The sequence below is a fragment of the Sphaeramia orbicularis genome, chromosome 15 (genome assembly GCF_902148855.1).
Source record: "Sphaeramia orbicularis chromosome 15, fSphaOr1.1, whole genome shotgun sequence".
Taxonomy (NCBI): Eukaryota; Metazoa; Chordata; class Actinopteri; order Kurtiformes; family Apogonidae; genus Sphaeramia; species Sphaeramia orbicularis.
The window spans coordinates 51,138,923-51,266,059 of NC_043971.1; the positions used below are offsets into that span (position 1 = coordinate 51,138,923).

At 40.6% G+C, this 127,137-nt stretch overlaps 4 protein-coding genes across 5 annotated transcripts; 3 read left to right on the forward strand and 1 right to left on the reverse strand.

Moving 5' to 3' along the window:
• Positions 1 to 20,643: 20,643 nt before the first annotated feature.
• LOC115434708 (translin-associated protein X-like) lies at positions 20,644 to 34,351 on the reverse strand. Its single transcript, XM_030156793.1, has 6 exons — positions 33,831 to 34,351; positions 32,821 to 32,904; positions 32,630 to 32,744; positions 32,297 to 32,427; positions 24,072 to 24,193; positions 20,644 to 21,529 (listed from the first exon to the last, which is right to left on the reverse strand). Exons 1-6 carry the CDS (start codon positions 33,844 to 33,846, stop codon positions 21,152 to 21,154), a joined length of 846 nt encoding a protein of 281 aa, XP_030012653.1. The 5' UTR covers positions 33,847 to 34,351; the 3' UTR covers positions 20,644 to 21,151.
• A 5,162-nt stretch (positions 34,352 to 39,513) lies between these two features.
• egln1a (egl-9 family hypoxia-inducible factor 1a) lies at positions 39,514 to 79,628 on the forward strand. Of its 2 annotated transcripts, none has more exons than XM_030155303.1 (5): positions 39,514 to 40,523; positions 64,915 to 65,034; positions 78,044 to 78,180; positions 78,328 to 78,395; positions 78,778 to 79,628. In XM_030155303.1, exons 1-5 carry the CDS (start codon positions 39,819 to 39,821, stop codon positions 78,828 to 78,830), a joined length of 1,083 nt encoding a protein of 360 aa, XP_030011163.1. In that variant the 5' UTR covers positions 39,514 to 39,818; the 3' UTR covers positions 78,831 to 79,628. The 2 variants fall into 2 exon arrangements, with proteins under 2 accessions (XP_030011163.1, XP_030011161.1); XM_030155301.1 differs by having other exon boundaries at positions 39,515 to 40,523; positions 78,775 to 79,628.
• A 3,670-nt stretch (positions 79,629 to 83,298) lies between these two features.
• Positions 83,299 to 94,592, forward strand: LOC115433796 (integral membrane protein GPR137B-like). Its single transcript, XM_030155300.1, has 7 exons — positions 83,299 to 83,928; positions 87,009 to 87,058; positions 87,141 to 87,363; positions 92,599 to 92,745; positions 93,452 to 93,580; positions 93,671 to 93,792; positions 94,089 to 94,592. The coding sequence occupies exons 1-7, from the start codon at positions 83,551 to 83,553 to the stop codon at positions 94,198 to 94,200; spliced, it is 1,161 nt and encodes a 386-aa protein (XP_030011160.1). The 5' UTR covers positions 83,299 to 83,550; the 3' UTR covers positions 94,201 to 94,592.
• Positions 94,593 to 108,489: 13,897 nt separating this feature from the next.
• On the forward strand, positions 108,490 to 121,605 carry LOC115433904 (nidogen-1-like). Its single transcript, XM_030155461.1, has 7 exons — positions 108,490 to 108,514; positions 108,757 to 109,046; positions 117,401 to 117,703; positions 118,509 to 118,735; positions 118,809 to 119,083; positions 119,491 to 119,632; positions 121,468 to 121,605. Exons 1-6 carry the CDS (start codon positions 108,490 to 108,492, stop codon positions 119,589 to 119,591), a joined length of 1,221 nt encoding a protein of 406 aa, XP_030011321.1. The 3' UTR covers positions 119,592 to 119,632; positions 121,468 to 121,605.
• Positions 121,606 to 127,137: the final 5,532 nt, after the last annotated feature.

The window sequence follows — 127,137 nt, forward strand, 5'->3', positions numbered from 1 at the left end:
ACGTCACCTTCAGTTTGGTCTGTTGGAACCATGTCCTGAGACCTGAGGGCTTCAGTACAGGTTGAATATATTCCTACTCCTCAGACTGTCATGAGTTTATGTAACGTGTACAGACGTCGTCCTAAACCAGAAAAAATCTGCACCACAGACGCCGAACAAATGTAAAAATATTCAAATCATCCATGACGGCAACACAACAGGACTCAGCATCACCACTAGGGCTGTGTATTGGCAAGAATCTGGTGATACGATACAATCACAATACTATGGATCACGATAGGATATATCACAATATCATGATACTGTTAAAGAGGTAATTGTTGTTTGTTTCTTTTTTAAAATGATTATTTCACTGGAAGAATTGAATTCCACCAGAAAATCTGCACAATACTAAAGACATTTTTATTTGATCACAACAGATCTAATGTTATAGCCAAATGTTCCTGTGTTCAAACTGAAATTCGGTTTTCAGAGTTACAGTTTCAGATCCTGTTCAAATGTTCATATTCTATTAGTTCACAACTAACATCAGAACAGTATTTTTGTCCCAACGAAGGAACTACCATCTGCCTCTCAGACAGTAAAAAAGTGCTTTTAGGATGATTGAAATAACCATTATTTAATAAAACAGTGTTAACTAATAAATAAAATATAAACAAAAAACAAAATGAACCTCCAATATCTGCATTTGAATAAATACCTAAAAATATTGATACAGTACTTTTTTAATATCGATACAGTATTGTGAAATGAAATATTGTGATATATTGCAGAACCGGTATTTTCTAACAGCCCTAATTATCACTGGTCCAGGAGGAAAAACCCAGACCTGGAACTGGATTCAAGAGTCTACATCGATGGAACCAGATCCAGAGGTTAGTACCAACTGAAGAACTGGAGTTTAGTCCAGACCCAAACCAAGACCAGAACCACAGCAAACAGGACGTTACGACAATAAACATCAAATTCAAGAGCAGGAGGTAGATGTGATAATGTCTGAAAACAGCTTTAAGGCATCTATGTGTTCTATTTCTACGGATACATGTGGGTCTGTCCATGAAACTGGGTTTATTTTAGTATCTGTCACTTTTCCATCTTTGTAGACCCAATAATAAAAGGTAAATGTAGACAGATTTCTCCAGGATTGACGTAATGATGACCTCATATAAATGCAAAACAAATTATCCTCATGCTCTGAGTCGTCCCATAATTAATGAGTATTTAATCAAATAATGGGTCCAAAAATAGGACCCAAATATGGACATTAAATCTCAGTGCATTAGATGTGTAACGTGTGTAAATGCTCTTCTAAATAAAGACACTGTGTTCAATGTGTGGATCCCAGTGTTTTTTCTAATCCACACATGTAGGGTTTTCATCAGTCTCAGACTCATTTCAGGTTTGGTGTGGAACCCATCGTGTCCACTGGTGTTACATACAGAACCTGAACATTTAAACACTAATAAATTGTGTTTTTTTCCCAGGGGCGTCGCTACCAACTGTAATTAATTGTAATAATCATAAAGTATTTAGCTTCATCACACCTGTAGATGAACCACAGAATGAAAGTGTCTATACGTACGATTTATACTGTCAAACATTTTTTAAAAATTAGATAAAATCCTCCTCATTGTCTTTATATTAAAGATCCGTGAAGTTCTGCCAAAAATGCCGACGTATTGGTTGGAGTCACTTTTATGAGATGGGATGAGAACCATTAAGAGACAAACGTCAGAGGAAAAGAAAAGACGTGATAAAAGTCAACTCCACACAGGTGAGTTTGACTCTGAGGCTTATGAACGGACACACAGTTATTATGGATGTTCTTATCTTTACTAAGTTTCTGTTTGTTGATCCGTGGTTCAGACTAAACTGACAGTTCTGACCGTGTTTTGTTGGATTCAAACTGATCTGTAGTTCAGAGATTGACACAAACCAACAGAAAACAGAGGGGAGTTCAATTTAAACACACGGCTAAGCTAACAATGCTAGCTAACAGAGCAGAGCTAACAGAGCTAAGCTAACAGAGCTACGTTAACAAGGCTAAGCTAACAGAGCTGAGCTAACAGAGCTATGTTAACAAGGCTAAGCTAACAGAGCTAAGCTAACAGAGCTACGTTAACAAGGCTAAGCTAACAGGGCTATAATGTAAACTATCAGCAGACACAGAACATCATCTTTATAAACACTGTTTTTTTTAGGGGACACTCTGGTGGTTTTACTGGTTCTGGTTCTGCTGTAGGTTTGTTACTTAACGTTTTCTTTATAGGTTTTATCGTAGAACCATTGTGTTGGTTTTAATGGTTTTGTTTTGAGGACAGTTGGTGATCAGTGAAGGTCCAGAACCAGAACCTGGACCTGGACCTGGTTTGGTACTTGGACCTGATGTTTTCTGTTATTCTTCTCAGAACCAGAACTGAACACGTTTCTGCTTTTTTGCATTAAAACACTGTTGAGTGAAAATATCACATTGTTCTATTATTTCAGAAACATTCATTTGTTTTTGTTTTGTTTTATAAAGTTGTGAAACTGACTCAAACCTCTGTAACTGAGTTCAAATTAAACCCATACATGAATCTTTACCTGGAAAATGGGCTCATTTAAAGTTAAATGTGTTCCATTTGCTGTTGATTCTGTCTTTTTCCAAACTCATCCAACCTGTGATGCAGAAGTTCTGCAGGTTTGGACCGAACTGGACCAAGATCCAGAACCATCAGACCAGGACCTGAGTAAGTTCTAGACCAGCAGGATCTGGTCCTGGTGGTCTGTGTGTTTTATTCCACTTTATTATCATTAGATTCTAATAAAACTCATCAGAGTCAGCTGTTTTGTTCTTTTACTTCCGGTTTATTGTTAAACTTTTTTCCGAACCGAACCTGTTCAAAGTTGAACTCATGAAATCCTCTTTTCTTTGACTTTGGACTCAAACCAGCCTCTAAACTTAAAGAAAAGGATCAGATCTGACCTTAGTCCTGGTTCTGGATGTGGACTGGTCCAGTACAGACCCGGGTCCTGGTCCGGTCCCGGTCCGGACTCTACTGGACCATAAACCTCTGCTTTTTACCTTCTTTGGGTTCGATCCGGATCCTCGGACCCTCCAGCCCCATGAGTCCGGAGAACATGTCCCCGGCCCGGTCCAGACCCCCGGTCCGTCAGAACCCGGTCCCACACAGACTCAGACCGACCCGGGACCCAGAGGAGTCCGGGTCCGAACCGCTGGGCTCATTTCCGCCGTGGAGCCCGAACCAGGAGCCGGTTTAGTCCCAAACAAACCCCCCAGACCCGAAAGTAGTCCACTGGAGCGGGTCCCGGTCCTGCTGGGGTCCAGCTGGGTCCTTCTGGGTCAGAACCAGGCTGTGTGGTCCGGAGTCGGTGTCGGTAAACCCGCTCATCGGCCTGATGCGTTAATCCAGATCCAGATCCAGGTCCAGGTCCACATCCAGGTCCAGGTCCACATCCGTCTGCGCGTCGTGCGTCACGGAGCCGCGATGTGGGCAGGAATTCCACTCCAGACCGGGACCTCCTCCAGACCGGGACCTCCTCCAGACCGGGACCTCCTCCAGACCGGGTCCTCCTCTAGACCGGGTCCTCCTTAGACCTGGTCCTCCTTAGACCTGGTCCTCCTCCAGACCAGGACCTCCTCCAGACCGGGTCCTCCTTAGACCTGGTCCTCCTCCAGACCAGGACCTCCTCCAGACCGGGTCCTCCTTAGACCTGGTCCTCCTCCTCTGAGTCCGTTATATTTTTAAACCAGTTTCTGTTTTTTTTTTTCCATGAATTTGAAAAAGTCAAACAGGAGGAGTTAAATCTGAAACAGAAAAACAGTTCAACATGTGTCTGATAAAAAAAAAAAAAAAAAAGACTGAAAATAAAAGAACAAACATCTGTAGAAGGGAGAACAAAAAAAGGACTAATAATGCAAAAAAAAAAAGTGAATAAAAAAGCTAAATAATGCGTAAAATGAATAAAAACTGTATCAAATAATCAGTGACATGAGCTAAACTGAATAAGATAAGAAAATGAAAAAAACAGAACAAAGTAATATGTAAAATGAAAAAAAAAAGTGTTAAATTAATAAAATGAACAAAAATGGGAAAAGTAGATAATATGTGCAAATCTGAACAAAATGTATAAAATAATTAGTAATATTAATTAACATGGATAAGGAGTAAAATTTAAAAAATAAATAAATACAATATGTAAAATGAACAAAAATGAGAAAATGAATTTGATAATATAGAAGATGACCAAAAATGGATAAAGTAGTCAGTAAAAAAAATAAATAAATAAATTATATATATATATATATATATATATATATATATATATATATATATATATATATATATATATATATATATATACACACAGGGTGGGGAAGCAAAATGTACAATATTTTGAGGCAGGGATTGAAAGACAGTGTATGACCAATTAGTTTATTGAAAGTCATGAGAATTTATTTGCCACAAGAAAATGTCCATAATAGAAAATGTTTTATTCTATGTGTCCTCCTTCTTTCTCAATAACTGCCTTCACACGCTTCCTGAAACTTGCGCAAGTGTTCCTCAAATATTGGGGTGACAACTTCTCCCATTCTTCTTTAATAGTATCTTCCAGACTTTCTCATAATAGTTTTGCTCATAGTCATTCTCTTCTTTCCATTATAAACAGTCTTTATGGACACTCCACTATTTTGAAATCTCCTTTGGTGTGACGAGTGCATTCAGCAAATCACACACTCTTTGACGTTTGCTTTCCTGATTACTCATATGGGCAAACGTTTCTGAAAAGGTATGGATAATAGTGTTAGGTATGATTATGACATCAATATGTTTGGGTTCAAAACAATTGCCGTAGTGCCTGCTGAGAAAAAACAACTAAATGTTCATTGTAAATTTTGCTTCCCCACCCTGAATATATATATATATATATATATATATATATATATATATATATATATATATATATATATATATATATATATATGTATATAGTATATATGTATATATATATATATATATATATATATATGTATATATGAGAAGAAGGTCTGAATGTGAGAAAGAAAGAAAAATCAGAACAAAACAGAAAATGAAAACAGACAAAACATTAACACAGAGATAATAATAATACTAGTACTACCTGGCAGAGGTGTTTCTGTCAGACTGCAGTGGAAGCTGAGCTTCCCCTAAAATTACGAAAATTAAATGCTCACATCTGTTCAGTTGTTTTCATTTCATTGACTCCAAATGTGTTGGAACACGTTCATCTCTCAGACCAGTTGGTTCAGAATCAGTTTGATCCCAGATCAGTGGACTGGATGTTGTTCACTTCTCCTCCATTCTCGTGTCTCTGTTTTCTCCTCCATCTCTGCTCAGTGCATTTGTCCGTAGACGCTCAGCGTCCATGCACTTCAGTGGGACTGAGTGGAACTGGTTTTTTCATTGACTCTAAACTGGACGCTAATTGAATAAATGCCATGATGTTGTCCCGCCCCCGGACGCTCTGCGTCTCTGGGGGTGAATGGAGCTGTGGGCGGAGCTCGGCCGGGTTGGACAGTGAGCTTCCACGTGCTGATTGGAGGATCGGTCGAAAGGCTGAATCCGGTTTGATTGACAGCTGTTTTCAGATCTCCTCCTTCACTGACACAGTTCAGTTTAATACCGTCACACATTCTGCTGTGAAATCAGAGAAACCACTACCAAATTACTTGTTCATTTCTTGCTCTGTAAATAAAACACACTCATTGTACTTCCTTGTTTCAATTTAACATAATTTCAACGTATTCTTGTTTACTTGGTACGATAAGGTCACTGACCAGTTTCTTAAAAAGGAACGAAGGACGAATTTATGTTTAAACAACTTTACCGTTTTTTTGATGTAAGCCGACAATGAGCTCCCCCTGTCTGAAAGACGAGCAGCCGCCACTGCTAACTAGTACCACTAATCCTAACCATCATATGTCTATCACTGAATTTAATTTATTCACTTCATCTACAGAATAAGCAACAAAAAGAACAAAATATAAAAAAATGATGAAACAATAAACAGAAATGAACATTTATTCCATTTCATCTTCATCCTGATCAACAACAACCTCCACATGAATCTGAACCGAAAAGACATAAAATATCATATTTGGGATTAAAGGATCATATTCAGATCATCAATAAATGATAAATTTGTCGTTTGTAGCATCACTGCATCCAAATGAAGAGAAGTCATAAAAAAAAAAAAAAAAATCAGCAAAATGAACAGAAATGAACGAAGGAAGCAAGAAAATAAAGAAAAAAATAAAACAATCTGTAAAATAAATGGTAATAAAGTGAAAAAATTAACAAAATCAAGAAAAGTGAACAAAGATATTAAAACAATTAATACAATTAACAAAAAATTCTAAAATAATAAGAGGTTTTTAGTCGAGGAAATGAAACTAATGTTTTTATAAATTAAATATTTCATTATTCAGTTCATCAGTGTTTGGACCAGAAGGAGTCCAGTGAAGTACAGATACTTCATACACTGAAGTACTGCTGTAAAAGTACAACCCTCTACTGTGGGTTTAGTTCGGAGTCTGTGACGGTTCTTCTTCTGTCTCTGATTTTCTGTCAGATTCTTCTTCTGTGGTTACAATAGGAGGTTGATTGACAGGTGAAGTTTCCCGTTTTCACCACTAGGGGGCAGTGTCTACTCATATCAGACTGTTATCGGTTTATTTATTGGTTTAACTCTATTTTTATTGATTATCCATCAGGTAAATGATGCTCAGAGACGTCATTATATTCACATTTAACAAGAAAGTAAAAATAACAGTGGAATTAAATGAAAAATAAATAAATAAATAAAAAAACAGATAATGAGGTTTGATTTATGGCTGTAGGATGTAATACTGCAGTAGTCAGTTTTTTTCTTTATACAAAGTTTATTGTCTGTAGAAAAATGAGACCACGTTAATTAATACAAAAATAAAAGGAACATTTAGTTCATAAATAGACTGAATGTAGTTTAAACAACATTTTTTACATTTAAATCATGTTTTGCTTAAATTTTAAACCAGTTTCAATGGATATAATCAGATCATGAACAGTAACATTTGAACTAAAACAGAAAGAAAACTGATTTTTTTTTTTTTTTTTTTTTTTTTACGTGTTTTCACTAAATAACGTCTGACTGATGTGATTCAGTGACTCTATATATATATATATATATATATATATATATATATATATATATATATATATATATATATATATATATATATATATATATGATTATTTATTTTTATTAAATGATTAAATGAAGTCATTATTGAAAGTAATCAGATTAAATTCTACTTGGATCCAGTGAAATATTCAGTCAAACTGAGGATGAACTTAATCCTCTATAATATGACTCATCACTTATATAAAATAATTTGATACTTTGTCGAGTCCTGGATGAAAAACTGGGTCAGAACCAGAACCAGACGTTCCTGTAGTTCTCAGATTCACCACCAGGTGTCGCACCTTCACCATAAACAGAAAATATCAAACAGATTAAACATGAACATTAGGATCAAATACAGGTTTTATCAGGTTCATGATCCATGTATTTAGTTTTTAAACAGTAAAACTGATGTTTAATGATCAGAAAACTTGGATTAATAAGTGATTTTTGTGATGAAGTATAGATTTATTTAAATATGAAGTTAAACCCAGGTTTTATATTTATATTTTAATGCAGAGACATTTTGACATAAAATGCTGATTAATGGTGTTCGACCGGTGGTCCATGGCCCTAATGTGGCTCCAAATGAATAAACCAAATGGAACACGATTATTATTTAGTCATATGTTACTGTCAATCTTTTACCATTAAATGTGAAATCAAAACACTGAATAAAATCTGTTTCAACATTTCATCAAATTTTTCTAAACTCAGATACTTTATTTATCAAAACACTGATAATTATTTAATTAAAATAGTCCAGGGGTTCCCAAAGTGGGGTACATGTACCCCCAGGGGTACTTGGAAGAAGCCCAGGGGGTATTTGACATTTTTTTGGAAAAATCCATTAAATAAGTCATCATATACTAAATACAAAATAAATAATGAGAATTAATGCTGAAATATAAAACACAATAAATACATTCATATGATAGTTTTATTAACTTTGGTAACATTTGAAGAACATTTATATTTGATATTATTCAAAATGAGCTTATTTGAGTAGATAATTATTTTTTTGTTGATGAAAGGTTCATTCATTAATTAATGACCTTTTTTAAATTTTCCTTATGAATGAAAGAGGGAACTTTTCACTTAAAATTTTGCACAAAATTTACTTATTTAAAAATGTGTTATTTTTTATATATTACAGTTAAAAATGTTTTTTGCCTAATTTTTTTTCAATCAAAAATGCTGAAGTGAGAGTTGGGGGTAAAAAGTCTATTTCAGGGGAAACTCCACTGTTAAAAGTTAGAGAAATACTGAAATAGTCAAAATAAGTCAAATTTAACAGTAACAGAATAAGAGTAAATCATTCATTCAAACTCGGCTTTGGGGCTGTTGTTTGGTTAGAGGGGCTGTTGTTTGGTTAGAGGGGCTGTTGTTTGGTTAGAGGGGCTGTTGTTTGGTTGGAGGGGCTGTTGTTTGGTTAGAGGGGCTGTTGTTTGGTTAGAGGGGCTGTTGTTTGGTTGGTGGGGCTGTTGTTTGGTTAGAGGGGCTGTTGTTTGGTTGGTGGGGCTGTTGTTTGGTTAGAGGGGCTGTTGTTTGGTTGGTGGGGCTGTTGTTTGGTTAGAGGGGCTGTTGTTTGGTTAGAGGGGCTGTTGTTTGGTTAGAGGGGCTGATGTTTGGTTAGAGGGGCTGTTGTTTGGTTAGAGGGGCTGTTGTTTGGTTAGAGGGGCTGTTGTTTGGTTGGAGGGGCTGTTGTTTGGTTAGAGGGGCTGTTGTTTGGTTAGAGGGGCTGATGTTTGGTTGGAGGGGCTGTTGTTTGGTTGGTGGGCCTGTTGTTTGGTTGGTGGGGCTGTTGTTTGATTAGAGGGGCTGTTGTTTGGTCGTTGGGGCTGTTGTTTGGTTGGTGGGGCTGTTGTTTGATTAGAGGGGCTGTTGTTTGGTTGGAGGGGCTGTTGTTTGGTTGTTGGGGCTGTTGTTTGGTCGTTGGGGCTGTTGTTTGGTTGGTGGGGCTGTTGTTTGGTTAGAGGGGCTGTTGTTTGGTTAGAGGGGCTGTTGTTTGGTTGGTGGGGCTGTTGTTTGGTTAGAGGGGCTGTTGTTTGGTTGGTGGGGCTGTTGTTTGGTTAGAGGGGCTGTTGTTTGGTTAGAGGGGCTGTTGTTTGGTTGGTGGGGCTGTTGTTTGGTTACAGGGGCTGTTGTTTGGTTGGTGGGGCTGTTGTTTGATTAGAGGGGCTGTTGTTTGGTTGGAGGGGCTGTTGTTTGGTTGTTGGGGCTGTTGTTTGGTCGTTGGGGCTGTTGTTTGGTTGGTGGGGCTGTTGTTTGGTTAGAGGGGCTGTTGTTTGGTTAGAGGGGCTGTTGTTTGGTTGGTGGGGCTGTTGTTTGGTTGGTGGGCCTGTTGTTTGGTTAGAGGGGCTGTTGTTTGGTTAGAGGGGCTGATGTTTGGTTAGAGGGGCTGTTGTTTGGTTAGAGGGGCTGATGTTTGGTTAGAGGGGCTGTTGTTTGGTTGGTGGGCCTGTTGTTTGGTTAGAGGGGCTGTTGTTTGGTTAGAGGGGCTGATGTTTGGTTAGAGGGGCTGTTGTTTGGTTAGAGGGGCTGATGTTTGGTTGGTGGGGCTGTTGTTTGGTTAGAGGGGCTGTTGTTTGGTTAGAGGGGCTGTTGTTTGGTTAGAGGGGCTGTTGTTTGGTTGGTGGGGCTGTTGTTTGGTTAGAGGGGCTGTTGTTTGGTTAGAGGGGCTGTTGTTTGGTTGGTGGGGCTGTTGTTTGGTTAGAGGGGCTTTTGTTTGGTTAGAGGGGCTGTTGTTTGGTTGGTGGGGCTGTTGTTTGGTTGTTGGGGCTGTTGTTTGGTTGGTGGGCCTGTTGTTTGGTTAGAGGGGCTGTTGTTTGGTTGGTGGGGCTGTTGTTTGGTTAGAGGGGCTGTTGTTTGGTTAGAGGGGCTGTTGTTTGGTTAGAGGGGCTGATGTTTGGTTGGTGGGGCTGTTGTTTGGTTAGAGGGGCTGTTTGGTTAGAGGGGCTGTTTGGTTAGAGGGGCTGTTGTTTGGTTAGAGGGGCTGATGTTTGGTTAGAGGGGCTGTTGTTTGGTTAGAGGGGCTGATGTTTGGTTGGTGGGGCTGTTGTTTGGTTAGAGGGGCGTTTGTTTGGTTAGAGGGGCTGTTGTTTGGTTGGTGGGGCTGTTGTTTGGTTGGTGGGGCTGTTGTTTGGTTGGTGGGCCTGTTGTTCGGTTGGTGGGGCTGTTGTTTGGTTAGAGGGGCTGTTGTTTGGTTAGAGGGGCTTTTGTTTGGTTGGTGGGGCTGTTGTTTGGTTGGTGGGGCTGTTGTTTGGTTGGTGGGCCTGTTGTTTGGTTAGAGGGGCTGTTGTTTGGTTGGTGGGGCTGTTGTTTGGTTAGAGGGGCTGTTGTTTGGTTAGAGGGGCTGTTGTTTGGTTAGAGGGGCTGTTGTTTGGTTGTTGGGGCTGTTGTTTGGTCGTTGGGGCTGTTGTTTGGTTGGTGGGGCTGTTGTTTGGTTAGAGGGGCTGTTGTTTGGTTAGAGGGGCTGTTGTTTGGTTGGTGGGGCTGTTGTTTGGTTAGAGGGGCTGTTGTTTGGTTGGTGGGGCTGTTGTTTGGTTAGAGGGGCTGTTGTTTGGTTAGAGGGGCTGTTGTTTGGTTGGTGGGGCTGTTGTTTGGTTAGAGGGGCTGTTGTTTGGTTGGTGGGGCTGTTGTTTGGTTGGTGGGGCTGTTGTTTGGTTAGAGGGGCTGTTGTTTGGTTGGTGGGGCTGTTGTTTGGTTAGAGGGGCTGTTGTTTGGTTAGAGGGGCTGTTGTTTGGTTAGAGGGGCTGTTGTTTGGTTAGAGGGGCTGTTGTTTGGTTGGTGGGGCTGTTGTTTGGTTAGAGGGGCTGTTGTTTGGTTAGAGGGGCTGTTGTTTGGTTGGTGGGGCTGTTGTTTGGTTAGAGGGGCTGTTGTTTGGTTAGAGGGGCTGTTGTTTGGTTGTTGGGGCTGTTGTTTGGTCGTTGGGGCTGTTGTTTGGTTGGTGGGGCTGTTGTTTGGTTAGAGGGGCTGATGTTTGGTTAGAGGGGCTGTTGTTTGGTTGTTGGGGCTGTTGTTTGGTCGTTGGGGCTGTTGTTTGGTTGGTGGGGCTGTTGTTTGGTTAGAGGGGCTGTTGTTTGGTTAGAGGGGCTGTTGTTTGGTTGGTGGGGCTGTTGTTTGGTTAGAGGGGCTGTTGTTTGGTTGGTGGGGCTGTTGTTTGGTTAGAGGGGCTGTTGTTTGGTTAGAGGGGCTGTTGTTTGGTTGGTGGGGCTGTTGTTTGGTTAGAGGGGCTGTTGTTTGGTTGGTGGGGCTGTTGTTTGGTTGGTGGGGCTGTTGTTTGGTTAGAGGGGCTGTTGTTTGGTTGGTGGGGCTGTTGTTTGGTTAGAGGGGCTGTTGTTTGGTTAGAGGGGCTGTTGTTTGGTTAGAGGGGCTGTTGTTTGGTTAGAGGGGCTGTTGTTTGGTTGGTGGGGCTGTTGTTTGGTTAGAGGGGCTGTTGTTTGGTTAGAGGGGCTGTTGTTTGGTTGGTGGGGGTGTTGTTTGGTTAGAGGGGCTGTTGTTTGGTTAGAGGGGCTGATGTTTGGTTGGTGGGGCTGTTGTTTGGTTAGAGGGGCTGTTTGGTTAGAGGGGCTGTTTGGTTAGAGGGGCTGTTGTTTGGTTAGAGGGGCTGATGTTTGGTTAGAGGGGCTGTTGTTTGGTTAGAGGGGCTGATGTTTGGTTGGTGGGGCTGTTGTTTGGTTAGAGGGGCGTTTGTTTGGTTAGAGGGGCTGTTGTTTGTTTGGTGGGGCTGTTGTTTTGTTAGAGGGGCTGTTGTTTGGTTGGTGGGGCTGTTGTTTGGTTGGTGGGCCTGTTGTTCGGTTGGTGGGGCTGTTGTTTGGTTAGAGGGGCTGTTGTTTGGTTAGAGGGGCTTTTGTTTGGTTGGTGGGGCTGTTGTTTGGTTAGAGGGGCTGTTGTTTGGTTGGTGGGCCTGTTGTTTGGTTAGAGGGGCTGTTGTTTGGTTAGAGGGGCTGTTGTTTGGTTGGTGGGGCTGTTGTTTGGTTAGAGGGGCTGTTGTTTGGTTGGTGGGGCTGTTGTTTGGTTAGAGGGGCTGTTGTTTGGTTAGAGGGGCTGTTGTTTGGTTGGTGGGGCTGTTGTTTGGTTAGAGGGGCTGTTGTTTGGTTGGTGGGGCTGTTGTTTGGTTGGTGGGGCTGTTGTTTGGTTAGAGGGGCTGTTGTTTGGTTGGTGGGGCTGTTGTTTGGTTAGAGGGGCTGTTGTTTGGTTAGAGGGGCTGTTGTTTGGTTAGAGGGGCTGTTGTTTGGTTAGAGGGGCTGTTGTTTGGTTGGTGGGGCTGTTGTTTGGTTAGAGGGGCTGTTGTTTGGTTAGAGGGGCTGTTGTTTGGTTGGTGGGGCTGTTGTTTGGTTAGAGGGGCTGTTGTTTGGTTAGAGGGGCTGTTGTTTGGTTAGAGGGGCTGATGTTTGGTTGGTGGGGCTGTTGTTTGGTTAGAGGGGCTGTTTGGTTAGAGGGGCTGTTTGGTTAGAGGGGCTGTTGTTTGGTTAGAGGGGCTGATGTTTGGTTAGAGGGGCTGTTGTTTGGTTAGAGGGGCTGTTGTTTGGTTGGTGGGGCTGTTGTTTGGTTAGAGGGGCGTTTGTTTGGTTAGAGGGGCTGTTGTTTGTTTGGCGGGGCTGTTGTTTTGTTAGAGGGGCTGTTGTTTGGTTGGTGGGGCTGTTGTTTGGTTGGTGGGCCTGTTGTTCGGTTGGTGGGGCTGTTGTTTGGTTAGAGGGGCTGTTGTTTGGTTAGAGGGGCTTTTGTTTGGTTGGTGGGGCTGTTGTTTGGTTAGAGGGGCTGTTGTTTGGTTGGTGGGCCTGTTGTTTGGTTGGTGGGCCTGTTGTTTGGTTAGAGGGGCTGTTGTTTGGTTAGAGGGGCTGATGTTTGGTTAGAGGGGCTGTTGTTTGGTTGTTGGGGCTGTTGTTTGGTCGTTGGGGCTGTTGTTTGGTTGGTGGGGCTGTTGTTTGGTTAGAGGGGCTGTTGTTTGGTTAGAGGGGCTGTTGTTTGGTTGGTGGGGCTGTTGTTTGGTTAGAGGGGCTGTTGTTTGGTTGGTGGGGCTGTTGTTTGGTTAGAGGGGCTGTTGTTTGGTTAGAGGGGCTGTTGTTTGGTTGGTGGGGCTGTTGTTTGGTTAGAGGGGCTGTTGTTTGGTTGGTGGGGCTGTTGTTTGGTTGGTGGGGCTGTTGTTTGGTTGGTGGGGCTGTTGTTTGGTTAGAGGGGCTGTTGTTTGGTTGGTGGGGCTGTTGTTTGGTTAGAGGGGCTGTTGTTTGGTTAGAGGGGCTGTTGTTTGGTTAGAGGGGCTGTTGTTTGGTTAGAGGGGCTGTTGTTTGGTTGGTGGGGCTGTTGTTTGGTTAGAGGGGCTGTTGTTTGGTTAGAGGGGCTGTTGTTTGGTTGGTGGGGCTGTTGTTTGGTTAGAGGGGCTGTTGTTTGGTTGGTGGGGCTGTTGTTTGGTTGGTGGGGCTGTTGTTTGGTTAGAGGGGCTGTTGTTTGGTTAGAGGGGCTGTTGTTTGGTTGGTGGGGCTGTTGTTTGGTTAGAGGGGCTGTTGTTTGGTTGGTGGGGCTGTTGTTTGATTAGAGGGGCTGTTGTTTGGTTGGAGGGGCTGTTGTTTGGTTGTTGGGGCTGTTGTTTGGTCGTTGGGGCTGTTGTTTGGTTGGTGGGGCTGTTGTTTGGTTAGAGGGGCTGTTGTTTGGTTAGAGGGGCTGTTGTTTGGTTGGTGGGGCTGTTGTTTGGTTGGTGGGCCTGTTGTTTGGTTAGAGGGGCTGTTGTTTGGTTAGAGGGGCTGATGTTTGGTTAGAGGGGCTGTTGTTTGGTTAGAGGGGCTGATGTTTGGTTAGAGGGGCTGTTGTTTGGTTGGTGGGCCTGTTGTTTGGTTAGAGGGGCTGTTGTTTGGTTAGAGGGGCTGATGTTTGGTTAGAGGGGCTGTTGTTTGGTTAGAGGGGCTGATGTTTGGTTGGTGGGGCTGTTGTTTGGTTAGAGGGGCTGTTGTTTGGCTAGAGGGGCTGTTGTTTGGTTAGAGGGGCTGTTGTTTGGTTGGTGGGGCTGTTGTTTGGTTAGAGGGGCTGTTGTTTGGTTAGAGGGGCTGTTGTTTGGTTGGTGGGGCTGTTGTTTGGTTAGAGGGGCTTTTGTTTGGTTAGAGGGGCTGTTGTTTGGTTGGTGGGGCTGTTGTTTGGTTGTTGGGGCTGTTGTTTGGTTGGTGGGCCTGTTGTTTGGTTAGAGGGGCTGTTGTTTGGTTGGTGGGGCTGTTGTTTGGTTAGAGGGGCTGTTGTTTGGTTAGAGGGGCTGTTGTTTGGTTAGAGGGGCTGATGTTTGGTTGGTGGGGCTGTTGTTTGGTTAGAGGGGCTGTTTGGTTAGAGGGGCTGTTTGGTTAGAGGGGCTGTTGTTTGGTTAGAGGGGCTGATGTTTGGTTAGAGGGGCTGTTGTTTGGTTAGAGGGGCTGATGTTTGGTTGGTGGGGCTGTTGTTTGGTTAGAGGGGCGTTTGTTTGGTTAGAGGGGCTGTTGTTTGTTTGGTGGGGCTGTTGTTTTGTTAGAGGGGCTGTTGTTTGGTTGGTGGGGCTGTTGTTTGGTTGGTGGGGCTGTTGTTTGGTTGGTGGGCCTGTTGTTCGGTTGGTGGGGCTGTTGTTTGGTTAGAGGGGCTGTTGTTTGGTTAGAGGGGCTTTTGTTTGGTTGGTGGGGCTGTTGTTTGGTTAGAGGGGCTGTTGTTTGGTTGGTGGGCCTGTTGTTTGGTTAGAGGGGCTGTTGTTTGGTTGGTGGGGCTGTTGTTTGGTTGGTGGGGCTGTTGTTTGGTTGGTGGGCCTGTTGTTTGGTTAGAGGGGCTGTTGTTTGGTTAGAGGGGCTGATGTTTGGTTAGAGGGGCTGTTGTTTGGTTAGAGGGGCTGATGTTTGGTTAGAGGGGCTGTTGTTTGGTTGGTGGGGCTGTTGTTTGGTTGGTGGGGCTGTTGTTTGGTTGGTGGGGCTGTTGTTTGGTTGGTGGGGCTGTTGTTTGGTTGGTGGGCCTGTTGTTTGGTTAGAGGGGCTGTTGTTTGGTTGGTGGGGCTGTTGTTTGGTTAGAGGGGCTGTTGTTTGGTTGGTGGGGCTGTTGTTTGGTTAGAGGGGCTGTTGTTTGGTTAGAGGGGCTGTTGTTTGGTTGGTGCGGCTGTTGTTTGGTTAGAGGGGCTGTAGTTTGGTTGGTGGGGCTGTTGTTTGGTTGGTGGGGCTGTTGTTTGGTTGGTGGGCCTGTTGTTCGGTTGGTGGGGCTTTTGTTTGGTTAGAGGGGCTGTTGTTTGGTTAGAGGGGCTGTTGTTTGGTTGGTGGGGCTGTTGTTTGGTTGGTGGGGCTGTTGTTTGGTTAGAGGGGCTGTTGTTTGGTTGGTGGGGCTGTTGTTTGGTTGGTGGGGCTGTTGTTTGGTTGGAGGGGCTGTTGTTTGGTTGTTGGGGCTGTTGTTTGGTCGTTGGGGCTGTTGTTTGGTTGGTGGGGCTGTTGTTTGGTTAGAGGGGCTGTTGTTTGGTTGGTGGGGCTGTTGTTTCGTTGGTGGGCCTGTTGTTTGGTTAGAGGGGCTGATGTTTGGTTAGAGGGGCTGTTGTTTGGTTAGAGGGGCTGTTGTTTGGTTGGTGGGGCTGTTGTTTGGTTGGTGGGCCTGTTGTTTGGTTAGAGGGGCTGTTGTTTGGTTAGAGGGGCTGATGTTTGGTTAGAGGGGCTGTTGTTTGGTTAGAGGGGCTGTTGTTTGGTTGGTGGGCCTGTTGTTTGGTTAGAGGGGCTGTTGTTTGGTTGGTGGGGCTGTTGTTTGGTTAGAGGGGCTGTTGTTTGGTTGGTGGGGCTGTTGTTTGGTTGGTGGGGCTGTTGTTTGGTTAGAGGGGCTGTTGTTTGGTTGGTGGGGCTGTTGTTAGGTTGGTGGGGCGTTTGTTTGGTTAGAGGGGCTGTTGTTTGGTTAGAGGGGCTGTTGTTTGGTTGGTGGGGCTTTTGTTTGGTTAGAGGGGCTGTTGTTTGGTTGGTGGGCCTGTTGTTTGGTTGGTGGGGCTGTTGTTTGGTTAGAGGGGCTGTTGTTTGGTTGGTGGGCCTGTTGTTTGGTTGGTGGGGCTGATGTTTGGTTAGAGGGGCTGATGTTTGGTTGGTGGGGCTGTTGTTTGGTTAGAGGGGCTGTTGTTTGGTTAGAGGGGCTGTTGTTTGGTTGGTGGAGCTGTTGTTTGGTTGGTGGGGCTGTTGTTTGGTTGGTGGGCCTGTTGTTTGGTTGGTGGGGCTGTTGTTTGGTTGGTGGGGCTGTTTTTTGGTTGGTGGGGCTGTTTTTTGGTTAGAGGGGCTGTTGTTTGGTTGGTGGGGCTGTTGTTTGGTTAGAGGGGCTGTTGTTTGGTTGGAGGGGCTGTTGTTTGGTTGGTGGGCCTGTTGTTTGGTTAGAGGGGCTGTTGTTTGGTTGGAGGGGCTGTTGTTTGGTTAGAGGGGCTGTTATTTGGTTGGAGGGGCTGTTGTTTGGTTAGAGGGGCTGTTGTTTGGTTGGAGGGGCTGTTGTTTGGTTAGAGGGGCTGTTGTTTGGTTGGAGGGGCTGTTGTTTGGTTAGAGGGGCTGTTGTTTGGTTGGAGGGGCTGTTGTTTGGTTGGTGGGGCTGTTGTTTGGTTAGAGGGGCTGTTGTTTGGTTGGTGGGCCTGTTGTTTGGTTGGTGGGGCTGATGTTTGGTTAGAGGGGCTGATGTTTGGTTGGTGGGGCTGTTGTTTGGTTAGAGGGGCTGTTGTTTGGTTGGTGGAGCTGTTGTTTGGTTGGTGGGGCTGTTGTTTGGTTGGTGGGCCTGTTGTTTGGTTGGTGGGGCTGTTGTTTGGTTGGTGGGGCTGTTTTTTGGTTGGTGGGGCTGTTTTTTGGTTAGAGGGGCTGTTGTTTGGTTGGTGGGGCTGTTGTTTGGTTAGAGGGGCTGTTGTTTGGTTGGAGGGGCTGTTGTTTGGTTGGTGGGCCTGTTGTTTGGTTAGAGGGGCTGTTGTTTGGTTGGAGGGGCTGTTGTTTGGTTAGAGGGGCTGTTATTTGGTTGGAGGGGCTGTTGTTTGGTTAGAGGGGCTGTTGTTTGGTTGGAGGGGCTGTTGTTTGGTTAGAGGGGCTGTTGTTTGGTTGGAGGGGCTGTTGTTTGGTTAGAGGGGCTGTTGTTTGGTTGGAGGGGCTGTTGTTTGGTTAGAGGGGCTGTTGTTTGGTTAGAGGGGCTGTTGTTTGGTTGGAGGGGCAGTTGTTTGCTTAGAGGGGCTGTTGTTTGGTTGGAGGAGCTGTTGTTTGGTTAGAGGGGCTGTTGTTTGGTTGGTGGGGCTGTTGTTTGGTTGGTGGGGCTGTTGTTTGGTTGTTGGGGCTGTTGTTTGGTTGGTGGGGCTGATGTTTGGTTGGTGGGGCTGTTGTTTGGTTGGAGGGGCTGTTTGGTTAGAGGGGCTGTTTGGTTAGAGGGGCTGTTGTTTTGTTGGTGGGGCTGTTGTTTGGTTAGAGGGGCTGATGTTTGGTTGGTGGGGCTGTTGTTTGGTTGGAGGGGCTGTTTGGTTAGAGGGGCTGTTGTTTGGTTAGAGGGGCTGTTGTTTGGTTAGAGGGGCTGTTGTTTGTTTGGTGGGGCTGTTGTTTGGTTAGAGGGGCTGTTGTTTGGTTAGAGGGGCTGTTGTTTGTTTGGTGGGGCTGTTGTTTTTTTAGAGGGGCTGTTGTTTGGTTGGTGGGGCTGTTGTTTGGTTGGTGGGCCTGTTGTTCGTTGGTGGGGCTGTTGTTCGGTTAGAGGGGCTGTTGTTTGGTTAGAGGGGCTGTTGTTTGGTTGGTGGGGCTGTTGTTTGGTTAGAGGGGCTGTTGTTTGGTTGGTGGGGCTGTTGTTTGGTTAGTGGGGCTGTTGTTTGGTTGGTGGGGCTGTTGTTTGGTTAGAGGGGCTGTTGTTTGGTTAGAGGGGCTGATGTTTGGTTAGTGGGGCTGTTGTTTGGTTGGTGGGGCTGTTGTTTGGTTAGAGGGGCTGTTGTTTGGTTAGAGGGGCTGATGTTTGGTTAGAGGGGCTTTTGTTTGGTTAGAGGGGCTGTTGTTTGTTTGGTGGGGCTGTTGTTTTGTTAGAGGGGCTGTTGTTTGGTTGGTGGGCCTGTTGTTCGGTTGGTGGGGCTGTTGTTTGGTTAGAGGGGCTGTTGTTTGGTTAGAGGGGCTGTTGTTCGGTTGGTGGGGCTGTTGTTTGGTTAGAGGGGCTGTTGTTTGGTTGGTGGGGCTGTTGTTTGGTTAGTGGGGCTGTTGTTTGGTTGGTGGGGCTGTTGTTTGGTTAGAGGGGCTTTTGTTTGGTTGGTGGGGCTGTTGTTTGGTTGGTGGGCCTGTTGTTTGGTTAGAGGGGCTGTTTGGTTAGAGGGGCTGATGTTTGGTTGGTGGGGCTGTTGTTTGGTTAGAGGGGCTGTTGTTTGGTTAGAGGGGCTGTTGTTTGGTTGGTGGGGCTGTTGTTTGGTTAGAGGGGCTGTTGTTTGGTTAGAGGGGCTGTTGTTTGGTTGGTGGGGCTGTTGTTTGGTTAGAGGGGCTGTTGTTTGGTTGGTGGGGCTGTTGTTTGGTTAGTGGGGCTGTTGTTTGGTTGGTGGGGCTGTTGTTTGGTTAGAGGGGCTGTTGTTTGGTTGGTGGGGCTGTTGTTTGGTTGGTGGGCCTGTTGTTTGGTTAGAGGGGCTGTTGTTTGGTTAGAGGGGCTGTTGTTTGGTTGGTGGGGCTGTTTGGTTAGAGGGGCTGTTGTTTGGTTAGAGGGGCTGTTGTTTGGTTGGTGGGGCTGTTGTTTGGTTAGAGGGGCTGATGTTTGGTTGGTGGGGCTGTTGTTTGGTTGGTGGGCCTGTTGTTTGGTTAGAGGGGCTGTTGTTTGGTTGGTGGGGCTGTTTGGTTAGAGGGGCTGTTGTTTGGTTAGAGGGGCTGTTGTTTGGTTGGTGGGGCTGTTGTTTGGTTAGAGGGGCTGATGTTTGGTTAGAGGGGCTGTTTGGTTAGAGGGGCTGTTGTTTGGTTAGAGGGGCTGTTGTTTGGTTGGTGGGCCTGTTGTTTGGTTAGAGGGGCTGTTGTTTGGTTGGTGGGGCTGTTGTTTGGTTGGTGGGCCTGTTGTTTGGTTAGAGGGGCTGTTGTTTGGTTAGAGGGGCTGTTGTTTGGTTAGAGGGGCTGATGTTTGGTTAGAGGGGTGTTGTTTGGTTGGTGGGGCTGTTGTTTGGTTAGAGGGGCTGTTGTTTGGTTGGTGGGCCTGTTGTTTGGTTAGAGGGGCTGTTGTTTGGTTAGAGGGGCTGTTGTTTTGTTGGTGGGCCTGTTGTTTGGTTAGAGGGGCTGTTGTTTGGTTAGAGGGGCTGTTGTTTGGTTGGTGGGGCTGTTGTTTGGTTAGAGGGGCTGTTGTTTGGTTAGAGGGGCTGTTGTTTGGTTAGAGGGGCTGATGTTTGGTTAGAGGGGCTGTTGTTTGGTTAGAGGGGCTGTTGTTTGGTTAGAGGGGCTGTTGTTTGGTTAGAGGGGCTGTTGTTTGGTTGGTGGGGCTGATGTTTGGTTAGAGGGGCTGTTGTTTGGTTAGAGGGGCTGTTGTTTGGTTAGAGGGGCTGATGTTTGGTTAGAGGGGCTGTTGTTTGGTTAGAGGGGCTGTTGTTTGGTTAGAGGGGCTGTTGTTTGGTTAGAGGGGCTGTTGTTTGGTTAGAGGGGCTGTTGCAGCTGATGGCCTCACCTGAGGTGATCAGAGCACAATAGAGGACGGATGTAAAAACACACACTCAGATATTATCAACGCAAGGAATCATGGGAGATTTGGCACAAAACCTTTATTCAAGAAAACAACTGGAGTCATCAGATGAAAATCAGAGAAAAGACACAGAGCCGTTGCCAACGGCAACAGAACAAATGGAACATATGTAAACTAAAATGGACCGCCATCTGGAGGAGGAATACAACCAGGACCAGGACTAGAACCAGGACTAGAACCAGAACTAGAACCAGGACTAGAACCAGGACCAGTACTAGAACCAGAACTAGAACCAGGACCAGAACTAGAACCAGGACCAGTACTAGAACCAGGACCAGGACTAGAACCAGAACCAGAACCAGGACTAGAACCAGGACCAGGACTAGAACCAGAACTAGAACCAGGACCAGAACTAGAACCAGGACCAGTACTAGAACCAGGACCAGGACTAGAACCAGAACTAGAACCAGGACCAGGACTAGAACCAGAACCAGAACCAGGACTAGAACCAGGACCAGTACTAGAACCAGAACCAGCTCAATGAAAGGAAAAAAACACAAGGAGAAAAAACTTAACATCAGTGTTTAAGGAGGAACAAAGTGAACATTCGCAGATGAAACACATCCTGGTTTTATGGTTTGGTTCATGTTTTTCTATCATCAGAAAATTCAGTTTAGATTTGATCAGATTAAAATGTAGAAGAAAAACTGATGATCTGATTAACGAGTAAATTTTTGAAGAAAAAAATGAAACATTTACAAGAAAAAAAATGTAGTTTCTGTCAGTAACGTGAATATTCGGAGATAAAACTTGTTTCTAAACTCAAACTGCAGGTTTTTTTTTTTTTTAATGAATAATCCTTTTTTCTTTAACAGTAAATTTAAGACTGAATGACACTAATATCAGCTCAGTTTTGACTTTTTTCTTGTAAAATTAAATGACCTCAGTAAACATATATTCCAGTAGAATTATGACTTTAATCTCAGATATTCAGAGCTGCTTCACTGAAATATTTCACCAAAAAATTCAGATTAACGTCATAATTTATAGAAAAAACCATGAATATTCTATGAGACTAACATCAGAAAACAGAACCATGGAAGTGAATTTATAGCAGAGGTTTTCAGACTGATCTCAGGTCAGTCTCAGTCATTTTTGCCGCAGATTCTCATAAACGTCCGTCTTTAACTTCACAGAATATTCACATATGATCTTGACTCTGGATGTTTTACTCCATTTTTTTTCTCTTCAATGGTCCTGATTGGCTGTCGTCCGACCCGGCGCTCCGCCCACAGAGACCCGGTTCCAGTGTCAGTACAGAGGGCGTAACCCAGGGTGATCCTGGAGTGGGCGGGACCTACACCACTCCCTCGTCGGGGTCGATGAGCGTCGTCCGACTGGAGAAGACGTCGGCCAACATGTGTTTGGGGATCTCGGAGCCGCGGACGCGCAGGGTGTAGCAGGCGTCCTCCACTTTGCCCAGACTCTGACGGAGCGTGTGCAGCTTCTTGGAGACCTCGTACGGACCCGTGTTCCCGATGTACGAGAAGCCGTCGTGGATCTGCCGCAGGAACTGGCTGAGGCGGAACGGCGTGTTGATGTCGCCGTTGCCCACGCTGCTGATGCACATCCTCATCAGCTCCCCGGTGAGGTCGGCCACGCCCAGCAGGTAGTCTGAGGGCGTCACCTGGAAGGTCAGCACCTGGGCACTGAGAGGCGGGGCTTCACACGAACCCTGGACCAGAGGTAAACCACCAGAGGACAGACCGCATGAGTAAAACCAGCCCACCTGCCTGGACCAGGTCGACTTACAATAATCTGTTTCTACCTGTGTCTGGAAACGAGCCAATCACAAAACCAAATACACTAAAATGTACTAAAGTCACTGAAATACACAAGGAAACATGCTAAAATACACTAAAATGTACTAAAGTGCACTGAAATACACAAGGACACATGCTAAAATACACTAAAATGTACTAAAGTGCACTGAAATACATAAGGACACATGCTAAAATACACTAAAATGTACTAAAGTGCACTGAAATACACAAGGACACATGCTAAAATACACCAAAATGTACTAAAGTGCACTGAAATACACAAGGACACATGCTAAAATACACTAAAATGTACTAAAGTGCACTGAAATACACAAGGACACATGCTAAAATACACTAAAATGTACTAAAATACACTGAAATACAAAAGGACACATGCTAAAATACACTAAAATGTACTAAAGTGCACTGAAATACACAAGGACACATGCTAAAATACACTAAAATGTACTAAAGTGCACTGAAATACACAAGGACAGATGCTAAAATACACTAAAATGTACTAAAGTGCACTGAAATACACAAGGACACATGCTAAAATACACTAAAATGTACTAAAATGCACTGAAATACAAAAGGACACATGCTAAAATACACTAAAATGTAGTAAAGTGCACTGAAATACACAAGGAAACATGCTAAAATACACTAAAATGTACTAAAGTCCACTGAAATACACAAGGACACATGCTAAAATACACTAAAATGTACTAAAGTGCACTGAAATACACAAGGACAGATGCTAAAATACACTAAAATGTACTAAAGTGCATTGAAATACACAAGGACACATGCTAAAATACGCTAAAATGTACTAAAATACACTGAAATACAAAAGGACACATGCTAAAATACACTAAAATGTAGTACACTGAAATACACAAGGAAACATGCTAAAATACTGTAAAAAAAATACATTAAAATATTCTAAAATACACTAAAGTGCACTGTAATACACAAGAAAATACACTAAATTACTTCAAAAAATACATTAAAATATCCTAAAATACACTAAAGTGCACTGTAATACACAAGAAAATACACTAAAATACTTTTAAAAAAATACATTAAAATATCCTAAAATACACTAAAATGTACTCAAGTGCACTGAAATAAACAAGAAAGCATGCTAAAATACACAAAAATACTTTAAAAAAATACATTAAAATATCCTAAAATACATTAAAATGTACTAAAGTGCACTGAAATACACAAAGAAACATGCTAAAATACTTAAAAAATGTATGCTAAAATATAACAAAATATCCTAAAATACACTAAAATGTACTAAAGTGCACTGAAATACACAAGGAAACATGCTAAAATACTTAAAAAAAATAAAACAACACACATTAACATATCCTAAAATACACTAAAGTGCATTGTAATACACAAGACAATACACTAAAATACTTCAAAAAATACATTAAAATATCCTAAAATACACTAAAATGTTTTCAAGTCCACTGAAATACAAAAGAAAATTTGCTAAAATACACTAAAATACTTTTAAAAATACACTAAAATACAATAAAATGCATAAAAATGCACTTAAATACACAAAAATATCCTAAAATACAGTAAAATGTTCTAAAATGCACTGAAATACACAAGGAAATATCCTAAAATACATAAAAAATACAATAAAATATGCTAAAATACAATAAAATGAACAAAAAATACATTTAAATGCACAAAAATATCCTAAAATACACAAAATGTACTAAAATGAGCCAAAGTACAAAACAAATATGCTAAAATAGACTAAAATACACCAAAAATATGATAAAATATACAAAAAATATGATAAAATATATATTAAAAAATGCGCTAAAATACATAAAGGATCCAATCCGGCCCAAAGTGCTAAAATGACACTGTATACGTTAAACATAAAAGGAGTCAAACTGGTTTTAGTTCAGGGCCCACAAACACCCCAGTGTGATATTAGATGAAATAAAAGCATAAATATTAACCTATAAATAATGATGACGCCCAATTTTCTTCTTGATTCAATGTGAAAAAAGTAAAATTAAATGACACAAATATTTGCATGTACAAACTATCCTTTAACAGTAAAATGTGACTAAACTGAACTGTCTTCATATAAATCAGTGTAATTTTACTAATATTCTGTCTGTTATTAAATGTTTGGTGTATTTGTGGATCCACTGGGTCTGTACATTCTGTTCATAATAAACCGAGACATAATATTGTTAAAATTACACTGATATTTCTTCAATAAGTTCAGGTTGTTCATGTTATTCACATTTTTTTCTAATTTAATGTTAGTTTTTTTCACACTAAAATAAAGACAAAAAGATGGTCTTACTCTTTCTAAGTCATCATGTCTATATTTGACTGGTCCGGTCCAGTCTGCCGGTCCTGGTCTAAGGCCCTGGTTCTGTTGGAAGTGTGGGTGTTGTGCAGACGTACCTTGTGCTCGTGCGTCTCCGTCCTCATGAACACCAGTCTGGCATTGATCTCCTCCAGGCTGATTAGGCTGTGGTGGCGGATGTAATGTTGGAAGGACACGGCCTCCACGTACTCCTGGATCCCTGAACCACAAAAAAAAAAAACCAAACACAACTCATCAGGAGTCAGAGACGGTCCGAGCTGGAGCCGAGGGGAACCTGGACTAGACCAAAGGAGTTAGAACCAGAACCAGAACCATAGACCCAAACCTGGACCTGAACAGACGTCAAACTCATGTTAGTTTGTGGTAAACCTGGTTTTTAAAGGGTTAAAATCTGACACTTACTGTGTATTTGGTATTTTTGTTAATGGCTAAAGTTGATGAAATGCAAAAAAAAAGGAAAAAAGTTCAAAACAAACGTATGAAAAACATTCTGACATAACGACGACACTGTGTAGATGATGAGCTGTAGGTGAGTAGAAGAGCGTCTGACACCACGGCGTTCATGAACACTGTTTCATATGACCAGCTGAGTCACTTTGTCAGGTTTTTCAGGAAACACAAAAAAACTTGATCAGAAAACGAGCATTTGATGATTTTTGGCAAAAAAGTCACTGTTGTCAATGAAGTTGACGAAATGAACCTTCACACAATCATAGATGTCAGCGTCGTATTTTCACGTCCAGCGCTTGTTTCATCTTTTATGGATCAGTTCAAACAACAGGATTTCATCAACTTTTACTCAGGATCAAGCTTTAGTTCAGTTTATTTTAGATTCTACATAAATTAACGAAACACAGAAAAAGTATTTAAAACTAGAAGCACTCGGAGAGCGCAGACCTCCGCCAAGGCTGATCAGTGGCCCCCCCCCGTGGGCCCCCCCACGCCAAGGAGGTTATGTTTTTGCCAGGGTTTGTTTGTCTGTCTGTCTGTCCGTTAGTGTGCAACATAACTCAAAAAGTTCTGGACAGATTTTGATGAAATTTTCTGGTCTGCCCCCCCCCCCCCCCCCCCCCCGATCACCACCAAAATTTAATCATTTCTTCCTTATCCCATTTCCAACAAACCCTGAAAATTTCATCAAAATCTGTCCATAACTTTTTCAGTTATGTTGCACACTAACGGACAGACAAACAAACAGACAGACAGACAAACAAACAAACCCTGGCACAAACATAACCTCCTTGGCGGAGGTAACTATTAAAGAGAATTGACTGAATGAGTTTATTACACGTCGCCTCAGTACATCTGATTAAAATCTAATATAATTAATCTGATCTAATCTAATCTAATCTGATCTGATCTAATGTGATCGAATCAAATCGAATCATTCATTCATTCATTTTCTGAACCCGCTTTATCCTCACTAGGGTCACGGGGGGTCACTTGGAGCCTATCCCAGCTACCTATGGGCGAAGGCGGGGTTCACCCTGGACATGCCTCCAGTTCATCGCAGGGCTGAACATATAAAGACAATCACTCTCACATTTACACCTATGGGCGATTTAGATTAACCAATTAACCTATCAGTGCATGTGTTTGGATGGTGGGAGGAGCCGGAGTACCCGGAGAGAACCCACGCAGACACGGGGAAAAAATGCAAACTCCACCCAGAAAGGTCCCACCCCCCATCGACTGGTGTTGGAATCAAACCCAGGACCTTGCTAATATACTAATACACTAATCTAATCTGATTTAATCTAATCTAATATAATCTGATCTGATCTAAAAGTAGTAGATCTTTCGGTTAAAATCAGACAAAAATAAAATAATAACTTTATTTGTATAGCACCTTTAAAAACAAAGATTACAAAGTGCTTTGACAGAGGGCACAACAGCAGGATACACGAAGCGAGTAAAAACACTAAAACAGAAGCAACACAATTAGAGAGATGTAAGAACAAGTTAATAATCAAACAGGATCAAATTTAAAAATTAAAATTAAAAATTAAGGTCAAAAAAGGGGACAGACATCACATAAAAGCAAGTCTATAAAAATGTGTTTTAAGAAGTAATTTAAAAGATGTTACTGATTCCGCAAGCCTTATCTCCTGGGGCAGGCTGTTCCAAAGTCGAGGGGCCCTGATGGAAAAGGCCCGGTCACCTTTTGATTTAAGCCTCGACTTTGGAACAGCCAGGAGCCCTCTGCCCCCCCGAGGATCTAAGGCTGCGTGCTGGCTCGTAGTCAACTAGCATTTCTTCTATATAACTTGGGGCCAGGCCCATTCGAGCTTTAAAAGTGATCAGTAAAATCTTAAAATCAATTCTAAAACACAGGGAGCCAGTGGAGGGATGCAAGGATAGGAGTGATATGATGTTGTCTGTTAAAACTACTGCTCATTTTCCTTTACAGATTAAATCAGGTTAAATTAAATCATCCATTAAAGGAGTCTTAACTGGTGATAATTATCAGTAAAGTCGTGGTTCTTCATTTTCATCTGACTTTGCGTCTTTTTTCCGTTTTTCTTCATTTATTGTCTATAACGCTCATCGTATCTGCTCGGTGACAGACGAAGGCGATACGTGGAATAAGGCGTGCTTCCTGTGGCGTCTTCTGATTGGCCGATGAGCCTCGTTTGTTTTCTGCTCCTGTGTAAACAATGAGCCAATAATGGCAGGACGGAAGGACTCTGCTGAGTTTACTTTAGGAGGCGTTCAAAGGCAGCGTCTCCTCCGTGAATGCGGACCAGGAGGCGGGAGGAGGTGGGAGGAGGACGGCGTCCACCTGCGTCTGAGGGTCAGCGCTGTCGGACGAGGACGGCGGCGAGAAGACGACAACGCGTGGACGAGGACGGTTCAGATCAGGATGTCACAGGGTTTGGATCTGAAGACCATGACTATCTATGACACTGAAAAGTCCAATGCACCTCAAACACAACAGTGATTTCACTTTCATTTGAATCAGTTTGGTTCATTTTGGATCATTTATGGACATTTCACTGAATATTGAATTCATTTACATTCATTTGTTGTTTGTTTTCTTTTATTTTTGTTCATTTTTCTTCATTTTACTGATTATTTGGGTCGTTCTCGTTCATTTGTTGTTTGTTTTCTTTTATTTTTGTTTATTTTTCTTCATTTTGTTGATTTTTTTGTTCATTTTTCTTCATTTTGTTGATTTTTTTGTTCATTTTTCTTCATTTTGTTGATTATTTTGGTTGTTTTCATTCATTTGTTGTTTGTTTTCTTTTATTTTTCTTCATTTTTCTTCACTTTGTTGATTATTTTGGTCATTTTCATTCATTTGTTGTTTGTTTTCTTTTATTTTTCTTCATTTTGTTGATTATTTTGTTCATTTTCCTTCATTTGTTTGTTTTCTTTTCTTTTTCTTCATTTTGTTGATTATTTTGTTCATTTTCATTAATTTGTTGCTTCTCTAACTTTACCCTGAAGTCTGTACAATATTTGTGTCATATTCAGTTCAATACTTTCTAAACATTGAAATAGCATAGTTTTCATCATAGATTTTATTATGTGGATTATTCATTTATGAATGTTTATATATTTTTATACAGACTAGTTTTATCTGTTTTTACTGAAACCAATGCATTGTCGCTTTGTTTTGCAGTGAATCTAAGATGTAATGTTTAAATGACAAAAAATGTGAACATTCACATTTTTAAAGGATAGTTTGTAGATGGAAACATTTTCATAAAGTAACTTGACTTTTTTCACTCTAAAACAGAAAAGATTGGAGTCGACATTATTTATAGGTTACGATGTTACTTCTTCTCCTGGTCTGACTCATTTTAGATCATATTGAGTCGAATGTTGAACCTGAACTAAATGAATTTAAATCAGTTTCTGACTTTGATCTCAGATGTTTGTTCAAATGTGTCCAATCCCAGTCAGATCCAGTGGTTCCCAGCCTTTTTTTTTTACTCCTGACCCCATTTTAACATCACAAATTTCTGGCGACCCCAGACAGTGAAAATGGAGATTTTTTTTTTTTTTTTTTGGGGGGGGGGGGATTAGTTTTTGATTCTGTAATAGTTTTCTATCCTATGTTTCAAATCCAGGTCAACTTTAGAGGACATTTAGTCTATATAATATATATTATTATGGACGGAGGCAGTAAAGCCAGGTATAGATTACTGCACAAAGGGAGAGTTGGATTTTCTTTGGTCAGGATATGTACAGTCACTCCATCTTGGATTTACAAGGCTGACAATTAAAGGTCCCGTATTATGCTATTTTTCAGTCACGTCATATAGGTCTCAGAAGCCCAAAAACATAGTATTTAAGTTTGTTCGCCCCAAAATCATCCTTTTTTTGGAGTTTCAGCGGTCGAAAAAGTCCCTCTCACCAGCCCTCCTCAGAACAGGCTGCTTCTGGGCCTGCTTCCGGGTACGCAAATGAACGCATCTGTCCACGCCCACTCCCCCTCCCCTCTCTGGGAGAGGACGCGGCTTCCGCTAGCGGTACTACGCGCTAATGTTGACTGTGAAGCCATGGCTCTCTCGTCTACAATACACATGTCTCAGACAGAACGTCTTTCCAAACACTGGCTTTCTTTGCCTTGAGGCGTGATTGAGCCCCGACGGAAAACGGCGGTGTTGTGTCGGGTTCGTGGACCTGACACAGAAAGACGCCTGCCGCCACTAATGCAGGCAGCTGCTAACAAGCTTGATGCTAACTCTACTGATGCCAACCACAAAAGGCCCGTGTTCAAAGTAGTTCTGTTGAATGTCTCTCGATATTATCAGCTCTTGCATGTCAACGGGGACGCAAACGTTAGCAGCAGTAACCGAGCTATGTTAGCTGCCATGCTAACGTTAGACGCACACATCAACAACCACCAGCTTATCCGTAATGTAGGGTTATGCAGTAAAGATACAAAAAAATGATCAGAACTTACATCTCCCACACTTGTACTTGGGTCACGAAGCGTTGGTACTGCGTCCTTCTTGATTCGGAGTCTTTGTGCTAAGCCAGAGCTGTATGGGCCCATGTTCGAAAAACACTCGTCCGTGAAATGCCGGGCACACACATACAAGCGTTTGGGAATGTTGTTTGGTCCATGACCATCACAGACAGAATCCAGCCACTTTTTACGGAGAGGCTCAGAAGTGGGGAGCAAAAATAAACTTTTGCGTTGGTGTGTGCAGCCAACAACACCACAACTTGCGTGTCTCGCCTTCGCCATGTTTGTTGCCTAAGAGGTACTTCGCCAGGGCGGGGCTCGCTTTGCCAGGGTGGGGGCACAGTCAGGGGGAGGAGTTAAATCCGCTTATGTCGTCATAAGCGGACCCAACTCAAACTCGGCTGTTTGAGCAGGCATTTTCACTAAATGTGGTGTAGCAAGGCAGGGAGGAAACAGACAGTTTTCAAATTTGAACCTCATAATGAGGCTACTGCAACACACACTACTGTAAGAAAACTGTCACAGAGTGAGATTTGCATAATACGGGACCTTTAATACTGAACAAACACGAACTGAAACTATGAATTCTGAAAGAGCTGCAGCATCTGAAACTGACCACAATGAACATTTGACAGAGAAACAGAACCACAGTGCTGCAGTTTCACAACCACAGTTTGTCTGAAATGGATTGGGATTGGCTCTGTACACTCAACACAGATGTTTTTTGGTAATTTTTTTTATCAATTACTTGAAATTCTAGAGGACCTCATTTGAATTCCACGCGACCCCACGTGGGGTCCTGACCCCAAGGTTGAAAAACCCTGCATTAGTCTGTCTGTGCCTCTGCACCTGAATCACTTCACAGTGAACACCTTCGGAGATGACTCCATCAGAAACACAGTCCACTTGTTTACAGAACAAACCCAAACATCATATTACCAAGTGCATTGTAGGAATGACGACCATGCGAAAGTGGTTTCTCACAGATTCTGGTAGAAAATTATCCAAATGGTTCTGAGGTAAACTTCAGTCCACCAGGGCTGTTTTATAGAATGAGTCTAGTCGGTGGATGGAGGTAAAGGACACATGTGGGTTCAACTTCACCAACAGACAAACTGAACCTGCAGGGAACTCATATTCCCACAATGCACTTTGTGACAAAATTTCCAAAAAGGCCTGAGTGATGTTTGGATTTGTTCTGTAAACAAGTAGACTGTGTTTATGATGGAGTCATGTATGAAGTTGTTCAGTGTGTAGGAAGTGATTCAGGTGCAGAAACACAGACAGACTAATGCACAGGTGTCAAACATGCGGCCCGGGGGCCAAAACTGGCCCACCAAAGGGTCCAATCCAGCTCATGGGATGAATGTGTGAAATGCAAAAATTATACTGAATATATTAACGATCAAGGATGTAAAAATCATTTTAGGTCAATTCAACCCAAAGTGGGTCAGAACCAGTAAAATACTATCATAATAACCTTTAAATAATGCAAAACACATTTTTTTCTCTTTTAGTGTAAAAAAAGTCAAATACACAAAAATGTTTACATTTAGACTAGCCCTTTTATAAAAAATGTGGACAACCAGAAAGGTCTTAAGAGAAGTATGTGGAATTTTAATAATATTCTAGCTGTTGTTTAAATGTTTGGTGCATTTGTGCACACTGTGATCTATAAATTATAATGTACATGTGTAAATGATAAACTGAGGCATAATATTGTTAAAATTACACTTATTTTTCTTTAGAATTTTCAGGTTATTCATATTTGTTCATGTTATATTTGAGTACAGTTTGTAGATGGTAAACATTTTCATTATGGAATTTGACTTTTTTTTCACTCAATAACAGAGAATACTTTAGAGTTTACATTATTTAGAAGTTTTTATCCTGTTATTTATATTATTTTACAGGTCCGGCCCACTTCAGATCATATTAGGCTGTATGTGGCCCCTGAACTAAAATGAGTCTGACACTGGACTAATGGATTAGAGATAATTAGGATCTGACTGGAGTTGGACACATTTGAACAAACATTTGGGATCAAAGGCAGGCGCTGCTTTAACGTCCCTGCTTTAAAAAGGTCCCGACATCACAAAAACACCAGACGGAGCCAGTCCAGAACTGGAGTCTTCAGGTCCAGCCGACAGCCTCAGAACTCAGACCCAAATCTAATAAAGCTGATAAAAATGAAGGGTCTAATTGGTGGGAACTGCCAGTGGTCACGTCGGAGGATGCAGTGGTGATTTCTGAGTGACCTCAATCTAAAAACGACTTCCACCAGATAACAGCGCTGCTTCGCTCCGCTAATGTTTCCCTCCGAGTCCGCAGACATTTGGACTACATTTAAGACTGATACCGACGCTGGGGGGAAACGCCGTTATCAGAGGGCGTGTCTGTCGGATCCAGGCTCGTATCGATGTCACGCTCTCACACAATCAGTCACCTCGCAATTACAGATAAGACGAGCAGAGCGAAAAGGACAAACAGCTCCGGCTGTTTGGAAAAACACACGCAGAGCTTTATTTACCTCTGAGACAAAGTCCAACGGCTCAGACGCATAGTTCCTGTTTATACAAAACACAGCAGAACTCCACCGATCACACTGAACATTAGACCATCACAAAAAACCAACAACAGCAGCAGTTTAAATAAAGGGTCTGGACAAGGGTATTATTTCAGTTTTCGTTATTTTAGGGATACTACAGAAAAAAAACACTAAATCTAAGTCTTTACTTGCATTTTTATACTAATTCAACTTTGTCTGAGCTGAAAATACAAACAAAATGATCAGTAATGCGTGTATTTTTTACAGAAATCACAATACTGTCTATAATAATAATAATTGCAGTGTGTTTTAGTTTCATTCTTCTAGTTTTACTGATGGAAATAGACAATGTAACATGTAATATTTATATACTGTATCTAGTTGTCAGTGTTTTTCAATTTTTCATGTATAAACACCGTAAAACAAACCAAAACAGAAACAAGAAAAGAGATATTTAAAAACTAATAAAAGCAGAAGAATATGGCAGTATTACACTTAGCAGATGGAGATAATATGAAAAAAAAACAAAACAAAACACTAAACCTCAATCTTTTCTTATGTTTTTGTATTTTTTTTTAATACTTATTCAAGTTTGTTTGAGCTGAAAATAGAAAGAAAATTATCAGTAATATGTGTATTTTAAACAGAAATTGGAATATTGTCTGTAGTAATAATCTGAGTGTGTTGTCGTTTCAGTCATTTATTGATGGAAATGAACAGCTGTCCCACTGTCACTGAATGAAACATCATCTTACATGAAAATGACCGAACCACAGTAAGTGTCATTACCTTCATTCAACTCTGTTTGTCCAGCAGGTGAAGGTTCGACTCACCTGGAGTGAACGCTCTGTGAAACTGGTGGATGTCTTCTCCTCTCAGCTCCTCAGCGATGAGACCGATCTTCTGCCTGACTCCGTCCAGCTTCACGTCTGCTTCGTTCAGGATGTCTTCAGCATCGGGGACGCTGACAACAGGTAAAAAAACAGAGTCAGAGTGAAGGACCCTCTATCTGCAGCATTTACAAAAAACATAGTTAATACACAACAGACAGAATGAGAGGAGAATCACATTTAAAAAAAAACACAAGTATTGAAACATTTAATAAAAAAGAAAAACGACCAAAAACACCTAACAGGACATGAACTCTTCCATAAAATGCTCCGTACCTGGTTACTCTGTGCAGAAGGAAAATGGTCCTTTTGCTTTCGATGGTGACGTCTCGACTGATCTTCACCAGACGCTCATATTTGTCATGTTTGGTGTCAAGTTCTTGCTGGAAAACTGGAAATAAAAAATCAGTTAAAGATGCTGAAAAGTGTTTCCCTTCCTCCCTTCCCTCTGCTGAGGATGCAGTTACCTTTAAAGGCAGCGATGACGGGTGAAGTCTGGCTCGCATCATGGTCCTGAACGGTGTCATGGTTCCTCCGAGAACCTCCGTCACCTGATGGAGGGTCAGACAGTGGTGTTAGAACTCACAACCTCGACTTCTGCAGTCACAGGGAAAACAACCTTACATATTTATGATCATATTTAGGTTCAAATATCTGATATGAAGTGGGTGAGATACTTTCACCAATACATATGGAAAAAAATCTATTCCTCATCCTTTCTTTAATTGTCCTCCTGTTGATTCTAATGTTGAACTGACAATTATTATAATAATCATTCATCATGACGAGTTTAAAACCACTAAAAAAGAAAATGTCTTTTACATAGCTTTCATCTCTCATATTGCACTAATTTCTTAAATTTTATTGTGATGCTGTGAAAATATGTGTAAAGCATTTCATCTAAATACATATAAATGGACATAAAAGCTCTCAATCAACAACATTCCTGCACTTTAGGTATATTTTCATAATGACAGTCAATTTAGATTGTTTTATTTTTGTTTTATGTTTTATAAGTGACTGGCAAACACAAATAACCACCTGGTTTCTCCTTCAGGAGCCTTGAAAATTGACATTTATTGAGATAATTGTCCATATGAGTTTTTATCTTCACACTTTTCATCAACGGCTTTCTTCAAAAGGTGAATCAGAGAAACGTGTTGACTAATCGATATTAACCCATTAACTTTGGAGGTAAAAGGTTTTCTTAGCTTGTAATGTCGCATTACACCTTATTCTGTTTATCTTGGTGTGTTTTGACGGTGAACTGTGGGAATAATTATGTGAAGCTTTCGTGCATCATTTTTAGCCCAAATAACGGAGGAAAAGGAGAGTGCAGGTTTGAAAAGAAGCCTAATAATGAACACATCTACCCGTCTGTTGATTCATGTGTAAACCATGCTGTGTTAATTAAAGTGGGTTAATGACATGCTAACATCTAAACAGACAACACCGGAGACTTCAGCACTGAACCTACCGTCTCGTCTATTCATGACTGATCTGAGGAGATGTCTTTAACCACCTTGAACTGTTTTAGACCTGGTTACGAGCAGCCGTTTGGTCAGTTAGTCAGTGTTGACATGAGCTCCGATGCTAGCCGGCTGGATAACGTCTGCAGACGCTAGCTTAGCTTAGCTCAATAGCTGTAGCTCGTCTAACACACAATGAACTACTAGGTTAACTGTAAATAGTCAACAAGGTGACAACAGTTGTATTTTTAGTGTCATGCATTAACGCAGGCTAACACTCGCCGCGTTTATTGCGCTGTTTAGTCGTAGAGGATGTTAGCACCATCTGAAGCTAATAGCCGCTGCTCTGCTACACAACACAGCGCGACAGGTCCGCCATTTTGGATTGGAAGCGGTTGTCAAAAAGAGCCGCAGATTCGACACTATTTCTAAACTCTCTGTTTGGACTCTTAGTCACTGCTCTTTAATCTGTAGTGATAACAAAAGAAAGATGTTTGTCTGCTCTGTGGTTAAACCATTGTGTATAAGCAGAGTTACATCTCCGCCATGTTGGACAGACAACTGGTGTCGAAAAAGCTTCGGAGGTTTGACGTTTTACTTGTTCACTCTTTGAGAATATAAAAGTGCATCATGGGATATGTAGTACAAGGTAAAAAGAATACAGATTTAGGTTTCTTTTAAAGAAAATGTAACTCATTTCTATTGGAAAGCACACTAAAGTCATTTTGTACCCACTCATTATATGTATAAGTATAATTTGTAACGTAATTACATTGTTACTTCAATTTGTAACATATTGTATAACTTTCAATTTGAATCCATGTAATTATATGTCAGTAATTACCCTTATTTTAGCAATTAGGCTTTATTTAACTTAAAATTGGCAAATACATTTTTTTAAAGTTTAGTTATTTTGAGGTATTCAATCAAAATCTACAGATGTGTTTTCATCTTATGTTTTATGCCTCATACATCTTTTTCATCATTTTTTGTGTGTTTTTACAGATTTTAAATTGTTAATGACTAGTTTTGTCTTTTCAGTTGTTTTTGTCTTGTTTTTAGCTTACCGGCCGACAGGCCGTAAGCTATTGTCGTCATGTCGTCGTCGTTGTCATCTGTTGTCGTCATCTGTCGTTGTCCGTTACAAAAATTTCAATCGTCTTCTTCTCCGAAACTACAATTCTAATTAACTTCAAACTTGGTATACAGCTTCTTTATGATGATGTCAACAAAAGTTAGTGAAATTATTTGGATCCGGATCTGATTCTGGATTTGGTGCGACTTTGAAAAATTTCCCCATTATGAGTGATAGGAAGTGGATGGATGCAATAACTCAGTAAATATAAATGATATCCAGTGTAAATTTCTACAGTCCAGCCCTGATGGGGAGATGACCAAAACATAATGTCCACATGCTGATCAGGATCTTCTTCTGGATCCGGGAACTTATGGAAACTTTTACATGGGCTGTTCTGGAGAAAACATTTCAATCGTCTTCTTCCCCGAAACTCCAGTTCTGATTGACTTCAAACTTGGTATACAGCTTCTGTATGATGATGTCAACACAAGGTATTTAAATTATTTTGATCCGGATCTGATTCTGGATTTGGTGCAACTTTGAAAAATGTTCCCATTGTAAGAGATATGAAGTGGATTGAATCAGTAAGTATCAATGATATCAAGTTGGAATTTGAATTTTTGACAGATCTGATTGGAATATGACCAAAACATGGGCTATTTCTGTAATAGAATAAATACAAATAACTGGGTGATAATAAATGGCACCTGGATACATTTCCCAAAGCTTTTAATTTGGCCGGTAAGCTACAGGGCCACTGGTCCTATTTTTTATTTATGTCATTTTAGTCTCATTTTCTACTTGATCAGCCTTTAAACTTCACTTCTTGACCTTTTATTGTGATAATTACCTGTGTCTCCTGTTACTTCCACCTCTGGTTTTTACTGAAACATGATTATTAATGCATAAATAGGATCATATTTGTTCTTCAACCTTTAATGCAGACTCTAAGAAGAGTTTGTCTCATTGAATATAATAAATCTGATTGGTTTTTGTGGATATGTGACTGTAGATCAGTGCTGTGGCCAGCCCATGTGCAGAGCTGGGCCAGAAAAGACGCCTTCTCAGTTTGTCTGGTGTCATTTGTTGCTATTAAAGTATGTTTCATGCGTGGTTTCTTGATCAGATTACGTCCTCTTTCAGTAACCCCTCCTCCAGGGACTCCTGCAGACTGTGTACGTGCCATATGACTGGTGCCAACTTCAGCTTTGCCTCCACACAGCAACGGCTGTCACTCAAACCCAGCCTTTGCACCGACAGAACCTGCAGGAGGAACTCAGAGGACCAGGTTAATGTGAGGTTTGTGCTCCACAACATACAGTGGACATGTTGTCCAGGTCACAGATGAGCTCAGCCCCTCTGGTCTGCAGCCATGTGTGGAATAAAGCTCCTTTAAAGCGACTGATCAGGTCACAGTATCAGCAGGAAATGTTAATGTAAGATACTCTTTTGTTGTGTGAGAGGAATTCCACATATGCAGCAGGAATGAGGGCAAAACACACACACACACGGTGCCTTCAGGTGCTCACTCAAAACTCCGGAAAAAAAGTTACCCCAGAGTTGTTCTGAGACATTTCCTATAAAACAAACCTTGACATTTTCTAATATTTTTAACCTTAACAGTAGTAAAGAGCATCAGTGCAGAGAATAATCACATCAGACTTAAAGACTTCATATTTTTATTGTGTTTGGAGTGTGTGTTATGTTTTTATTTTACTACTGTGACAGCATTTTGTATCTTGCACAATCCATCAATCTTTATTTTTTTGCACCGTGATACTCTTACTCTTTGCACAGAGTACTCGCTTCATTTTATTTTACATTTTTATTTTTCTTTGCTTAGTTTACAGTTTATTTCCTTTATTGTGTTTTAGTTTAGTTTAACTTGTTTTAACTATACAGTTTATTTCATTTATTTCCTTTTAGTTTACATTAGTCATATGAAGGGAAGTCGCAAAGTAAGAATTTAATTACTCAGTACTGCTGTGTATATGACTACTACACTATATATCTACTGTACTATACTCTACTGTACTCTACTGTACTGTACTCTACTCTGTTCTACTCTACTGTACTATACTGTACTGTACTATACTGTACTGTACTATACTGTACTGTACTCTACCCTACTGTACTCTATTCTACTCTACTGTACTGTACTGTACTGTACTCTACTGTACTGTACTCTATTCTACTCTACTGTACTGTACTCTACTCTATTCTACTCTACTGTACTGTACTCTACTCTGTTCTACTCTACTGTACTATACTATACTGTACTGTACTCTACCCTACTGTACTCTACTGTACTGTACTCTATTCTACTCTACTGTACTATACTGTACTGTACTGTACTGTACTGTACTCTAAACTACTCTAAAACACACTATGGAACATTTACTCATGGGTTTTATCATGTGGTCGTTGTTAAACATTCTGTGATCCAGGAGGTTCTTAATCAGTCTGATCTGTTTGACTCAGGTGTCAAATCCACTGCTGACTCTTTTCTTTCTCACTAAAGGTGCAGTAGTTATCATGTCTCCACCTTCTGTCTTTACAGCTGATGTGGATTCCACAGATTTACTCATGACCTTCAACATAAACCAGATCGATCCCAGAGTCTCTTATATATGTTTAGGACTGTGTTGGACTTTTCCTTTTCCATGTTTTTCAGCTCAATCCTTCCACACGGAGTCGGTCTCTGTTTGTCCAGGTTTCTCAACTGGTGGGTCATGACCCAAAACAGGGTCGCAGATGTGTTCTTTTAGTTTGTTCTTTAAAAGCTGTTTTACTGGTTTTTACGGCTTTAAATACTATTGACGTCAGACTTTGATTTGAACTGTTTCCATGCTAAAAACTGGTTATTGTAAAACAAACAGGTTGAGGAAATCATTGCCTGCTGTTGGGAACCTTGCAAATAATTTGTTGTTTGGTTGATGTGTGTTTTTTTCCGCTGTCAATCAAATGCCACTAGAGATAATGAACATACTATGAACTTCATCTGAGCAGGAAGAAGGTGAAAAATGGAAACACTGGCCTTAAAAAGAACAGTTTGTGACCTTAAAAAGAACAGTGTCTGACCTTTAAAAGAACAGTTTGTGACCTTAAAAAGAACAGTGTCTGACCTTTAAAAGAACAGTTTGTGACCTTAAAAAGAACAGCATCTGAGGCAAAATATCACAACAATCAAACATAATCTTCTTAACCTGTTTGTTCTATGATGAGCTGTTTAACTATGGGAACAATCCAAATAAAAGTCTGACATAAATAGTAGTTGAAGCTATAAAAGGCAATAAAATAGTTCTGAATCCATGCAGCACTTTGAACACATCTATGACCCACCTGTTGATGAACCTGGTTTATGTTTCGCCTATGTCCAGATGAAACTTAAACCCCTGTTTGTATCCATGTATTTATGCTGTTGTCCATAAAGGTGGGTTGATATATTTCTACCTCTCCCATGAAATTCATTTATTTATTTATTTTGAGCAAATGAGTAAAACATTTTACAACACAAATGACCTTCATACAACAGTATTTGATCATGTAAATACACTAAACAGAATACATGCAAGTTCAATATTCCAAATTCATTCATTTACGCTCAAAAAACAGTGGGAAGAAGAAACCTTATTTAATCCCACCCCTATGAAATGACTATGACTGTGAGATTTTTTTCTAGATGAACAGTAACAGACTCCGTGAGTAATAATTTCATCAGTTCAAAGGTGATTAAATGGGAATAAAAGAGTAATGTGTCTGAAAGTGAATATATTCCGACTTTATGTACAACAGCGTCCAAACAGTCTCCGGTAATCATTGTATATTATTTCTGACACTTTATGCACCTTATATATACATATATCATACTGTTTATCATATATATTATACTCTTAATCATACATATGATACTGTTTATTATATATATATCAAACTGTTTTTTATATATATTATACTGTTTTTTAAATCTACTATACTGTTTGTCATATATCATACTGTTTATCTCTTACAATTTTGCACATTAACATCTCACTAATCTCAGGCAGTTTTGCACAATTACCCAGATGTTGCACCTTAAACATCTGGGTAATTGTCTGTTTTTTTTTTTCTCTTAGTAATAGGTGTTTATATTTTTCTTTAGCATGCCATTTTTAGACGCCTGTTTTGGGGGTTGTAATTACCTCCGCCAAGGAGGTTATGTTTTTGCCGGCGTTGGTTTGTTTGTCTGTCTGTCCGTGTGCAAGATAACTCAAAAAGTTATGGACGAATTTGGATGAAATTTTCAGGAAATGTTGTTACTGGCACAAGGAACAAATGATTAAATTTTAGTGGTGGTCGGGGTTGTAGGGGGCACTGATCTGCCTTGGCGGAGGTCTGCGCTCTCCGAGTGCTTTCTAGTTCCCCAGTTAAATTATTGTTTTTCACTTTTATACTTATCTTAAATGTTTGTGTCATTCAGTGTGGACGGCAGAGTAAGATTGTCATAGTACAGGGAAACGTTTTTCTACTGTACACATGACAATAAACGCTTCGAATCTTGAACGTCCAAGGGCTCCTGAAAGCATCACACTGAGGGAGGGGCGTGGTGCCTACGTCACGTCGGGGCGGGCGCTGGTACGCAGACGGCCGCGCGCACCGCCAGCGGCGCCATGCTCCACGGTCGGACCCTCAGCTAGCGGACAACATGTCTCCCGGAGCCCCGCAGCCAGCCCGCCGAGCCCGGCCCGGGAGCCGCGCCGGAGCCGCCTTCCACTGACCCAAGATGTGAAGACGGAGCGGGAGCGGAGGAATGGCCGGCTTTTGACTCTTACTCTTCGGTTTCGCGTGGCGCAGACCGCGGATCGTGTGTGAAGTTGTCGGTGACCGGACGGAGCAGCGGAATTAAAGGCGCACTGCGGCCGACGACGAAGCCGCCAACATGGAGAAGCCGCCGCAGAGCGACCTGGAGCGGGAGCGGCAGTACTGTGAACTGTGCGGGAAAATGGAGAACCTGCTGAAGTGCGGGAGGTGCCGGAGCTCCTTCTACTGCAGTAAGGAGCACCAGAAGCAGCACTGGAAGAAGCACAAGCTCATCTGTAAGGAGGCGGAGCGGCCCCCGGCCACCACCAGCACCGAGCCGCCCCCGCCTCCGCCACCGCCGCCGGCCAGCAACGACGAAGCGCCGGCAGATAAGACCCGGAGCTCCGAGCCCGGGGACGGCTCCGGCTCAGAGGCGCCCGGGTCCGGGGACGGGCCGGTTCTGGGTCCGGCGGAGGAGCGGTCCAACCCCGGGACGCCCAACGGACAGTCCAGCTCGTCCCCGCAGAAGCTGGCCATGGAGTACATAGTCCCGTGCATGGACAAGCACGGCATCTGCGTGGTGGACAACTTCCTGGGGGCGGAGGTGGGAGCGGGCGTCCTGGACAACGTCAAGGCCCTGCACAAAACCGGCAAGTTCACGGACGGACAGCTGGTGAGTCAGAAGAGCGACTCCAGCAAAGACATCCGAGGGGACAAGATCACCTGGATAGAGGGGCGGGAGTCCGGCTGCGACAAGATCCGCTTCCTCATGAGCCGCATGGACGACCTGATCCGGCACTGCAACGGCAAACTGGGCAACTATACCATCAACGGACGGACTAAGGTACGGACACAACAGACACACAACACAACAGACACACAACACAGTACACAACAGACACACAATAGACATACAACAGACACACACACACAACATAGGACACACAAGATACACAACAGACACATAACACACACAACATTGGACACACAACACAGTACACAACAGACAAACTGGGCAACTATACTATCAACAGATGGACTGACGTACAGACACACAACAGACACACAATAGACACACAACACAGAACACACACACACACACAACATAGGACACACAACAGACACACAAGATACACAACAGACACATAACACACAACATTGGACACACAACAGTACACAACAGCAAACTGGGCAACTATACTGTCAACGGACGGACCAAGGTACAGACACACAACAGTACACACAACACAACAGACACACAACACAGGATACACAACACAGGATACACAACAGTACACACAACACAGGACACACAACAGTACACAACACAACAGTAAACTGGGCAACTACACCATCAACGGACGGACCAAAGTACGGACACACAACAGATACACACAGACACACACAACAGACACACAACACAGTACACAACAGACAAACTGGGCAACTACACTATCAACGGACGGACTAAGGTGCAGACATACAACAGGACACACAACAGACACACAGCAGGAGACAACACAACACACTAAAGTGTGCAGGACTATGGACACACAACACATTCAAATACACACAACAAAACACAACAGTGAAAGTTTTACTGTTGAAGTTCAAAGTTTGTGTAAAAATAATCTGGTACTGGTTTAATATTATCAGTAGTAGTGGTGGGAGTATTAGTACTAGTAGTATTAATAATACTAGTAGTATTAGTAGTACTAGTAGTATTAGTAATACTAGAAGTATCAGTAGTACTAGTAGTATTTATATTAGTACTATTAGTAGTATTACTAGTATTACTTGTATTTATTAATTTTCAGTTGGTAAATTGTTGATTATTTAATCGTTTTTATTCTTTGTGATATTTTCAGGTTCGTTGAGTTGTTTTCTTTTAAATCATCGTGTGACTTTGATCCCAGCCTTTTCGGACATTTTGTGGTGCAGTGCATTGTGGGAATGACGACCAAGCGAAAGCAGTTTCTGACAGTTTCTGGTAGAAATCATTTACGGTGGATCCAGGTGGTTCTGAGGTAAAGGTCTCCAGTCCACCAGGGTTTGTTTTATAGAATGAGTCCAGTCGGTGGATGGAGGTAAAGGACACATGGGTTTAACTTCAATAGACAAACAAACTGAACCTGCACTGAACTCACATTCCCATAATGCACTTTGTGATAAAATTTCCGAAAAGACCAGAGTGACATTTGGGTTTGTTTTGTAAACAAGTGGACTGAGTTTATTTAAGGATGCAACGGTCTGGGTTCTGCACGGTTCTGTATGTACTGCAGTTCTTGAGTCACGGTTCATGGTTCGGTTCGGATTCAGAGCCCGTTTGTGCTCTGAAACAGACCTGGATCTGATGTAGAGACTTAAGAATCATCTATGTTCAGTTTACGTACGTAATGGTTCGTCTGTTTCTAACGTTGTCATGTGACACTGCCTTCGTACTTCCATTCGTCCTGTATATTGGAATGAACGTTTTTCAGTCAATCCACCAGAGGGCGCCACTCTGAATTAACCAGACTAAACAAATTTCACGAAGAAGAGGAAAGTTTAATGAGAAGAAGAAGAAAGTCATTGATAACAAATAAGGAGACGACAGAGGAGGTTTTACTAATGTCAATATTAATGTTAATGTTAAAGGCTAGTTGGAGTAGAAGGGCTGAGCTCTGCGTCTGACTCCAACCAATGACAGTAGAATTCCTTAAGTCCGTCATCTTACAAAGCTCCAATATAAAACATGATTTGTCCAGAACTGTCATTTGAAAATGACAAATGAGTCGTACGGTGGTACCGAACTGTGAGGGGTGTACCGTTTAGTACGACGTGTCCAACGTGTACCGTTGGACCCCCAGTGTTTGTGATGGAGTCATCTGTGAAAGTGTTCAGTGTGAGGGAAGGGATTCAGGTGCAGAACAACACAAACACTAATGGATTAGAGACAGTTAAAATATTATAAATATTTTAACCTTTTAAATGCCATTTTTGTAATGGAAACACTATATTTTTGGATGTAAAAAAAAAACTGAAAAAACTTTTTTTTTTTTAAATATTCTACATAAAAGTTGTATTTGTTTTTTTTTTCCATTCTGTCATCTGTCAGTGATTCACACCAACACTGGTTCATATTATTATTTTTGGTTCGAGGTCAAATGTTAAATGTGTCAGTGTGTATTTTGTACTCACTTGGTAGAAGGGTGTTAGTGTAGGAATTTAACACTGTTTATTATGGGATGGTTTTAGTGGATGGATCAGAATTTAAAATATCAGACAAAAATGAACAGCTGTTGAATTCTGACCTAAAACAAATTGTGAAAAATAATCTGATCTTTAATAACAGGAAGTGTGCAGTGTGTTTAATATGTTGACCTGGACACCAGAGGGTTAAAGTGTGTTTAATATAATCACCTGGACACCAGAGGGTTAATAATAAGATAAAACTGATTATTGATCCCACACTTTGGAAATTCAGTTACAGCAACATCTGTGATATTAACAGTCAAATAATATTTAATGCTGGTGTTCAGATCAGAAAGTAAAACGACTACATAAAGTATAAAGACAGGAGGCATCGGTGTGAGTCCGAGTCCGTCCTGACCTTTGACCTCTGACCTCTGCAGACGGTTCTGCTTGGTCTGCTCCATGTCAGATCCACACGTAGGTTTTTGGTTGTTTTGTTTTCGTGGTCGGAGGCGACGTTGGAAACCGTGGGCGGCTCTGAAGAAATGACTCAGACCATGGTTTTAAACTGATTCACTGAAACTCAACAGTGCTTTTACACATTATTGTGATTATTCCAGAGGTGGAAGTCACTGATCTGACATTCATCCACTGGGTTAAACAGGTGTTTGTTCGTCTGCTGTCGTTAGGTTTAACAGTCGATGGGATTCCATCTGTTCACATCTGCATCACAGTCAGAATACTTTAGTCATCCCAGAGGAAATTATGGGGTGTTTAAGCCGCTCCATTCAAGTAGAATAAAGAGGAGCAGGAAGCAAATGATCAATACAACAGAAAAAGAAAAAAAAAAACATTTATAAAGCTCTAAATATACAAATATATAACCAAATATATGTATTAAAACATTCTAGTAAGGCACAATTTGTACAATATGTACTGGGCAATATATGATGTTTAAGAAATATATATAATAAGTGTACAAAAATATAGTTGTGTTTAATTATAATTATGAGGTAGAATTAATCTACTTGACATTGAAATGGATCAGATCCAGAACAGGCTGATTATAGTGGAATCAGATTCAACAGGTTTATTTGTAGAAAACACTCACATTATTACTGACACCAGTCTATTCTCATTGACTCTGAGGTGAACGTATGGACATTTAATGAAGAGCAGGTTTTAATCCAGAACACACGCTTTAAATGTTCTGTTTTAAATATTCCGTCTTAAATGTTCTGTTTTAAATGTTCCGTTTTAAATGAACTCAGGTATTTTTATCCAGTCATAGTTTAATAAGTGACTGCTCAGGTGTTTGAACTGTCAACCCTCTGTCCTCCTTCTTCTGCTTCGGTTGCGTGTGACCTGTGTCTGACCTTCTAACCAGATCTGACCCCTGACCCCGCCCACCACCCACAGAGGCGACTGTCAGGCCCCTCCCCCTCCACTCAGCAGACGGCGAGCTGTTTATGGACACCACGGGAATCCAACATCCAGGAGGAGTCAGGTGTTTTTAAACTGATCAGAAACAAGTTTGGAACCAAAATATTCTGATCATTCTGATAATATTAGATCTGTGTTATTCTGACTAGATTATACTGTTTACATGATCAGTAATCTGATACTGACCTAGTATTTATGTATTTACTTGGTTTGAACAGTTCACATTAATGAACATCTGTTGTAAATATGACAGATTCAAGAGAAAATGTTCATTTGTATCTGGAGCCTCAAACACACAATTAAAACATACAAATAGAACAAAAGAACAACACAATAAAATTATACAACAAAAGAACAACGCAATAAAACATATAAAAGAACAACACAATAAAACATATAATAAAAGAACAACACAATAAAACATATAAAAGAATAGTGCGATAAAATGATACAATAAAAGAACAGCACAATAATACAATGCAATAAACAATGATATAAATGAACAACGTATTAACACAGTAAAAGAACAACGCAATAAAAGAACAATACGATAAAACAACAACGTGATAAACAATGCAAGAAAAGAACAACTGTATCAGTTTTATTGTGAATGTAAACAATTCATTAGAGGTTTTTACTAAATACCTCCTTAAAATCTGTACTCATTCAGGACCTGGACCTGGTTCCAGTCTGGTCCTGGTCTAGCCTACCTGTATGTTCTGAAGTCATATCCCATGGGGCCCGGTAGTAGGGGCGGAGCTTCTTCTCCGTGGTTAAATCCTGTATATTGGACGTTATATGACTTTTTTTTATGGTTGTTGTGATGCACTGACAGACACTAACAAGACCAGACCGGACCCATCTGGACCCCCATGGACCCATGTGGACTCTATCCACCTCCTATACATAGTCCAATGCTGTTTTTTGGGGCCTGGTTTGCGTCTCTGACCGCGACCACGTCTGCTTTCATAAGGAAGTTGACCGTTGACCTACATCTTAAGGCTCTATAGAGCAGGAAGTCCCATGATGCACTGGGAGTCCTGGAGCCGCTCTACGTTACGCTGTAGGCAGAGAAGGTTCCTTCCGCCGTCAGAACCAACATGGCAGCTCCACGCCACCGTCTTCCTGCGTATTGTTCAGCCGTCGCACAGGCAACACTCAGTGTAATTGGACACACACTCTGGTCTGCCTCAGGACCAGGGTCAGGACCAGGGTCCGTAAGAGGATTTACCTTAAAAACTGTTGGATGTTTAATGCAGAGGCCTGGTTTATGGTGGCCTGAGCTGGTCCTGGATCTGGTCCAAGGCCTGGTTTATGTGTTTACTATGCCACTGTGGTCTGAGCTGGTCCTGGATCTGGTCCGAGGCCTGGTTTATGTGTTTACTATGCCACTGTGGTCTGAGCTGGTCCTGGATCTGGTCCGAGGCCTGGTTTATGTGTTTACTATGCTACGGTGGTCTGAGCTGGTCCTGGATCTGGTCCGAGACCTGGTCTATGTGTTTACTATGCCACTGTGGTCTGAGCTGGTCCTGGATCTGGTCCGAGGCCTGGTTTATGTGTTTACTATGCCACTGTGGTCTGAGCTGGTCCTGGATCTGGTCCGAGGCCTGGTTTATGTGTTTACTATGCTACGGTGGTCTGAGCTGGTCCTGGATCTGGTCCGAGGCCTGGTTTATGTGTTTACTATGCTACGGTGGTCTGAGCTGGTCCTGGATCTGGTCCGAGACCTGGTTTATGTGTTTACTATGCCACTGTGGTCTGAGCTGGTCCTGGATCTGGTCCGAGGCCTGGTTTATGTGTTTACTATGCCACTGTGGTCTGAGCTGGTCCTGGATCTGGTCCGAGGCCTGGTTTATATGTTTACTATGCTACGACGGTCTGAGCTGGTCCTGGATCTGGTCCAAGACCAGCCCAAAGAAAGAGATGCTCTGTTTGTGATGGTTCACAGCTGGACAGACCAAGGCAGTGGGTTTACAAACCGGGACCCAGATCTGGACCAGGACCTGGGCCGGGACCTGGCCTACACCAGGACAAGGACCAGGACATTGAAAAACCAGACTCTAAAATGACTAAGAGGTTTTTATTAACCCTTAAAGACCCAAACATCCACTATCGACCATGTTTAACTGGAGAAAATGGACCATTTGAAGGAAAAATGAGGATAAAAAGTACAAAATGCTCATAAAATGAGAAAAAAAACTGGAAATGTGGCATAAAGGTGAATTAACAAATACTTAGTAATACTACAAAAATGATTTTAAAAATTACCAAATGATAAATAATGTGAGATGAAATAAGCAAAAAATTGACTAAAATGATGAAAAACTAAATAAAGTCAGCAACAAAATGAACAGAATTGAAGAAAAATTTAAAAATGGGCAATAAAATGAACAAAAACAAATAAAAATACCAAGAAAAATGAACAAAATTGATAAAAATAAATTTAAAAAAAACTCTAAAGAGAGCAATTATTATTATTATTACTACTAATAATAATCATAATAATAAACATAAACATGTATTCATTAATTAGATAATCATCAGGTTAATGGACAGTGAAGGTCGTTGTTTCCTGCAGTCGGTATCGGAGTTTCCCAGGTGTAGTGAATGCCTCATTCAAACATAAACCATCCTAAATGTCAGTCTTCGTCAATGAAGTCCTTCTGAGACGTTAACTCTGTTTCGTGTTGGTTCTGATGTTCTGATCGGGTCCATAGAACAGGTCATCCATGAACCAGAGGGTTGTCGGTTCAATTCCTGACCCTGAACTTCAGCTTTCACTGGTGTGTGAATGAAAGGGCTTTTCAGATCATATAGAATGAATCCATCAATCATTTATTAGTTAAAACCTCCAACAATAATTGGACTGATTATTGATTAGTGTCAGTAATTAAACTAATCATCAGTTAAACTCTACGTTTTCGCATTTCCTGGTTGGTCTGTGAATATTTCCTGGTTTCCGTCCTCATCTGTGACAGTATTGTCAGTATCTATGGGCTGTGAATCTACAGACTGATCCATCAGCGCTGATTGAACATGTTCTCATTTGTCGGTTTTTAGCCTTTTTTTTATGTTGTTTTTAATATAGTCAGTCATTTTCAGACCTTCATAAGCCTTCATGAAGTCAGTATTTTGGCTGAATACTGAGCTGATATCTGCAGATGAATTAATCGTGTTACATCCGACTTTACCAACGTTCAGTCGACGTGTGCTTTAAACTCTGATCGACATTCGGGTTCATTCATGTCACAGCTGTTTGTTCACTTTAAATGGACCGGAGTTCATTTCCTCCGATCGTACGCTTCATCTGTCGAGGTATGAGTGAACAGTGGAACTCATCTGGATCTGTTTCAGCTGAACCACATGCAGGAAGTGGACTACAACACAGGGCATTATGGGTAAACACAGCCTAAACCCACGCTGCATGTTTTATTTTCATGTGTTGGAAACAGAGGTCATCCTGCATTAACCCACAGATGAACCAGGTTTCTCCCTCAGTGTTTCTCTGTAATTGTTGATGCAGCGCCACCACAGGCCGGGAGGGGAATAACAATATTCACAAGGTTCAGTTCATTTGATAAAAACAGTGAAAGAAAACACAGACCACATGAATGGATCCTACTGAAACGCACTTTGCACTTCATGTTATAAAAGGTCAGATTATTTTTCACAATTTGGTTTAGGTCTGAATACAAAAAATGTTAATTCATGATTTTTCAAATTCTGACCCAGCCACTAAAATCAACAGATTGTAAATAGGCATGTAACGATTACCGGTATAACGATAAACCGTGGTAAAATTGGAGACGGTTAGTATTACAGTTTAAATTCTAATTATCATAATAACCGTGTTTGATTACCGCACTTTTAGGGGAAAAAACGCCTATGTAAATCTATGCTTTTATGTCAAATATTTGAGAATAGTCTTATTTTTTTTTTACAATTTTAATTTTATATACCTAATATGTGGAACCAATATTCACTTTTAAAGTCTTTGAAAAGATTCGTTAAGCATCTTCGTGTTATTTATGCAATAAAGTATATACATTTTTGAAATCGGATTTTTTTGTGTGTGTGTGTTTTCTGGCGTTTTGTGTTTATATAGTAGGTTAAAGTGAAAAAATAATTGAGGTTTTGCACATACGTCACATGATCATGTGGTTTTCTGTTTACAACACCATATTGGTAGACAAGCTTTCCTTGGATTGTGCGTGTTAAACGATGGACCTGCTAAACTCCTGTGTGCCGTTTATTCCTTAGCTTTCACCAAGTAAAGACCGCTCAGTTCCATTGGTGGCAGCGGTGGTTCTATTCTGCCGACTGCTGTTTATAGTTGTTACCGCGGTTAGCGTAGCTTCTCAGTATAGTTAGCCTGCATGTCTGTTACACTTAGCGGCGTGGAAAAAAAGAATTGTCATCATATGATGCAGACCCTTTTAAACCTACCAGAAGGGCTTCCCTGGCCTATCAGCCTATAGACGGAGAGTGATTGTGGATCTACCTGCTCCTTTTGCTGGCGATGGCAGCCAGAGTTTCCTTAGCTGGAAGTGGCAGTTGGAGCTACAGCGGGCGATGCCGATGAGTTCAGTGGGGAGCTGGTGAGAATACCCCCCACCCGTCTGTGCAAGTCTGCTTTTGTACTGTGGGACAGCCTTCCCCATGCGGTCAAGTCAAATTAAGCGGCTGTGAAAGAGAAGATGGGATGGGCTTTTGGACAGAGACAGTTAATGGACCGTTTTAGAGCTAACATATCGGCTCGTTCACCAGTTCCAAGGGAGAGCCTGGAGGTGTACGGCTGATGTGAGCCGGCTGGAGCTGGTACTCCTGTTTTTGCCTCCGAGCTGCCCGTGCATCACTGTTGTCAGTAAACATTGAAACTCATCTATCGCTGCGTTTTCACTACGTGGAACCGGCTCGACTCGACTCGGCTCGACTTGGGTACCAGATACTATTCCTGGAGACCGTTTCCATTACAGGGTACTACAGACTTTACAGTACCTGGACGTCATACCAATGCGGCGCATTACTTCCGTGTCGTCTGTTCAGAGTCGCTGATAAACTCGCTCGTTGCCTGTTGTCTCGTCAAGCTCATGCTGAATTTTTACGTCGGCCACCAATGACTGAATCTCCTGACTGAGTGGTGTAGTTTTGGGGGCTGTCATCATGTAGATTAACCTACCACTATATTTACTGTAAACTTCCGCATTTGTTTTTTGTAAAACGGCGGGTCACAGAGACAACTCTGACCAATCAGTGGTCACGTTTTAGTATCTGTTCCCCAGTCCTGGAACCTCGGCGGAGGTGATACCAAAAAACTAGTACTGGGTACCAGATTCCAGGTCCTTTTTCGTAATGGAAGTGCAAAAAAGTCGAGTTGAGTCGAACCGAGCCAGTACCACGTAGTGGAAACGCAGCATATGGTGCCTTTATCACAAGCAGACATACTCACAAATAACAAAACACGCAAACACGAGTCCAAAGAAAAACACGATATAAAGCAACAGTTCTGACTTTCTGGATCCAGATAGCGTGCCTACCAATATGGCGGTGTAAACAACAATCACATGACCAGTGACGTCAGCTGCAAGTCCTCAACAGACAGATGATACAGAGGAAATTGTGCTGAAAAATAAAAGATCCCAAACATGGGTATAGTAAACATTTGTTTATATAGTATATAAAGGCAAAATCAAAAGGACTGAAAAACGGACAAAATAGGCTCAGACCACTAAGGGTTAATATTTGAATGTTTCTGCAACAGAAGATACATTGTGCCAATTACTTTGTTTTTTTTTTTTTTTAAATACAACTTGGTTAAATTATTTCAGTGTGTGTATTAGTACTTTTTGAACATTTTGAGCACAATTTCAATAATACTGTGATAATAATGATAACCGTGATAATTTTGGACACAGTAACCGTGATATGAAATTTTCATCTCGTTACATCCCTAATTGTAAATAATGTTAAATCATGACACGAACACCCCTTTGAGTAAAAAATACACTTTGACACATTTTAGCATTTAACTACGACGCCGTATTAGGGCCACATAAGAAAATAAAAACACTTGTCACTACAAGAATAAAGTCTTAAAATATCGAGATAAAATCCGTAGAGAGAGAGACTTGGGGGGAGGGGGGGGCGGGGAGGGGGGAGAGACATGGATGCACAGCAGACTGAACTGGAACTGTTATAAACCAGAATAGTGGAAGGTATCAGGTTCTGACCCAGTGACAGGCTGTACCCGGGTCCATCAGACCTGCTGATTGGACCCATGGTGGACTCACCTGTAGAGGCCCCGCCCCCACCTGGTTCCACATGTGAATCCATCTAAACCTGTTTCCAGTTGCGTTTCCTGTTGGGTGGGGGGGGTGTGGGGTGTCTCCACGTGCCCCCCCTCATTGTTCACAGTAAAGAAGCAGCAGATTACAGTAGGTCATTGCTCTAAACATGGGTTTCCTCTGGAGGCAGCGTCGCCGTCCGTCAGATAAAGGGGTGAGCAGGCCCAGGCCGCCGCCCCCCGTTTCCCACAGTCCTTTGCTCGTGGAGGTCTGCGGCCCCTCTGTTTGTGTTGGGATAAGCATCTCCTCTGAAAGGACCGACCCCTCGCAGCGTCTGCTCTGACTGCCGCCCATTCACCGCCACACTCACCGTTTGACCCCGCTGTGACCTGATGGCGTTGCTATGGGCAACGCTGACCCAGTCAGATTCACCTGAGGATCCAGATTTACAGAATACACGATATGGACAAAAGTCTGTGGACATGTTGAACCCAGGTGTTTCTTTTCTAACAGGGGTCTGGGATCCAAAACAATAAAGACTAATGTCAGAATGTAGTTTTATATTATGGGATAGATATCAGTGCATTGGTTAGTTTGGGATAAACTGTTTTGAATCCAAAATCAGAGATGGTTTTAATTTAATTTCTCTTAGTATTGATTTTTTTTTTTTAAATTTTTATCCATGACTATGATTTTAAATGTTCTACCTCTAAATTTCCATAATATTTTTCCTGCTCTGACTGTAAATAATAATTTTCTTCCTCATCTAACCATCTACTTTCATCACATCTGACTGAGGAAGAAAAATCTACCATCAAACTTGAAGGAAATATTGATGTTTTTACTGTCAGATCCTCATGAACAGGAACATCTGACAGCTGTAGACATGATGTGTCCTAATATTTATGTCCATATAGTTCAGAACCATCACATTTAATCCACATCTCCCACTGAAGCTGATGGACTTCATCCAATATTTGACTGATTCTCCCTCTGGATGTTTCAGTTTTATCTGATAAACGGTGAAGCGTCGGCGTCCACGTCAGACTAAGCTGAAACGTGTACGACTTTAAACAAACACTGATGTGCGGAGTTAACATCCATGTTCTGTTTGTTTATGGTGCAGCAGAACAGAGCGTTAACCATGTGCTGGGCCTCGGCCAATCACAACATAGAGCAGTTGGGAGGGGGAGGAGTCGCAGATAAACCCCCTTCATACAGATCTGAGTACTTTCAAATAGAAATATGTATGGAATAAGTTTAACACAAAGACAATCGAATCTAAATTATAGGGCAGGAACTTTAACAGAATCTTACTCTAGATTTGGCCGAGGAGGTTTAAAAGTGAACAGTACGTTATGTTACTGAAAAAGTCCTGTTTCTTCAGTTTTTCTCTGTTTTTATATAATAACTTTTGAATTTACCCTGAACTTTAATGAACATCTACATGATCAGTGAATTAAATCTAAGAAAATACAAGATATATACTGAAAAATGCAAAATCTAGAGGATTATTTTTCTAATAAATGGTGATAAATCACTTAAAAAAAGGTTAAATGTAGAGAAACATTCATTTAGAATCAACTACACAAATAACTGTCTTCACCTCAGATTCATGTAAAAGTGTGAACGTCCCATGTTTGTTTATTTATTTATTATGTGTTGTAGTTTTTCAGATCTGGAAATTTTGAAAGTAAACTTCTGAAATTATACATTTTGATTTGTTTTATAGTTAAAAATTTACATTTTCTTGTGAGATCATTCTCAAACTCCTCCAGTCGTTCATGGAACACAGTAATAAGGTAAATTCAGATATAACCCCGAAACCATGTTTGTATGACATGATAGTCATACAGCATTAACGATCAGAGCTAGATGATGAAAATAACTACCCTTTTATTCTTTTAATGTTATTTATTTCTTATTTGTATCATGGAAATGGATCCCAAATGACTAAAACACATGACAATAATATGAATCTACATTAAAACACAACTATTCTGTGTGATGGAGTTCATTTGTTTAATTATTTTGAATGTAAAACCAAAAACAGTAAAGAAAAACTAAGAAAAAAACCCCAACATATTCAAAAACGAATGTGATGAAGTGCAGCTTATACCCCCCCCCCCCCCCCCCGTCTTTTTCTGCTGGAAACAAAGTCCCGTGAGCCACAGAATAAACTCATATATTTTACACATATCAAAAATAAACTGTCCAAGTCTACATACATGATATATTGTATATCATAGTTCATTATTCATAGTCATATAATATTATACGCATTAATTATATACTATTACATATAAATACATTATACAGTGATGTAACAACAACATAGGATAATTATATTTACATTGTATAATACGTACTATAATACATTATTTATAATCATACAATATATACACATTATTTATATTGTATAATAATACATTATATATAATAATACATTATATATTAATACATTCTCCAATTATTAAACAAGAACAAGAAATAAAACGATGTGAAAGACACAAGATGAAACTGAAGGTTCAGTTTAAATCTGATGAACTGAACAGATAAATATGAGTCATTGAATGTATTTTTATATAAATCTTTGTCCTTTTCTGTCTGATATAAACATAATCAGATGATCTGTGCTCGTGGATCGTTCAGGTCCAGGCTGATGTTGGGTTTGTTGTATTTTTCCTCCTTTTTTTTATGCAAATCCGTCTTTATTTTCGTCGTAACAGATGGATTCCTGTCGGTGGAAACGATCTGCTGGTGTTTATGTGGTTGTTGTGAACGTGACGTTGTCCTTTGAGGCCAAACTAAATGCTTCCGCAGCGCCGCGCCATGACCTCGGCTTCGCTCTCCTTCGCCGTCGGCTGTGGATGGCGGTCGGCTTCTGAAGTGGAGGCTGTGGAATGTAGACGAACGACAACGCGAGCGAGGTCACCTCCTAATGAGGCCGCCAGGAATGCGGAAGAGCAGCTGGTGGAGGGAAGAGGAAGCTCAGATAGGGTCAGGGGTCAGAGGTCAAGGTGGCGGCCGGGAAAAGCCTCCTCTGTGACGGCGGTGGAAACCATCTCAGGTCCGTTTCAGAATGTCTTCAGGTTCAGGTTGAGCAGCGCCATGTGTTTCAGACTCAGACAGTTTCATCAAATTTAACCCTTTAACACCCATTCAAACCACTGACAGATGGACAACATTTAATATAATATTATCCTGTTTATTTGACCTTTTTCAGTTTAAATCCTGTATTTTCTTATATTTAATTCACTTATCATGAAGATATTTATTCAAACTCAGAGTAAATTCAAAGGTTATTTTATCAAAACAGAGAAAAACTGAAGAAAAAGTGCCTTTTTCAGTCCGATCTGAACATAAACCCAGTGTGTCCATCCACTGTCATTGATCCAACTCCACTGGTTTTACTGGTGAATCAGTGTTGGAGAAGATGATTATTATTGTGCTTTTTTATTCGTTTTACATGTTATTTTATTTGTTGTTCAGTTTGTTACCTATTTCATATTTTCTTTGAATTTTGTTCAGTTTGTGGCTTATTACCTCCGCCAAGGAGGTTATGTTTTTGCCAGGGTTTGTTTGTTTGTTTGTCTGTTTGTTTGTGTGTCTGTCTGTTAGTGTGCAACATAACTCAAAAAGTTATGGACAGATTTGGAACAAATTTTCAGGGTTTGTTGGAAATGGGATAAGGAAGAAATGATTAAATTTTGGTGGTGATCGGGGGGGGGGGGGGGGGCACTGATCAGCCTTGGCGGAGGTCTGCGCTCTCCGAGTGCTTCTAGTTTTGTTGATGTTATTGTTTTGTTGATTTATTATTCATTTTTGTTCATTTCAATCATTCATTTGGCTGTTTTTTTTTTTCATTTTGTTGCTTATTTTATTCTGTTTTATTTCATGTTAATCAATTTTTTTGTGTATTTCTTTCACGTTATGTAATATTTGGTACATTTTTTATTTGCTTTTGTTCATTTTACCCAGTGTGTCCATTCACTGTCATTGGTCCAACTCCATGGGTTTTACTGCTGGATCAATGTTGTAGAAGATGACTGTGTTTCCATGGTAACCACAGAGCCTCTGAACGTCCAAATGGGTCATATCTGAGGACCATGAAAAGATGAAGAACTGTATTTTACTCCAATTATTGACATGGATTGATAGGATTAATGGATCAACAGGAATTAAATAGTTCAGTCAGGAGATGGTTTGGTTGATTGTGGATGTTTGGGTCGGTAAGGGTTAAAGGCCTTGAATGGTTTGATCAGACGTGGCGTCGTCGTCTGCTTATGTCAGGCCTTATGACCACATCACATGAATCAAACCAGGGCAGAACGACCTCAGAAAGACATTTACAGATATGGAGTCTGGAGGCAGTTCAGTATAGAACTGATGTTCTATTCTCCACAGTCCCTCATATCGTCACCTTCCTAAAATTATACCTGTTGATCCACTAATCCTATCAGTCCATGTCAATAATTGGTGTAAAATACAGTTCTTCATCTTCTCATGGTCATCAGATATGACCCATTTGGACGTTCAGAGGCTCCGTAGTTACCTTTGAAAACACAGTCATCTTCTACAACATTGATTCTCCAGTAAAACCTAAGGAGTTGGATCAGTGATAGTGAATGGACACACTGGGTTTATGTTCAATTAATAACAGATTGGACTGAAAAAGACACTGTTTATTCAGTTTTTTAAATTTTTTATTTTACCTTATTTAACCAGGAAGTCCCAAGTGTTCTTTTTGATAAAGTAACCTTTGAATTTATTCTGAGTTTTAATGAACACCTACATGATCAGTGAATTAAATATAAGAAAATACAGGTTTTACACTGAAAAATACAAAATTCATACGATAATTAGGGATGAGAATCGATAAGAATTTAATGATTCCGATTCCATTATCGATTTTGGTTATCGATCCGATTCCTTATCAATTCCTTATTGATTCTCATTGGGTGAGGGAATAAAAGAGTACAAACGGGTGTGCTTGCATTAACTGTCTTTTATATTTCCATCTGCAGAGAAAATATAACATATACAGTATGAACAAATAATAATAACAGATGACGCCGGGCCCGGTTCGGGGGGGGGGGGCAAAACTACAGGCTCTCTACTAATTCCTCTATTGCTGCATTTCTACTACGTGGAACCAGTTCGACTCTGCCCGTCTCCCGTTGTTGTTCACCTCATTTCCTTTCCCCTACCTTTGGAAACTTGTATTTGTGGGGGTACAACGTTTGTTGCCCGCACCAGAACTGGAACTGGGCCTGGATGACGGCCTGGTGTTCACTCTGCCCCTAGACTCACAAGTGCCACTAAGTAGAGAATCAAATGAATCACATGCTGTGGACAAATGTTTGAGCAGACTGGAGGGATTCCACCCTTTAGAAGAAATGGAAGCTTTGACAGTGTCCCAGTGGACCTGGTGTGGTCCTTTTGGACCTGGTGTGGTCCGTTTGGACCCAGTGTCGTCTTTTTAGACCATTTCTGCCTCAACACTGTGTTGTCTATGTTCTGACCAAAACAATGCAGTGTACGCATGACGTCATCACACAACGAAGGCGGAATTACGAAGCAGAATTGTTAAGCAGATAGGCAAACAATTCCAAGGAATCGAGCTACTGGGATGTGGTTCTTGATTCCCATCCCTAACGATAATTTTAGAATAAACGGTGGTATGTCTTTGGAAAGGTTGAATGTATAGAAAAATTCATCTGGAAGTCACTACAGAAATAGTTTTGTATTTTTATGGGTAAAGATGGAAAAACTAGACATTTCAGAAGTAGAACCTGTTCTCTCCTTTAGAACCAAATGGACTCCAGTGTCATTAGATAAAATGACGTTATAAGCAGATGTATTATCCTCGCTCAGTCCTGAAGGTAGCGCTGGTTCTAGACCCGGTTCTAGACCCGGTTCTAGACCTGGTTCTGGTACCAAAACCAAATGCATAATGTTTTTTTGAGGTGATAAGTTGTTTTTTTTTTTTTCTTTTAAACACTTTGTGGTGTTGGAGTAAATCCTGTTCGGACTCATTATCAAACCTTGATTTCCTGCAGTTGAAGTTTCTGTTGAGTTTAAGGAAATGAAAGGTGAAACTGCCCCCCCCTCCAATCCTCACACATCTGAATCCACATAAATACCCTCCTAGCGGCGTCTGTTTACCCATCCCTAGCCTTGCAGTGTGTGTGTGGGGGGGTGGGGGTGGTGATGGGGGGTTGGCCAACCTTCCTCACGCTCTGCACGTAGCACAACCATTAAAATACTGCTCCCTCTGGAGGGAGGCCAGGAGTCAAAGTTTACAGCAGTTCACTCCTCTTCTTCTGCAGCCCCACCCCTCCCGCTGTCTGTCGGTGCCCCCCGCCCCTGCCCCCCTCCTTCACAAACACCAGCTCTTACTGTCTTCCACTTTCTGACAGGAAGCCTTTTGTCAGTCGCCCCTCACCCGCTTTGATTCCCAGCAGCCCCTTCTTCTTCGGAACCCCGCCCTGTTGTTAAAATCGATAGTGTCAGATCACGAACCCCCACCCCACCCCTACGCCACCAAACCCCACCCCCCACCCATCTTTATTTTGGAGTTTTTGTTGTTTTTCTGCGTCAAAGGCCCCGATGCTGCACATTCCAGTGGTAACCTGCATCACTCTGAAGACGTGAGTCCAATGCGGACTGACGCAAATAACTGGGGGGGGGGGGTTGAGGTGGTGGTGTGTGTGTGTGTGTGTGGGGGGGGGGGTGCAGAATGTGTGATTTTAGAGGATTAGAAAGACTTCACACATCAGATTTGTGTAAAGATACCGTGGCGAGCGTCGGACTGTTTTCGCATACGAAGCCTGTAAAGTGTGACATGATATGAGTGCAGGAGTGGAGTCTGCGTTGGATGTTTATAATAATGTTGATACAAGTGTGTGGAAGAATGTGGTGGAACTTGCCCTCTGTTTGTCGTATCACTGCTGATGCATGAGGGTTAAATCTGACGCCTGTGGTTGTGTTTTCACCTAAACTCCCCTTTTATCTCCTCGCCATCACGTGTTAATCTGACCCATTTGGACCGGTGATAACTAGGGATCCTACTATATGATGCACGTTCTGTGTCCATCCGATCGATGTTGCAGCAGAGGAGGCGTTTGTACAGATTTTCCTCAGCCTTCACAGGCCTGATCGCCGCCAAACTCGCCAAATGAATAGAAACATTACCTGACTATCTACTGAGCACAATTTTATATCTGTATTCAAATGTTGTGTGGTTTGCTGGGAGATTTTAGCCTCTCATGCCATCGTACAATGGCACCACGGGTACAATGCCGCTAGTGTAAGAAAATATTGGTTCTGCAATATATCGCGATATATTCATTTCACAATACTGTATCAATATTAACAAGTACTGTTTCAATATTTTTAGGTATTTATTCAAATGCAGACATTGTGGAGGTTCATTTGTGTTTTTTTTTTTTTTATTGTTATTATTATTTAACACTCTTTTTCTTTTGTTGGGATTGAACTAAAATACTGTTCTAATGTTAGTTCTGAACTAAAAGAGTATGATTATTTGAACAGGATCTTAAACTGTAATGTCTGTAAAACATAATTTCAGTTTGGACACAGGAACATTTTATGATATAACATTAGATCCTGTTGTGATCAAATAAAAATGTGTCTAATATTTGTGCAGATTTATGGTGTAATTCAATTCTTCAAGGAAATAATCTTTCAGAAAAAAAGAAACAAACAAAAAATTGCCTTTTTAACAGTATCATGATATATCGTATTGTGATTTGTATCGTATCGCGTACACAGCCCTGGTGATAACAGCAGCAGCAGACACGAAGTACATCTGTGCTGGAGTTTGATCTAAACTCTGACAGTTTCCTTGTGTTTTCCTTTGGTTTGTGTGTGTTTAGTGTGTGTGTGATGCTTTGTGTTGTTGTATTTGTGCATCATTTCGGTCCATGTTATTCCAGTGTGTGTGTGTGTGTGTGTGTGTGTGTGTGTGAAGTAAACACTTGTCTACATGTTTGAACTGTTCATCCATCTGTGTCGCTGACCTGCTTCATTCAGTCACAGATTATGGATGCATTTATCCAACAGTTTTACTGTCAATCCAAATGTTTTTAACTCTGTCACTAAAGCATCTCAGTAGTAGTAGACTCGGTAGTTAGACCAGCAGATCACACATTTATACTAATTCTACACTGTCTGAAGCTAACGTTTCACAGAAACGGGCATCGTTGTCCTTGATCAGTATTAATATTTGTCTTAAACATAAAGATGTTTGCAAAGAAAAAACAATAAAAGCCCCAAATTTCCCTGTATGTAGATGATACTCTATTATATGAAACCCCCAAAAATCTAGTCCAGAAGCAGATGGTAGTCTATTTTATGTATACATAAGAAAACCACATATCAGCGATCTGAAAAAAAGAAATGTATTCATTCACTTTCATCAAAAACAACACATCACATAAACTGTGTAGGTTAAACTAAAACCATCACTAAAGAATCACTGCAGTAAACAGGTTCATGTAAAATACTGTAATAATCAGATAAATGGGATTTCAAAGTGAATTTTAATTAAATAGGACATTTTGATGGCACTCTTTCTAGGGGATTACATGATAAATTAACATAACTGACTATCTAAAATTATGTAAAGTAAATCAGACTCAGTAGTTGAATCTGTGAATTTCAAACTTACACTGGTTCTATACTGTCAGAAGGCGACACTTCACAGAAACAGGCATCATTGTCCTTTATCTGTATTTATGTCTTAGTCATAAAAACATTTGCAAAAAAAGACAATAAAACCCCCAAATATCCCTGTACGCAGATGATACTCTATTATTTAAAACCCCCAAATATCCCTATATGCAGATGATATTCTATTATAACCCCTCCCATATATCCCTATATGCAGATGATATTCTATTTTATATAAGAAAACCAAATATTAACATTTTAAACAATTTGAGAAAATGACATGTTTTTACGTCACTATTTCATCAAAAACAATACATTACCCAAACTGTGCAGGTTAAACTAAAACCAATGTAAGGGAATCACTGCAATAAACAGGTTCATGTAAACTACTGTAATAATATTAGAAACTCATTAAAATATGTTTAATTAAATAGGAAAGTTTGACAACCCTTTTTTGTTTTAGTTATGTGATAAATTAAGATCAGTCACTATTTAAAATTCAGAGAATTACCAGTAGAAATGAAGTAAAACCATTAGAAGTTTCAGGAAAATCAGGGAATTTAAACTTTAACGTAGAATCTGACATTTTGATTTAAAAAAATCAAGTTTTATCTGTATCTTTAAACATGAATTGACTGTAACTCCACATTTTAAACCTGGTATTTCATACACGTTACATTTATGTTTCCTTTTTCACTCCCGATGTTTGTCTAATTAAATTCAGAAAACACTGAAACTGTGTAATTAAAAGAACAGAGTCGACCTTAGGGTTTTCAGGAACTGAACTGGCTGCATTTTTGCATAATTCTGGATACGTTCTGAGCTGAATACTTCAGAAAATATACAGTCCTCCTGTTCTTTAAACAGTCGTGTACATTATATTCTCAGCCCATGTGTAAGTGTTGTCTGTAAATACTGTAGACCAGGGGTGTCAAACATGTGGTCCATGGGCCAAACCCGGCCCACCAAAGGGTTCAGTCCGGCCTGGGGGGCGAACTAGCAAAGTGCAAAAATTACACTGAAGATATTAACCCTTTTATGGTGTTAAACTGGTTTTAGTTCAGGTTCCACATACAGACCAATGTGATCTAAAGTCAAATAATAACACAATAACCTATAAATAAAGACTACAAATTTTCTTCTTGTTTTAATGTGATAAAATAATATTACATTATACCTAGAAATAATGACAGTCAACATTTTTTCTTTCTTTTTTTTTTTTTTAACAAACTATCCTTTAACAATAAAATAGGAATCAAGGGTTGTTAAACCTATGTTATGCCTATAAATAAAGACAACTTGTAAATTTTCTCCTGTTTTTGTGCAAAAAGTAACATTAAATTACGAAAATATTTACATGAACAAATGATCCTCTAACAATAAAATGTGAAAAATTGAAATGTCTCAAGAAAATTAAGTGCAATGTTAACAATATTCAACCTGTTATTAAATATTTTGTGCCTTTGTAGATCTGATCCATAATGCTCATGTAGAAATGATAAGTTGAGGCATAATATTGTTAAAATTGCACTTGATTTTCTTACGAAATTTCATTTTTTTTTCAGGTTATTCACATCTTTTTTGTGTGGATAGTTTGTAAATATGAATATTTTCATAATTTAATGTTTTGTTTGGGGTTTTTTTGCACTAAAACAAAGAGAAAAAATAGGAGTTGTCATTATTTATAAGTTACAATGTTGCCCCTGAACTAAAATGAGTTTGTCACCGCTGCTGTCCATAAAACAGAATATGACGGTGTGTGGTTTGAGCAGCTGTTTGTCCATGAATGAGTCGTTTTGAACCTAAACTAACAGTCTCCACTCCGTCAGACGCTCGTTACAGATTAAAGTGGGTTTTGTTGACGCTGTGTCGATGTTAAACAGATGTGTGGTGTTTGGGGGGGTTCTTCCGGGTCAGGTTTCGGGGTTAAACTGCCGTCGGATGGAGTCGTGTTTGAGGAAATAACGGCGTCTGTGGGAGTCCTCCTGGCGATGGACGAGTCCCCACTTGTGCGTCCTTTTCTCTGGAGACGTCGCGTTCAGTGCAAGTTTGTCGACTCCATGTTTACACCAGGGAGTTTACAGGAGCTCATAGGGGTTCAGTGCCAGCACCTAAGCAGATCATGCAGGTCTTCATGGAGCAGGAAAAGGCCAGGGGAAGTCCACGAGCAGCGCGATATCTCCGGTTTATTTCCTCGTTGGTTTAAAGTTTATAAAGAGGCGGCGGGCGACAGGGTCCATGTGCGAGCAGGTGAAACGTGGACAATAGAGTCTGAAGAACTGGATCATCTACATCCACATCACATGAAGAGCAGGGATGGTTCAGTTCAGGATCCACATGCAGACCAATATGAGCTAAAGAGGATCAGAACCAGGCAATTAAGAGCAGAATTAACAATAAATAATGACAGATACTAATGTTTGGCTTTGTTTCAGTGTCAAAAAATAACATTAACCCTTTGATGCATGAATTATGAGAACCTTACTCAAGTTTTTTTTTTTTTTTCATGAGTGTTTTTTTTTCCTCTTTAGGCGTGAAAAAAACAATGTAATAGAAATTTTTTTAATAAACCTATTTTTTATGGAGTTACAAAAATGTCCACTCAGCTGGACGCCATGCATTTAGTTTTTGAAGCAAAGAAACATGTATTTAAAACATAATAACATGAAATAAAAACATTTTAATGCGGCTAATCAGATGTTTTATCACATTTTTATCATACTGTATTTATTATTCACTTCATGGCGATAATATGCAAAAAAAACCTTTTTGTGTAAGACTGTTAATTACAGTCTAATAACAACTCGCAATTGATTTACACTCAAACATGTTACCGCAGATCAGGTTTATCAAGAACAGCAAAGTTACAGTAATGGTATGAATTGCCGTGTATGAGATGGTGGATAAGCGTCCACTGTGTTGGCTGATATGCAAATAAACAACAAAACCCATGAATATACAAGAGAACAGCTGTAGAATAGCTGTCCACTGTAGTGGCCACTATGCATGAAAGTGTTAAATTATGGAAATATTTACATTTAAAAGCTGTCCAAACAAAAAAAGATGTGACTAAACTGAAAGTAATGACATTTCTGGAGAAAAATAAGTGCAATTTATAACAATATTCTGCCTCAACTTATCATTTCTACATGTGTATTACAAATCAGATCTACAAAGACACAAAACATTCAATAATATTGGTACACTTCCACTGAATTTACTTTAGACAGTTCAAGTTGTTCATATTTGTTCAGGTTATTCATATTTTATTGTTAAAGGATAGTTAATAAATGTAAATATTTTCATAATTGAATGTTATTTGTTTGCATTAAAACAAAGAAAAAATGTGGAGTTGTCATTATTTATAGGTATAATGTAATATTATTTTATTACATTAAATCAAGAAGAAAATGTGCAGTCATTATTTATATGTTATTGTGTTATTATTTTACTTCAGATCATCTTGGTCTGAATGTGGAACCTGAACTACAACCAGTTTAATATCATTGACTGTCAGTATCTTCAGTGTCATTTTTCCACTTTGTAAATTTATCATGTGGGCCTGATTGGACCCTTTGGTGGGCCGGTTTTGGCCCACAGGCCCTATGTTTAATACCCCCGATGTAGGGTGAGATGAGTCCATAACGGAGCTCCGAAAGACCTGAATCTGAACCTGAACCTGGACCTGAACCTGAACCTCTAGACCACACTGCAAATTATTTGGTTCTTACCAAGATCTTCTTGAAGATGTTCTTACCAAACAAACAAATTTAGATTTAGAAGTGTTAGATAATTTATCTTGTTTTAAGAGTTAATGTCATATTTTAAGTGTTCAGCTTCACACTATAATCTTATTTCTAGATTTATGAATAAATGAATGAATGAATTTATTTTTGGTTTTACATCAATCACTGTACTTAGTACATTAATCGTAATAAACATAAAAATCAAAAAAGGAATAGGCTAGAAGCAAAAGCTTATTTTTTGCCTATTCTTTTCACCTAGTACACTGCATACATCAACTTAAATGTGTACAGCATCGAGCATTCACACCATAATAATAATAATTAAAAAAAAAAAAAAATCAACAACAAAAAGCATATCTGCCATCTCAATTCAATAGTTCTGAATAATTTTAAGCTTTAGGCCCTTTTTTCCTTTTTTTTTTTTTTTTTTTTGCTTTAAAGTTCGCCAAAGGAGTGAATAATTTAAATGCATCATAAGGTCCATTCCATAATTTCTCACCCACAATCCCAGTCCATCTAGACTTCACATTTGTCCTCACTTTAATCCACTCACACATATGAAAAACTCTGAAAAAACTTAATTCAAGAAATCTTGTCAAGTGAGTTGTTTTAGTACCTTTTTCCTCAGATTTAGTGTTTTTATTTAGTTTTTAGACACCCTTTTTTTGCAGTGCATGACCATCAGGGACTGGGATCAGGACCCTGTCATGGTTTTAAGACATTTTATTTTCACCCAAATTATTTATTAGAACCCAGACCAACTCTGAACCAGCAGGAGTCACTGATTTAATGGGTTCTTTTTAATTCCAGCTCATTCTAACCCTAACTTCAGTGCCCTCCACATCCACTGATATTTTAGACCCTGTTTTGGAGACAGTGGTTAGTCCTTGAACGCATCACCATCCGGGGGAGGTTCTTCTGAATAGAGTTTGCGTAGCGGGTTTCATTTGATGAGTTAAAAACCTTCAGACCGGTTTCATGTGAATCCAAACCACAGTCTGGTTAAGAAGAACCGAAACTTGATAGATTTCCATTAAATCAGCATTTCCTGAAACTGAACTTATTCTGCTGTGATTATAAACAGACGGTAATTCTCAGAAATCACCACAGGTTCATCTTTTCCTTCTATTCCAGTGTGGAAAGTTTGTTTGCTGTTAATTTGTTATTATTAATAGTAGTATTATTACTACTACTTACATACATATATTAGTTATATATCGTTGTTACAACTACTATTACTATTATCACTTTCTTATAATAATAATTATTGTCCTATGATAATTAAAATGTATATAGTACATAATATAGTATACATAGTACTAGTAGTATAGTACATATAATATTATAGAATAGGTCTTTATTTTCACTGTTACAGGAACAATGAAAAGTCATTTAGTGTCAAACATTTAATGAGCAAGAAGAAAACATCACACAAAATACATAAAAATATAGACAATGTTCAAAAAGAACAAGATAAAACTATTAACCATACTCTTCTTACAGCTTGTTTCACCCTTTCTTCTGTTTTTGATAAGTTGTAATGTTTGTACAGTTGAATTTATTTTATTTTTGAGACTGAACCCACCACATTTCTTAATTTTCATTTATCCCTGATCAATGATGTGACACTGTCGACACAGGTGACTGATGTACAACAAAAATAATATAATAAATCAATTTGTTTTAGACTAAACACCAGGACTCGACCCACTTGCATCTGCTGCTGCTCTTATTATTTTAATGTCATTTAAACCTTTTCTATCGGTGATGGGGATTCTTTGTGGGTCTTTGTTTCTTTTTCATCAAACACATCATTTTTGTCGCTGTGACTTCGATGGGATGAATTTATTTGCTTTCGTACATATTTCCTGATCTTTTTCTTTCTCTCCAGGCGATGGTGGCGTGTTACCCAGGAAATGGGACAGGATACGTCCGCCATGTGGACAACCCCAACGGTGACGGACGCTGCGTCACGTGCATTTATTACCTAAATAAAGATTGGAACGCCAAGGTACGACAACCCCACATGTACTTGAATGTAGCATCACTGTCTGAATGTGTTTTCATTAGTTTTCTTCACTCGCATCCTGACAAACATCCAACCTGTTTGTCGTAAACGTTGGAGGAGGGGTTTTTTTTTATCTCATCGGTCGATAAGTGCGATAAAAACTTTAACAGATCGATGAGCTGTGGATGAGGCGTTGGTGTCGTTAGACATTCCTTCAGTCATCTTCTTCCCTGAAACTGCTGCTCAGGTTTATTTCTAATTTTAAATATATCTTCTTTGAGACAATGTCTACAAAGTTTGTTAGCAATTTTGAGAAATTTGTATTTTTGAGACATTTTTTAAATATTCTAAATGTTCCTTTCCTTCTAATCATCCATATTTTGTTGGTTTATAACATGTAAATTGTCACAGATGTAAATATAGTTCCTATTAGGGCTGCTCGATTATAGAAAAAAAAAATAATCACGATTATTTTAGCAATAATTGAAATCACGATTATTAAAAACGATTATTTGTTAACCTTAAAGTTGTTTATTTTTTTCTTGCAAAACAATGTAAAATATACTCTTTAAACATAAATAAAGCTTTTAACCACTAAAACAAAGTATTTTCACTTTTGTACGAAACAAAAAAATCTTTGAATGCAAATAAGTGTACTGTAAATTCAAGTCTGTTTCCTTTTGTAAATAAATAGTGCACTGGAATTAAACTGCTATAGACTTGCCATAGAACTGTAGCAATTTAAAAAAAAAAAAAAAAAGCTTGCGTAAAGTGCAAATTATAAATTCAAGTATGTTCAATGTAGTATGAAACATAGAAAATTCAGTGGCGTGCCGTGAGGTTTCAGTTCAGGCCTTCTGTATACATCAGCCATCTAGAATACGTACGTTAGGGTTATACGGGTTAGGGTTACGTTAATACGGGAGTTGCAGCGTAAAGAGATTCGGAAACTGAAGATTGCATTGCGGAAGAAGTTGTAGACGGAGTTGTTTTTATGTGTTTTAGTTTTTCATAAGATTATGATAAAGGTCGCAGTGGTTAAACTTCAGATGGTTACAAAGGTTTGTTGTGTTAGCGGTCGGTGCGGACACAACTACGAAACACTTTTTGCACGTGATGTGTTTTTGCTCTTCGTCTTCTTCATCAAACCCAAGTGATTCCATACAATTGAATTTGACTTGCCTTTTTTGTTTACCAAGCACTTCTGCTGTGATTCTCCTGCCGTTTTTCCAGACCGCTAGGTACAACTTTCCTCTTGGGGTGGACCTGCCGGCTAGCTGGCAGCTGTAGTTTAGAGGGGGGCGGGGCAGAGCAGCTCATGGGAGCTTGCGTGCACGTGAATTAAAACTCAAAATTAATAATCGTTTTTTCTCGATTACATAATTTTTGTAATTGTTGCGTGTAATAATCGAAATCGTAATTGAATTTCGATTAATTGCACAGCCCTAGTTCCTGTTGGTCATTGATAGAAGTCATATCTGATCTTTCATTTGGGTCCATGACCTTTGACCTTGAGTGACGTTGAAGGGTCACACTTAAGGTCACCAACATCTAGATTTCAATAATCATCTCTGAAACTACTGATCAGATTCATTTTTAATGTTATACGTATCTTCTTTGGGACCAATGTCTACAAAGTTTGTTCACAGTTTTCAGAAATTTTGATTTTAGATTTTTTTTTTTTTTTTTTTTTTTTTATTTTCTAAATATTCTAAATGCTCCTTTCCTTCTAATGGTCCATATGTTGATGTTTTATGACATGTAAATAGTTCCAGATATCAATCTAGTTCCTATTGATCACTGATCCCTCAGTTTCTTGTTCATTTTAATGCCTGGTACAGCTAAAGGTCCATTTGTTTGGACAAATATAATGATACCAACAAAAATAGCTCATAGTAGTTTAATTTCAGAGCTGATATCTATCCATTTAACATGTTTTTTTGATAAAAACCAAAATCACTTCAGTTCTTCCATCAATATCTATGCCATTGTACTGACAAAAGTAGTGCTTTTCGACATTTCATGTTTTCTTTTCTGTCTGTTTTAGTCACATGATACACAAAGGCGTTAGTCCAGTGTTTTTCAACTTTGGGGTCGCCTGGAGTTCAAATAAGGTCGCCTGAAATTTTTAGTAATTGATAAAAATAAAAAATAGAAACTGGCTAATATAAATCTGTGTTGAGTTGACAGAGCCAATCCCAAACTGTGGTTGTGAAACTGCAGCACTGTGGTTCTGTTTATCCTTCAAATGTTCACTGTGGTCAGTTTCAGATGCTGCAGCTCTTTCATAATTCATAGTTTCAGTTCTTGTTCGTTTAGTATTAATTGTCGTCCTTGTAAATCCAAGCTGTAATGACTGTACATATCCTGACCAAGGAAAATAAAATTCTCCTTTTGTGCAGTAATCTACACCTGGATTTACTGCCTCCATCCACAATAATATACATTATATAGACTAAATGTCCTCTAAAATTAACCTGGATTTGAAACAGAGGATAGAAAACTATTACAGGATCAAAAGCAAATTATTTTTAGGCCAAAAAAATTGTCTCTGATTCAAATGTCTGGGGTCGCCAGAAATTTGTGATGTTAAAATGGGGTCAACTACAAGCCAAAAAAGGTTGGAAACCACTGTGTTAGGACTGGATTACAGAACTATTGTTTTTGATGACTTTTGATGGTCTAATAATTATTACCTCCGCCAAGGAGGTTATGTTTTTGCCAGGGTTTGTTTGTTTGTTTGTTTGTCTGTCCGTTAGTGTGCAACATAACTCAAAAAGTTATGGACAGATTTTGATGAAATTTTCAGGGTTTGTTGGAAATGGGATAAGGAAGAAATGATTAAATTTTGGTGGTGATTGGGGGTGGGGGGGCCCACGGGGGGGCCCATTTTCAACAAACCCTGAAAATTTCATCAAAATCTGTCCATAACTTTTTGAGTTATGTTGCACACTAACGGACAGACAAACAGACAGACAAACAAACAAACCCTGGCAAAAACATAACCTCCTTGGCGTGGGGGGGGCCCACGGGGGGGGCCACTGATCAGCCTTGGTGGAGGTCTGCGCTCTCCGAGTGCTTCTAGTTTTTTCTGCGACTATATGGACTGTGATTGGATGAGTTGAGTTCTCCTCCAGTGAAAGTCCCGCCCACTTCTATAGTTAGATTGATGTGCATCCAGACCACAGGACTGGAACATAGAACAGAACCAAGACTGGAACATAGAACAGAACCAGGACTGGAACATAGGACAGAACCTGACACCCTCACACATTCAGCTGGTTCTGGACCACATAGAACATATGGGTCAGACTCAGGTACGTCGTTCATTCGTTCCTCATATGGATCTTGTGTGCGAGGCCGGTTCGTCTCCTCCTGTTTTACTTCGGCGCTGTAGCTGACGTGTCTGTACATGTCATCAGGCCACTCTCTTCATTTCTAATCCCATTAAAACGTTGGGATCCTGTTAATCCAGCCCCGCCCCCTTCAGGATGGGGACCGCCTCCTTGGAGACACGCCCTCCTGCAGGAAAAACCAAAGAATGCCCCAGAAACGCAGTACATGTATGATGGGTTTAAACTGTTCAGGTTAATTTTACTGGACATTATTTAACACAGTTTTATTCATCTGTGATGCATTAAACTCAGGATCTGCATCTTCATCACATCCTGCGTCAATTTAAAGAGGTTTTTACTCATAAATATCAAACTTTTCTTGTAAATTTACAGCTTTGTTGTCTTTTTTTGTAACTGCAGTGACTGTAATCTTAAATATTCCATTAAAACCTGCCTTTTTCTGACACAACATCATCATTTTCTAAGATGTTGAACTCACACAAAGGGAAAGATATGAGGTCAAACTGAGTTTGACCTCTGACCTTTGGCCACCAGACTCTTATTTGTATGTTTTTACCAAATACAGATGAAACCACATATAGATCTAAATTTTTCATGTTCATAGTCAGTTTAACCTGTTCCCTCTGCTTCAGTAGTGTTAATTTTCTCCTGTTTATCAAGTTCCAAAGCTTAGAACTGAAGAACCATGAGGACTAAATGAACCAGTGATGCCTCATCTAAGGAAAAAAACCCTCTAGATTCACAACGTTTACTTTATTAGTTTGTGGATAAAATACAACCTGAACTACATCAGGTTAAATTTAGCTGTAACAGTTTCTTCCCTTTAGTTTTTGTCAAAAAAATTTAAAAATAAGAATACAATTACTGATGGATTGGACCAGTCATGTGACTTCATGACACCAAGTAAGTCAAAGTCCCATTAAAGGTGGGGTAGGAGATCCTGGAGAAATGGTTCGAGCAGCTACATTCTGAAAATACACAACTGAAAAGTCCAAACCCCTTTGTTCAGACTTCCCCCTGAAGCCACGCCTCCAGAGTACTGGAACCCACAATGCTTGTTCCTGAGGGTTCAGAGCACAGAGCAGCATCAACTGCACCCCCCCAGCCTGTAAGCTCTGTGATTGGCTGATTGGTCTGCGGTTGCCTGGATACCCCCACTCCATGAGGAGGCGTGGCTCTGGAATGTTTAGGTTCCGATGGTCCAGTTATTTATGGCATGTTTTCAACAGGAGCCGTCGCTGAAACCCTCGGTCCAATAGAGTGGGTTTAAAACCGGTCCTAAAAGGTACCACTGACAGTACTGACTCTGAAGTATTAGTCCGGTATTAGTGAAGTATTAGTCAAACATTAGTCAAGTATTGGTGAAGTATTAGTCAAACATTAGTAAAGTATTAATCAAATATTAGTCAAGTGTTAGTGAAGTATTAGTCAAGCATTAGTACAATATTAATACAGTATTAGTGCAGTATTAGTACAATATTAGTACAGTATTGGGGAAGTATTAGTACAGTATTGGTGAAGTGTTAGTACAGTATTGGTGAAGTGTTAGTACAGTATTAGTACAGTGTAAGTGCAGTATTAGTACAGTGTTAGTACAGTATTGGTGAAGTGTTAGTACAGTATTAGTACAGTGTAAGTGCAGTATTAGTACAGTTAGTATTAGTACAGTATTAGTGAAGTATTAGTACAGTATTAGTACAGTATTGGTGCAATATTTATGCAGTACTAGCACAGTATTGGTACAGTATTAATGCAGTATTAGTGTAGTATTTACGCAGTATTGATGCAGTATTAGTATGGTATTAATGCAGTATTGGTCCAGTATTATTGCAGTTCTGGTGGTACTGTCCTCTGTCAGAACTCCGGGTCTGGACAAATGGAACCAGCTCCTCAACATTCAAACTGAAATAAAAGTTTAAAAAAACCAAAAACCTCAGATTTAGAGGAAAACCTGAACACATGGTTCAAACCAAACACATGAAAGTCAAAGTGGAAAAAGTGCATCAGTTTTTGTATTATTTCAACACCAGAGTTTGAACTCATTTAAATCAGTTTGAACCAGATCGGACCCTGCATCGTCACACACTTTTAACTGGATTTTCAGGTTTTTGTGCAGGTTTTACTGGTTCAAAGGGTTCGAGACGGTGATAAATGACATGTTTTTAGTGAAAATAATCCTCCAACCTGGAGCTGCAACGACTTAAGTTGTATTTAATGTGTAAATATTTGTACTAGTTTTATTATAAATGAAATGTCCAGATTATTGACACATGGACGCCCAAACCGGACCTGGACCCAGACCCAGGCCAGGACAGATCAGGGTTTATCTGAACCCACTAACATTACCTGCACAAAGGCGCCATCTTGAATACCCATAAACCCTTGGTGTTCCAATCATGTGATCAGTTCCACAAATATATACATAATTTACACCAAGAATTATTAAAAAAAAAAAACCCAACTGTTTACATAATTTACACAAATACAATGTTAATGAAACCAGATCCTGGTTCATATTAATATCAGGTATTTTAATTATGTATAAACACATAATTTTAATAACACAAAAATATTTCTGCACACTTATTTATGTATATTTGTTTTAATTATATTGATAATTTATTGTCTTGTACAAATTGCTGTTCTAATTGTGTTTTTATGGATATCTGGTGTATATGTAGAGCTTTATATATTTATGTTTTTTTTTGTTGTGTTGATCTATCAGATTTTTTTTTTAATGATTAGTTTTGTTGGTACTGATCTGATACCGATACTTTTTGTTATTACATTTAGATTTAAATTTGGAGTCATTATGTATAGATTCAGATTCTATTGTTGTTTTCTTTTATAATGTACTTAAACAATATTAGGTTTGATCCAAACTTTAATAGCTGTACTGGTGTTATTCCAGCTTAAACATACAAAATTAAACTAATATAGAAACTATAAAACAGGTTTATTTAATGTGTTTGTGTCTAAAGCCAGAATATGACCAAAGCTCTGCGTCTGCAGTGTTTTAAGGCTGATTCTGATTCTGTTGTTTAGAAGAATATAAACCTAAATGTGAAAAGCAGTAAAAGCCTTCAGAGTTTCCATAAACCACAGTGAACCTGTTCTTTAGACCTGAGGAGTTCCTCAGGGTTCATACAGGTATTTGAAAATCCTTGAAAATGCTTGAGTTTCAACGTTATTTTTTCAAGGTCTGGAAAGTACTTGTAATTCTAACTCTATGATGTGATTTATTTCTTTACTTTTAATATTAACTCAAGCCAAAGCTACTTAGAGGTGATACATTTAGAAAAATAAAACTTTATGTCATAAATTAAATTCCAGGTGTTCTCAGGTGGAATCCATGGTCCACTTTTATTTTAATCTGTGTCTCAGTGTGAGTGTGTCTGAAGAACACCAAGTGACTGTCCTTTTTTGGATAAAACTTTGTGTTCTCTTTTAGTTTATTATTAGTTTATTATGTCGTGGACAATAGGGCTGTGTATTGGCAAGAATCTGGCAATACGATACAAATCCCAGTACTTGGATCACGATACGATATATCATGATATATCATGATACTGTTAAAAAGGCTAATTTTTTGTTTGTTTCTTTTTTTAAATGATTATTTCCTGGAAGAATTGAATTACAGCAGAAATCTGCAAAAATACTAAACACATTTTTATTTGATCCCAACAGGATCTAATGTTATGTCACAAAATGTTCCTGTGTTCAAACTGAAATTGTGTTTTACAGACATTACAGTTTCAGATCTTGTTCAAATGTTCATATTCTATTAGTTCAGAACTAACATCAGAACAGTATTTTAGTCCCAATAAATAAACTACCATCTGCCTCTCAGACAGTAAAAAGTGCTTTTAGGATGCTTCAAATAACCATTATTTAATAAAACAGTGTTAAATAATAAATAAGATATAAACAATAAAGAAAATCAAAAATGAACCTCCGCCATATCTGCATTTGAATAAATACCTAAAAATATTGATACAGTACTTTTTAATATCGATACAGTATTGTGAAAGGAAATATCAATCAGCATCCATAACAGTAAAAAGGGCAGCTTTAGCTAACATGGCTAGTATCCTGCTGTAGTTTAATTTCTAAACTCTTTGCTGTTATCAAACATAATTTCAGGTGTTTATAGCATAATACAAGGTCCATCATTGTGATTAAAAGTGAAAATAATAATCCTCAGTATATGTATTCCTGCAGATGTGGATTTGACCCCGGTGATAATTAAGAGTGTAAGAAAATATCTGTTCTCCAATATATTGCAATATTTCATTTCGCAATACTGTATCAATATTAAAAAGTACAGTATCGATATTTTTAGGTATTTATTCAAATGTAGATATTGTGGAGGTTCATTTTTGTTGTGTTTTTTTTTTTTTTTTCTTTTTTTTTTTATATTTTATTTATTATTATTTAACATTCTTTTATTAAATAATGTTATTTCCTTTGTTGGGATTGTAAAAAAAATACTGTTCTGATGTTAGTTCTGAACTAATAGAATATGAACATTTGAACAGGATCTGAAACTGTAATGTCTGTAAAACACAATTTCAGTTTGAACACAGGAACATTTTGTGATATAACACTGGATCTTGTTCTGATCGAATATAAATGTCTTTAGTATTTGTGCAGATTTCTGGTGTAATTCAATTCTTCCAGGAAATAATCAATCAGAAAAAAAGAAACAAACAAAAATGTCTTTTTAACAGTATCATGATATATCGTGATATATCGTATCGTGATCCTAGTATTGTGATTTGTATCGTATCACCAGATTCTTGCTAATACACACCCTTACTACTGACTATATGTATTCCTGTAGATGTGGATTTGACCCCAGTGATAATGTGAAAATGACCCTTGAAAGTGCTTGAATTTGACCTTGAAAACTGTGTGTGAACCTCGTTATTGTTTCTCAGTGTAAATGCAGACGTCTGATCTTGTAGAAGTTGACTCTTTGTGGTTCCGTTCAGTCCGAACCCATGGTGGAACCGTCCCCTGTATCTGCCTCCGTCGTGCATACTTTCCATCTGTTTTCTAAACTGCTTATCTGCTGCAGCCGTACACGGAGCAGGAAGGCATCCCAGCATGCACTGGGCCAGAGGCAGGGACATGTGAGCGGCGTGTTGGAGCTGACATGAACACACAGACACGTCAGTGTGGCTTTAATGCATGAACAGACCTCAGACCGGTCTGGACCACGTGGACTCAGACCCACTGAGCTGGATCCTGTTTCAGTCTGAAACCAACGGATTAAGAGAAAAAACCCACCAGTCAGTTTATGTTTATGTTTATGTTTGGAGCGGAACTGTACGGACAGAAGCCTGTGGACACGGTGGAGTCAGGTGTTTGTTTTCTAACAGGGGTCTGGGATCCAAAACAATAAGGACTAATGTCAGAATAGAGTTTAATATTATGGGATGGAGGTCAGTGCATTGGTTAGTTTGGGTTAAAGTGTTATCTGTGTTTATAAAATGACTCACAGATGGTTTGGACTGAATTTCAACACTGATTTAAGTGTTTAAATGTTCTTCCTCTAAAATACTTCTCCTGCTCTGACTGTAAATAATAATTTTCTACCTCATCAAACACATCTAACCATCTACTGGCATCACATCTGACTGAGGAAGAAAAATCTACCATTAAACTTTAACGTGTCCCGATCTGTGGGCGTGTCCTGGTCTGTGACTGTCCTGGTCTGTGGGCGTGTCCTGGTCTGTGGGCATGTCCTGGTCTGTGGGCGTGTCCTGGTCTGTGGGCATGTCCTGGTCTGTGGGCGTGTCCTGGTCTGTGAGCGTGTCCTGGTCTGTGGGCATGTCCTGGTCTGTGACTGTCCTGGTCTGTGGGCGTGTCCTGGTCTGTGAGCGTGTCCTGGTCTGTGGGCGTGTCCTGGTCTGTGAGCGTGTCCTGGTCTGTGAGCGTGTCCTGGTCTGTGGGCATGTCCTGGTCTGTGGGCATGTCCTGGTCTGTGACTGTCCTGGTCTGTGGGCGTGTCCTGGTCTGTGGGCATGTCCTGGTCTGTGGGCGTGTCCTGGTCTGTGAGCGTGTCCTGGTCTGTGGGCATGTCCTGGTCTGTGGGCGTGTCCTGGTCTGTGGGCGTGTCCTGGTCTGTGACTGTCCTGGTCTGTGGGTGTGTCCTGGTCTGTGGGCATGTCCTGGTCTGTGAGCGTGTCCTGGTCTGTGGGCATGTCCTGGTCTGTGGGCGTGTCCTGGTCTGTGGGCATGTCCTGGTCTGTGGGCGTGTCCTGGTCTGTGGGCATGTCCTGGTCTGTGGGCATGTCCTGGTCTGTGGGCGTGTCCTGGTCTGTGGGCGTGTCCTGGTCTGTGGGCATGTCCTGGTCTGTGGGCGTGTCCTGGTCTGTGGGCGTGTCCTGGTCTGTGGGCGTGTCCTGGTCTGTGGGCGTGTCCTGGTCTGTGGGCGTGTCCTGGTCTGTGGGCGTGTCCTGGTCTGTGGGCGTCCCATGTGTCTTCCTGTGTGTCCACAGTCTGTCCTGTCTGAGGTTGAACAGGTCTGATTTGTTGAACATTCAAATCCTTTTTTCTCCGTCGTACAAACAGTGGATCCTGGTCTTTGTTTGACCTTTGACCTCGACTGTTGGACGTTATCGTGTGTCAAACATTGACAGACTGAAGCGTGTGTCTGTCAGAGGCAGAAATAAAACCTACAGCGCTGATAAAACAATCTAAAACAGGACTGTGTTTAGTTCAGGTTCCACATTAACGGGCAGAACACTGGGACAGTTTCACTGATTTATATGAAGACGCTACGTTTCTGTTGCGTTCAAGTGCTTTTGTTGTCATAATGAAATGAAAAATGACTGTAACACAATCTATTGTGACGTGAATTCATCGGATACAGTTTTTACAAATTGCATGCACGATGTATGAACAGCCTTGGCAGAGGTCGGTGCTCTCCCAGTGCTTTTCTAGTTTAATATAGTTGACTTGTATTTAGTTTTGACTTTTTTTTTCTCTAATTCAGTTAGTTTTAATTAGTTTTTTAGGCCGGTTTGCTAGTTTTGATTAGTTTTTTTTTTCCTAAAGGCTTAGTTTTAGTTTTGTCGTATCTAGGGATGTAACAATATGAAAATTTCATATCACAGTTATTGTGACCAAAGTTATCACGGTTATCATTATTATCACTGTATTATTGAAATTGTGCTCAAAATGTTCAAAAAGTACTGATACACACACTGAAATTATTTAACCAAGCTGTATTAAAAAAATAATAATAATACAATAAAACAAAAAAATCGGCACAATGTCCCTTCTGTTGCAGAAACATTCAAATATTAACCCTTAGTGGTCTGAGCCTATTTTGTCTGTTTTTCAGTCCTTTTGCTTTTGCCTTTATATACTATATAAACAAATGTTTACTATACCCATGTTTGGGATCTTTTTTTTCCAGCACAACTTCATCTATATCATCTGCCTATTATTTTTTTCACTTTAACCTACTGTATCAACACAAAAGGCCAGAAAACACACAAAAATATATATATAAAATTTGATTTGAAAAATGTATATAATTTATTGCATAAGCAACACAGATGCTTAACGAACCTTTTCAAAGACTTTAAAAGTGAATATTGGTTCCAAATATTAGGTACAGAAAATTAAAATTGTAATAAATTAAAACTATACTCAAATATTTGACATAAAAGCAGATCTTTACATTGGTGTTTTCTCCAGAAAAGTGTGGTAATCAAACACGGTTATCATGATAATTAGAATTTAAACTGTAATACTAACCGTCTGCAATTTTACCGCGGTTTATCATTATAACGGTAATCGTTACATCCGTAGTCGTATCTTTTCTCTTCTTCACCGTCATATTCAAATAAATCCCAGACAGGACTCTGCTGCTTTCTCCCAACTTTAGTCTCCATGTTTCCAGGTAGAGTTCGGACCAGAAGACGACTGGAAACCACAAGTGACGGACCGTCAAGTGTCGTATGGTGCCGCTAGATACAATTGCTAGAGCGAAAAAAAATCAATTTCGTATCAATCTGACATTGACAAAGACAAAAAAACGAAGGGAATTTTATCCTTAATTTTTATCCATTTTAATTAGTTTTGTAAACACACAATACAGTTTCAGTTAGTCGTTTTTTCTTTTAATTGTAGTTTTTATTTATTTCAGTTAACGAAAATGTTTTTTGAATTCTAGTTTTCATCATTTCGTTAGTTTTCATTAATGATAATAACCTTAGCCTGCACATGATACATTCACTTTGCAGGTTCTATCAGTGGAACATTTACAAATCTGTTGTATAAATGGACATAAACTAACATATATGTGGAAGAACACTTTATCACATACCTGAAAACATCAGCAAACCAGCACTTTGATCTGATCAAAATATGTAACATTTAGCACATTTAATGAGGCAGATAATTTCTACAAAAAAAAAAAAAAAAAAAAAAGGTAGACCAGTGTATTTTGCATGTATTGATGGTATTAGTGGATCAGCAGGTATTGGACGGTTCAGATCAGGACTTGGTTCTGGTCACCGGTAGGGCTGTGTATGGGCGAGAATTTGGTGGTACGATACAAAACACAATACTAGGATCGCGATATATCATGATACTGTTAAAAAGGCAAATTTTTTTTGTTTCTTTTTTATGATTATTTCCTTGAAGAATGGAATTACAGCAGAAATCTGCACAAATACTAAACACATTTATATTTGATCAGAACAGGATCTAATGCTATATCACAAAATGTTCCTGTGTTAAAATTGGAATTCTGTTTTACAGACATTAGTTTAAGATCCTGTTCAAATGTTCATATTCTATTAAGGAACTAACATTATTTAATAAAAGTGTTAAATAATAATAAATAAAATACAAACAAAAAACAAAAATGAACCTCCACAATACCTGCATTTGAATAAATACCTAAAAATATCGATATAATACTTTTTAATATCGATACAGTATTGTGAAATGAAATATTGCGATATATTGTAGAACCGATATTTTCTTGCAGCCCTAGTTCTCACCGGTGGATGTTTGGGTCTTTATGGGTGAATGAAAAACCCTTTGTCACCTTCTGCTGATACAGAAAATCCAACATAAACCAGATAAAGTGTTATGGTTCATCTTCCCCACAGCACCTGAAGGCAGCACGAGTCCTGGTCCGGGTCCTGGTAATCCCCCTCCCTCCCTCCGTCCCCCCATGCTGTCCGTCTGTCCGTCGGAGCGGCCGCGGCGCTGCTGGGTGAAGGGCGTGTGCGTCCAGTGTCGGCGTTGCGTGTGAACAGAAGGCCTATCATATCAGCTGTGTGCGAGTGGGAGCGCCACGCTTACAGCAATCTGCTTTTTCACTCTCCAGGTCCTTTATCCAGACGGAGCAGTTTTCCTGTGGCTTATTCTTCCGATCCGTCCACAGGAAGTCCGTCCCCCGCTGCTGCTTCCTATCCTCGCCGTTCAAGCCTTTTCCTCAACATTGTCCGCTGATAATTTAACAAAGCTCACACGCGGGATGCATTGGAGTGGATCTTTTAATACGAGTGGTCGCCGCTCGTTTCCGGTGGCGTGAACGCGTCGTGTCGATGAACGCGATAAAGAGTCCGATCCAGTCCAGGCGGGCCTTCCTGCCTCTGATGTGGTCCTCTGGTCTGTTTCTGCAGGAACACGGCGGCCTCCTGCGGATCTTCCCCGAGGGAAAGGCCCAGTTCGCCGATATTGAGCCCAAGTTCGACCGCCTGCTGCTGTTCTGGTCCGACAGACGGAACCCGCACGAGGTCCAGCCGGCGTTCGCCACCAGGTCAGAGCCCCTTCACACATGGTCCCGTTCAGACATGGTCCGATTCACACATGGTCCCGTTTACACATGGTCCTATTTATACATGATTCTGTTTACACATGGTCCAGTTAACGGTCCTGACCCGGTCCTGTCGGTTCTGTTCTTCAGGTATGCCATCACCGTGTGGTATTTCGACGCAGACGAACGAGCCCGAGCTAAAGAAAAGTATCTAACAGGTGAGTTTCACCTGAAAACCATCATGGTTCTGTTTTCCTTCAGTCACATTAATGAAGAATCTCAGATGCTCTTTAGTCCAGATCCACCAGAACCAACTGAACACATTCTGTCAACAGGAAAGAAAGAAAAGAAAGGAGTGAAACAGCTCAGACAAATAAACATATAGTTAATGATGTTAATGTTAATGAGTTTGATATGAATAAATTAAACCATCTTCTAATCCCTGATCCAGACCAGGGACTGAAACTAAAACCAGACTCAGGTTTATGTAAAACTTTCACTGTTTGAACATGAATGGATTTGACCCCATCAGAACCAGAACCTGAACCAGAACCTGGTCTGAAGGTTTGGACCAAACTTGTCTGTTCTGTTTTTCAGCAGCAGGAGAAAAAGGGGTGAAGGTGGAACTGGACAAACCGTCTGAAGCCAGCTAGTAGAGGCCTGGTCCTGGTCCCGGTCCCGGTCCTAGTCTTGGTCCCTGGACCTGACCCCCAGTCCTGGTCCTGGATGCAGGCCCGGCCCCTGTCCCAGCCCCGGCCTTGGCCCGGGTCCTGGTCCTGTTCCTGGAGTCCTGGACCGGTCCTAGGGTCTGGTCCCAGCCGTGGCCTTGGTTCTGCTCCCGGATCCCTGGGGTCCTCAGGCCCCGGGTCCTCGGATCCTGTTTCTGTCAGAGCCTGGGTTAGGGTTCGCCGGTCCCAGCCCCGGCCCTCGGACCCAGTCCTGATTCTGGTCCCAGCCCCGGTCCCGACCCTGGCTCCGGTCCTGTTCCTTGGACCTCAGTCCTCAGGTCCTGGTTTTGGCCCGGTCCTGGTCCCGGTCCTCGTTGTGCCATTAAGTGCTCTGCCTGAAGAAAGTGGCTTAAAGACTGTGTGTGTGCGTGCGCATGTGCGTGCGCGTGTGTGTGTGTGTGTGTGTGTTATTGCTGGAGTGGGCGGAGCCTCCATCAACCACGCGGCAGTGGGCGTGGGTTTCGTCCCAGTAGACCTTGAATGTCTCGTACTGAAAGGGATCGTGTGCGTCTTTACGTTTTCACAGACTCATGGACAGGAAGTGAGTGAGCGGGCCTGTTGCATTCTGGTCTTTGCAGTTAATTCCTTAAAGGTACAGTGTTCTGCATTTGCTTAACGTCTCATGCTTTTCACATGGAATCAGCTGTTATAAGCTACTGTTTGTGCTTGACTTTAATAACCTGAGGAATGACCTGAAATAAAAACAGCCCTTTTCTGACGCCGTGCGTGTGCCTTCATTCACACCTCCGCCTCCATCCTTTCTTTAATCTCACTCACTTATCTACGACGCTCCTCCGCCTCCGTGTGCAGGTGAACACCGCCCCCTGCAGGACGACGGCCGCAGTAACGCCCACAGTCACATGACACCAGAGTCACATGACCAGCAGTAAAACCATGTCAGCAGGATGTGCTGCGTTCAAGGCCGGGGAAACAGAAAAATGAGGAAATATGACACATTAAAACACAACAGAACAGATTTTAACCCCCCCCCCAACAGATATTGGTTTTGGTTCAGTTTGTTTGTTTGTTTACACTTTAGCAGCAAGACTGTTGGTTGAATTCATACCAAATTGTGGTTATAGATTACCAGTGACCCAGAATAGATGTGGTTACAGTTTGGGAAAAGTAGGTCAAAGTTCACTTTTTTTTTAGTGAATTTTTTAAATCCTTTTTTTTCTCCCATTTATGTATAATGGGCAAAATTTCAAATGTCTATAAAAACCTAAATTTTATATCAGTTTACTTCAAACTTGCCACATATAGAAACGGTTACAATTTGTGCGAGGGGCGGGGCTTGTGACTGGAACCACTTGTTATCGTTCAAACCCGCACAGATTCATCATTTTCACTCGTTCAGTTCTTCGTAAATGATTCATGTGATGATAATCTTCATCAGTCAGCGTCCATAATTAACATGATTTTTGTTTGTTAGAAAAAGTTGAACATAATGAATAAAGAAAATAGAAAAAAAAAAAAAAAAAAAACCACACCAACACAATCTTCCAACATATTGGATATATAATATATAATTTCTTTACAGATTTTTGGTCATGACTGAAAGCTGAAGGTGAGATGAAGGTAACGGTTTCATGGTTTAGTTCTATGGGGCCATTATTGTAGCAATATTATTTGCAAATGTGTGTGGAGAGTTGAGTGTCTGTATTTCTGTCTGTGCGCAGTCGGATTTGCAAATGTGTAAATGAATCTGTAAATGCGTGATGAGATTTGTGTGTCCGTTTCTCAAGCTGTCTGTGCGCAGTCGGAGTTGTGTGTTATGAGAAGCCGCTTGACTTGTAACCAGTGATTTGTCTGTATTTCTGGGTCTTGTAGTGAAAATACTTTGACTTTTCAAATCTGATTACACACACAAGTTGTTTTACACATTTGCAGATTGTTGTACAGACACACAAATCTCATCGTGCATTTACAGATTCATTTACACATTTGCAAATCCGACTGCGCACAGACAGAAATACAGACACTCAACTCTCCACACGCATTTGCAAATAATATTGCTACAATAATGGCCCCATATAGTTCTTTTATTATTAAGTATTTGATGAAATGCGTCAAAAGGCTCCGTTCACACTGCAGGTAAATGTGTCCATATGTGACCTGGATCTGATCTGTTAAAGACAGTCTGAACAGCACTAATCTGACCCAGACCACTGTCATATGTGGTCCTAAATCTGACCCAGACCACTGTCATATGTGGTCCTAAATCTGACCCAGACCACTGTCATATGTGGTCCTAAATCTGACCCAGACCACTGTCATATGTGGTCCTAAATCTGACCCAGACCACTGTCATATGTGGTCCTAAATCTGATACAGATCTGATATTTTCCAATGTGACTTCAGTCTGAACGTCCAGGTCGCATTTATCAACCTTTGTCATTGAACCACAACAAACGTCCCAGTTCTTTGTCCTCCATATTTCCTTCTGTAAACACAGTGTGTGTCTGTGGTCTCATATGCTATCAGGACCTCTTTAGTGCATGTGGGTCACTTCAGGACCACTTTAGTGCATGTGGGTCACTTCAGGGTCGCATTCAGTTCAGACTCAAAACTAATAGAAGTTGCATTTAATGTGGAATATGAATGAATGACACAAAAAAATCAGATTTCACCAAAAAATCTGAATCATGCATTAAGACCTGCTGTGTGAACGTAACTTTAATTGGTGATTTAATTCTTTTTATTTTTTCCTGTAAAACGACAAAATTTCAGTTCTTATTCAACATGTTGATGCTTTGTGGTTTTAAAGTCTTATTTTTGGCCAAAACATGAACAATACTAAACATTTCACAAATCTAAACACAATTATTAACTGTTGTAATAACAATAATTAAAAAAAAAAAAGTTAATATGTTGTCGAAATCTGATGCATAATCAAATGAAACAAACATAAAACCAACACATTTGGATGAAAATCTGACAAAATAAGCTCCAAAAATGAAATTATTTTTTAATCTGCAATTTTAATATAATGTTAAACTATTATAATAATTAGTTCCTGTGATAGAGTTAAAATAAAAACTAGAAATAATCTAAAGCTGACATTTTAACACCTTTACATGTTATTTTGATCAGTTATTTCAAACAGAAACGTTAATCATTTTACATCTGATGAGTTTCTGGTTTGAATCCTGTAAATGTATCATGTGTTTAATTCGACCATAAAGAGTCAGAAAATGTTACTGGACAGAACATTAAATTAAAACTGAAAACAGTAAGAAGTAAATGACCTTTGACCTGTTTTAGGTCAAAAACAAACACATTATTTGACCTTTTTGAAAACAGACTCAATTTTAGAAAAATATTCAAGAAAAAGTTGAGACAGTAAAATATTCACCATTCTGTAAAGTTTCCAGGTCCCTGATGATCCAGACCCATGTGGTTCCATCAGGTCTAGATGGTTCTGGTTCTGGATGTGGTCTGAGGGTTGTCCACAGTGGTCCAGACCCATGTGGTTCCATCAGGTCTAGGTGGTTCTGGTTCTGGATGGATGTGCTGTGGGACAGAGGTCCTTCTGGGGTAAACATACGTTGACCCGGTCCCGTCTCCATCTTCGACCTCCTCCATGTTCACACGACCCAGAATAAACACAAACCCGGTCCTCGTCTGGACCAGGATCCATGTAGTGTCTGAATCCAAGTCCAGTTAAAACCACCGTCGTTTATGTTAAAAACTCAGGTTTCACTTGAATATTTGACTCATTTTCTGTTTAGAACTTTAGAAATCATGTCATTTTGAACTTCAACAGTTCAGTCATATGAATTTTCTCCTGTTTTCTGCATAAAAATCATGTGTTAAAGACGTTTATTCAGTTTCTTTGAATAATTAACCTTTCAAATTCTTCACATTAAAAACAACATTGTAATAAATCAGTGCACAACACTGAATGTAACCAAATACCAAATATTACAAGAAAAATAATAACTATAAAAACAGTGGAAAAAAACAGGCAATTACACGTTAGAAAGAACTAAAAATAATAAAGTAGTAGTAAGTAATTGTTATAATACTATAATATGCATTATATATATATATATGTGTGTGTGTGTGTGTGTATAAAACATAAAGGACTTAAAATACAGAATCAAATAAACCACACATAGTTTCGTATGATCAGTGGATTTAAGGAGACATTATTATTATTATTATTATTATTATTATCATTATTATTATTATCATTATTATCATTATTATTATTATTATTATATTTACATTTATTCCATTTTTCTGGTTCATGTTATATTCATGCTATATTTGATGTTTTGTTTTTTTTCTGCTGGTGGATGAAGGTCTGAGCATAGATGGACCAGAGGGTCCGCGGCTTGGACCTCCACCGGACCCCCTTTTGGACCTCCACCGGACCCCCTTTTGGACCTCCACCGGACCCTGGTCCACCACAGGGTTAAAGGTGCCGCGTCATGCGTCAGCTGATGCGTAACGTCACGTGGTTGTGCACGGGGCGGGTCCGGACCGGACGGAGGTTCCTCTGCGGTTCTCCTCGGCTGGTCCCGCTCCAGGTCCCGCTCCTCCTCCTCCTGGTCATGCGTCCCGGTCTCCGTGCCTCCTCGGTTCTCCTCCTCCGCTCCTGAGCGCCTCCTCCTCGGCCCGTGTCCGGACCCGGTGGCCCATGGCGGCTCCTCCGGACCCCCCGGTCCCTCCTCCGGACCCCCCGGTTCCTCCGCCGACCCTGGGCCCGGCCGTGCGTCCGTTCGTGACCCTGGGTCTGACCGGGGTCTACACCGCCTTCTACGCGCTCCTCTTCCTGTTCGTGTACGCGCAGCTGTGGCTCGTGCTCCGGTACCGACACAAGCGCGTGAGTTTCCAGACCGGGTTCCTGTTCCTGTGCCTGGTCTGGGCCGCGCTCCGAACCCTGCTCTTCTCCTTCTACTTCCGGAACTCCAGGACCGTCAACAGCCTGGGTCCGGTTCCGTTCTGGAGCCTGTACTGTCTGCCGGTCTGCCTGCAGTTCTGGACCCTGAGCCTCATGAACCTCTACTGCGCACAGGTGGGTCCGGGACCGGGTCCGGGACCGGGTCTGGGACCAGGTCTGGGACCAGGTCTGGGAAGGCTCCGGGGTGGTCTGTATGAGTCCGGGAGTTCTGGTATGCATGGTCTTGGGGGATCTGATGTAGTCTACAGGGTCCTGGGGGGGGGTTGATGTGGTCTACAGGGTTCTAAGGGGGCCGGTGTGGTCTACATGGTCCTGGGGGTTCTGGTTTGGTCTACATGGTCCTGTTGGTCTGATGTGGTCTTCAGGGACCTGTAGGGTCTGATGTGGTCCATAGGGTCCTGGGGGTTCCAATGTGGTCTACAGGGTCCTGGGGGGTTGTGATGTGGTCTATATGGTCCTGGTGGGTTCTGATGTGGTCTATATGGTCCTGGTGGGTTCTGATGTGGTCTATATGGTCCTGGGAGGTCTGATGTGGTCTATATGGTCCTGCAGGGTTCTAATGGGGTCTACAGGGTCCTGGGGGTCTGATGTGGGCTACAGGGTCCTGGGAGGTCTGATGTGGTCTATATGGTCCTGCAGGGTTCTAATGGGGTCTACAGGGTCCTGGGGGTCTGATGTGGGCTACAGGGTCCTGGGGGGTTATGATGTGGTCTATATGGTCCTGGGGAGTCTGATGTAGTCTATATGGCCCTGGTGGGTTCTGATGGAGTCTACAGAGTCCTGGGGGTCTGATGTGGTCTACAGGGTCCTGGGGGGTTATGATGTGGTCTATATGGTCCTGGGAGGTCTGATGTGGTCTTCAGGGTCCTGGGGGGTTATGATGTGGTCTATATGGTCCTGGGAGGTCTGGTGTGGTCTACAGGGTCCTGGGGGTCTGATTTGGTCAATATGGTCCTGTTGGTCTGATGTGGTCTTCAGGGACCTGTAGGGTCTGATGTGGTCCATAGGGTCCTGGGGGTTCCAATGTGGTCTACAGTGTGGTTGCCGGGGTCGGCGGCTGCCTCCTGGTGCGGATGGCTCCCTGAGACAGCACCTCCTCTTTTACTTGTACATTTTTGTTCTGGTCTACCCGTGCTCAGTCAGTCTTCTTAAGTATGTGTGAGTTTGTGGGTTTGCATGTATATGTGTGTGTGTGTGGGTGTGGGTGTGGGGGGGGGGGGGGGCGGTACTGATTTTTAAACTGATATGTAAAGCACTTTGTGCTACAGTTTTTAATGTATGAAAAGTGCTATATAAATAAAGATTATTATTATTATTATTATTATTATTATTATTATTATTACAGGGTCCTGGGGGGGGGGTCTGATGTGTTCTACAGGGTCCTGGGGGGTTGTGATGTGGTCTATTTGGTCCTGGGGGGTCTGATGAGGTCTATATGGTCCTGGGAGGTCTGATGTGGTCTATATGGTCCTAGGGGGTTCTAATGGGGTCTACAGGGTCCTGGGGGGTTGTGATGTGGTCTGTATGGTCCTGGGGGGTTCTAATGAGGTCTACAGGGTCCTGGGGGTCTGATGTGGTCTACAGGGTCCTGGGGGGTTGTGATGTGGTCTATATGGTCCTGGGAGGTCTGATGTGGTCTATATGGTCCTGGGGGGTCTGATGGGGTCTATATGGTCCTGGTGGGTTCTGATGGGGTCTAGATGGTCCTGGTGGGTTCTGATGTGGTCTATATGGTCCTGGGGGTTCTGATGTGGTCTATATGGTCCTGGGGGGTCTGATGGGGTCTATATGGTCCTGGGGGTTCTGATGTGGTCTATATGGTCCTGGGAGGTCTGATGTGGTCTATATGGTCCTGCAGGGTTCTAATGGGGTCTACAGGGTCCTGGCGGTCTGATGTGGGCTACAGGGTCCTGGGGGGTTATGATGTGGTCTATATGGTCCTGGGGAGTCTGATGTAGTCTATATGGCCCTGGTGGGTTCTGATGGAGTCTACAGAGTCCTGGGGGTCTGATGTGGTCTACAGGGTCCTGGGGGGTTATGATGTGGTCTATATGGTCCTGGGAGGTCTGATGTGGTCTTCAGGGTCCTGGGGGGTTATGATGTGGTCTATATGGTCCTGGGAGGTCTGGTGTGGTCTACAGGGTCCTGGGGGTCTGATTTGGTCAATATGGTCCTGTTGGTCTGATGTGGTCTTCAGGGACCTGTAGGGTCTGATGTGGTCCATAGGGTCCTGGGGGTTCCAATGTGGTCTACAGTGTGGTTGCCGGGGTCGGCGGCTGCCTCCTGGTGCGGATGGCTCCCTGAGACAGCACCTCCTCTTTTACTTGTACATTTTTGTTCTGGTCTACCCGTGCTCAGTCAGTCTTCTTAAGTATGTGTGAGTTTGTGGGTTTGCATGTATATGTGTGTGTGTGTGGGTGTGGGGGGGGGGGGGGCGGTACTGATTTTTAAACTGATATGTAAAGCACTTTGTGCTACAGTTTTTAATGTATGAAAAGTGCTATATAAATAAAGATTATTATTATTATTATTATTATTATTATTATTATTATTATTATTATTATTACAGGGTCCTGGGGGGGGGTCTGATGTGTTCTACAGGGTCCTGGGGGGTTGTGATGTGGTCTATTTGGTCCTGGGGGGTCTGATGAGGTCTATATGGTCCTGGGAGGTCTGATGTGGTCTATATGGTCCTGGTGGGTTCTGATGGGGTCTATATGGCCCTGGTGGGTTCCGATGGGGTCTAGATGGTCCTGGTGGGTTCTGATGTGGTCTATATGGTCCTGGGGGTTCTGATGTGGTCTACAGGGTCCTGGGGGGTTCAGATGACAGTTGGCGGTCCCGTTGGTTCAGATAAATCCTGCTCTGTCTTCACTTTCTGCTGATTCTTTTTTATTTATTCATCTGATATTTTCATGTATAACTGAAGGTTCAACATCAGTTCTTGTTTGTTCCGTTTTTTTTGTGGTCTCGTTAAACATAGACGTGGTTTTCATCCAGTCGACTTTTTCCACTGTCAACTGCGGTGAATCGTGGTCTTTTTACTGTAAATGTTTGAGTCTGGGTCTGGCGTGACGTGAACTGTGAAACGTCCACTTCCTGTTTGAAGGGGAAGTGATGCGTTTGAGAACAGAGAAGTGAGAATCAGCTGGTTTTTCTTTATTTTTAATTAAAAATTATTATTTTTTTAACAGGTTGTGTTCAAGGCCAAGTCCAAGTTCGACCCGGAGCTGCTCAGATACAGGTAAACGCCCACACCTGCACATGTGACGTCATACGTGTCCTGACGGCGTCTGATGGCGTGTTGTGGTCATGTGACCCCCCAGGCTGCCCCTCTACCTGCTCTTCCTCCTCGTCAGTCTGCTCTTCCTCGTCGTCAACCTGGCCTGCGCCGTCGTGGTCAGGACGTCGTCTGCGGAAACGCACGCCGTCGTCCTGGTGAGGGTCACCGTCAACGACTCCCTGTTTGTCCTCTGCGCCGTCTCGCTGTCGGTTTGTCTCTATAAGATCGCCAAGATGTCACTGGCGAACATCTACCTGGAGTCCAAGGTGAGAGACACACCCCTCTGCACACGAACCAGAACAAATATTTAAAAAAAAACAAATAATCAAGAAAAACAAACAAATAATGAACAAAATTATAAATCAAATGAGCAAAAATCATCTTTTGCTCATGTCTGAAAGGAAAAAAATTACCTAAAATAAACCAAATAAATTATGAAATGAATAAAATCTACATAAAACCAACATCTGTTCATGTCCAACAGGAGAAAATGACATGAAATCAATAAAGATGAAGAAAATATGATCAATAAAGTGAATATGAATAAAGTAATGAAAACATGAACCAAAAAAATAATAAATATTAGGCCTGTAACGGTCCACGTACCGAACCGAACCATTTCGGTACACAGCTGTACCCAAACGGTACAGTATGAGAAAAAGAAAAAGGAACCAAAGACGTTCGATGCAGAACTTTAAATCCGTGCAAGTTCCACACAGACATACGGAAGGAGCGCACGTTGACCCGAAATATGAAATAGCAGCTGATATAAGGTTTAAAAAAACAACAAATATGATGTGAACCTGGAAGGAAGAGACTGCAGACCCTCCAGCATCAGTCCAGTCCAGTTTGGATCAGTTCAGGTTCAGGTGAAAGACAACAACCAGGAAAGAGACGGTGATAAGACACATGTTGTTTGGCCCCTAGGAACTACGGTAGTTCTAAAACACTGACACTAGCTCTGTCTGTCTGTCTGTGTGTCTGTGTCTGTCTGTCTGTGTCTGTCTGTGTCTGTCTGTCTGTCTGTCTGTCTGTGTCTGTCTGTCTGTGTCTGTCTGTCTGTCTGTCTGTCTGTGTCTGTCTGTGTCTGTCTGTCTGTGTCTGTCTGTCTGTCTGTGTCTGTCTGTGTCTGTCTGTCTGTCTGTCTGTCTGTCTGTGTCTGTCTGTCTGTCTGTCTGTGTCTGTCTGTCTGTCTGTGTGTGTGTGTCTGTCTGTCTGTGTGTGTCTGTCTGTCTGTCTGTGTCTGTCTGTCTGTCTGTGTCTGTCTGTGTCTGTCTGTCTGTGTCTGTCTGTCTGTCTGTGTGTGTGTGTCTGTCTGTCTGTGTGTGTCTGTCTGTCTGTGTGTGTCTGTCTGTCTGTCTGTCTCTCACACACACTATAACAGAGGCATAGAACCCAAGAGTTAGAAGTGTGTAAAGTTTCACTTTCGTTTCATGCCATTGTTAGTTATGGACCACACCCCCACGTATATAACTGCCCCCACCCACCTCCACCCCCCGGCTCCAACAACCCCCCCCCACACACACACACACACACTATTTTTGACAAATCACACCCTGCACACACACACACTCACAAATACACAGTGTCCTAAACAGTTTGTTCTCTGTCCTAAAATAAATAATCAGGTTAATTTTGTTGTCAGTGTTTCTCTTCAGTTTGTTTCAACAGAATACCAGTTTACCCTCTTGTTAATGCTGCACTTCATGTGGAATTTTATGTTGTTCTTTTTCTGCAGAATGTGAACTGACAGAACTGTGATTAGATTTTTGTTGTTTGTTCAAAACTACCTTTCAGGGAAAAGTTCAATACTAATGTTTGAAATACATTTAGTAATATTAATAATTTATTTCATTTTCTGTCTGATTTATAGCAGCAGAATTATATTATTCCTGTTTTTCTATATTCTATTGTCTCCAGAAATTGGGGGGAAAATGTTCAAAAATTCATAAATGCATTGAAGACATTTTGAGGGGGTTTCTTTCTTCCTGTACTGAACCCAAAAAAAAACGAACCGTGGCTTTCAAAACGGAAAATGCACCAAACCAAAAATTTTGTGTACTGTTATAGGCCTAATTAATGGTATTGAAAATATGAAAAAGAATAATTAAAGAAATTAACAATAAAAAACAGATGTGCTCAATAGAAAAAGACAGAAAATCAACAAAATAATCAATAAAATGAATGAAAATGAAAAGAAAAAAAACAAATGAACTAAGTTGAACAAAATAAATCTAATATTGAACAAACAAATTAGCAAAATGATCAATAAATTGTATAAAAATGATTAAAATAATAAATGAAATGTGTGAGGCTTTCCTCCAGTGGACGCCAAAATAAAAAAAAAGACGGACTGCATCAGGTTCTACTGCTGGACTCATGAGGCGTTCAGGGACTCATGCACATGAGGCGTTCATGGGTCATATGTGTTAATGTAGATTCATGTGGATCCAGATTCAGATCTGGATCCAGATTTGCCTTTAACAAACCCAAGTCCAGGGGCCTCATGTATAAAGACTTGTGTGGATTTCATACTGAAACCTGGCGTGCGCCCAAATCCAGAAAAGTCCGAACGCACAAAAAAATCCAGATGAATAAAACTGAGCGTACGCCCGAATCGAAATCGAATCGAAATGGGGCGACACGGTGGTGCAGTGGTTAGCACTCGTGCCTCACAGCAAGAAGGTCCTGGGTTCGATTCCAACACCAGTCGACGGGGGGTGGGACCTTTCTGTGTGGAGTTTGCATGTTCTCCCCGTGTCTGCGTGGGTTCTCTCCGGGTACTCCGGCTTCCTCCCACCATCCAAAGACATGCACCAATAGGTTAATTGGTTAATCTGAATTGCCCATAGGTGTGAATGTGAGAGTGATTGTTTGTCTCTATATGTCAGCCCTGCGATGAACTGGCGAAATGTCCAGGGTGTACCCTGCCTTCGCCCCTATGTAGCTGGGATAGGCTCCAAGCGACCCCCGTGACCCTAGTGAGGATAAAGCGGGTTCAGAAAATGAATGTACGCCCGAATCCAAGTACACTTCCTTTATTCATCTCAGACAGCGTGGAATTGAGCGCATATGTTGGAGTACCTGACTCCTCCCTCTCCATGCCCACATTTAAATATGCAAATTAGTATAAACAGGGTCTGCAGGTGGGATTGCCCTCTGCAGGATCAGATGATGACGTCAAGGTGGAGGTGAAGCGGAGGCTGAAACAGGCGGAAGAAGAAAAGAGACGAACTCAGACTGTTTGAGCAGAAAGTCGACGATATTGTGGGTGACACTGTTCTCAGGGCTGATGCGGATCACCCCCAAGCTAAATCTGTATTTAGTATTAGTGTAAGTCACACATGAGTTCACACACAGTCTGATCACAGATAAACTGGATAAAGGTTCATGTGTGATCATGTCTGGAAATCACAGACTGTGACTCCTGTTTAATCACTCCAATTATTATTTTCCAACAATGAGACAGAGGATGGTCAGACGCAGGATCATCCTCCTGTCACGGAGGCTTCTGTTGACTCCCCAGCGTTAGCCGGTCCTCCGGTCCACCACCGCCCACTGCTGATGCCCGTCCGACCAGCATGGGTCTGTACTGACCCGGGTCACCAGAGGACATCGTGAGGACAGTCTGTGGAGTCAATGAGCGACTGGACCGACTAATAAATGTTCTCACAAACATGAACACGACAGTAAATGCATTTATCAACCAGTGAACTGTGTGTCCTTGTCTCTTTATATGGTTGTTGCTGAATGTCCTCCCAGGCAGGATTGGCATTGATGGGTCCAGGGTTGGTCTGGTTGGTTCTGGTTCTGGTTCTGGTGGTGGATGTGCTGCTCTGACAGTAGGATGACGTGTCTGTGTGTTCATTGTTCTTCTGTGTATCTCTGATGTGCACATCAATCGGAGGAATGACCTTTTTCACATTATGAACAGTTTCTCAGTGTCTCCTCTAAGTGTCGCCAAAGGTTCCACAGCACTAGGAACGTGCGTACTCCGGCTGTGGAGTTGGTGTGGAGCACCGCACTTTTCCACGGTCATTTCACTCTTTATACATCTGAATGGGAGTGAGGAAAAGGGCGTACGCCAGGTTTTTGTACGTATGCACACTTTATACAGGGTGACCCAAAAAAAAGTGTACACTCAGTTGACTGCTTGTTTAAAAGCCATTGAAGCATATCTACATAGGTTGTCATGCTTCAGTGATTCATTAAGGTCACTCAATGCAGCAGGTCATTTCTCTTCTCTCCAATTCATGTGCTTCTGTTGAAAATGAAGAAAACTTTAGCTGTACCTGAATTGCTGCGTGCCGGTCTGACACCTACTGAGATTGCAGCAAAGCTGGGAATATCCAGGTGTGCAGTCTACAAAATTAAAAAGAAGCTGAAAGATACTGGAACAGCCTCACGAAAACCTGGGTCTGGTCGTCCCTGATCTGTGTGGACCAAAAACTTGATTGACAAGGTCAAACGGCACATCAAGACAAATCCTGTGAGGTCCATGAGAAAGATGGCACGTGAGCTTGATGTGAGCCGCTCATCAATGCAACAGCTCATCAAGAATGATCTGAACATGAAGTCCAGGGCCAGAGTAAAGGTTCCACTGCTTACTGAGGCTCAACAAGAAAGTCGGGTCAGTCGGTCCAAGGTGTTGTTGAAAGATGTCAAGCATGCTGCAGCAGGTCGTGCGATCTTGTTCTCAGATGAAAAGATTTTTACTGTGGATGCCATCCCCAACCGCAGAAATGACCGATGGATTGGAAGTGATCCTTCAGATGTCCCTGATAATGTAAAGTATGCCAACACTACAAAACACCCAGCTTCTGTCATGGTTTTTGGCCTCATCTCATCAGATGGAAAGAAGATGCCTCCAGTGTTCATTCCTTCAGGAGTGCGCATCAACACGGACAAATATCTGGATATTATGAATGATAAAGTCAAGCCATGGATCCTTGCCAACTACCCGGATGGGAATTATGTGTTCCAGCAGGACGGTGCACCAGCACACACCTCCAAAAGGACTCAGGCATTCTGGTCCAAGGATATGTGGCCACCCCAGAGTCCAGATCTCAATCCCCTGGATTATAGCATATGGGCAACTGTGGAGGACGGTGCCTGTAAGAAGCCACACCCTTCTGTGGCAGCCTTGGAGAGGTCCATTGTTAGATCTTGGGAAAAGATGACAGCATCCTACATAAATAAGACCTGTCAAGCATTCCGCAGGCACCTGGAGGCTGTTGTGACACTTAAGGGAGGACACAATGAAAAGTAGAATCTACTGTACATGCTCTTTACAATAATGTATCATTTGTGGTCAAATTCTAATTCTAAGATGAATAAACATGGCATTGAAGTTGTATTATGGCAGTGTTAACTTTTTTTTGGGTCACCCTGTACATGAGGCCCCAGGTCCCTAAAGGGGATGCAGGTGGCGATAAACCTATGCCCCGCCTCCTCTCTCACACCTGTTGCCTCCACCCCTGACTCCGCCTCCTCCTGTCCAGGGGACGTCGGTGTGTCAGGTGACCGCCATCGGCGCCGTCGTCGTCCTCCTGTACACGTCCAGAGCCTGTTACAACCTGGTGGTTCTGGGTCTGTCCAACAAGAGGATCAGCTCCTTCGACTACGACTGGTACAACGTCTCAGACCAGGTATGTAGACCAGGTATGTAGACCAGGACCAGTACGTAGACCAGGACCAGGTAGACCTCGGACAACAACCAAGCAGACCTCAGACCAGGACCAGGTAGACCTCAGATCAGGACCATATAGACCTCAGACCAGGACCAAGTACATAGACCAAGACCAGATACATAGACCAGGACCAGGTGGACCTCAGACCTGATGGTTCTGGGTCTGTCCAACAAGAGGATCAACTCCTTCGACTACGACATGTCAGACCAGGTATGTAAGACCAGAACTAGAACCAGGACCATGTACATAGACCAGGACCAGGTAGACCACAGACCAGGACCCGGTAGACCTCAGACCAGGACTAGGTAAACCTCAGACCAGGTCCAACACTGGCCACAGTCCATCAGGTCTTTATAATAACATCATCTTTGATCCTGCTTTGTTCAGTTCTTTATGTTTATTCTTGTCTTTGGTCCTTGTGGTCCTGGTCCAGGTCTTTGTCATAATGTTGTCCAGGTCGTCCTGGTCTAGATCTTTGTCATAAGGTGGTCCTGGTGGTCCTTGTAGTCCTGGTCCTGGTCACAATGTGGTTCTTGTAGAGGTCATAATGTGTTCCTGCTGGTCCCGGTACAGATCTTTGTTGTAACATGGTCCTGGTGGGCCTGGTCTAGGTCCTAACGTAGCCCTGGTCCAGGTCCTAACGTGGTCTTTGTCATTTCTGAAGGCGGACCTCCAGTCAACCCTGGGCGATGCCGGGTACGTGGTCTTCGGGGTGGTCCTGTTCGTGTGGGAGCTTCTCCCCACCTCCCTGGTCGTGTTCTTCTTCAGAGTCCGAAAACCGAACCTGGACCGGGTGAGTCCACGATGACAGCAGATCCTCTGGTTCCTTAAAGGACCAGAACCAGAACCACTGAACCTGTTGTGTTGGTTTGTGGGTCTGCAGAGTGGAACCGGACTTCCTGGACACGTTTTCTCGTCTCGTGCTTATTTCTTCGACAACCCGCGACGTTACGACAGCGATGACGACCTGGCGTGGAGCGTCATGCCTCCAAACATACAGGCCAGGTAAGACCACCACGGGGACCGCCATGGGACACGGGTTATTGGTCCTGATAATCCTGATGATCTTCATGGTTCTGATGGTCCTCATGGCTCTGATGGTTCTGAACCCTCTGTGTGTTGTGATTCTCTGTTTTACGGATGTCTGTGAATGCCTCCTGTCTCATCCTGGACCTTCAGACCTTCATCGGTTCCTGATTCAGACTTTGTTGGTCTTTTCTGGTCCAGGTTGATCTTCTCCAGGTTTTTCTTCATCGTGTGGATCATAATCTAATGTTTGTTTATTTGTGGTCTTTCTTCAGTTTGGCGTCCGACAGCTACGAGTGGGGAAACCAGAACGGCATCAGCGCCTACATCGGAGGAGAAGACCCCTTCCACCTTCCTCTGCCTCCAGAGGAGCTCAGCCATTACTGAGGCCTGGACCCTCTGGTGGTCCATGGCAGTTCTGCTGACCCTGATGATCCTAATGGTCCTGATGGTCCCAATGGCCCTGATAATCCATATGGTCCACATGGTCCTGGTGGTCCACGTGGTTCCACCCAGACTCATCCATTCCCTTTTCTGCGTCGGTTTTGATGAACTCCTCTAAGGGTCCAGTCTCTAATGGGACCTGAATGTGGACTGACCATGTGAAGGGTCTGATGGACTCTGGAATGTTCTCCACATGTTCTTCTGTATTAGTTCATATTGAAAACTGTTTAATATATAAACTGATCTTTGTCCTGTATTTTATTACTATTTTATTACCATGGATGTGTTTATAGACCAGATGAGCCTTAATTCATATTAAAAAGTCAAAACCCTGATGATCAGAGTTTCATTTCACATCTTGTCTCCATCGTGGAACATCTGTCTCCACCTCCTTTTTTTCATTGGACACCTTTGGTTTAAATTATAGTGTTATTTAATTTAAATAATGTCAGAACCTTTATTTTCATCCACAGTTGGATTAGTTTTCATCCAGACCTTGTGTTGATGATTTAAAGTCTCCATTACATCCAGAGTCCAGGTCTGGACTCCGTGTGTCCTTCAGTATCTTCAGGTGACCTCATCGAACCTGGACCTGACCAACTGGACCGACCCAAACCTGTGTGGTCCATCACCTACAGGTCACAGCTTTGAGTCACACTTAGAAGAAAAAACACCAACAAACAAAGGTAAGACAACAAAAGTAAACACAGCATCAGGACCATGAGGACACACACAAAAAAAAAAAAAGATTATGGACATCGTATATTCATATTTATTTATATTAGACTATGTTTGATTATATTGGCATATATTTGTTTATGTTAGTGTATATTTGGTTATATTAGTGTATATTTCTGTATAATGGTTTATATTAAAGTATTTGTTTACATTAGTGTATATTTGGTTATATTAGTGTATTTGTTTACTTTAATGTATATTTTTGTTTATATTATTGTATTAGTTTACATTAGTGTATATTTATTTGTATTTGCATATATTTGTATATTTTAGAGTATATTTGTTTATATTAGTGTATGTTTATATTTGTATATATTTTTTATTAGTATTTGTTTGCATTTGTGAATCTCTTCTTCCTTCTTCTACCTTTTATTTGACTGTTTTATTTTATTTCTTATCTTTAAAGTAAAAATTCTGATTTGAATCTAAAAACAATCCTTCAACATCAGCAGATCTGTGGGAAGAACTGAATCAAAACTACATCTAAACTAAAAATAATATCAACAATTATTATTCTTTTTTATATTATTATTATTATTATTATTGTTATTATTTATTTATTTTTTTTGTGTATCTATTATCTGTTTCTGATCCTTCCTAATGAATTTACAGCCACTTTTTTTGTTTTGAACTTAAACATCAGACTTGAATCAGGATAAAAGTTTTCAACATCATATATAAAATTAAACCTTGGAAACAGATTCTCAGAATTTACTCCAAACTACATGTAGAATAAAAATATATATGTTGAAGAACTTTGAGATCAGCATTAAATTCTGTTTGTTAAATGAAATATTTTCACAAATTAATGAAATTATAACAAAAGTTTTTTCTGCAAATGTTCATCTTTGTTTTTTTCATTCACAGATTTGAACAAATGTTTCCTTTGTCTCACATGGATCAGGTTTTAATGTAGAGTTTATGTCAGTGTTAAATGAGTCTGTTTGGGTCTTGGTCCTGGTCTTGGTCCGGGTCCTGGGGTGAAATCAGGGTCTTGGTATCCACTGGTTTGTTCAGTCACAGATCTGCACTTCCCAGTTCGTCCATGAGGGGGCGGTGTCCATCTGTGTTTGACATTAAACATAAAACAACTGAAGGCACCAAACATGTCTGACATTTACATGTCTGTTCATTCGAGTTCATTTGATTGAATTAAATGGCTCTTGTTATTCTTTTTTCACATACTTTTGTTAATTTGTGCTTTTTGTCAGTTTTACATCTTCATTTCTATATATCATAGTTATTCTTTTATCTATTTGTTTACTTCTTTGTGTTTTGGGCATTGTCTGTTTTGTCTTCTTGTACAGTGTCCTTGGGTGTCTTGAAAGGCGCTTATAAATGAAATTTATTATTATTATTATTATTATTTTGTTTATATTTTGCTCATTTTGACAGGACATTAAATTGAAATAGACAAAACCAGAACAGTTTTCATATATATATACAGGGTGGGGAAGCAAAATTTACAATATTTTGAGGCAGGGATTGAAAGACAGTGTATGACCAATTAGTTTATCGAAAGTCATGAGAATTTATTTGCCACAAGAAAATGTACATAATAGAAAATGTTTTTATTCTATGTGTCCTCCTTCTTTCTCAATAACTGCCTTCACACGCTTCCTGAAACTTGCGCAAGTGTTCCTCAAATATTGGGGTGACAACTTCTCCCATTCTTCTTTAATAGTATCTTCCAGACTTTCTGGTAATAGTTTTGCTCATAGTCATTCTCTTCTTTCCATTATAAACAGTCTTTATGGACACTCCAACTATTTTTGAAATCTCCTTTGGTGTGACGAGTGCATTCAGCAAATCACACACTCTTTGACGTTTGCTTTCCTGATTACTCATATGGGCAAAAGTTTCTGAAAAGGTATGGATAATAGTGTTAGGTATGATTATGACATCAGTATATGTTTGGTTTCAAAACAATTCACGTAGTGCCTGCTGAGAAAAAACAACTAAATGTTCATTGTAAATTTTGCTTCCCCATATATATTATTTATATATGGGGAATATATATATATATATATGTGTGAAATACACCAGAGTTAATATGGTAGACCAGAGCTGTGACCCCGGTCAGTCAAATCCTCCTCTGATGAACTCAGTGATCTTCAGCCTGAGGCTGAAGTCATAAACTCATGAAGTTCTCTCAGTGGAACCATCTTCTGTTCTTCTGTTTGGATCAGTGTGGAATCTGAATAAATGATAGAATGTGGAAACGTTTACATGAGAAACAGGATAAATGTGACATTCTGAGTAAAAACAGAGGATTATTTATAGTTGGACTTGATTCTCTGAGGTTTTAACTCTTTATTTTAACTCTTTATGTTTATTTATCTGAACATTGATCTGGACGTTGAATATTTCAGTTTTTTTTTAGTTTGACTCGACTAATGAATCCGTTTTGTGTGTGTGTGTGTGTGTGTGTGTGTAGGCTGAACTTGACTCCTGTTTTCATCCTGTTTGGTCTTCTACATCTTTTACGTCACCTTCATTGTTTCATCATTGACGTTGTTTTTCTTCTTTTCTTCTTGTTGTGTCTTTTTGGTTGTTTGTTTGTGCGGTGTTCAACTGGTGGTTGGTGACCCTGGGGTGGGTCACAGACTGGGTCCTACGAGGTCGTGAACTCGTTTCCTTAAATACAACCTGACGGTGGACTTTTCTTTGTCAGTCGAACAGTCGCTCTTTGACGCTGTAGTAAAACAGCTCAGAGATGAGATGTTCCAGTATATTAGTTTAAAGTATAGGTGGTCAAACATACGGCCTGTGGACCAAAACCAGCCCAAAGCTTCCAGTCTGTCCCACAGGATGAATTTATGCAAAAAAAAAAAGACACTGAAGGTCTTAATAGTCCAGTCTGTCAAACTGGTTTTAGTTCCAAACTCCTACAATATTGTGTCTGTTACTAAATATTTAATACCTTTGCAGATCCAACATGATCAAAATGTATAAATGATAAGTTGAGGCGTTACATTGAACCTATTTTTCAGGTTTTTCACATTTTTGTGAATAAGGACTGTTCACTGCAAAAATCTAAATGTTACCAAGTGTATTTTTCTCATTTCTAATCCAAATATCTCATCACACTTAAAATCAGACAGAATCACCTACAGAGGAACTTTTCAGTCAGATATAAGAACTGATTTACAGACAATAGATCTGGAAAATCTGAGTTCAACAAATTTGACCAAGATAATTTTCACTTGTTTCATTGGCAGATTTTTTTTGTCTTAATTCAAGCTATTGTTTTCATCTAATTTTGTTGCATCATTTCTGTCATTTTCATCTTGGATTTTTTTTTTTTTTTTAACGTTGTTTTCTTCTTGTATCCCTTTTGTTTCATCTTGTTTTCGTTGTTTTTCATCTTGTGTTCTTAAAGTCATCTTCTTCTTCTTCCATCTTCATACTCAGAGCCGGTTCAGACCTCTGTGGGCCCTCGGCAAAATTCTGCGAAGGGGCCCTCCTCCCCCCACTTCAAAACACGACCTTTTTCTTTAAGCCCCTCCAGGCCGTAGGTTATGGAGGATACATGAAGCGTTCCAGTAAACAAAACCCAGTCTGTAGTCAGTATTTCTTCATCACTTCTCTGTTGGTATAAACTCAGCTCCACTATCATTAAAACTGGACAAAGGGAGGACAGTCATGGAGGCGTTGACCTCACAGCTGTTCTCAGCTCATTCTGCTGTAGTTTTTTTCTTCTTCTGTCGTACTCGGAGGGAAAACTCTGCTTCATCTGGGATTAAAGGAAGAAAATGGACGTCCTCCTGTTATAGTCCAGGGAAAACCCACATTTTAGGTGTTTTGTTTTTCTTCTAAGTCAGTGTTTCTCAACGGGCGTAGTACTGCCCCCCAGGGGGTGTTGGGATACCGTCGGGGGGCATTTGGAATGAGAAAGCTGAGAAGGGGGGTGCAGAGACCAAAATGGGGGGTGTTAGTCTGTACAAGTATCAATATCAAGCAGCATATTAGGTCAATGGTGAATTTCCAATGTCCTCCCCGCTCCTCCGCAAGGTACGCTGCAGAACCTCGCCCAGCCCCCCCCCCAACCTATGTAATGTATATAAGCTCTGTCAGACCCACTGTCCACCAAGGTTCTAATAGTTTTGGATTTTTCATTATAGTTTAGTTTTATTTAGTTTTGATGTTTTTTCCTCTAATTCAGTTAGTTTTAATTTATTTTTAGAGCAGGTTTGCTAGTTTTTATTAGTTTTCGTTTTCTTCTAAATGCTTAGTTTTATTTTAGTTTTATTTTTTTCATATCTTCACCATTGTATTCAAATAAATCCCAGACAGGACTCTGCTGCTTTCTCCCAGCTTTAGTCTCCATGTTTCCAGGTAGAGTGGGGACCAGAAGACGACTGGAAACCACAAGTGACAGACCGTCAAGTGTCATATGGTGCTGCTAGATAAAATTGCTTGAGCGAAATAAATCTGTTTTGCATCAATCTGACATTGACAAAACGAAAACGAAGGGAATTTTATCCATAATTTTTATACGTTTTAGTTAGTTTTGTAAACACACAATACAGTTTCAGTTTGTTATTGTTTTTTCTTTCAATTATAGTTTTTATTTATTTCAGTTAACGAAAATGTTTTTTCAATTCTAGTTTTCGTCATTTTGTTAGTTTTTGTTAATGATAATAAACTTGGCTCAAACATTGAGAAACCCTGTTCTATGTGGTGGTTCACTATGTGGCTGTTGCCCCTCCCACTCAGTCACCACTAAAATGAAACCATTTCATTACATTAATTCGTTTGTAGTTTGAACCTCTGAGTTGTTACAGAACTTCACTGGATCTGATTAAATTAATTTTTAAAGTCAGATCACATATGTCAGGGATCCCAAACTCATTTTCTTTCAGGTTCCACATTCAGCCCGATTTGATCTGCAGTGGACCGAACCAGTCAAATAATAACAGAATAACCGATAAATAATGACAACTGCAAATTTTTGTCTTTCTTTAGTGAAAAAACCCCCCATTAAATTCTGAAAATACTTACTTTTATAAACTATCCAAACAAAAAAGATGTGAATAACCTGAAAAAACTGAAATTTCTTAAGAAAAGTAAGTACAGTTTTAACAATATTCTGCCTCAACTGATCATTTGTCCATGTGCATTCTGGATCAGATCTACAAAGACACTAAACACTGAGGAACAAGCAGAAAAGAGTTCAAACTGGACTGAATTTTCTTTAGACATTTCAGGTTGTTCATATTTACTCAGATTATTCACATTTTGTTTCAGGATAGTTTGTAAATGTAAATATTTTCATCATTTAATGTTATTTTTTGCACTAAAACAAAGACAAAAATTTGAAGTTGTCATTATTTATAGGCATAATGTCATGTTTTTTTCACATCAAACTGAGAAGAAAATCTGCAGTCATTCTTTGTTGCCGGTTCTTCTGCTGTTATTTGATTGTAGATCAGGAGTCACCAATCCTGGTCCTCGAGGGCCGGTATCCTACTTGTTTTAAGCCATAAGCCTATCATCAAGCTCTGCAGAAGCCTGATAACGACTGCCAGGTGTGCGGGAAGAGGGAATATCTAAAACATGCAGGATACCAGCCCTCGAGGACCAGGATTGGTGACCCCAGCTGTAGATCATATTGGTCTGTATGAGGAACCTGAACTAAAGTGAGTTCCACAGCTTTGACTGGAATTTTTACACTTTGGAAATTCATCCCACGGGCCGGATTGGAACCTTTGGCAGGACACATTTAGCCCCGGGACGCATGTTTGAAACCCCTGACATGTGGTTAAATTCATGGGTTACGTAGGTGCATTGTGCTAAAAGCAGTGGCAGATCATCCAATAATATGATCACCATGGTAATCAGGGCGCAATTTGCTGGGGGGATGGAGGGGGATCAACCCCCCCCCCCCCCCTGTTTTTCCATCCCTACTTCTGCTCAGTGAATTTCATCCTTGGGGGGGTCAACCAACCTGCTGTAAATGCCATCAGGTTGTGTCAGTTTTCTTCCTCCTATACCCTCCATCACTGTCACTAACGTTCACCTGAACCCAACTGTCGCAGTCTCAGAATTCACAAACGTCCCCATGCACTGGGGTGCCATAAAAGGGGTGGGGGGGTGTTAACGTGACAAATTCATGGGGCCCAGCATTTGTGAGTCCAGTGGATACAGGTTAGAAGGTGTGGAAACTTTGTGTCAGATCCACTGTAGGAAGATGGACACTGAAATATGTAAAGTTTGACTCTGTTTCACACCAGCGTTACTTACATTAGATATAGACAGCACCCCTATGTGTATAATTGCTGCCCCCCCAAAAAAAACAACAACAAAAAAAAACATCCCCTCCTCTGGTTTTTTGACAAATCACACCCTGGTGGTTAGGGATGGGAATCGAGAACCAGTTCTTTTTGAGAACCGATTCCCAGTAGCTCAATTCCTTGGAATTGTTTGCCTGCCTGCTTAACGATTCCGCCTTCGTTGTGCATTCGTGATGACGTCAGATGTATGCTGCATTGTTTTGGTCAGAACGTAGCTGACATGGCACTGAGGCAGAAATGGTCTAAACAGACCACACCAGGTCTAACCAGACCACACCAGGTCCAAACAGACCACACCAGGTCCAAACAGACCACACCAGGTCTAAACAGACCACACCAGGTCCAAACAGACCACACCAGGTCCAAACAGACCACACCAGGTCTAACCAGACCACACCAGGTCCAAACAGACCACACCAGGTCTAAACAGACCACACCAGGTCCAAACAGACCACACCAGGTCTAAACAGACCACACCAGGTCCAAACAGACCACACCAAGTCTAAACAGACCACACCAGGTCTAAACAGACCACACCAGGTCCAAACAGACCACACCAGGTCCAAACAGACCACACCAGGTCCAAACAGACCACACCAGGTCTAAACAGACCACACCAGGTCCAAACAGACCACACCAGGTCTAACCAGACCACACCAGGTCCAAACAGACCACACCAGGTCCAAACAGACCACACCAGGTCTAAACAGACCACACCAGGTCTAACCAGACCACACCAGGTCCAAACAGACCACACCAGGTCTAAACAGACCACACCAGGTCCAAACAGACCACACCAGGTCTAAACAGACCACACCAGGTCTAAACAGACCACACCAGGTCCACTGGAACACTGTCAAAGTTTCCTTTTCTTGTAAAGGGTGGAATCCCTCCAATTTGTTCAAACATTTGTCCACATGTGAATCATTTACAGGAGTGTCATGTATTTGCTTCACTACTTAGCAGCACTTGTGAATGTAGCGGCAGAGTGAACGCCAGACTCAGTTCCGGTTCCGGTGCGGGCAACAACGTTGTACCCCCTCAAGTACAAGTTTCCGACATTAGGCGAAAGAAAATGAGGTGCACAACAACAGGAGACGAGCAGAGTCGAACCGGTTTCACGTAGTGGAAATGCAGCAATAGAGGAATTAGTAAAGAGTCTGTAGTTTCACTTTCACCCCCCCCACACACACACACATGCGAACCAGGCCCAGCGTCATCTGTTACTATTATTTATACATATTGTATGTGTTATATTTTCTGTGGAGAGATGGAAATATAAAAGACAGTTAATGGAAACACACCTGTTTGTACTCTTTTATTCCCTCACCCCCTGAGAATCAATAAGAGAATCGATAAGGAATCGGATCGATAAGCAAAATCGATAATGGAATCGGAATCGTTAAATTCTTATCGATTCCCATCCCTACTGATGGTATCCAAACCCAGTCCATGGTCCAAAGGTAGTCTAGTATGGAGCCAGTTTAGTTTGTAATTAGAGCTGAATATGTTTAACTAGATGACTGGACATGCTCAGAGGTGAGGGAGGGGCCACAGTACTTTGTGGGGCCCTTCACACTGTGTGCATTAGTAGAACTGGTTCTGTTCAGACGGACCCTTTTTCCAGTTCTATTAACTGTTTCATGTGTTTGTGTTTGTCCACATCCATCGCTGACCAGTTCCAGATCTGAGTCCAGTGTCAGACCAGTGGTTGGGTTCTGACCCTGGACTGTTTGTTGGTTGGGTTCTGCAGACCCCTCCCCTCATTACTCCATGTGGACTGTTTGTTGGTCGGGTTCTGCAGACCCCTCCCCTCATTACTCCATGTGGACTGTTTGTTGGTCGGGTTCTGCAGACCCCTCCCCTCATTACTCCATGTGGACTGTTTGTTGGTCGGGTTCTGCAGACCCCTCCCCTCATTACTCCATGTGGACTGGGATGGTGCAGCATACCTCTCTGATTAGTCCACGCTCCGCTGCCCGGTCATACTGTCCTCTGTAGCCGCTAACTGGTCCATGCTCTGATGGTTCTGCTCTGCTGGTCCGCTGGCCCCGGTCCAGACCTCCTCATACAGATCTGGTGTTGTCCCCGATCTGGACCTCACACTGCGGCCCCCGGGTCAGCTGACCTCGCTGTCCAATCACAGAGGACCCGCTCTACTGTGGGGACAACACTGGGACCATGTGTCCAAAGACGTCAAGTAAATCAGACGATCGAAGGTGAACCTGACCTCTGAGCCTCACAGAGTCCAGTCCAGGACCTCCTGACCCGGATCCAGGCCGGACCAGTACAGTCAGCCACAGTTTACAGGTGAAGCATGAAGAAGAGCAGCAAAGGAACCCATAGCAGTAAAAAACAAAACAAAAGAGAAAACAAAAACAAACCCTCAGCAACAAAAAATACAGCAGGGAAAAAAAAGAAACTCCAGCAGGAAAAAACTTCAAACCCCAGTGGCAAAAAAAAAGAAATAAAATTAAATTAAACAAAATAAAATACAGGGTGACACGGTGGTGCAGTGACACGGTGGTGCAGTGGATAGCACTGGTGCCTCACAGACAGAAGGTCCTGGGTTCGATTCCAACACCAGTCGACGGGGGTGGGACCTTTCTGTGTGGAGTTTGCATGTTCTCCCCATGTCTGCATGGGTTCTCCGAGTACTCCAGCTTCCTCCCACCATCCAAAGACATGCACTGATAGGTTAATTGGTTAATCTAAATTGCCCATAGGTGTGAATGTGAGAGTGATTGTCTCTATGTGCTCAGCCCTGTGACGAACTAGAGACATGTCCAGGGTGTACTCCGCCTTCGCCTGTAAGCAGCTGGGATAGGCTCCAAGTGACGCCCGTGACCCTAGTGAGGATAAAGCGGCTTCAGATAATGAATGAATGAAAATAAAACAAAATTCAGCAGCAAAAAACATTGGCAGCAAAAAAAACTTCTGCAGCAAAAAAAAACAAGAAACTTCAGCAAACAACAAACCAATGTCAGTAGCAAAAACAAACTCATGAAAGTAAAGTAAAAACAAAAGCAACAAAAAACACCCCCAAAAAACTGCAGCAACAAAAAAAATCTTCAAACCTCAGCTATAAAAAAAAGAAATAAAATAAAATTCTGCAGCAAAAAAAACTTCAGCAAAAAAACAAAACAAAACAAAACTTTTCAGCAATAAAAAAACCTTCAGCTGCAAAGAAACTTCAGCGATAAAAGTAACTTAAGCAGCAAAAACACTAAAGAAGCACAACACTTTGGCAGCAATGAAAACTAAAAAGAAAAAAAAAATCAAAAAAGTAAAACAAAACAAACAAACAAAAAAAAAAAACACAACAGCAAAGAAAAAAAGAAACTTTAGCTACCAAAACTCTCCATCATAAAAACCCCAAACAGAACCCTTCAGACCCATCCCCAGTATTAACCCCTCCATCCTCTGTGAACTCCACTAAACCACACCAACATGGTTCTGCTTCATCTGAGTCTGATCGGCTGCTGCTGATGGAACGTTTTCTTGACCTGGAGTCAGTTTTTTCCTTCTTCATCCACCTTGGAAGTAGTTGAAGTCACACCAGAACCTCCTTGTCTCTAAGGTGCTTTCACACAGCGTACCCGAGTCTGTACCCGAGTCTGTTTGACCCCAAAGTCCGCTTACTTTTATCAGTGTGAATGCAAACATTCCGTGCTTGTGTACCGTACCCAAGTCCAGTTGAGAGGGTAGTCCTGGGTCCGGACTGCATGGACTCCAGTACGGTACGTTGGTGTGCGAATACGATCTGTGCCCGAGACCGGAAGTAACCTGATCACCACCAGACCATAGAGGGCGCTCCTGTTGTCTCCTGAAAAAACCTCGGATCCACGCAGAACGGTCTCGCCCTATGGACCGAACCACTGGGTGAAATATGAGGGACAACGAAGGTCGCTCTTCTTCTCTTTGCCTCAAACCGGAGAACAGATAGAAAAGTATTACAAATGAACACAACAGTCACTCAGCTGAAGATGTAAACCAGGGGTCTCAAACATGCGGCCCGGGGGCCAAATGCGTCCCGCCAAAGGTTCCAATCCGGCCCGTGGGATGAATTTGCAAAGTGCAAAAATTCCACAGTCAAGGCTGTGGAAGTCATTTTAGTTCAGGTTCCACATCCAGACCAATGTGATCTACAGTCAAATAATAACAGCAGAAGAACCGACAAAAAAGAATGACTGCAGATTTTCTTCTCAGTTTGATGTGAAAAAAATAATATTATATTATGCCTATAAATAATGACAACTTCAAATTTTTGTCTTTGTTTTAGTGCAAAAAATAACATTAAGTTATAATAATATTTACTTTTTCAAACTATCCTGTAACAATAAAATGTGAATAACCTGAACAAATATGAACAACCTGAAATGTCTAAAGAAAATTCAGCAAAATTTGAACTCTTTTCTGCCTGTTCCTCAGTGTTTAGTGTCTTGGTAGATCCGATCCAGAATGCACATGGACAAATGAGAAGTTAAGAGATAATATTGTGAAAATTGCACTGATTTTTCTTCAGAAATTTCAGTTTTTTCAGGTTATTCACATCTTTTTTATTTGGATAGTTTATAAAAGTAAGAATTTTCATAATTCCGTGGGATTTTTTTTTGCATTAAAACGACAAAAATGTGCAGTTGTCATTATTTATAAGTTATTCTGTTATTATTTTACTGGTTCGGCCCACTGGAGATCAAATCGGGCTGAATGTAGAACCTAAAAGAAAATGAGTTTGAGAGCCCTGGTGTAAAGGTTCACCTTCTTCTCACTTCTACGTTTGTTGGATAGCGACAGAATTCCTTCCACAGCTCCACCTACTGTTTCGGGCCTGTAACTCCCACTTGTACTCGGGCACGGGCCACGGTACATGCTTGTGAATGTATCCAAGTACAGGGCTGTGTATTGGAAAGAATCTGGCAATGCAATACAAATCCCAATACTAGGATCACGATACGCTATATCACGATATATCATGATACTGTTAAAAAGGCAATTTTTTGTTTGTTTCTTTTTTTAAATGATTATTTCCTGGAATAATTGAATTACACCAGAAATACGCACAAATACTAAACACATTTGTATTTGATCCCAACAGGATCTAATGCTATATCACAAAATGTTCCTGTGTTCAAACTGAAATTCTGTTTCACAGACATTACAGTTTCAGATCCTGTTCAAATGTTCATATTCTATTAGTTCAGAACTAACATCAGAACAGTATTTTAGTTCAATCCCAACAAAGGAACTGACATTATTTAATAAAAGAGTGTTAAATAATAATAAAGATAGCAACAATAAAGAAAAACAAAAGACAAAAATGAGCCTCCACAATATCTGCATTTGAATAAATACCTAAAAATATTGATACAGTACTTTTTAATATCGATACAGTATTGTGAAATGAAATATTGCGATATATTGCAGAACCGATATTTTCTAACAGCCCTATCCAAGTACAGTATGGACTTGGGTACACCGTGTGAAAACACCCTTTATCATGGGTGTCACAGTCAGTTAGTTCAGGTTCTACATTCAGTCCAATATGATCTGAAGTGGATCAGAACCAGTCAAATAAGAACAGTGAAAAAAGTATCATTACATCACGAAAATGTTTATGTTTACAAAGTTTCCTTAAAAATGTGAATAACATGAATAATCTGATATGTCTAAAGAAAAATAAGTGTCATTTTAACAATATTCTGCCTCAGTTTATCATTTATAAATATGCATTCTAACGTACAGATACAGTGGATCTACAAATACACAAAACATTTAATAACAGACTGAATATTGGTACAAATACACTGATTTATATAAATACAGTTCAGGTTATTCATATTTGTTCAGGTTATTCATATTTTTTGTTGAAGGGTAGTTTGTAAATGTAAACATTTTCATGTAATCTTGCTTTTTTTTGCACTAAACAAACTGACACATTTGGAGTTGTCATTATTTCTAGGTTATTCTGTTATTGTTTGACTGATCTGTATGTGGCCCCTGAACTAAGATGATTTTAACAGCCTTGATTGTTGATTAGTTCAGTGTAATTTTTGCATTTTACATGTTCATCCCAGGGGCCGGATTGGACCCTTTGGCCGGCCGGTTTTGGCCCGTGGGCTGTATGTTTGACATTCATTCTCTAAATCATCATTTCTTTACAGTTTAAACCAGTTTTTTTGTCTTGTGACCCCATTTTAACATCACAAATTTCTGGTGACCCCAGACATTCAAAACGGAGACTTTTTTTTTTTGCTAAAATTAACCTCCTAAGACCCACTGTCCAGATTTGTGGACAAGAGTTTCACAACTTTCTACAAAAAAAACCCAAAAAAACCAAACGAAAACTGTCCACCACAAAGGACATTCCATAAAAATTTTACAAACTGCATCTGAAAAAACTGTTGCATCATGATGTTTCCAATATAGGCACTTATTTAATTAAAAAAAAAAAAAAAAAAAAAAAAAAGCTTGTACTTTGCTGACATGTCCTGGGTCTTAGGAGGTTAATTTGGTTTTGATCTTGTAATAGTTTACCATACTATGACAGACATTCAAAACAGAGATGTGTGTTTTTTTTTTAAATTAATTTGCTTGGATCATGTAATAGTTTACTATACTATGTTGTAAATAAACATTAATTTCAGAGGACATTTAGTCTATATAATGTATATTGTTGTGGACGGAGGCAGTAAATCCAGGTGTAGATTACTGCACAAAGGGAGAATTTGATTTTCCTGTGTCAGGATATGTACAGTCAGTCCAGCTTGGATTTACAAGGAGGACAATTAATACTGAACAAACAAGAACTGAAACTATGAATTATGAAAGAGCTGCAGCATCTGAAACTGACCACAATGAACATTTGACACATAAACAGAACCACAGTGCTGCAGTTTCACAACCACAGTTTGTCATGTCTTTTATGGATTGAGATTGTCTCCGTCAATTAACCATATGTTTTACTATTAAGTTTTTTTTTTTTTGTTTTTTTTTTTTATCAATTACTAGAAATTTCAGGAGACCCCATTTGAATTCCAGGCGACCCCACGTGGGGTCCCGACCCCAAGGTTGAAAAACACTGGTTTAAACTCAGATTTTTGGTCCTGAGTGAAATGTTGAAGGAACTGGAGGTTTATTAGTTTATTAATGATCTGAAATTATTGGTAACAGATGCATAAATAAAACATGACACAACATGAGAAAGGACATCTGTGGAAAAGGTTGGATTTCAGTGGGTTTTAAAGGTGAACTTTCTGAAACACTGAACTTCTACAACATCAATGAGCTTCATATCCAAGTATCAGCTGAACTTTTCCAATATTAAAGTCAGGGATCCTCTGGACATGATCCATCTGTGTGATCATCCTAGTGGTTTTTCTCCAGAATCTGATCCGGATCGTTCCAGTCCGGGTCCAGATCTGTGTAGGGGTGTCCGTGTGAAGTCCTGGATCCGTCCCCTCAGCTCCGCCCAGACCCGGACTGGACTCCCCCGGCTTCCCCGGATCCTGGGCGTCAGTCTCCGCTCGGATCAGCTCTCAGACGTCAACCATGGGTGTGCGGGATCTGGACTGGTTCTTCTGGACCACCTTTCTGGGCTTCGCGGTGTCGGTTCAGTGCGTAACGCGGGCAGAGTTCTTCCCCTTCGGCGAGAGCGCAGGAGACCAGGTCCTGGAGCCTGGTTCGGACCAGACGCACCGCCTGGGACTGGACAGACCCCTGCTCTTCTACGACGGAACCTTCGACAGCATCTATGTAAGTGACCGAACCGAACAGGGCGGTTCTGCTGGTGGAAACACCCGGGCTTTGATCGGACCGGACGTCAATGTTGCGTAATTACGCATAAAAGTACCAGGTCAGAAGTTAGTGGGAAAAAAAGAAAAGAAAAAAAAAAAAAGAAAAGAAAAGTGAGGCTAAAATAATGTGTGAGTTGCACAACCATCCGGAACCACCATATGGGGCTCCGCGGGTTCTGCTCAATATTGATTCACTTATCGTGGCGGTAGAAGTCTGTGGAATGCACCAGTCCACGCATTCTTCACCTCCCCGGAGGTTATCGGTTTACGGTGGACTCCAACAGAAAAGAGCTGCACGAGCCCCTCAAACACATCCAAAAACATCTAACAGATCCAACATCTAACAGATCCAATAAATCCATCATCCAACAGATCCAAAAAATACAATAAAACTAACATCCAGTATCCAACAGATCCAATGGATCCAACAGATCTAACATCCACCACATTCAACATATCTAACATCTAACAGATCTAACAGATCCAATAAATCCAACATCCAACAGATCCAAAAAGATCCAACAAATCTAACATCCAATATCCAACATATCCAATGGATCCAATGGATCCACCAGATCTACCGGACCCACTAAAACTCTGTTGGACCACAGATGATTATTCTGAGTGTGAATCTGATTTATTGTGGTTTTATCTCCATTTATTCTAATATCATCTTTTGCATTTTGCAGTGAAAATCAGGTATTTTCCTACATTTAATTCACTGATCAAGTAGATTTTCATAAAAGTTAAGATTAAATTAGAGCTGAAACGATTAATCGACTCAAAGCGATAAAAAAAACCATCATTCAACCACAATTCTCCTGAATCAAAGCTTTGCTTCCTTTGTTTCTCTGCTGTTAAACATTGGTTCCACTGTTGTGTTTCACACGGACGCTTATTGTGGCACACAAAGAAGCTTCAATTCAGGAAACCTGCAATAGAATATGTCCCTTCAATCAATTCGAGTCAAATAATCGAATCGTGAATTTTTACATTCGCTTCAAGCGCCTAATCGATTAATCAGTTGCAGCTCTAGATTAAATTCAAAGGTTATTAGATCAAAATGAGGAAAAAATAAGTTTTTCCTCAAAATCTCTCATTATCTGAACATAACCCCAGTGTGTCCATCCACTGTCATTGATCCAACTCCATGGGTTTTACTGGTGAATCAATGTTGTACAAGATGACAGTGTTTCCACGGTAACTACGGAGCCTCTGAACGTCCAAATATGGTCATATCTGATGACCATGAAAAGATGACGAACTGTATTTCACACCAATTATTGACGTGGATTGATAGAATAAATGGATCAACAGGAATTAAACAGTTTAGATCAGTAGATGGATTAGGTTAAAGGAGGACGTTTGGGTCTTTAAGGGTTAAAAGAGTGTTTTTCAACCTTGGGGTCGAGACCCACATGGGGTCACCTGAAATTTCAAGTAAGTGATTAAAATATATATATATATATATATATATATATATATATATATATATATATATATTGATGAGTTGAGAGAGACGATCACATACATAAAATACATGACAAACTGTGGTTGTGAAACTGCAGCACTGTGGTTCTGTTTATCTGTCAAATGTTCATTGTGGTCAGTTTCAGATGCTGCAGCTCTTTCATAATTCATAGTTTCAGTTCTTGTTTGTTCAGTATTAATTGTCAGCCTTGTAAATCCAAGTTGGACTGACTGTACATATCCTGACCAAGGAAAATCCAATTCTCCCTTTGTGCAGTAATCTGCACCTGGCTTTACTGCCTCTGTCCACAATAATATACAATATATAGACTAAATGTCTAAAATTAACCTGGATTTGCAACATAGTATAGCAAACTTTTACATGATCCAAGCAAATTAATTAAAAAAACAAACAAAAAAAAAAACATCTCTGTTTTGAATGTCTGGGATCGACAGAAATTTGTGATGTTAAAATGGGGTCGCGAGTCAAAAAAGGTTGGGAACCACTGGGTTAATGAAAACCTGCTTCACCTCTGCTTTAATTGTGTTTCTTGTGGACATGTTATCAGACACTAATCACATACAGACGGAGTTTCCCCTGAAAAGCAGGAAGCCTGGTCTGTCGAACAAAACTAGGTCAGAAAGTCTGAGTGTTCGTGGGTTTGAAAGAACGCTTCAGTATCTGCTGTTCACGGAGTTTAAATGTTAAGGTTAACGTTACCTTCAGGCTCCAGGAAAACAGAACCTCAGCAGACGTTTATCTCTGCAGCCGCTGGTGAAATAACACTCATGATGTATGTTTTATTTAGTCTAGAGGGTTTATTCTGTTCACATTCTCAGTGAAAACACCCCCAGATGATTCAGTGGTTTGTTGTTCTGAATTCATCTCCTGTGTTTGTCACATTCTGAGTGTAAAGAACAGTTTAAAACCACAAATAACCAAAGTTTTCAGTTTCATTTTGCTGGATTAAAAGCTCAGATAAAGAAAGAAAAGGATCTAAATAAGTACAAAGTCATTCATTCCAGGTGTGTTTTTGTCTGGTCACGTCTTTTACATCCTGTTTTGTCTCGTTTACATCTTGTTTTGTCTTTTTAATGAATAATTGAATAATTAACTCGGTCGCTCACAGTTTACAGCTGCGGTTTATCTTTAAGTTGTTTCCAACATGTTTCAACATATATTAACCCTTTCATGCATGAATTAATATAAAACTGAGTGGGACTTAAATGTGTCCAATTGGATTCTTTTCAGTCACATACATTTATTACAGTCTTTACACAACTTTACTCATAAATATATTCTCAGCACAGGATCTAAAAGAAAACATAAGATTTATTTAGGAACACCTAAGGTCAAAGGTAACTGTAGTTAGTAGGTAAGTGATGATAAGTTATTACCTGATAAAGTAGAAAAAAATATTAATTAATCAGCAAAACATGTAGAAATGTTAGTGCTGTAGTGTTATAACAAAAACAACTAATTAACAGGAAATATATGTTTGAATAACAGGCATGAAAGGGTTAAATACATTTAAAGTCATTTTAAATTAATGTGAAAAAAATAAATCCGGAAGGAAATGTTTTTTTCTAACTGAGTAATGTTTGCATTGTAGTGTTATAATGAGTCAAATATACACTGTAAAAAAACAAAAAAACAAAACAAAACAAAAAAAACGTAAAAAAAAACAACCCTGGTATTATTCCAGCACCTGGGGCGCCAAAAAAATACTGTTAAATAACAGAAAATAACCATCTCATAAAATTACGGTAATTTTCCATAATCAAAATACAGTTTTTTTTACATGACTTTACATGAGAATTTGCATATTTTTTTGACTTCTTAATGTTTAAGAAAGAATATTTTCATATATTAAAACAATCAAATTACCTACAAATATGGATGAACATTGTTATAAAACAAATAACAGAGCTTAAAATTGCAGAAAAGTTTTGTTATTAGTTGGTGTTTATCACATAATTTTATGTTAAAAACTTGTATATCAATTAATATTTGATGTAATAAAATGATATACTACACGTAAAAACATTTGACTTATCTTTCAAAACCTGCCAATTAACTGTTAATAAACTAGTTGTCTGGATTTAAATTCCAACAATTTACTGTTAATTTAAGATCATATAAAGCAGATTATTTCACATTCAATCATGTGGCTCTCTTAGATATCTTCTTATAAAAGAGGTAGAAATTAACCAACCATTTATATTTACAATATTCTACTGCGGATTTAAGAATATGTGAAGTGTTGTGGTTGAATGACATATACTTTTCAATGAGACTCAGTTGTCCAATCCACTGATAAAACTGTATTTGGACAGTTTATCAGTGCTTATACACGCTATACATTCACAAAAATGCATTTATTCAGCATTTTTGTTGTGAAACCTCCCATAATTACACAAGATATTTGTCAATTAACAAACAAGTCTTGTTAAACTTACAGAGCAAATACTACCTTTACGGTTAATTGTCAGTAATTTTATCTCTTTTTATTATTTTTTTACAGTATGAAACTTTAAATTAACAGTTTAATCTCATAAATAGAAAAGAAATATTTGTGAAATTATGATACATTTGCAAATGTATTTTAACTGTATTTAACTGTATTATTTCTGTGAAAAAAGAAAAAAATTCTTTTAAACAATGGAAATTTTCTGGTTATTCACAGTTACAGTTTTTTCATGTTATTTTACATTTGATGTGTAAAATCACAGTCTATTTTTGTCTTTTCATTGATATTTTCCTGTATCTTAAAAATACAGGAAAAATCTGTAAAATAAACAGTGAAAATTCTGTTAAATTACAGATTTTTTTTACAGTGTATGTTAGAATGACATCATGAATGAAAGGGTTAATAAGTTAAAATGATAAGTTCTCTGCTTCATCCTGGAAAAAAATCAGCTGTTAAAGTATAAAGAAGTAATTGGACATTTATTGTGAAAATTATCGACATTGTTATGAAATCGTTTGTGGAAGCATCGGAGGCGGACGGTGCAGATTACTTCCTGGATTTCATTCTGTTAGAACTAGACAGTGCAGATTATTTCCTGGGTTTGGTTCTGTCTGATGTGGTCCTCCTGGGGTTTTTCGGACCCGTCTGGTTCAGACAGACTCATCCGGCCTCGGGGTCCGTTGGTCGGATCCACCTGATGACGTGGTCTCACCTGACCCGCCAGCGCCCTGAGGGGTTCCATGTGGTTTTGGAGACGTTTCTTCAATCATCAGGTGGTTTGTGATTCAGGATCCAACCGTCCTTGGAATGTTCACGGCCTGAATACGACTCTGCTCCATCACTCATCCTTTTCCACATCCATGTTCTTCTTTGGCAGGAAGTTTTTGTAATTAGGTCTAGGGAACGATGTCCCGGTCCGGGACCAGGACAGGAAATGGAGCCAGGATTAGTGTTCTTGTTTTTACATTCAGGAAGTGGAGGAGCCCCTGATGCACAGTGTGGTTTTGACATGAGCCCAGGTTGGCTTTATGAGCCCTGCATGTGTTCACATTAAAGCTGAGTTCAACGGCGTCAGAGCTGTTCCAGAACATGGATCTGATCATTCACACTGAGCTCAAGAAATGGCCTTGTGTGTCACACCAGTTCTTATGGCATTTGTTGGGCGATACCTACACATTTTTAACCTTTCATGTGTTATTCAATGCCATTTGATTGCGTGTCAGTTGGGGATGTAACGATTACCGGTATAACGATAAACCACAGTAAAATTGCAGACAGTTAGTATTACCGTTAAAATTCTAATTATCATGATAACCGTGTTTGATTACCACACTTTTAGGGGAAAAAACCCTATGTAAAGATCTGCTTTTATGTCAAATATTTGAGCATAGTTTTCATTTTTTACAATTTTAATTTTCTATACCTAATATTTGGAACCAATATTCACTTTTAAAGTCTTTGAAAAGGTTCGTTAAGCATCTGTGTGTTATTTATGCAATAAAGTATATACACTTTTCAATCAGATTTTTTTTTTGTGTGTGTGTGTGTTTTCTGGCCTTTTATGTTTTTATAATAGGTTAAAGTGAAAAAATAATAGACAGATGATATAGATGAAGTTGTGCTGAAAAAAAAAGATCCCAAACATGGGTACAGTAAACATTTGTTTATATAGTATATAAAGGCAAAATCAAAAGTACTAAAGAACGGACAAAATAGGCTCAGACTGCTAAGGGTTAATATTTGAATGTTTCTGCAACAGAAGGGACATTGTGCCAATTATTTTATTTGGCTTTTTTTTTTTTTTCAAAATACAACTTGGTTAAATGATTTCAGTGTGTGTATCAGTACTTTCTGAACATTTTGAGCACAATTTCAATAATACCGTGATAATAATGATAACCATGATAATTCTGGTCACAATAACTGTGATATGACATTTTCATATCGTGACATCCCTAGTGTCAATTTACACCCAGATCTCTAGTTCACATAACCCTAACCCTCAGTGCGTGGTATTGGACACATCCATTCAGGTTGGACAGGGGGTTAATAATAAGTTTTTGGTTGATGGATTTATCCTTTCTATTTATTTTATGAAATTATTCTTGTGCTGTTTTATTGCACTCATTTTATGTACGGCACTAGGGCTGTGTATTGGCAAGAATCTGGCGATACAGTATAAATCACAATACTAGGATCACAATACGATATATCATGATTTATCATGATACTGTTAAAAAGACAGTTTTTTTATTGGTTGTGTTTCTTTTTTTAAAATGATTATTTCCTTGAAGAATTGAATTACACCCGAAACATGCTCAAATACTAAACACATTTTTATTTGATCCCAACAGGATCTAATGCTATATCACAAAATGCTCCTGTGTTCAAACTGAAATTCTGTTTTACAGACATTTCAGTTTAAGATCCTGTTCAAATGTTCATATTCTGTTAGTTCAGAACTAACATCATATTATTTTTGTCCCAAACAAAGGAACTAACATCTGCCTCTCAGACAGTAAAAAGTGCTTTTAGGATGTTTCAAATAATGATCATTTAATAATGAATAAAATCTAAACAAAAAAGAAAAACAAAAATGAACCTCCGCCATATCTGCATTTGAATAAATACCTAAAAATATCAATACAGTACTTTTTCGTATCGATACAGTATTGTGAAATGAAATATCATGATATATTGCAGAACCAATATTTTCTTACACCCCTAGTTAATAATAAGTTTTGGTTGATGGATTTATCCTTTCTGTTTATTTTATGAAATTATTCTTATGTTTTTTTTATTGCACCCATTTTATGTACAGCACTTGGTGATTTTTATCTGTGAAAAGTGCTTTATAAATGAACTTTACTTAGTGACTTACTAATAACGGCGTGAACATACATGTGGAAAGCTTATAATGCGTACAGGTAACAGGCCAATTAAAAGTGGTACGTACATTTGGACAAAGCAGCGGACCTTGGGGGACCAAGTCTTGACTATAGTTTTTTGAGTGTCCAAAAAAGTGCTATAAAAGTGTAATGTATAATAATAATAATAATAATAATAATAATATTATTATTATTATTATTATTATTATTATTAATGTGAGTCATGACATCATGTTGGATCATTAGTCAGACTTTAATGAAACCGAGAAACAAGAATCTGTTTAGGTCTGACGTTCTGTTGGACTCATGTTTGACGTATAAACACAACATGTATGATGTTTTTTAGCCTCAGATTGGATGAATTTTCTTTCTGCTCATGTTTTTCACCCAAAAGCCCCAAACATAAACTGTTTAATATCTGTTGATCCACTAATTCTATCAATTCATGTCAATAACTGGTGTAAAATACAGTTCTTCATCTTTTCATGGTCATCAGATATGACCATATTTGGACGTTCAGAGGCTCCGTAGTTACCGTGGAAACACTGTCATCTTGTACAACATTGATTCCCCATTCAAACCCATGGAGATGGATCAATGACAGTGGATGGACACACTGGGTTTATGTTTAGTTAATGACAGATTGGACTGAAAAAGACACTGTTTATTCAGTTTTTCTCTGTTTTTATAAAATAACCTTTGAATTAACTCTGAGCTTTAATGAACATCTACATGATCAGTGAATTAGATGTAAGAAAATACAGGATTTACACTGAAAAATGCAAAATGTAAAGGATAGTATAATAAATGTTAATAAATCACTTTGGAAAAGGTTAAGTGTGAAAAATAATGTAGAAGTCACTACAAAAATAGCTGTAGGTGTTTAAGGGTTAATTCACTCTTGATGTAATGAAGACACACGATAATGCAAAATTAATAATAATAGATAATTCACCTGAAATGAGTTTAAACTTAAGCCTGTTTGGAAAATGTCAAACAATATGAGGGTTTCATTAAATATATGACTAATACAAAAGGAAATGGACACAAATAAATGTAACATAAGTGACATTATCATCAGCATATAATGGTACTTTTATTCATTAATGATATTTTTGGCTGAAAAAGTCCCTTTTTCTTCAGTTTTCTCTGTGTTTTGATAAAATAACCTTTGCATTTACTCTGAGCTTTAATGAACATCCACATGATCAGTGAATTAAATATAAGAAAATACAGGATTTACACTGAAAAATGTTAAATATGGAAGATAATATTAGAATAAATGGAGATAAAGCACTTATGAAATGTCAGATTTACAGAGAAACATTGGAAGTCACAACAAAAGTATATTTTATGTCTTTAATGGTTAAAATGTTGTTTTTCTTGACGTTTCCGTGTCTTTTTTGCTCTAAATCTAAACACTTGACTGTGTCCGTTCTTCAGATGTGATGTTTCTAATCACATCTATGTTGTCACGGTTACAGATCAACACCAATGGTTTTGTTGCGACGTCGGAGCCGAGCGGTGAGTCGTCGTATCTCGGAAACATGCCTCCGAAGTTCGGCATAATCGCCGCTCTGCAGGGTGACCTGGACACTAGCGACGGCGTGGGGCGGGTCTTCTACCGCCAGGACTCCTCCCCTGACGTCCTGCGCCAGGCGGCTGACCACATCAACAGGGCCTTCCCCGAGGACGACGAGGTCAGCCCCACCCACGCCGCTGTGGTCACCTGGGTGGGCGTGGCCACTCAGGAAGCACCGAGCAGAGGAGACGGCATTGACACGAGGGTGAGACACGGATTGATTAGAAAACAGTGATGGAGTTGGTTGAGTTTTATTTGAACTTTTACTATATTCATTTCTTTCATTGTTTTTGCTGATTTTGTTCATTTTATTGAATATTTCATTGTTTTTTGTTCATTTTTCTTCTTTTTTAAATTTGTTTTTGCTGATTTTGTTCATTTTACTAATTGGTTCATTTTTTTGTTCGTTTACTTTATTGTTTTTGCTGATTTTGTTCCTTTTTGTTCATTTTACTAATTGTTTTGTTAATTTTTTTGTTTGTTTACTTTGTTTTTGCCCATTTAGCTCATTTTATTATTTCATTGTTTTTTGTTCATTTTTTCTTCTTTTTAAATTAATTTTTGCTCATTTTGTTGATTTTACTAATTGTTTTGTTAATTTTTTTGTTTGTTAACTTTGTTTTTGCTCATTTTGTTCATTTCATTCATTATTTCATTGTTTTTTGTTTATTTTTTCTTCTTTTTACATTTTTTTGCTCATTTTGTTCATTTTATTTCATTGTTTTTTTGTTCATTTTTTCTTCTTTTTTAATTTGTTTTTGCTCATTTTGTTCATTTTTTTTCTTCGTTTACTTTATTATTTTTGCTCATTTTGTTCTGTTTTTATAAATTTTTCTGTGTTTTGTTCATTTGTTCCTTTTGGTCTTTTGTCTCATTGTTCTCATGTCCTGTTTGACTCTTCATCCATATTTGTCTCGCTGGTCCTGGACTCCTAATCAGCTGATACTGATAGTTTTTAAAGTACTAATAATAGTTCTGTGGTTCTGGTCGTTCTGATGTTCTACCTGCAGAGGAACACCTTCCAGCTGGTCCTGGCATCCTTGGAGACCGCCTCCTACGCCGTGGTCCTGTATGCGAGGGACGGCGTCCAGTTCACGTCCACGCCGGTCGGGGACAGGCCCATGGTGATGCATTCAGGGTTCAGTAAGGGTCTGGTTCGCGGTTTCCTGTTTTCCAGCCAGGGGCCGTACTATCGGACCAGCACTGACGACGAGGCGTCCGTCCAGGCGTTGGCAGAGTAAGTGGGCCAGACTCGTGTCTTCCTGTACTTCCTGTTTCTGTCCCACGGTTCTGACCGTGTCCCATCACAGGGAGACCAACTCAGGCCTGAGGGGGGTCTGGGTCTACGAGATCGGCACATCTCCGTATTTCAGCAACGTGGCACCGGGTGAGGTCACCGACTTGCCCACCGAGGAGGAGCACGGAGCGTCCAATCAGAGGCGTCCATTTGACGGGCAGCAGGTGGAGTACCCCCCCTACGGGTCTGAAGGAGAACAGATCCAGATCCACTCGGTCCAGTACCAGCCTCACCAGCCCGACAACCCGGAGGTGGTCGTGGTCGACGACACAGACATTAACGTAGACGGTGAGTTTGGACTCAGGTACCGGTCCAGGTCTGATCCAGGTCTGGTCCAGGTCTGATCTAGCTCTGGTCCAGATCTGATCTAGGTCTGGTCCAGTTCTGGTCCAGGTGTGATCCAGTTCTATTCTATTCTATTCTATTCTATTCTATTCTATTCTATTCTAGTCTATTCTAATATGAACAGATGGAGTTTCAGATCTGCAGGTTTGATGGATAATAATAATGATAATGATAAAGATCATTTCTGTTTAATTATCTGTTAATAAATGACCGATGTATTTGTTTTTAGAAGAAAAACATCTGTTTTTATGTCACTTTGTCTTGGTTTACTGCAGTCGTAATGCTGTGCTTGTTTCTTTCATCGTGAATCCTGAACGTTTCTTCTTCTTGTTCATTTTCTTTATTTGCAGTTTTTTTCGTACAACCTCGGAACGTGTGCGAACAACAGGAAGAAGTGTTCCCAGTTCGCAGACTGTCAGGACTACAGCGCCGGCTTCTGCTGCCACTGTAGACCTGGTTTCTATGGCAACGGGATCCAGTGTGTCGCTGAGGGTATGACGGGTTTAAAAGGGTCACATGTCTGTTTGGTCTGGTGTTGAAATGGGTGGAGAGAGGTTGAAATACGCCAGAACCATGACTAAGACCAGAACCGAGACCAAGACCAAAACCCCAGAACTAAGACCAGAACCAAGACTATAACCAAGACCAGAACCATGACCGAGACCAAAACCCGAACCCCAGAACTAAGACACAAAACCAAGACTAGAACCCCAGAACTAAGACTAGAACCAAAACTAGAAACAAGACCAGAACCAAGGCTGTAACCAAGACCAGAACCAAGACTAGCAACAAGACCTGAACCAAGACTGTAACCAAGACCAGAACCAAGACTAGAAACAAGACCAGAACCCCAGAACTAAGACCAGAAACAAGACTAGAACTCCAGAACTAAGACTAGAACCAAGACTAGAACCCCAGAACTAAGACTAGAACCAAAACTAGAAACAAGACCAGAACCAAGACTATAACCAAGACCAGAAACAAGAATGTAACCAAGACCAGGACCAAGACTAGAAACAAGACCAGAACTGCAGAACTAAGACACAGAACCAAGACTAGAAACAAGACCAGAACCGCAGAACTAAGACACAGAACCAAGACTAGCAACAAGACCAGAAACAAGAATGTAACCAAGACCAGAACCAAGACTAGAAACAAGATCAGAACCCCAGAACTAAGACACAGAACCAAGACTAGAAACAAGACCAGAACCAAGACTATAACCAAGACCAGAACCAAGACCAGAACCAACACTATATCCAAGACCAGAACCAAAACCAACACCAAAACCAGAACCAAGAGAAAGACCAACCAAGGACAGAACCAAAACCAACACCAAAACCAGAACCAAGACAAAGATCAACCAAAACAAAGTCCAAGACCAGACCAGATGCACACCACTGGTGTCATGTCTGCTCCCAGACTGTGTCTGTCTTTTCTGTTTTGTCTGTCATTTCCTGTTTTATTTTGTTAAGTTTCCCTCATGAGTCATCTCTGGTGTCTTTACTTCCCCTCCTTGATTGTTTCACCTGCTCCTGATTACCTGACTCCTCCCTGATTATCTCCACCTGTGTCCAATTGTCTTCCCGCCCTCTTGTGTATTTAAACCCTGTGTTTTCCCCTGTTCCTTTGCCAGTTTGTGTTCTACCTTTGTGTGCTCACTTACCAGCGTTTTTTGGATACCTGTCTGCCCGTTTTGACCCGTTTTTGCCTTCCGACCACCGATTCTGCCTGTTCCTTGTCTGCCTGCTCGTCTGGTTCTGACCTGGTTTGTACATTGACTTCTGATTCTGCCTATTCCCTGACTACCTCAGCCTCCAACGTGTTACCTTGTGTTTCGACCCTCGCCTGGACCTTGACCGTGAGTAGCCTTTCCCTCATGTCCTGTTGCCTCCTGAATTGCCCTCCTGTGTATGACCTGGCTTGTTTTTTGACTATCCTCTGTTTTGCCCTAGTCGGGGTGTTGACGGGAATCCTCCAGCTCGGCCGTGCTGACCATCCATATTCCCCGCTCACAGCCCGGACGAAGAGTCCAGTATCACACGCCTACATAGACGTGTTAACTATTTTGTGCTGTGTTTTTACTACTGTGATTGTGTTTAATAAACACTCTCAATTGGTCATCTGCGTTCTGGTCTTGCATTTGGGTTCAGCCTTTGTACTAGTCCCATTACAACTGGTACCATGTCCAGGTTTTTCATCTGTAGATGTTGGATGATGGGTGTTGGATTCTGGTTTTGTTCATGTATGGTTTGGTTCTGGTTCTGCTTTTGTTCAGGTTCTGGTTCAGGTCTGGTTCAGGTCTGGTTCTGCTTTCTTTTCTCCAGGAAAGCCCCAGCGGATGAACGGTAAAGTCAACGGGCGGGTTCTGGTGGGTGGTTCTGCGTCTCCGGTGGAGTTCAGCAGTAACGACCTCCACTCGTACGTGGTGGTGAACGACGGGCGCTCGTATGTGGCCATCAGTGACATCCCGCCCTCCGTGGGGCCGTCGCTGCAGCCCCTGTCGGCCCTGGGGGGGGTCATCGGCTGGGCCTTCGCTCTGGAGCAGCCGGGCTTCAAGAACGGCTTCAGCATCATCGGTAAGACCACGCCCCCCTGGTAACAGCCAGTGGAGTTCACCAGGGTCAGGTCCTCAGGTTGACCCCCCCCCCCCCCACTGCCCCTCCCACTCTGTTTCCTGCAGGGGGGGAGTTCGTGCGGCAGGCCGAGGTGACCTTTCTGCCGGGGAACGAGAAGCTGACCATCAGGCAGGAGTTCAAAGGCATCGACGAGCATGACCACCTGGCGGTCAGCACCACCCTGGAGGGGAGGGTCCCCGAGGTCCCCCGGGGGGCCACGGTGCAGATTGACCCCTACTCGGAGATCTACCAGTACAGCAACAACCGTAAGACCCCCTGTGATTTATACATGTTCATTCTAACGTACAGGTACAGTGGATCTACAAACACACAACATTTAAGAACAGACTGAAGATGGGGCTTTATTAGGACGTGAAAACATCTGGGGCTTAAAAACAAATTTACGAGGTGTGTGTGTGTGTGTGTGTGTGTGTGTACACTGCACAAGTATCTCTCTCTACCTCAGAGGTACACACAGGCAGACAGACAGCAGGCGCCTGTGATGAAGGGGACATGAATTTACTCATGTACTTATTAAAAAGACAAAAACAGATCCGTTCACAGATCCGGGTCCTGGATGCCCAGGTCCAACAACACCCATGGGTAGAATATTGGTACAATTACACTGATTATATCCTCCTGAGACCCAGGAAAGGGAAAAGTTTTAGCTTTTTTACGTTAAACAACTGCCTTGATTGGAAACTGTATAATGCAACCTTTTTTTCAGATGAAGTTTTTTTTTTTTTTTTTTTCATAATTTTATTTATTTTTTATGGAATGTCCGTTGCAATAGACAGCTTTTTTTTTTTTTTTTTTTTTTTAAGTAAAACTGTCAAACTTTTGTCCCCTATGGAGGACAAAAATGCATTGCTGGGTCTCAGGAGGATACTCAGACATTTCAGATTATTCACATTCAGGGTGCCATTTGTCAAAAAAACTGAGGGGGATGTTTTGTTTTTGTTTTGTTTTTTTTGTCGGAGTGGGGGGGGGGGCAGCAGTTATACACGTGGGGGTGTGGTCCATAACTAACGCTAGCGTGAAACGACAGTGAAACTTTACTTACTTTTAACATCCAACTCCAGGGTTATATTCCTCTATTAAACAGTGGATCTTACACCAGATTTTCTCACCTTCTAACCTGTATCCACTGGACCCCCTCCACTGCTCTATGGGCTCCATGAATTTTTCACATTTACCCCCCTCATCTATATTGGACTCTCCAAAGGCCAGTTCATGACTTCAAAATAAAATGGTTTTGTGCAGCTGTAACACCAATGACATAATTTTGGGTGACTGATATTTATTTGACATGATTAATAATAATTTCTATCTCTTTACCATATCAATATTGTATTCAGTGTATGTAATGTTATGTAAATGTGAATGAGTTTTAATTCGTGAAAAAAAAGTATTTTTAAATGAAAACTATAGGCTTCACTTCCTTGTATGATGAAAGTGACAAGATAACTCCTTGAACTTAGCATATAAAATGGCAATTTATTTAAAATGCTTTTATTTTTATTTATTTTTCTATGTGTATCATTGCAAAGACAGTCTTTTTTTTTTTTTTATAAAACATATATAATTAATGTGATTATTAGGTCATCTTAAAGTATTTTGGTGTCTGCTGAAGTAAGTGACTGCACTTCCACCGTTTGTGTAAATGACCCACCTGCTGTTTCCCACGGTCGTTGTGTCATCCGTGTCTTGGATGATTTAGTCTGGGTGGTTGGAGTATCCGGGTCAATCACTGGTCTTCTCCTCAGATCATCAGCCGTAGATGACCGGACCGGTGTTCAGGTGCATTTAGAAACCAACTCCTTTTTCATTCATCTCCTGCTTTGAAGTCGGCGCACATTCCGGGCGATTATGCTAGCTAGCTTGTATAGCGTCGCCGGGCTAGCTTGCTAACAGTCTTGTAATCTTCGTATATTTCGTATTTGGTATATTGGCTAAAACTCTCCTGAATCCTGATTGAATCATTTTATGTTAACAGACTGCCATGTCTCTGTGCTACATAAGCTTAATATATTGATTGACTTTTTCAGTGTCGGGTCATGGCACTATTACAGTTACCTTACAGCTAGCTTACGGCTTAGTTACCCATAATGCATTGTGGGTTTTGAATATTATGCTTCATTGCAATGTTTTTCTGCACAGGGGTTATTGTGTTAGGTGAATTTTAATGGGTGTGTATAACAATGTTCAATGGCCCTTTTAAACCTATAAAAAATTTCTTTGAAACTTTAGTGAAAAGTGTTATTTTCAGTAAGTCTGCACAGTCATGTCCAAGTGGTTCATCTGAGCTACACCTCTGAAAGCACTGGCTGAGTTTAATGTGTGTTTACAGGCTAATTCAATCCTATTTGGTTATTGTATGTTTAATAAGCTCCTTAACACATGCTTTTCTGCAAATGTGTATTGCTGGCTTGTTATCCATTCCTATGAAATTTGCTAGCTTAATGTAGCCATGTATTAGCCCTGTGTATTAGCTTGTTACTAATGCAATTAACGGGTGTTAAAGACGATGATTTGCATATGAAAAGATTGCTAATTATCGCTGTTTAACCAAAGCATTCCACTAAACGGCCCAAATGTATATAGTTAGTCCCAACGTGAAAGTGATGTCCACTTTGTTTTTCTGTTGTATTTTTCACTTTCACTCTGTGTTTTTACACCAGTCAGTTGTAAACTTTCTATGAGGACTGGAATAAAGGAGCAGGAAAGGCCCAGTTTGGCTGTTCATCTGCCTTAACATACAAGAATATAGAACACATAATGGTAACAGTACAAAAAAATGTATGGTGACCTTTGAACCAGGATGGGTTAGAATGTGAAGGGGGCCTGTGCTTGCGCTAGGAAAATGAAAGATCCAGCCACTGTGGCTACATTAGTAGAAATGAGTGTAGCCACAAAAAGCCACAGCCAGACTGGGTCCAGTCTGGGTCCCTGCTGTGGGGCGCGTAGTGGACTGCGGTGATGAGCATAGCTCCCCTGGGAAATTCTGGGAAAAATTAGGTCTTTTTCCTGCATTCTGGTGCATTTTGAGCTTAAAAATATGTTCAGTCTGGCTTCAGTTTCATACCAAAAAAAAATTTTTAAAAAATTAACTTAAGTCAACATTTTCATCTAAACTATTTTTATTTCTAATTTAATGTGTAACAAAACAATAAATGATAGACTTATAAATAAGACACAAGACTTTATTGGCTAAAAATACACATACAGCATCTTACCAACTTCTAATGAGTGCTAATTCAAGTAACTGTTTTATGTGATTTTCTAAATGATCATGATCCACATTGTTCTGTTACTAGTTGAAATCACTTAAAAAAATATTTTTATCTAAGCCAGAAAACCTATATATTTTGTAAAATTTCTCTAAAAAATTCATTTCTTTCATTATTAAAAGGTGCATTGATGATGTGAAGGATCATAAGTGGGCTAGTGAAGGATCCGATCATAACATTCCAACAAACGAGGATCCAGATCATAAAAAAATTCAAAGTGAAACCTCTGAGTATGATGCCATACATTAGGGATGCACCGATACCACTTTTTTCCAGACTGAGTACGAGTATGAGTACTTACTTTTGAGTACTTGCCGATACTGAGCACCGATACTAGTACTTAATAATCCCATTCCAGTTGTTGGTTCCTTTTGTAAATGTGCTTTATTGTCGTTGTCATTAGTCTGACTGGAACAAAGTGCTGCTGCTGACATTTAATGTGTTGGAATGAGCGTTTGTCAATTAATCCATCAGGGGGCGCTGCTCTGAATTAACCATACTGGACAAATACTACAAAGAAGAGTAAAGTTTTTTGAGATGAAGAAGAAGAAATTCAGTAATAACAAACATGAAGATGACAGAGGCAACACTAATGTGATACTAATATTGCAGCGTTTTCGCTGGTAAGGTGTAAAAGCGGAGCTTCAGCAGGTAGAGAGAAGAGAAATGAGCCAGAAGTTTGGTTTTCACTTCCACTGGTGGCGGTCTGCACCGCTCCGTACCCCTCTCTGTCTGGGTGTGAATTCGTAAAAAATCGGAAATGTTCGGGTGAGTTCGATCGCTCTCGGCAGCGCTCTTAAGTAGTGGAGACCGCATTTGTTATTTTCCTTGGCTATCGCTCGGACATTTTCGATCAGAGATGTAAGTTGGTTGATTTTACTAAAAAATACCTTCGCCACTGTGGCTACATGGGTTGAAAACAACTTCGCCAACCAGGAAAATGCATCACCAATGGCGATGTGGCAAAGGCTAGCGCAAGCCTAGCTGGGGGGGTTATGGGAGGCAGGCAGACGGCTGGACAGAGCTGGACAAAGACAATGTGGGACTGGGACAGTTATTGTCCACATGTAGGCTTAGAAGTGGAGTTTTACGCTGTAAGTTTGTGGCACTGATAAGTGCATGACTAGTGACTGTGTATGTGTACGTGTGTGAAACTGAATTTACATATAGGTTTCGTAGATGTCGGTAAACAAATGTGGCGGCGCTCCGTTGAAAAGTGGAACTACATTATGCCAATGGGATCTCGTCCCACATAAAGTTTGTCGTAGAGCAACAAAAATCGGTACTCAGATTCATCGTCAGCAGACAAACAAAAAATATTATGGCCACACCCCTTAACAAACTGCAAGTTGGCCATGTTGGATTGAAATTTCCAAAATGCAGCGTTTTCGTTGACATCATATTTTAACTATCTCCTCCTTGAGCGTTTGGCCAAATGAGCTCAAAATTGGCATACAGTATCTGGAGAAGTGGGGCATCAGAAGTTAGCCACATTTTTGGGATCGGTGTCACCGTTTTTGTGAAACGAGGTCACAAATTTTGCAAAGTTTTTTCAGAAATTTACCTTTACAAAAATTGCTCCACCTCGGATATTTGAACACCGATTTGGCTCAAATTTGAATCTCACATATATCTCCCAGGTCTACACTCATTCATTGGAAAAATTTGAAGTTTTGCACAATAGTGCCCCCTGCAAATTTACCTTTACTAAAATTGCTTCAGTTCGGACATACGAACACCGATTTAGCTCAAATTTGAATCGGTTGTCCATCTCCCGGGCCTACACCCATTTATCAGAGGACATTGAAATTTCACACTATAGTGCGTCCTACAAATTTACCTTTACTAAAATTGCTTCAGTTCAGACATACAAACACCGATTTGGCTCAAATTTGAGTGAGTTGTCAGTCTCTCAGGCCTACACCCATTCATTGAAAAAATGTGAAATTTGGCTCCATAGTGCCCTCTACAAATTTAATTTTACTAAAATTGCTTCATTTCGGACATACGATCACCTATTTGACTCAAATTTGAATCTGTTAATCTCCCAGGCCTACAGCCATTCATCAGAAGACATTAAAATTTAGTG

Coding starts and splice junctions, on each gene's coding strand:
- LOC115433796 (XM_030155300.1), top strand. CDS start 83,551: ATGGCGGCTCCTCCGGACCCCCCGGTCCCTCCTCCGGACCCCCCGGTT. Junction 87,059..87,140: donor CCGGAGCTGCTCAGATACAG/GTAAACGCCCAC, acceptor GTGACCCCCCAG/GCTGCCCCTCTACCTGCTCT. Junction 93,793..94,088: donor CCTCCAAACATACAGGCCAG/GTAAGACCACCA, acceptor GTCTTTCTTCAG/TTTGGCGTCCGACAGCTACG.
- egln1a (XM_030155301.1), top strand. CDS start 39,819: ATGGAGAAGCCGCCGCAGAGCGACCTGGAGCGGGAGCGGCAGTACTGT. Junction 40,524..64,914: donor CCATCAACGGACGGACTAAG/GTACGGACACAA, acceptor CTTTCTCTCCAG/GCGATGGTGGCGTGTTACCC. Junction 78,396..78,774: donor TAAAGAAAAGTATCTAACAG/GTGAGTTTCACC, acceptor TCTGTTTTTCAG/CAGCAGGAGAAAAAGGGGTG.
- LOC115434708 (XM_030156793.1), bottom strand. Junction 32,428..32,629: donor CTTCTGCACAGAGTAACCAG/GTACGGAGCATT, acceptor ACCTGTTGTCAG/CGTCCCCGATGCTGAAGACA. Junction 24,194..32,296: donor TCACAGAGCGTTCACTCCAG/GTGAGTCGAACC, acceptor TTTGTGGTTCAG/GGATCCAGGAGTACGTGGAG.
- LOC115433904 (XM_030155461.1), top strand. CDS start 108,490: ATGAGAAAGGACATCTGTGGAAAAG. Junction 108,515..108,756: donor AAAGGACATCTGTGGAAAAG/GTTGGATTTCAG, acceptor CCGTCCCCTCAG/CTCCGCCCAGACCCGGACTG. Junction 119,084..119,490: donor CACAGACATTAACGTAGACG/GTGAGTTTGGAC, acceptor CTTTATTTGCAG/TTTTTTTCGTACAACCTCGG.